Below are 144,179 nucleotides of genomic sequence, written 5' to 3'. Positions count from 1 at the left end.
ATAATTCTCCCAACTCCAAAATCACTTATAATTTGGCTCACCATTTTAAAACCAGGCATATTAATAATAAATTCAGTAACCATGAAATATAAAGGATGGGGAGGATGGGAGGGAAAAACACTTGGTTGAGGATTTCTGTGGGAAAGATAAGGTGCCAAGGAACACGGAGTTGCCTTAAATCTTTTGGCTCTGAGCATCCTTGGTTAAGTCACTACAAAGAAGGACCATCTCCAGATTGCACTGGTCATATGATCTAGGAATAGTGAATTCTGTGCTTTCTTAGGAAAAAATACGCTTCCCTGACCATGTGCTTTATAATGATGCAAAGACAATGTTATCATTAATATCCCACTATAATTGATTTAGTGTGTGGTGCTGAGGGTTGAACATAGGGCTTTGCACATGCTGGAAAAGAGCCCGACTGCTGAACTACATCTCCAGCCTGGTTTTTACTGATGATATCAAAAGGTACTATCACTAAATTGCTCCAAGTGGCCTTGACCTCACTCTGCGGCCCTAGAAGATCTTGAACTTTCCCATCCTCCTTACTCATCATGAAGAGTCCCAGCATTATATTCCTTCTCTAAAAGCTTACCCACGTGGTTCTTTCTTCAACACCCCTAATGAGAAAAGGAAACAACCAGCTAAATTGGACTCTAATGTCTTGGTAGACAAGGAACCAAATATAGACACTTGGTGTGAGCTCTTCGATCACTACAAATGTATGCATGTATCAAAACATCACATAACACCCAAAAAGCATGAACGATATTTTTCTTCTGGGAGAGAAGAATTGGGTCCAAGTGCACAGTTTGATTATTTGGATCATCTGAAAAAGACAGTCGTTCCACTCTCTCATCTTGTAGGTTATCTGTGCCCCCAAGAGATGGCAAATTTTAGCCAGGCAGTGGCGGTGCACGCCTTTAACCCCAGCACTCAGAAGGCAGAATTCAAGGCCAGCCTGGGCTACAGAGTGAGATCCAAGATAGGCATCAAAACTGTACGGAGAAACCCTGCCTTGAAAAACCAAAAAGAAAAGAAATGGCAAATTTCATCACACTAACCAGGATCATAACTGCCCCCAGAAAGACAGATGGAGGACTTGAGGATAGCAGAGGGCAGGACATTTGGCTGCACAGCTACCACACAGCTAGACTCATGCGCAGCCACAGGCTTCCTGTGGGAAGACAAAGCGGGCAGGTGGGGCCTTCACAGCCTTGCAGGCTCCTTCAGCCTGCTCCTAGCTTGTTTGCTGCCGGCCCTTGTTACTGCACCCTGCCGCTGCCACCCACACGTGTGGCTCTCTGGCAAACTTGTCACACTTGCTCATCTTCCTAGACACATATTTCACACTGCTTTCCTGGAATTTCTGTTTAGATAAGTGATTCTGACTAGGTGGGAATCACTTTGTGCCTTGAAACCCAGAGTGTCCATTGCCCTCCAGAGACTCCACCTCCCTCTCCTCCTCACAGTGGCTTCTTCCTCAGACAACCTCTGTCCTGCCCCTCGGTTCTCATCATCTTGTCTTGTCCTATTTAAATCTTGTAGTGAAAAACAACAGCAACAAAAACAGAAGCCGATATTTGCAAGCTTTTCTTTAAACACACACACACACACACACACACACACACACACACACACACCCCACAGCCTGTTGCCATCATCTGGATCATCCACCACCTGAGTTGCCACAGCCCTGACACATACTCCAGACCATTAAGAATTAGGAGTTGCATTTACAAAACATCGAAGTCACTGTCTAAGGGACCAACTAAAGTGAATGGCTTCGGCTCTCTGCCCCAGAAGCTGGTCTGAGACACGTTTCTATGGGCTTCTGCACTTCTGGCCACAGGGACCTACATCTCTTACTAGCTCTGCCGATAGCTGGTCAGCTCCCTCGCTCTACCTGCATAGGAGCAGCAGACCAGGCCAGACTGCAGGAGCTAAACTGCCAGAACCTGGGTAGAGAAGGTGGTGAGGTGGAGCCTGTCCTATCTCATCTCCCCAGCATGCCTTGCAGCTACAGGAAGCCACCCACCAGTATTTCAGAAACCACAGGCTCCTGTGGTTCTGAGAGCCCCTGTCCTGTGTGTCCTTAAAACATGCACACCATGTAGTACCTCATTCGTCAACCTTCTTTTACATGACTCAACTGGAACCAGGAAAGAGCACTATTTATCCTGACCCAAGCAAGGTTTGGCCTCCTGTCTTCCCGTTCAATCATAAGCAACTGTTTCAATAGAAATGTCCAAGGGCTATGTGCTAGAATTTTATGCCCTATGATGTGCAGGAGATAACCTGTTTCTTGCTATGGCCAGAGGCTCTGGAAGACAAAGCCATACCAGCAGTGTCTGTCCTCCACTGCTAGTGCTGAGCAGAGTCTGGTCATTAGAGGGATGTAGGCCCTGCTTGTCAGTTTGAGGTCAGAAAGGCCCTGGTTTACCTCAGCCACCTAATTGTAGAACAGTTATAAGAAGAAGACTCCAGATCAGAGGCAGTCAGCTGGGCCCAAAGACAGACTCTACAGCTGCCACCTTCAGATCTGCCTGTGGGACCTCACTGACCATCTCCAGGCCACTTAATCACAGGCCTCGGAGCCTGGAGTCATGGCAGCTGCAATCCCAGAAACCTCTACTTTCTCTGAGCAGTCATCACCTTTCCCAAGGAAGCCCTACACACGTCCCAAGGACTCTGTGCTCATGAATTCCGCATCACTTAGTGCTACACAAGTGGTGTAGATGAGAAAATCAAGGGTTCGAATACTATAACTCACAAAGACCAGAGGTTTGGCATGTCGGTAGATTCAAGCCACTCTACTTTTCCTTTCCTCTAGGCATCTACTAAGCTGCCAGCATGGCAGGCTTCCTGAACCTGCCCATGTGCCCCAGGCTCTATCATGTTTAGTCATTACAGTCTTGAAATCATTTTGTCTTAAATCTGGGCTTTGTCAGGGAAGTCGAGTGGATCAATGAAGCTTGCATTGAACTCCTACATGACCACCTTTCCTGGCTGAGTTTTTCTTTCAGCACCCTACCCAGAAACTAGGGGGCCCAGGACATGGGAATGGCTTGGGCCAATACAGTTGGGGCAAGGTTGAATGCTGGTATGTGTGTGTGTTATCTCCTACAAGATGCAGCATTAAGTAGCCGGTCAAAGTGCTGTGACAAGGGAAGAAGGAACCTGAAAAAATAAAATTAAAAACAGAGGAACGTGCTTCCTACGTGCTTTTTGAAGGAAGAGCTAGCTATACATTTTCCACGGGGCCCTGCAAGTTATGGGGCCAACTTTGCCAGGCAAATGTGGTCAAGTAACCCATGATCCCCAGGATATGACATTGTTGATGGAGCAATGGCTCCCTAAATCATTGGTGCAGTGGTATGTTTGAGACTAGTTCTTCATAAGGCACAGAACATAAGGAGGAAAGGGAAAAACACAAGTTGCCTGCAACACCGAAACCTCACCTCCCACCTGTCACCTCTTTGACATGTGTGGCTTGCTAAATCCAGAGCCTTGACCAGCAAGCTGTTCAGGCTATCTCATACTCAAAAAACAGGATTAAAAATATTGTTGAATGTTTGAGTCACATTCTCAACGCCTGTATCTAAAATAAGGCCCCAATTTTGCATCTGCGATTATTTATGCCTGGAAATAAGGAAGTGAAATTCCCACCTACTGGAAGGACAGTTAGCAGGGCCACTCAGCCAGGCAAGTGTGGCTTAGAGTGATACAAACTTCAGTGCACGTGCAGCAGACACTCGGGAGACTGAGCAGGCAGCTGCACAAGCAAGCACTACTACCCAGAGCAAGATCCCTATCAGCCTGGGACCTTCACTAGAAATTCAGGAACGAGCAGGGGTACCAGCTTCAGGGGCTTGGCGAGGTGGGAAGGAGGGAAGCCTCAAGCCGGACTGGCCTGTGTGAGTTCCCACAGCCTATTAGGATGCTGCCTTCTTCCCTATCAGAACTCTTTCTGTAAATCTCAGAGCTTAAGCAGGTTCCCAGTAACTTGATGTATTTCTCCTTTTGACATGCTTAGTTTCCTATACAAGACATTGCTGCTATGGAGTATCCATCTCTGTGAGTTCCTTTCGCAAACCTCCTCTGAGCTGAGCGGAGCGGAGCTAACTCTGCTGTCAGATGTCGCAATGTCCCACAGGCTGATAGTCATTGTGGACTCATGCTACCCCAACCATAATAATGGATGTGAGGACAGGACAGGACCCAAGCAGAGCCAACAACAGTTCATGAAAGCCTTTGGAAGACAAGCTTTCCTTTAAGCTGGCATTTCAAAAAAAATATTCTCCCTCCTCTGGTAGCAGGACGCTAGCACCTGAAATATGGACAGGAGGGCTAAGCCTGTCTAAAAGCCTGAGCCCTTTCTGACCTGATCTTCGTAAGACTCTAGACCAGGCTACAGACTGATTTACAAAGCTGGGAAGCTTCTTGGAGACCCTGCCTTCTCTCTGGAATGACTGGATCACCAGCTGCAACTGGGCCCCTAGGGTCCCTTGGGCTCCTGTGGGTTCTTTGTACTCTGCTGACCATTGTAAATAAGGTTTGGAAAAGAACTGTCATTTTACAAGGATTCTAAGACCTACTAGTTATTTTAAGAAGGAAGTTTTGGCCGGGCGGTGGTGGCACATGTCTTTAATCCCAGCACTTGGGAGGCAGAGGCAGACGGATCTCTGTGAGTTCGAGGCCAGCCTGGTCTACAGAGCAAGATCCAGAAAAGGAGCAAAGCTACACAGAGAAACCCCATCTTGAAAAACAAAAATAAATAAATAAATAAATAAATAAAATAAAATAAAATAAAATAAAAAAGAAAAGTTTTGGTCCCTGAATCTGGGCTCATATGGGTAATTTTTTTTTTAAAGGGCCAAATTCAAAATCTTTTAATTTAATTTTTTAACAGGTTTTTCCCTATTATTTTTAAAAGAATAAAGAGGCCAGAAAGCAGCTTTTTGTTTGTTTGTTTGTTTGTTTTACAAATCATTGCACTAATATCACTGTCTGCTTCTGAAACTGCACAGCCAGTTGATGAATCCTGTAGGCTCCCTTCTCTCCTCTGTCAGTTCTGCAGTAATTTACTCCTCACATGATGGCCCATTGTAATACCTTACAATAACTGTCAAGACACCCTCTTCTGTGGAAGCAAATGCTTCTCTGCTGTTTTAAATGCTTCTGTTTTCCCAGTGTTGGTTAATTCTGTTTGTGTCATTTAGAGCTTTGATTTTAGTCAGCATTATTAATAATTTACTCCTTAACTTAATGGGACTGCAGAGGGGATGAGACAGGTCTGGTTCAAGCAGTGTGAGCTCCCTGTTAGGACAGCTATGGGAATCTTGTGTGTGTTGCCAAGTGCATTACAGAGTAATAAATGTATAACGAACTGGGCTGTCTGTGCGTGTGCTAAAAATGGACATAGAATTAAGTAAAGGAAGGATTGCCACTGTCCGCGCTCTGCTATTAAAAAGGCCAACCTGAAACCATTGCAGAATTGACTCCTAGGAGTATGCCTCATGTGTAAACAGCCCACATCCACACTTGGAAGCCTTGAATTATCTTCAAAGTGCTTGCTTCTAGAATAAATTCATCAGTAGAGGTCCTGAGCTATGTTCTAACATGTATACCATGTTTACATTTTGTTCACTTAGTAAGACATGGTCTACATCATACCATCATTGAATGTGAAGGAGTTAAACAGTAAAACCTCAGAGGTCTGCAGTTGCTGAGGGTGGGGGTGACCCAGCCAATGTGGGATGGAGAACCATATTCACAATGGCTCACACTAAATCCAGTGGTACTAATGCCTTCAGGAAGAAGGGAGAAAACCATAGCCATGCCTCAAGAAAGCTGCAAGAATGTTCTAAAAAGGCTACACTGGGAGAAAACAGTTCCCTTGAATTTAGCAGCCAACAAAGCTGTATAGATACAGGAGTGGGAGACACCATTGAATACAACTGCATGTAGCAACTGACACTGGGACTCCTTTTAAATTGGGATGAAAATTTTCACAAAAGAAGAATGCCCCTTGTGATGCAGGAGAGCTGGATAGGATGGAGCACTCCAAGGACACAGAAAACCCTAGTAATCAAGACACTAGCAAAAACAAAATAAAACAGAAAAAAAAAAACACCACTCCCATGTCATCTCTTCAGCTGCACACCCTTTTGAGCATTAGCAGGGTTCCAACCAAAAGCCAGTGTCAGACGTATCCTGCAGATTCAGTAGTCATTTTCTTATGCATAATCAGAAGAGTCCCCTCAGTTTTTGTCATCAGCATTGGGTAGGGCACAGCAAGAGATGCAGCCTACATGAACCACACATTCTGAGTCTTAATGAAAACTGTTCAGACTCATGTTTATATCAAACTTTTCTCTACTTTTATAACAAGAATCAGGAGAACAAGAGAGCAGCATTCTCTACCTAATTTCACCTAAGCACCACCTTCTACACTATGTACTATCTACATAGATACATTGTAGGATTTCCATCTTTTTTTAATGTGGAGGGAAATAATGAGTGTTGGGTTAAATTATTTGCTACTTGGGTATACTTCTGTGATTTTCTTGTGTCCAATACAACCTTTCTCCTTAATTGGGAAAAGGGCCATTACACCAAGCCTTCTCTTTTGTCTGCCTGTCTGCAAAGTTGCTGTGGAATGGTTCCTAAGTGATGCCTTGTTCCATGGTATGCTTGCATTGCAGTGGATGGAAAATTCACCACCCTCTGGCAATCCCCTTGGCTGCAAACCGGGAGTATTCATGCAGCCACAAACGGTTGCACACTTTAGAAAGGCAGGCAGCCCTCCAAAAGTGCAGAGCCAGGCAGTGGTGGTCCTGGTGACTTCTCCCACCCACCAGCAGTGCTGTGGCAGCCTCCTAATCTTCAGTTCAGAATTGGCTACTATTTTGGAATAGGGACCAAGACTTTACTTATTTATCCAGTAAATATTTATTAAAGACCTGCTATGGAAAAAACACATGTGCACATATGTACACAACTTTAGGATACTGTCCTTGAAAATGCATCAAATGAAGAGTCCTAAAAGTCATATAAGGCGGTCCTGAAGTAATAGGGGTCCAAACAGTTCCACTCTAAAGACCTGTGGCCTCCCCAAGAGACTTTCAAAAACTTACTCTTCTTGTCTTACCAAGAAATTCAAAGACACTGAAATCAGAAAAAAACACAAGAATAACTGTGCAGGATGAGCACATTAAGTTCTTAGAGAACAGCATGCTCAGTTGAGAGCTTGACACAACCAGGTGCCATTCTAGTACCTTTACATGCCCATTGTACCATCACAATTCCACTGACTTAGGGTTGAGTGACATGCATGCATTTAAATGCCTTGCAAACTTTAGTTCGTTTAATGCTCTCAGCAATCATATGGTGAGATGCTATTACTCCATTTTACATATGAGAAAAACTAAAAATCAGAGAGGCTTAAAAAAAATCTGTCCAGGGAAGTACGGTAAGAGGAAGAGCCAGGGTTCCAATCCAAGCTTGACTCCACGTTCTTAACCCCTGTCCCTTAGTTTCCTAGGAGCAGAAGCACCGAGAGTCAGTGATGGGAGCAAGAGTCAGGAGGGACTGCTTACTCGGTAAGTATCCTTCCTATTAGCAGCCAGCTGGGAAGGCAATGGGATTGCCTTCTGCTGGGCTGAGAGGGCAAAGGGAGACAGGCCATGGAAGAATGGAAAGTAAGTATGCCATGATTTAAAGTTCTGACTTTACAAATGACCGGCATTAGAGACTTCGGTTTTACCCATTTACACAGAGGAAGTGTTTTGCAGAAGGTGTTTAAAAAAAAATTCAGAGATGCATAAATAGCTACTCATACTGTGTCTTCTACATAGTTGGTAAACAGAAAATACTAACCATTTGAATAGCCCAGGCTATGCCTTCATAGAGAAAGGGCCAAACAACATCTATCCTGTGAGTACTCCAGGTACATCCACAGCCACAAGAAAAATGTTATCAGGTTCTGATGAAAATACAGTGGCTGTCCTGGTAATATGACCAGGTAGCTCCTGGAGTTCCTCCTGGCTTAGCCTATGTCCCATCAGTCCAATCATCCTAATGATGGTCATCAAAAAACTGAGGCAAACTTTTTTTGCTTTGTTCATAATATATGGAGGAAATTGATATATTAGATGCACCAAACTTGTATAAGTGACAAGTGCAAATGGGTATCCTCTCCATTCCTGCAAATTGCGGAAATAACAACTTTCCAGAAAGTAGTACTGATGTTGGGGGAAAGTATACATCTATCTGTTGATTGTCAGATTGACATTTTCAGGAAGTGACTGTGAGGCTTTGTGCATCTCCAGAATGTCTAAATGGGACGCAACTGTTTTAACCGGAAGGAAACCATTATCCACATATTGCTGCTGTCCAGATAGTGACAGACTGTGGCAAACGTTAATATATGGCAGCTATTGGTCATTGTGCATTTTTAAAAAAAAAGATTTAATAGTCAATATGGAGGAATACATAAGTGAAATAAATGGCCAGGAGATGAGGGAAGATAGAGAAAGGTAAGCCAAGAGGTGATGCGTTTCTCTAATCTGATCTTACGATGGCTCAATTACTCTCTTTACACTTCATTTACTCCCTCACTAAATTTATACAGCTCATGAATGGGTCCACAGGCTCTGGAACCCAGCCTATCAGGCTCCATATCTGCAAAGCCCACACCACTAGCAGACTTCCCTGGCTCTCTTTAGTGGTCGGACTGATTGATCTCATTAATTGGTAAAAGCTATTTATTTCTTCTTTAATAAATACTTTTTAATTCAATTAATCTCCTTGTTCAAGCATGTGCTAAATTTAGACATGGTGCTTCAGCTGCACAGGCATCATGAGGCAGGGAGACTTTTATAACAGCAAATTCATTCTTTCCAGAACATTAGCCCAGGATTTTTAATAACCCAGCAATCAGGTTTGCACACCACTACTACAATGGCTACGTCTCTGGTCCAATTTATTCTCTTACACCAATACCCACTCTAACTAATTCATGTGCTTAAATGTATCAGCTTTAAATTGGGAATTTAGAAGTCTTCTTGTTGGAAAGCAGTAAAGCAGTATACTATAATTCCAGGCATGTCTAATAGAGATCTTATTCCTAAACTAAAGTGTCATGAAATCACTTGAATATTATGCTCTTGGCTTCTGTGATCCATTACATATTCCATCTGTATTTAAATGGAAGCTTTGGCCATCTTTACAATAACATATTTTTAAGAATGGAGTTATCCCTAGTAAAGGAACTCATTTATGAGCCATTCAAAATTGAACGAATTGTTTCCTTATTAGATGGTCAGCAAATTTAATAAGCAACAAACATTCATTAACCATCAGAACAGTGGTAGTAGCCATCTGCCTAGGTAAGTGGCTTACCCTGACTTGCAGGCAGAGAAGGATTGAGAAAGAATATCATTCATCCCTTGCTTTTCTTTCTCATCCCTTTGTATATCGAACATCTCAGTCTTATATTTTGTAGTTGTCCTCATCATTAATTTGTGAGTTTTATGGATAAAAAAATCATACCAAATTTGCATAAAAGAGAATTTCACATAAGGGGGGATGCACTAGGGTGAGGAGTGAGAAGTAAATTTAGCCAAACTGAAAATTTCACTACTAAGGGCAGACGGGTCCCCTGTACCCACAAATAGGCCAGCACTTCAGGCTATGAGTCAGCCCCAGGGTGACCCAGTGCTCTCCCTTCTAGCCTCTGCCTTCCCTCTTCCATGTCTCCATAGGAAAAGGGGTCCTCTCTTTTTCTCACACACATGGTGTTCGCTACCTGCTTTCTGAACCAGTCTTCGACCACACAATGAACTTAGCATCTATTCCTATCACAGGGCAAGTGAAAAACAGGGAGGCACTTGTTTTTGATAAATAAAGACACTTCCTTTCTCAAACAAAAAAAAAATCACCTGCTAAGATGAACTTTAAAATTATTTAACATGAGGATGCTCCATATTGGGAAACAATATTCTTAATCTTATATCAATAGGAAAGCGATTAGGTGGGAAAAAAATTATGTATTCTTATTAGGAAGTTTTTTAAGTAATAATATATTTCAAGCTACAAATGTTTGGAATTAAAAACCTGACCATGAAATTATATTTTCTTAAATACTGAGTAATGCAATAATATAAAACATTCACAAAACAAAACATCCACTCTATCAGCAACTGTGAACTGACTTACATCTTAGAAAAACTGAGATAGTCGGGTCCCTAACCTCATCATTCTCATCCCTGCTCAGATTAATCACCATCCTGAATCTGGGGTCATTGCTCTAGGTTTTCTTACAAAAGTTATTGTTTCCCATTTTCCAGTAACTTGTCAATAATCCATTTTGAAGGGTTTTATGTCTTTTGGTATGATCCCACAAAAAAAAAAACCAGTTATTCTTTTGTAGTTTACTTCTTCCATTCAAGAATTAATGGATGCATTCCTCTACAATGATGAGTAGCATATAGTTAGACCTCTTTCCCTGCTGTGTGGCATCCCTTTGTAAGCACACATCACACTTCATAAAATACTCACTTCCCCATGGACCTCCTGGTTTCTTAAAGCTTTTATTATTACAAAGAGTGCTCCTATGAATAGTCTTGAATATTCTAATTCTTACCAATCTGGTGATAGGATAATGTGGTTTTAATTTTGCATTTCCCTAGTCACTGAGATTGGGGATCTTTTCATATGTTTATAAGTCATTTTCCTCTTTTATAAGTCATATTCTCTTTTATCGGTGCCTACTCAAGCTTTTTGGTTATTTTGTTATTTGCTTTCTTATTAATTTAAACAATCTCACTTGCAGGGTATATTTTCTTCTAAAACAAAAGTTTAGTAGTGCACCATTTTACCTTTAATGATTTGATTGTAGAGGAAATGATTAAAGAGAGGGTTAATTTTCATTTCTTTCCTTATGTGGATAATAAATTAGTCTCCAATTATAACAAAGTGATTTTTTCCTTTCTTCTCAGTTACAATTCTAGCTCAATTATAAAGTAATTTTCACATGTTTGTGAGTTGGCTTGGGGGCACCTGCTTTTCTATTTCAGTGGTCAATTTCTTTGCTTAGCTATTCTTAACCCTTGGAGATATTTCACAAAACAATAAAAATAACTTTGTCGATATTTGTGTAAAGGTGAAGTTTTATTTGGGATTAAGTTGCATTTCCAAAAGTTGGTTTTTTTACTTTGCATCTTTGAACTAGCCTAGCAATCTATCCATGAACATAGTGCATCTTCCCATTGCGGTGGATGTTGGTGGTTTGGTTTATTCTTCTTTCTAGGTCTTTATGTGCTTTTATGTCTCTCCATCATGAAGTTTAAAGGTTTGAAAACACCATATTTTTCTGACTATTTTGGCCACATTGTTCTCTCACAGTATATTTTACCTTAGTCTCCTCTGTTAGTAAGAACGTGGCTGCCCTTGTCTGCCTGTCTCTGTTTTAGTCTCTATTTAGCTGCCATATATTTTCAGCTCTGTTCTTAATTTCTTGGAAATTGCTCATGCTGGAAATCCAATTCAGTCTCAATCTGAGAAATGAATTGTTGAAATTGATTTCAGATCCTGCTATACTCTGATGTATTTCTAGTATCTGATCTTGTGTTTTCTATTTGTCCTTTCGATTTTCTTTTTTTTACTTTTTTTTTCTTGCCTCTTTTAGGATTCAGGTTTGTTTTTTTGCTACAAAATTCAAAGTTAAACATACATATATGCATATATACATGCACACACCTTATTCCTATTATTTTACTGGCTCCCACGTATGCAATTAACACACAAACCTAATAATAAATACCCTTAGATTTTATCTAGGTGACATTTTCCTGAAGCTAACTTTTACTTCTAATGTGAGTGTAGCCCAGAGCTTTGCTCCCCAGGATCTTTCTTTGCCAGCTTTGGATGGAAGCAGCCATTCACCTGAAGACTTCTGTGAGGTCAGAGATGGCATGCAGAGAAGCCTGACGTGCTTAGCTCCATCTTTGCTAGAAGAAAATGAAGAGGGAATATTCTGCTTGAACTTTATTGACCCTGACTAAATCAGTTATATGGAGGCTCTGCAAATGGTGATCAAGATCTGTGTCTGTTATATATGCTAGGTTCTTAGACTAGATTTTTGGTTGGAATAATAGTTTAAAGTTCTTTTCGGAGAGAGGAACCCTGAACACTCTAAGAGAGGAAGTGACTGAGGTCACCCAGGAGTCAGTTGGCAGAACCAGAAATAGACCCCAGGTCTTACTCTCAGTTCAGACAAAGCAGCATGTTCTGAGAAAGAGGAGGAGGGGGCATACAGCAGAAATAGTCACCACCCCCCAAAAAAAATTGCTCTTCCTCCTACTTGTGACTTCCATGATGCTCAGGCCCTTCCATCTTGGGTTCTCCTTGCCCTATATGCTGATTGTGGGAAATACTTTGTGGGAGACATTTTTCCCTCAACACTTTGGGAGCCTGTAATGGGCCTACTCAGATAACATCAGAAGGTATAGACTGTGTGAAGGTCTGATGCAGTTCCGAGACCACTTCTGGAACTGCAGTGAGAAGGCACAATTCACAACCCACATTTCACTCAGCTTTGAAGTCCCCAAAGTTAAGCCCCCTAAAAAGAAAACAGAAAAGAAAGTATATATGCTGTGCCCTCAGAGGCCTTGGAAGAAATGATGTGTCTTTCCTTGGTTTTTCAACATTGTCACAGGTTTCTCCCCTGGTGAGGCTGCTTGGGGCCTCACATAGAGTCCCCCTAAGAGAGGCGAGGCCCCCTCCATGTGAAGGAGACAAATGAGAACAGACTAAATGTAGTTCTTTGTGGTGGGCTCCTTTTCCCAGAAATAAGAGATTATAGAGAAAACACAAATGGAGTCTAATTCTGGTAAGATTTGCAGAACCTCAAGGTTTCGCTGGGTCAGGAACAGGGTAAAAATAGCCTCTCAGGATGAATCCTGGCCAGGGAGACAGAGACAAAGGAAGGATGGGGAAACAAGATGCAATTTCACTTTTTCCAACTTCCTGCTTGATGAGAGTCCTTCTCTCCGAGTCAATCACCCTCCAACAGCAATACAGAGGGGCTCTATGGAGTGTAAGGACTCTGGGGACTGGGGGTGTGGGGGTGTGCTTTTCAAAGGTCCAATCACAAAAGGTATAGTAAAAATAGATCCCGGAAGTAGGCAGTACACCCACAGGGCTGGCCAGACTGTGATGCAAGAACTGACCTCTTCCAATTCAATACGGCACAGCGAGGGACACCAAAGAACAAAGGTCCCCTCACCTTCAGCGTTTCCACCTGTCCATGAAAAGCAAACGCTGTCTCCTTAAGAAAATCTCCATGATTGGCACAAAGGAAGTCAAGAGCGCAGGTCAGTCATAGAAAGAATGACTCACTTAAAAGTTCTACATCATCATTTGTGAAAAACCGACTCACACTGCTTCACCTCGGCAGAACTTTTGTTTTCTAATAGGGAATGAGAGGCATCCTGCGGTACCGAGGCTCAGGAAGTACCCAGCGCCTTCTTAGACTTTAGAGCTAGGGTCAAGAAAGTACATGTTCACTGAGTCAGTCACCTCAGCTTCTCTTTCATCTCCATCCCCTGCCCCCTCTCTGAGGAGAAGGAGGAGGAAAAGAGATTGGGCACCACATTCTGCCCTGGCATTCTTTACTTTTGTTAGGACTATGCCTCCCTGGGTAGGAAAGCTCTGAGTAATCCTGACCTTCCAATGGTGTGGTCAACATAGTCTACATCCTGTCAGTGAGGAAATGACTGCACTTATAGTCCATGGTTGAGATCACAAGTGGGTCCCACTAATCCCACACACCAGCAACTGTGCATTAGCTCACTGGTGGATCCACGGTCCCCTTCACTGGTTTGCTACTAATAAACCAATGTCCAATGTGTGTTGTTGATCACAAGGTAATCACAAGTCAGCCAGGACAGCCAACCTCCATCTATCACTTGTAGGAAGGAAATCTGAAAGTCATGAAAGCATGCACTACCTATCAGCTTTGTAAATATGAAATGCAGAAGTACAATAGTGCCGGGGGACAGGTGACAGGCAGTATGCCAAGCTATAATGATGTCCAGATTTCAATATCTTAATCACAAATGAGTCTTAAAGAAATCTCTGACTTCCTTGGGGCTTTCAATATAATCATTACACAATATCATCATCTGAATGGCATCAATTCATGTCTGTTCTGTCCTCCTCACTAAACTTTGGTGTTCTTGAGTGAAGGTATCATCACTTAGCATTTCATATGCTCACAACCTGGTCCCAGGCCTGGCATGTAATAATAAACAATTGGCATTACATGGATGACTAAATAATAGGAAGTGGGAAATGTTTAGGAATGAACATCGAAAAGAAAAGAGTGAAGGAGGGAATGAACAGGAGGAGGGAAGGAAGAAAGGGAAGGAAAGCGCAGCAGATGTGGTACTCCCAGTCAGCAGGACTGGTGTGCAGCTATGCCTCCACAGATACATGCAGCCTCCCAGACCAAACTCAGCATGAACAGGAAGTTGTCGTCTGGCTTCACTAGAAAAGCTAGTGAACTTCATTCAGCGTCAAATGTACCAAGTACCATGGTAGTTTATGGAATCTTTCCTCCTTCTCTGGGGCCCCTTGATTCCCCTCAAGCATCAGCCACTTCTGGAATTGTTCACTGGCCCCCAAAGGTGCTTCACATCGTACTGTGAATATTTCATCAGCATTAACCCAGTGGTTCCTAACCTTCAGAGGGACAAGAGAGGGTAGTTGATTGGATTTGTCACAGACCTGTCCTGACAGTCCACTAAAAGTAATACATGGCTCTTCTCAGGAAAAAGCACCCTTCCCTGGGCCTCTATGAAAAACTCAAGCATTGATGAAAGTGGTCTCAGGAGTTCTTTGACCTAGAGTGGTTATCAGGCACTACTCACGTTTGATCAGTATTTTCACTGCATTTTCTACGTTTCCATCCCTAATTGGGAAAATGTCCAGCTTAGGGGATTTCCAGACACCAATAACCAGATTGAGAGGAACACAGTTATCTGTTAGAATCAGACCTCAAAGTATGCACTCTTTGTTTATGTGAAAATATTGTTAGTCTTCTTGAGGTAAATTCAGCAGCAGGATAATGTGTGGGTCCTCCTCCTGTTCTTAGACCGGCAGTGAGCCTTTGCATGAAAACACACACACACACACACACACACACACACACACACACACACACACACACACTGCAAGAGGAATGCAGTACTATTAACACTCCCTGAAAAGCATTGAGAAGCATAGACATGAGTCAGTAGCTAGTTTTCTTTCTCCGTCACAGAGGAGGGAAGGGCATAACAATATAACAGTATATGCTGTGTAGTCTCTCAATGATCCTTGGATTCCCACAGTTGATTACCTGTGCATTACAGTTCTATCTACAGTTTCTTATCTTTCCCCCATCTCCCTCCCAACTCCACAGCAGTACTGTGGGATATCCTTTGGAGAAACCAACAGCTCCCCTTGGGGTTTGTGATGGTGATTAATATTAACCACCAATGATTAGATTAAAAAACACCTAAGGAGTGGGTTGGTGGTGGTACATACATTTAATCCCAGCACTCAGGAAGCAGAGGCAAGCCGATCTCTATGAGTTTGAAGCCAGTCTGGTGTATAGAGTGAGTTCCAGGCCACCCAAGAAACCCTCTCTTGAAAAACAAAAACAAATAGACAAAAAACAACCAATAAACAAACGAAAAACCACCACCTAAGGAGTTAGTAAAGCAGATCTCTGGATACATCTTTATGGTAAAGGGTTTCCAGCAAGGATTAACTTTTGGGATTATCCATCCCAAAAGCTTGGACCTGGCTTGGAATACAGAAGAAAAAGGCTGCTCACATACGGTCTGTCTTTTCTCCCTGGTTACCATGAGGAGCACCTTAAGGCCCTCGCCACTATAATGATCTGAAACAGGAGACAGACTAAATCACCCCTTCTTTTAACCATTTGTTGGGTATTTAGCCAACTGATGAAAGGCTTCCTGGAATGCAGCATGTTGAGCAATAGATAAAATGCTGAAAGGCCCCATGAAATACTTAACCAAGATGGATCTTCATGCCACATGCACTGTCTAGCTCCTGAGGAAAGTGAGCAGGAACAGCTTGTCTTAGAATTTCCTGAGGAGGAGGTGCCCAGAGCTCACTTCATGCTGGGAAAGGAGGTGTCCAATTGTTTTTTCCCAACGTTTTATTAGTATTCAATTTTTTTCCCGGTATTCAATTTTTAAGATGGTATTTGTGGTCCGGTTTGCTGCTGTTGTGTTTTTTATTTTTTAAGTAGTTGTAGTTCACAGATCTCGATGAGAGAAGCTCATTTTTCTGAACTTACACTAGTTGTGTGAGATCAAGAAAGGCAGATTCTTCATCCCTAGATCATTTTAGGTGGGGAAGAAGAATCCCACACAACCTCACTGAACTCCTATTCACAGATATTTTGATTAGGGTGTCCCACTAATTCTTTCCGAGTAGTTCCTAAAAGACTGGATCCCTCAAAACGGGCATCGAATCATCAGCATGGAGAACTGGTTAACACACAGTTTCAAGATCATCAACCTAGGAGAACTAGTAGAGTGTATAGTGTTAAGCCACATCCCACACCTCCTTCCACAGAAATGTGCTAGGTATCAATAATGTCTTTCAACAAATCTCACAGATGTGCAAGATACATGCTCAAATTAGAAGTGTTTCTTTTTTTTATTTAAGAAAAAATTTTAATTCATTTTACATACCTACCTCAGATCTCTCTCTCATCCCTCCTCCAGTTTGCCCCCTCACCCCAGACCTCTCACCTCCATCCACCCCCATCCCCTCCTCCAAAAGGGCAAGACCTCCTATGGGGAGTCAGCAAAGCCTGGTATATTCAGTTGAGGTAGGACCAAGCCCCTCCCACTGCATCAAGGCCGAGCAAGGTGTCCCATCATAGGTAATAGGTTCCAAAAAGCCAGCTCACACACCAGGGGTAGATCCTGATCCCACTACCAGGGGCCCCTTAAACAGACCAAGCTACACAACTGTCTCCTGTAGAACATCCAGTCTGGTCCCATGCAGGTTTCACAGCTGTTGGTCTATAGTTTGTGAGTTCCCACAAGCTTGGTTCAGTTGTCTCTGTACATTTCCCCATCATGATCTTGACCTGCTCTCCTTGCTCATATAATCCCTCCTCCCTCTCTTGACTGGACTCTTGCTTCTTAAGGTAGCACTTAAAGTATGTAGCAGTACTTCACAGTCATCCTTGGAGGTACAATCGTCTAGCTAAGGGATTTAGAGTTGTTAAGATGGAGGAGTCAAATGCCTAAGCATTGATCGTTGTGTATAGGTAGGTTCTCCACAATTTACAATAACTGGTCCTCTTTCTCTAGTCTACTAACATCTAATATATGCAGACTTCAATTTTCTGATTCTGGCTGAGAATATGTAAAGAAAAGTTTCATCCTTTCTTATACTGGAAGCCAAAATAAGCCCTTCTTCCCCTAAGGAGCGTTAGCACAATAAGAAGAGCAACTAATAAATACATTAGTGTGGGGTTTGGTGTTATCTCATTGCTTTAGTTTCTACTCCCCCAGTGACAGACAATGTTGAGCACCTGAGTACCAGCTCCAGGCCTCATGTCACATATTTAGAGAATTTAATTTGACGTATTGATTGAAAGTGTACCGCCACCTTTTCCTCTGGTTTACCCACTTAATCTGCCCTTTGTGAGTGTTAGTTAAAGCTTGTAGGTAAGTGATCAAGGTCTGGGGTAGGCTTATCATAGATACTTTTGGGGGTATAGTGATGTGTCTTCCTTTCTAAATGTTGTCTGTGTCAGGTTGTATTCACCATTTTCCAAGAAACACCATCTTGCCATTTCTTTGAAAATTTAACAACTTATTAAAATATGTGCATCTAATACCCTTGAATCCATTCATCTCTTCAGTTTCAATAAATTTCTCTACAACCATTGTGTGGTATATATCTTATTTCCCTTCAAAAGGCGTATCAATTATAATATAACAGTTTCCAACATAATCTTGAGTTGTTAAATTTTTATTTGTTTGTAGAAAATGAATTAAGTTGTCTCAAGTACATTTTAACATGCATAACTTTATTGAGAGCATTCTTGCTGGGATGACTAACTCCCAATGTCCTCTACTGAGTAGAGGAAACCTTGGTACGCCACATTTCCTAGGTAGGTATGTGGGGGCTCTCTGGAAGAGACTGACTCTTGAGATCTAGACTCAAACTCTTTCACCAATGTGATGGGAGGGTCTAAAGACAAAAAGAGGAAGAAGGATGACAAATGTTCCTGCTGCCTCTCTGTGCTTGAGTTGAGACATCCATCTTTTCCTGCCATTGGACTTTGGTACTCCAATTTGGGTGAGGTCTTTGTGTTTGGACTAGAAACACCCCACCCAGTTTCTTGGGCCTCCAAGTTGCTGAGTGTAGCACAAGACTTCTTAGCTTCTATAATCTCCTGAGCCAATTGTCCAGTAGTGGATCTCTTGCTCTGTATATACACATTTCTTCTTGGGTCTGTTTCTCCAAGAGCCTGAAGGGGATTACTGATAAAAGATAATGTAGTACAGTCAAGAAACATTTTTTAAAAACTATCAAGAGAGTATAAATCACTCGCACTTCTTACCCACAAGAAGTGTTTGTGTGCTAGTGAACGGACTTCAGATATAGCTTATGAGCTATTGCTTTTTCCTTAAAACTCTCTTACATCTTGAATTTTCATTCAATTAATAGACATACATCATTTATTTTGAAATCCTCATAATATTCATTATAAACTTCAACCACTATCTTATCTATAGTGAGCATTTAGGGTTTTTTTCCATTTTTTTTCTGGGAATGTTGTTCTAATGAACAATATTAGACATACACATAAGAGGATTTCCTTATGCAATCACTTATCTCTTTGAGTATATTCCATCAAATGACAAATACAATATCTTGTACTTTCAACACTGAATTATACTGATGAGTAGTGCTGACTGCCCACTAAAGTCTCGTGTAAATGGTATCAGTAGAATCCAATATCTACCTTCAATGACAGTCTTTAGTATGTGATAGTTACATCTCATAATTTTTTTCATATTTTAACCTCTACAAGTGGTTAGTTGTTTTCTTTGTATTCAGTTCTATATTGTATTTCTTTTTAAATTATGTTGTTTCTTCATTTTTTAGTTACCTCTTTTTCGTTAATTTTTTTTTCCTGGAGCTGAGGACCGAACCCAGGGCCTGTGCTTGCTAGGCAAGCACTCTACCACTGAGTGAAATCTCCAACCCCTTTTTCATTAATTTTAAGAGATTTTGTGTATTAGGGAATATAGTATTCTTTCATATTTATTGCAAATATAATATCAAAATAATATTTGCTTTTAAACAATGTTTTTAGTTTTTTTTTATCTCAGAAAGCTTCTAACTGATACACAAAAGTAAAGATAATTATATAATAAAACCATGTTTAGAAATACCCTATCATCAAAAATTATAATGATTTTTTCATCTTGGCTCTATGTGTGAAACCTTCTTTACCATTTTTGTTATAAGCAAAGCTCACTTTATCTATAGATCCCTCAGTATGTACCCAGAACTACAACTATACCATGACAGCTACATACACATCCTTTACCCAACTTATCCACCTTTAATACCAAGAAAGTACCACCTACCCCTGTAAAGCTCTTGCATAACATCTGCCCCTTCGAAATCTCTTGCTACAGTCTTCCCCCTAGGGACTACCATCTGAGACTTCATTCACTATTCATAGGTTCTTAGACACATTTCCACAATATTTGTTATCAAAGTTTTTTATTCCTTCATTTCTCTCTTTTCCACAAACTGCAGTATCAGATGATGGACAGTTTCTGAACCTGAAGTCAGTCATGATCCTTACCTCCACTGCCTTTCTTCAGAGCTCTGTCTTTCCAATCTAAATGATAGTGCATGCTGAAATCACAAGCTCTTCCTAATAATTTTCCATGTTGTGGGCATTTACATAGGCATTTGGGGGAAGTTACGGGTTTTCCCCAAAGCATTTCCCACTTACCACAACAACCCAACTCACAGCCAACTTCAGGATTTCCCCCAGATCAATACACTTATTTTAGTGCCATATTAGCTCATCCTCATTAAATCTCCCTTTGCCTATGCAGCTAGCAGCTTTCCCAGAACGCTGCCTTCACCAGCTGTCCGTCTTCTTTTACTCAGGAGGACTTTCCCAGGAAAACCATGCCTCTAACAAGACATAGCTAACTTCTCTGTCATAGCACTGCACAGACAAAGGTCAGTTGAGTATTTATGTGTTTTACAAATGGTTCAGGTTAGGAGAATCTGTGACTTCTCTAAAATCATTCACACAGTACTGAACTTAAGCCTTATTTTTGCAACGCCATGATCACACTATCTGACAGAAATAACTTAAATGGGTGAAGATTTCACCCACCATAGCAAGGAAGGCAGAGTGGAACAACTCAGTTTACATAGCCATAGCATGTAGCAGAAACTGTTCACATCATAGCAGCCCAGGAAATAGGGAGTAGAGGCTGGAACAAGGGCCCAGCTCTAACCTTTAAAGGTTCATCCGCAATGATCTACTTTCACCAGCTATGTTGCACTTCATAAGGCTTCCATACCAACCCAAAATGGCACCATCATCTAGGGAAATAAGTATGCATCCAAAATATGAACCTGGAAGAGGAAAGCATTTCAGATTTAAGCAATAACTGTGTTTATTCATGATTAGTTCATAAATAATAGACTTACTGATTGGAACTATTTTTTTTTTAAAGAACTAGATTTTGACTGATTGAGCATAGCTACCTCTCAGAGCTTTGAGCCTTCTAGGATGGGATAACATAAAAACGAGCAAACAAACCAACAAAAACAGACAGACAGGATGCACTAAGTGACAGCATGGAAAATACTAGCAAGCTTTTCCCAGAAACTGTTCTCAGTTCCATACCATCTTCATGGAAACATATTGCCTAGGTCAAAACTAACCCATGGAATATCAGTGGAGAGAATTCATAGATAATATCTCTCATGGAGACACTACTGCTTAGTGAGGTGAACTGAATGATTTGCTCAAGGTTAAAGAGAAAATCATTATCACAAGCAGGTCTCCTGACTTGTCTGTCTATCAAACCAAGCCAGAACATCTATGGTTGGCAGCATGTTGTAGAACCAAAGCTTTCACCCAAATGTGGAAGGCCAGTATTGCCTCTTCAAGGCATCTCATGTCATAGCAGAGCCTAAAATCAACTCAGTGATGTTGACTACAATTGTTACACTAATTCCCCAAGACTTCAATTATAAATGGTTCAACATAAGGACGCATAAGCTGCAATTCCGGACTCCTGCACCAGGGACATCAATCAGACATGGCCCTGTTGAAAGCTAACATCTACTGAAACAAAGGGCAAATATGAGCATAAGAATCAGGTAAAAAAATAGATTTCAAAGAAGACTAGACCTCTAGCCCTGAAGTACTCAGAAGACCCTCAAACAAGGTGTCAGTTGCATCCCACCCTTGACCTGCCTTAGCCTGTAAGAACTTGATCTTTTGTCTCTGAAAAGACAACAGGATTGGGTCTTTAAGTGAAGAAATAAATAGTAAGTAGTTTTCCAGGTTTTCTACAGCTATGTCTCATATTTGACAATCTTACACTCCCCGACTTGACAGTCTGCTTTCACTAATCCATATGCATATAAGGTGTATATTACCCCCATGTCTACGAGATTCTCACTTAGCCAACGACATCTGTCTTTGAACTGTCACGAAATGCTAGAATGATTCTTTTTCTTTTGTGGTGTCAATTCCTCTTTCTGTCATTATTAACCTTGTTAAATACCCTCTTCCCTCCCCTTCTGAAAGGCATGAACTGAGTGCTAAGTTTCAAACATACCCCCTTAACACATCCAGATGGTGGGGGGAAAGCATATCTAGCTATCTACTTAATCAAACATCTACTTTGCCTCCATCAACGGGGAGTAGGCCCTTTTGTACATTTAACAAATTCAAGCAATTTAGCAACTGGGTTAAAGTCTATGTAAAGTACTTCAACAACATGGGAAATGAAGACACTGGTCTTCTGTCTGAGAATTGGTTAATGGAAGGCATGAAGTCTCAAAACGCGCACAACGGTGGGTTCTTACAGTGCTGCCTAATGCACTGCTGGGAAAACCTTGAGAAGTTTCCCATCACGGGGGGGAGGCGGGTTGACAGTTTTTGCCTTTGCTGTCAGTTCCACTGTGGGAGGCTCCTAAATTTATTATGCCTAGGAAAGAATTCTATCACACTCCTATCTCACAAGAAGCAAAGAAGCAAGGCATGCATTGTATCCTTCAATGAAGACTGTTGCCCCCTACTATGAGTGTACAGAGGCCAATTTAGGCAAGCACGTGGGCAGTGGCCAACAAGCTCTTCTCTGTCTACCTTGATCAAAGGGAAGCTGAGCAAGAACTCAGTACCATTTGCCTTTGTACATCAGTTAGTTTAACTTAAAATATATATATATTCAGATTAAAACACAAAATTATGACAGCGGAGTGGTAGCATTTCCCATTGACCTGAGTGTCTCTACCAAATGCGATTTTTAATGAGTAAGTAAAATGCTCACTATTACCTATGAGACAGCCATCGGTGAATCATTTAGTTCGGAGTCATTAAGAGGTAACTGTATTTCCTCTATAAAAAAAAAAAATCTGTCATCACTTGGGAGGCTCCTGCACCTCAGTTTCCTCATCCACAAAATAAGAATAGTAATGTGGTCCAACTTCCTGGGGAGGAGACTCATGAGTGCTTTTTGCTGATTAGCTCAGAAGCCCTACAAATATCAATCTCTGAGTACTATGTAGGCTGCCGCATTCTACCTTAGGCGCCAGGAGCTTTCACTGACATCAACAGGAGCTCCAGGAATGGAGAAGAAATATGTAACAGGGGAGATGGTCCAGAACGTTTCCATGGCGATTATGAAGTACACTGCAGTGCTAGCGGGCGGCAGCTAAGTGTGTGATTATCGACCGCTGCATTTGTATTTGCTGTGAGGACTGCTGCATCAAATAGTCCACTCGGATGACATCAATCATTAGGTGCAACGCTGTGTCTTATGGGCTTAATGGCATTGGAATCTACGGGGCCAAAAAAGCTACCCTCTGAGGGGAGCAATGGGCTCTCCACAGGCTGGAACACTTGGAAAGTTGGAAATGCCTTTTGCTTTAGCTAACAGCAAACAGTCTAATTAATAAAAAGGTAGGTAAAGCAGTATGTAGGTTCTGAGCATCACACAACTGATGCTCACAGTCTGTCCTCCACAGCTTAAGCAGTGGAGCCAAATCCCCAGTTCTACCCCAAAGTTACTCACTGAGCTTGCCACCTATTCACGGCCACAAAGGTATCTCCAACTACAGTGAACTCTCTTGTGAACATTTATATGTCCGTTATCTCAAATTGTGGCAAAATATGGGATCTTGACTCTGTAAGTCTCTTTTTCAATGGTAGCCTTTGCGGTCCCCTATTATTGAGAACTATTCCTTCTCCTGGACTTCGGGGTCACTTACTGAAAACACTGTGCCTGGCAGAAAGTGTTTATAAGACATAATCATAGAAAATAAGGGATATTCAAATGAGAAGTCAACCCTTCCGCTTAATTGCAAAACAGTGAGTAAGCTCAAGAAAATTGTGAATTTGAGCTCTGAAGTGGAAATACAGTTGCTACTATCTGAGAAGCAGATCACAGAAAATGAATTCTTTTTCTTCATTAGAACAACGTATCTGCAAGTAATAAGGATATTATGAGGAACTATTAATGGAGCACATTGCCACTGGGCTGTGTGTAGCCACAGAATACATGATATCTGTAAGTAATTTTTAAATCAACAAGCTTAAACAAAGAAAACTTTACTACTGACCTTACTCTAAGTATTAAGTATATTAATTCCTACAGAAATAAAAACCTATCAGCCTTCTTATGATACTTTCCTAAATACAACCAAAACATAGGTAGGGAAAGTCATTATGATACCAAAGGTTGTACTTAAAAAAATCATCTTTGTTTCCCCATTTAAAAAGAAATTGAAAATGAACAGAATAATGTACAGGTAAGAACCATATGAATAAAGTTTTCAACCTTTCTGTGGACCCAAGAGCAAAAGAAACTTGGAATATTCTGTGCTGAATCCTTACCCTCTAAGAGACCTAAAAAGTCAAGAAGAAATCTCACTATGTACCTGAACTTGGAGACCAGAGAGGACATGAGGAGAGAAGAGAAAGGAGCCCCTTTTTCCTGCAGTATTAAGAAAACACAGCAACCATGCACAAACATGCACATTACAAAACTAGCATGCCCAGTCTGTCATGATATGCAAACAAAATGTGTTTCCTAAGTTAGAGGAAACCTCTCTCTCTCTCTCTCTCTCTCTCTCTCTCTCTCTCTCTCTCTCTCTCCCCCCCCCCCCCCCCGCCATTAAAGAAAACAAAGTAAATGTTAATTAATACATTAAGAAACACTAAGTGCTGTGGAAAAGAACAGAGAAAAGAGGAGGATCAGATGTGCTGTATTGTCAGAGAGAGCTAGAGATATGCTCAGTGGGACAGTGGTAACTGAGGAAGGTGAGTCAGGAAAGGGGGCAAGCAGGCAGATCTCCATGGTAGCATTCAAGAAGACAGAACAGTAAGTGCACATCCAGTAACACGTCTGGAGTATTTGAGAACTAACCTGGGTAAAGTGGCAGGACATGGAGACAACGCAGAGAGAAGCTGGACAGGACAGTCCAGGGGAGAGACACAAAGACGGAGGATGTGTCTAGGCTCTCCTAGGCCTGGGCTTTGACTCAGAGAGTTGGCGTCCACTTCTGTAAAGAGGCTTTCCAAGCTAGCACAGCTTCTTACCAGACATCTCTGACCTCTGAAAGGAGTAGCACAGAGGTGCGGAGTGTGACCGCAGGGAGGATGGGATGGGAGATGGCACTGCCTGTCCCTGACGCCGGGAGAGATTGGATGGTGTAGAAAAGAGAATAAATTCTGTGTCTGGTTGAAGGAGGCAAGGCTTGAAAAGAAGGTTAGGAAGGGATCCATTTGTGATACAGATGCCCATTAGAATCCCAGGGGAAGGTGTTAAGAGACAGTGAGGTATACCAGGCTAGATTTTAGAAGGAGGTTTGAAGCACAGGTGTGAATATTTAGTATCAACAGGACAGAGAAGACATTGAACTCTGACACTGAAGAGGCCTTCAAGGCCCTGACACCTAAGAGACCTGAGCAAGGCCCCATCTGAGAAATGCCATCGTTTTGGGAAAAAGGCTAAGTTGCAGGTGACACAGGAGGGAAAAAAAGCAGATAAACACAGAGTCCTGAGATATTTCACTCACTGAAACAATCTGAAAAGCTTGTATAAAATTTGGGTGAGTGGACTTTAAAATACAGCAAGAAATAAGTAGCCTCTCGTACAAACTACACTTGGCACCCACAACAGATTTTTCCATCTCTGCTCAGGAGGGAGGGAAGGAGGGAAGGAGGGAGGGAGGGAGAAAGGAAGAAAGAAAGAAAAAAATGGTATACTTACAACTTAGTCTAGGCTGGTCCCAACAGAGAACCTGGGAACATCTTCCAGACAGTCTGCTTCTTTACCTTCTGTCTGCTACAGTGACATCTTAAGAACCTTCAGAGGCTTCTCCAAGCGGGGAAACGTGACGGCCACAGAGAAAGAGGCAGCTGAAGACAGAAACTTTGCACAAGGATGAGCAATCAGGAAGGAACCAGAGGAAGGGACCCCCTGGATCGAAAGGTGACTGGAAAAAGAAGATTGCCTTATGGTTGAGAAAATAGACAAGATTTGCATTGCAACTCAACCATTTAAAAACTAAATCCCACAAAATATTAAACACGTATTCATGCTTAGAAGCCACTGCAGGAAACCTATGATGTGTCGACTCATCTAGATCCCAAAACATGTCTGAGCAAGGTTATGATCGCTATTGTTACCATGATGATTATGTTTCCCATTTTACAAAAACGAAACTGAGGCGTAGAGAAGCCCAACACTTTGGCTCAGGCTTCTGTCATTCAACCAAGGGTCTCTGCTTTTTCTCAACAGCGGAGGAGGCACCCTCTTTGACCTTCAATGCTATGTAAAGTTGGGACAGTGTGCGGCTTCTACTAGGGGTGTCAGGCCTGGGAACACCCATCAGAGAGCTGAGTCAGCTTCAGGGAAGGTATCACAAGCTACTATCGATATTTGGGGAGGTGTTGTTTGTTTTTGTTTTTGTTTGTTTGTTTGTTTGTTTGAGAGGAGACTTTTGAAGGGACCCTGCCTAGCTGTGGAGGAGAAAGCATCTCCTTTTGCTCTGTGTCCTCTCCCCCTCCCATGAGTCCATGAAGGTCCCTTGGCTCTAGTCACCACCAAGTTCCACCCTTTGTGTTCTAAGAGGATTTTATCAGGACGCATTTGGGGCTGAAATGAAATTATCTAATTGTCCTTCGGCTGCACTAGATTCTGAGCCCTGTAGGGAGCAAGACCATATCTTATGCTTTATTATGATGCCTGGTGTACCAAACAGCATCTGAAATCATAAATAAGTACTTCCTGAACGCATAGATTGTTACATGTTTACCTGCATATTTATGTTTTCAAAAATAGTGTCCCAAACCTTCCTTGTCTAGCAAAGTCAACAGTCTGCCACAAGCCTGGTATCTTCCTTCTGGCTTTCTCGGGTATGAGGAATATCTATTTATCTGTACTCACCCAAAACATTTTCAGATTTTTCTTTCATCAGAAAGCTGTTTATATAAATCTCGTCTCCAAACCACTGTTTCTGACTTTAATTTTCAATCTAAGGAAATAATACTGATTTTAAAAAATAAATTATTTTTTAACATCTGAGGACCAAATCTTACAAATTCAAAAGAAATGGAAGGTGATTGTGAGGTGTGGCACACCTTTGATAAGATGTGGGTGTGAATTCGTCTAGAGTGTGAATCTCTTGTATTCAGAAGCAGAGCCAGAGGGGACCTTTTCCTGGTTGCCAAGGGAGCTCACAGAGGGCCTTCTCCTGGAGTTTCTGAGGAGGCTTGCCAGCCAGCCACAGCCAAAGGGACCCTCACCTGTCTCTTAGTCTTCCATTCCTTCACCTCAGCAGGAGGTAGGAGCCTGTGGTCTGAGTAAAAGGAAGGAAACCAGTATGGGAACTGGACGTCACCCACCCCAGCAGCCACCACTGGTGTCCAAAGAAACAGAAGCGGAAGCTGGAAGTCATGAAAACTGGGAAAAAGAAACTGAAGGATTGGTCGTTGCTACAATAGAGCTCCAGGCTCCCTGCCTCTTGCTCTTGTTCCTTATCAGATGGAGTTAGCAAAGTTCTCTTGAGTTAGCTTTATAGAAAAATGATGAACTAGAAATTTTTTTCCCATTACTTGAAAAATGTGTTTGTTGTTTCCCGATGACTGAAAGAAAAGGAACATCTGTTAGATGGTTGTTCAGCAGATTCTTTAAAACTGAAGACAACTATACGGGTATTAGCAGCGCATAGAGGACATGGCGGCACATGACTGTGATCCTAGCACTTGGGAGGGAGGTTGAGGCAGCAGGGTCAGGAGTTCAGTGTCATCTTCTGTTACATAGTGAGTTTGAAGCCAGCCTGGGATACATGTGACCCTGTCTCAAAGAAGGAAGGAAGAAAGGAAGGGAGGGAGGGAGGGAGGGAGATAGGGAGGGTACAATTTTTAAAAGAAGAGCTTGCCCTGTTTCATCTAGTCTCAGCTAAGCATCAGCACCACTGCAGACGGAGGACGTCCACTGCCCAAGAGAACCTGAAGTTGGGAGAGCTCAGGTGACTTCTGAAAACTGACACCTTGTTAGCTGACACACAGTACCCAGGCACCCTTCCGCTCTGTAGAATTCACTTTCACGGAAAGTGTCTTCCAGCCCCTGTGACAACAAACTCCCCAGCTGAGTCCTCACAGTCCTAAACTGGGAACAAGGGGCCTCAGGTTGATTCCATGGGAGGTGTTCATGTTTTTGACAAAGCCCTCTCAAACTGAAGAACTGGTAACTCAGTGATTTTCCTGAACATATTAAGTGCTAATTCTCTAACATTTTGAAAATGGCAATACACATTATTAATTCATAAATAAAATGACAGGCATAAAAGTATCTTGGGGTTTTGTTTTGTTTTGTTTCTAAAGGCGTCAGTGTTTTAAGTGACCTCTGGTCTCTTGGTATCAGAGACCCCAAGTTACAACCAGTTACTTCAGCTCCACCTACTTGTGGGGGGAGGGGTGAACAGGAAGTAGATGTTAGAACCTGACTCTGTAGTATGCTGCCCCCCTCCCACCACCACAGAGGGAATTGGTGGTTAATGGGCTGAATAATAAATAACAGTCTCTGATACTACGTCTGCTCCTCAGGCATTACAGCAGAGTCTTCCATACAGATCCTTCTTAACTCTCAAATGATTCCCTTGGGGAAGATTTTATCATTACCCCCAAGTTATAACAGGGAAACAGGCTTAGAGGGCGGAAGGCCAGAGATAATATTGGAAAGCTCAAGGTGTCTGAACTTGTGGTTAGGAGAAGACACTTTTCCAGGACCACTGAGTCTGAGTCCATTCCCGAGGACCAGGCACACATTTAAAGAGACATACCTGAAGTCTAAGAGAGCCGGAGCATCTAAGAACTAGAGATGTCCAAGACCCCCTCCTGATCGCCCATCTAACTTCCCCTGGCACCTCACACTCCATGGTTATAGCCTCCAGTGAAACCTGACAGGATTCCTCCAGAGTCGACAGGCTCCCAGGCGTGAGGAAGACACCCATAGTTTGGAAAACTCACAGAATCACACAAGAAAATCAGGGAGCTAGCAATAGGACCCAAGGGCAGTTTACGAGTCTGGCCTCCCTGGGGTTCTACCCAAGAGTTGACTGGGGAACATCTGTGGGAACAAACTGGCTAGAAGGTGCTGTCTAAAGTGGCCCAAGAAAACTTTGTCCATATGTTGATTGGGCTCATGGTGGATGGAAAGGACTCCTCTCAAGAACTGCAGAGGCAAAGCCTGTCAACTGAGGTGCATGAGTCCTGCCAGGGCAGCCTTCTCAGCCAGACCACAATCATCCTGGACAGCTGTGTCCCCAGCCACACTCAACTGCCCTGAAGTCACATTTTCTGCCTGTCGCTGTGGCTCACTGCTCTTGCCACTTGGGAAGCCTGTGTCTTACCCCTTTGAGGCCCACAGTCTTCCTCCCTGCCACTGTAGCTCCTAAGGATGCTCCAGAGTTTTGTTTTGTGTTTTACTAAGCGGCTTTGAAACGTGGTGAGGCAAGGACCCCCCAGCAGGGACACAGCTACGTCTATGGAATTCAAGTTCCTCCCTCTGTGCTCAGGGTTAAGGATTGCCTGGCCCCCTTCGGGTGTGGCCCAGCTAATCAGAACGAAGATGGGCTCTTTGAGTGTGAAGGGTGCCTTGTCAGAGGCTGCAGTCCTGTTTTCTACGCAGGCACTCCGTGCCTGACACGCCCGGAAGAGGTCTGAGGCGCCTGTCGTGGAGCGCGGTGCAGGATAATCTCGCTCCAACCTCTGCCCGCAGACTCCTTCCACGCTGGCGCGTGCACGCAGGCCAGGATGGAAGGCGCCATCCTAACTTCTGCTGTGAGCAGGTGGGAGGGAAGAGACGCGAGAGGTATTCCATTGGTTGTCTGGGAAAATGAACTGCACCTTCCCCTCACTCGCACAGGATCAACTTTTCCCACCCCTTAGGGTGGGCATTAGTACTTTGGGGTCTGAGCCCGAACGTGGGAGCCCCGGGGGGGGGGGGTCCCAGTTCCAGGAACTTGGCTCTGCACAGGCAGCGGGTGCTCCTAGACACCAGGAAAAAAAAAAAGTGCCTTACAGTGTCCCGTGTCCCTCGAGTCCCTCGACTGGGCGAGCGCGCCTGTGTCGCGACTGCCCGGCTGTCCCGCGCGTGGCGCTGCGGCCGGGAGGCCCCTCCCCCTCCCCGCGGGACCGCACGTGCCGCACCTCTGCGGCTGGAGCGCGGGTCCCGCAGTGGCGCGGCTGAGCCCGGCTAACCCGCGGGCAAAGCTCCGGCCGCGGCATCCCGCGCGGGGCAGCGGCGCGATGCTGCGCTGGAATGAGGAAGCTTGGCGGCGAGGGGAGGGCCCGGGCGCGCTGCGCGCGGGGGTGGCGGCGGCGCGCCGAGCGGGCCCGGCGCGGGCGAGCGGGCTGCAGCCGCCGGCGGCGCCAGCAGGTACGGCCGGTGCCCGCCGCGGCCCGGCGACCCTCGGCGGCCGAGCCCGAACCCCGCGCGGCTGCAAACTTTGTGCGCGCGGCCCGGCAGGTCGCGGAGTTGCGATCTGCTGCGGGACCCCGGTGGCGGGCGCGGTGACGGGACGGCGCCTCTCTCTCTCTCCTCTCTCCTTCACTATCTGCCCGGCTCCTCGTCCCTGCCGGTGTCACGAAGCCGCGAGGTGTACGCGCAGGCCGGGTGGGCTACGGGACCAGCCGAGCGGGAGGCGGGTCGCGTGTGCCACCCCAAAGTTTCCACCGTGCGGGACGAGGGGCGCGCGCTCCGGGCGGCCGCAGGTGGCGGCGCGGTGAGCCCCGGCCAGGTGCGCTGCCCGCGGGCGGCGCTGTAGCGCGGGACGGCCGGGCTGCCCGGGGCTCCAAGCCGGGTCGGAGCCGCGGGGGGCGGGGAGTGTGGCGAGAAATGGGGAACAATGCGAGTGAGCAACTTGAGGAAGTCATTGTGAAAGAAAGCTGGGAATTGCTCCGCGGCCAACTTAGCAGGGCACTCTAACAAGTGCTTGCGCGGCCGCGCCCCGGCCGGCGACAGCGGCAGCCCGGCGCAGTGCAGCCCATCCCGGGACACTCGGCCGTGGCAGGCGGAGACCAAGTAGGTCCCGCGGGGTGCAGGAGCCCCAGATCCCCGGCTGCTCTTCGCGCCCCAGGATCAGTCTTGGCCCCCCAAAGCGCGGCGCAAAAATCCACGTGAGTGTTTTCAAATTGAATTTCAGTAGGAAAACTTGGGGTAACGGTGGATTTTTTTTTTTTTTTTTTAATTAGAAGTAAGAAAGAAAGGAAGTCATTCGAAATCCATAGTGTCCGTGTCGTTCAAGTCTATCTCTTCCTTTCTGAGGACTGAGAGCTTTAACTAAAGCCTCCCTCCGCCTTTCTAGGCTGGGGAAAGCAGGTGAGAGATCAGGCCAGCCTGAGGCACTTCTGAATAGCCTGGAGTCCCACTAAGAGTATGCCCTGTTCATGTTTAGGCTTATGTGGACAGATCTAGGGAGATCACAGAAACAAGCATTTCCAACGTCGTGGGTAAAGACTTTCCTTATTTTTGGTGCGAGAGCTATTTGCTTTACTGGTAAGATCCAGTCTGAGTTTGCTTTGTGCAAAACAAATGATCTGGGTATTGAAAACGTACTTTGCTCATCGCAGTGTGTGATCCCCAGGTCATGTAACTATCACAGGGAGACCCTGTTATCAAATAGGCACCAGGACGCTTGCAGTTTATTTGAAGTGTGTTTTTTAAAAATTGTCAAGCATCCCTAGTGATTCCCAAGGAATTTTATGAGCCTTTGATTTCCTTCTAATTTGGAAACTCAGGATATGACATCTCGTGACCCAAAGAGGTACCAATTCAAAAGGTCTGAGCCAGAAGCAGTTTCCATTTTCTCTTGGGCTAGAGCCCACACAGAGTGAATTTTAACGTGAGGTTTGCTCAAGTTACCCACGCATAATTTCTCTCCCTGCTGCAGACAACGTATTCCATCTTTGAGCTGCCTTGTTTGAAACTTCCGGAACCAAAGTGGTGTTAGGGAAATAGCTCTTTGCTGGTCCAACCTACCTGTAGAAGAAAATTTAAAATGTTGAAAATGCGTAAAATTTATAATATTTTTCATAGACATTGAAATGCTTCAACGATTAATTCCTTTTGGTTATGAATGCAGAGGGGGATGAAATCTGTAAGAAAATCCCAGAGCCTGCGTTAGTTTCTTTGTTTGACGTATTTGTTCTATGAGATTAATTGAATTCATTCAATTTTTTTTCTATGAGATTTTTAAAGTAAAAATTTAAACATCATTCATATTATGGTAGCATGCGTCAAAATGGTTTCAGTGACAAATCAGATTATTTGGGATGTGACTCAAAATTTAAATGGGGACAAATATCCATGACAAAAGATTCATCTGCTTACATTGGATCTGCACCCTGTAATGCACAGAACATGTTGAGGATGTAAAGTGGAGACATCCATATAAATGACAGTGGAGTATTTTACAGACTATACAAATTGTTTTTATAAAAACGTGTAATTTTATATATTTTCCCACAAATATACATGCTTGCTCCTCTTTATCTTAGAAAAAAAAAAAAATGTGCTTCCCAGGCTTACAATCCACCAGAGCTGATGGCCAAAATGTTTTAAGTCTAATAGCTTTGGTTTTTTTGTTAATGGTGATAACTGAAACCTAGAGTTAAAAAAAAAAAAGTCCAGAGAACTTGTTTGTTAAATTTATTGGTGTTTTAAGCAATGAATTGGTCCAAACCCCAAGTACCCCCCCCAATTTAGGAGCATCGTAGTAATAATAGCTACGATGAGGTGGCCTCACATGCAGACACTGGTTGCTTATAAGAGTGTGGGAGTGGGCTGTTTGACTCTTTTGAGAAGTTTGTGTACTGTGTCCTAAAGAGAAAGCAAATGGTGGTTTTTCTCGAAGCCTTTCCCTGGTTGAAAACTTAAGATCACAGTGAATTTATTGACCAAACAAAGATCTAAAGAGCCATAGGCCCCTTGTGTTTTTTCTACTTCACTAGATGCTGAGTATAAGGATAATGTTTCTTTGGTTTGAGGAAGTTTTTTCCTTTATTTGAATTTGTGTGTTTCATATTTAGTTAATATAACATCACATTGTTCATGAGAATGTCAGAACTTCTGAAATTTGAGGTGGATCATGTGCGCGTGCATGCGTGCAGGGGCGCGCACATGCGAGTGTATGTATGTGTGCATGTGTGTGACAAATCAGGATTACTTATATTAATATATAAAGGAAATAAATTACAGGTGTACATATGTACACTTGCCTGCACATGCCCACATCACACACATTGTGTGGAATCACACAGGCTTGAAAGCATCAATGAAAGAAGTTACAACATTACACACACCTAACATGAGAGAGACAGTTCCTTCATCTTATTTATTTTTTACTTTTTCAATCTAAAACAAAAATGGTTTCTTTATCGTGGCAAATTTGGGCATGGATAATGTTAGTTTTATAATATTAGGTAATTTCGAGTGGTTACCAAATTTTGCACATTCATGGACTGCTACTGAGGTTAGTCAAGATTCGTCAAGACTAGTGTGATAGCGGTTTGTCCTCACTAATATTTGACATTTCAAAACAATCTCTCTATAAAATTGGTGGTACTTGCTGTGTTCTAAGAATGATGGAAGTGGATTCAGCCTCAGGAGGCAAACCAGGAGCCTCTGGATTCCTTGGGAACAGTTAGCTTCCCATGCCTGTTTTTAAGACTGGCAAATATTCAGGAATATTGTGGTTCCTCCTTTTAGCTGAAGCTCGTGCTCTGACTAGACACGTAGGAACAAGACTGTTCTTTTTTGTACCTCTCTCAGGTTGCATTGTTTCATAGGTTCACTGTGTGAGCATTGCATTTTACAGGAAAACACATGAAATGTCAATGCAACAAGTGATCACCCCTGGGGATACAGGGAGAGAAACAGAAATCCATTTCACATCTTGAAAGAGATCTTGGTTTCTGCTCAAAAAAAGGCACATGTATTTTTTGTAGACGTTTTAGAATCGTTGAGTGTCAGAGAATTAGCATTAAACACACACACACACACACACACACACACACACACATACACACACACACACAACACAGATGAGAAACTTTGGGGAAGTGGGGTTTTGTTAGAGTCTTGGGTCTAAATAAAACCATATTAACAGTAACAAAACTATTTCCCTGTGATGCTGATCCGATGCTCACGCTGGTGTTCTTCCTGTAACCCACTGCTTCTTCACATCCCTTTCAGTTTAAAACATGTTACTTTGTCCCGTTGCTGGAATACATATGTTTCTGTCGGTGCCATCTCTTTGATAGTGTTTGTTTGATGTAGCCTTTAGCTGCTGGATGACAATATAACAATTATTTTTAAGACATGTGTAAGCATTTTTGCATACAGTACTACGTGTTATAAGTGCACTATACCAGCTAACAAAACATGGTTTGCAAAAACTTTCTAAGGGAAGAAATGGATGTTTGCCCTGGTTTTGGGCTATCCTACTGATGCTTCGTGAGAAAGTCGCCAAGGGACACAGGTGGCTGAGGCACAATCTAAAGACAACTGGCAAGTTATTTTCATTGGCATTTTCCCATTTTCATATTTGGCTGTGGTAAATAAGTGGATGCCAGTATGTCTTCAGCCATTGGTGATCAACTATTTAAAAAAAAAAAAAAATGTCATGTCGGAAAGTCCAAGTCTCTGGCACGTAGGCCATTGATCTTTGCAGCCCTGGCCCGCTGCTTTTCTCCCATGGCTATGTCTTGCTGGGGGAAGTCACAATTCCTGTTGACTAAAAGAACACCCCCTTTCCACCCGATGTCTGACAAATCAGACATCCGAATGATTTCTGAACTCATTTTGGTTAGGACAGGAAGCATAGGTCCCTTCCTGTGTGTGCTTCCCTGAGAGAGAACCAGCTTCCCTTCTCCTTTGCATACTTGGCGGCTGGTTCCACCTTTCTCCGAGCCCCAGTGGTGTGTGAAGGCAGCAGGGGGAGCTTGGAAGAAGAGGAAGAGGGATCTGAGGCCCAGCCAGGGACCAGGGTCCTTCCCAAGTGGCTACTCAGAGGGCACTCAGACCAAGTCTGGATTTGTGTGGGAGACAGGCAGCTCTTACTTGGCCTTGGGGAGGCTCAAGCTTGTTGGTGAGTGTCACGTGGTTTGGCTTCTCCTAGTGCTTGCTTGGCTTGAACTAGCTGGTGTTCTTTCCATCTCCCGCTGGGGTTTTTGGTGAGCAGCCTTCATCCGGAGCCCCTCCCTGGCACCCCGGCCCAGCTCTCTGTCTTGGGGTGATGGAAAGCATCATTAGGCTCCATCTGTGTGTTCTGCTCTCAAGTTAGCCCTATGCTCCACCTCCTGACGGCTTGTGGCATGAGGCCGCGGCTTAATGAATTGCTTAAAATGGGCCCTAATTAGAGCAAAAGAGCTTTCTTCATATTTCCTCCGTCGAGTGTGCAGTGATACATTTTTCTTCGGGAAGCAGCTCACCTCTGCAGCAAATCTGACACTTGCCGCCATTTTCAAAACAGAAGTTTAAGATGATGGGTGGAGAGTTAGATGTAACGGATTACAGAGTCTGAAGAGAAACCGGGCACTGTCTCCAGCTGGAGTCTCTTTTCCTTTCTTTCCCACGTTCTCTTCCCCTTCTCGTTCTTTCTATTTTTCCTGTGGTATATAATAATTTGACTAAACTATTGAAACAATCAATTACCGAAGAGTGTTCTTCAAAGTCTTTATATGTATCAAGTAGGTGTGTGTGTGTGTGTGTGTGTGTGTGTGTGTGTGTGTGAGCACGCTAGACACTGATTCTATACTTTATGTCATTTTCTGTTACGAATGCTCAAACTGTTGGAAGATGAACAATGTAGTTTGGAGTAAACTTTTGCCAAAGCTAGGCATTCAGTGAAAAGCCACTAAGCAGGATTTGATATTTTCTGTTGTATCACGTTTTCACTGGTAGATTTGGAGCACAAAGAATTCCCTAAGATAGTTCCTTCAACCTAATGGGGGAAATGTTTAATTTAGCAACTTTAAGAGATGTGAGTGTGAGGGGCTGACCTTTTCTAAGCTTACCTGAGGCTCTCTGAAATGTGCCCCAGGGCTCTTAATGGAAACTAGAGAAAGCCATTGACCCCCTAGTGTGAGCCTCACTTTTAGTCTGGAAAAAAAAGTGACCTTTTCTCCCTTGTTTGTGCTGAGTTTTGTGTAGAGTAGAAAATTAAAGTGATATTCAGAAAGATCTGTTGTAAAAACAGGAAAACTTTGTATCTTACTTCATCAAATGAAAACCAGCTGCTAATTATCTCAAGTCCTTAAAGCAGAGGTTGTCTGTTACTTACTTTTTAAACCATGGTTTGGAAAGTTCTAGCTCTTTTTCACCATGAGGTTGTATATATGTTTGACTGAGTTTGAAGGATTTTCACGTTTATTAAGAGTTTATATTTTTTTCAAAGTAATGAACTTTTCGGAAAAAGACAGAATATTGAAAATTCATTGTCCCTGTCTCTTGGAAGGCTGCAGAACAATCCGAGCAGGCATTAAAACGAAGTTTCCCTATGTTTGGCTCTCCAAAGGGCCAGGGCTTTTTCTGCCCGATTATAAATAGACACGCCGATTTCTGTAACTATACAAATGAGGAAGCTGTACGGTTCCGTGAGGTTCAGCTGATGACCCTTCTGGGTTTGCATGAGGACCTGGTAGGCTAAAGGTGAAGGATTATAAAATCCATCCAAGCCGGGCAGTAGTGACGCATGCCTTTAATCCCAGCACTCAAGAGGCCTAGGCCGGTGGGTCTCTGTGAGTTTAAGGCCAGCCTGGTCTACAGATCGAGATCCAGAACAGACACCAAAACTACACAAAGAAACTGTCTTGAAAAAAAAAAAATCCATCCATATAGCCTGGGTTGGGTGAGCATGTTACACATGGGACGCAATCTTGTTCCTGATGTGTGGTGTTGGTGTGAATGTCTTGAGGATGCTCCCTGGTCTGGGTCAGGGGACATTGCTACTGAGACATAGTACAATGAAATTTAAAAAAAAAAAAAAAAAATGTAGACATTCCTTAGGCTCTCACTAGGAAGCCAGTGCCGATGGTAAAGTGGTGGGTTTTTTTCTGTCATTGTTCAGTTTATTGCCTGTAGTTGTTACCAAATACCTGGTTTTCCCTCTGCTGACATGACAAGTGTCTTGCTTACTTACCCCACCAGAAGCTGGATGAGCAAGGTAACTTTCCAAAGCACCAAAGCCTTTAAAAAAAAAACTATGATGTGATTTAGGGAACTCAATTTTTGAATCTGAGTTACTATATTGTGCACATAGTTCTAAAATGAGAACAAATCATTTATTAATATTTTAATAATTTTTATGAAAAAGTGGCTTCACTTGAAGAGATGATGGCTGATGGATTTGCAGGTGCTGTCAATAAAACTATCATCAATTCCAGTACTTTAGGGAAAATGGCCGCAGAGTCCATGTGGCCTGCCATAATTGAGTGACAGCAAGCAGGACATCAGTACTTTGTCCTCCCCTTTGGAGCAAAGACTAGATGCTCCTTATTATGTCTGGGGTGTGCCAGATGACCCTTTTGTGTCTCAAAGAGTAAAAGACCGGTGTGTGTCACAAAGAGTTCACTGATGGTCCTGACCTGGAACATGAACAGTGTCCCATTTTGTTGAGATAAGTAAAATGAAAAGCAACGTATGCTGGCATCTAGGAAGTACATTCCAATGTCATTAGTGAATGAGCCAGGGGTGAGTGCCTTTTCAGTTACATTTGGTAAGTCTACATGTAAGGACTCTTGGACAATGAAGATCTTCATGGTTTGACATTTTTTAGGCCTAGATAAAATAAAGCCAAATAAACTGACCCAAGCCCCTTTTAACCAAAGTAGAGTAGCACTGCCGAAACACCAGCATCAGAGGTCCATCGTTCTTAATGTTATGGGTATACAAGTGTTTCCCTCCGTCAGATACAGTCTAAAGTTAGATATTCAAGTGTCCATTTGGTAGGATTTACTTGCATATCTATACAATTTCACTGCCAAAAGTCACGATGAAATATTATATTTGTTGTAGCACCACATTCCCTTACCAAATAAAAAAGATAAAAATGTTGTAAGTTTGTACTTACCTCTTTTAAAATAAACAAGTAGGAACTTGGGAGAACAGGGCTCTGCTGTCTCTTTATAGCAATTACAAACTGTCAGCACTTTGGGAATTATCTGTGTGAATCAGTCTTGTGGAAGCCGTTGCTGTATTTTAAAGATAAAAATCTCCTTGGTGCTGCATTTCCCTTCTCTCACACTACTCCTGGCCATGCTCCTTCCACAGTAGGAGAAGAAAATGTTTCTAAACTTACTCTCTTTTCCCTTAAGTGGTGAAGTGGGGAAAGCCATTTACATCTGAGGAAGCTAGTTAAGCAGGGGCCAGGGTTGATGGTCCAAATCAAAAGGCATGTTAAGTGTGGCTGCATGTCTCTCCTCCATTGCTGTGAGTAAGTGGCCCATGTGTTGGATAGACAGGAAACCCAGTTTTGTCGTGTGAACATGGCTTGCCTGAGTGGGGGGGGGGGGGGCACCAAGGGAACACTGTCATGTCAGGACATTTGTGGACCTCTTGTCCCCAATTCCATTGTCTACATTTTTAAAATAGTCTTTCTTGTGTACGATCTACCATCTTTTCTCTCTCTTCCTCTAGCCTGGGGGTTCACCCTATTGCCCAGGCTAACCTGAAACTCATAGATTCATATGTAGCCTAAATGCTCCCAAACTCGTGTGCCTCTTTGAAAGTCCTGAGATTACAAGTGTAATAGAAAATGGTGGAAAGTCACAGAACAGGTGCTCAGTCATGGCTTTTTGCTACTAGGAAGCGTTCTTTATTTTATTTTCTCTCTCTCTCTCTCTCTCTCTCTCTCTCTCTCTCTCTCTCTCCCTCTCTCTCTTTCTGTAAGGGGTGTGTGTGTGTGTATGTGTGTGCGCGCGCATATTCATATATGTATGCGCCCCTGTGTGTGAAGGCCAGAGTTCAAAATGGAGACTCTCTCTCAGTCTCTCCCGCCATGTTTCCAGAGTCTGTCCCTGACTGGCTCTATGGCTTGGCCATCTAGCCTCACAGACCCTATGTCCCCACCTCCCAGCACTGGAATCACAGTTACCAAGCTAGGCTTTCTCTGAGGGTTTCTGGGATTAAACTCAGGTCCTCATGCTTGCCTGGCAAGCACTTGACTGACAGAGGCATCCCCTCAGCCCCTTGCTGTATTTGTGAAGGGCTTCCTCATTTCCCTTCGACCCTTCTCCTTTTGCATATCAGTTTCTGCCCACAGAGGGAAAAAATGCACAGCCAGGGTTGCACATCTGAGTGATCTGCCCTGGAGAAGAAGGTTCACAGAACACACCACTGGAGCCTTCCGCACTGGGCTGGCTGTGGGAGGAGGGGCGTGGTGAACGCTAAATTGGATTCCTATGCTCCTGTTTAAATCTTGTTTTTCATTGTTATTTGCACCAGCAAAGCTCTGGGAAGTAATCGTGAAAAAACCTGCAGATTGGCAGCTAATTTTTGATAAGATGAAAAGAGTCAGGGATGAAATAGAAGGGCTCGGAAGTTTTGATGTTCTCCCAACCTGCTTTGTCAAAATCGTTACGCAAACCTGGAAGGTCTCTGCCTAGATACAAAGATTTGCATATTGCTGGCCTTTCTTTTGGAGCATTCCTTTTGAAAAGCACAGCATAATTCGCAGTGATACGACAAATTTGCAAAAAATTAAAACCTTCGGTGGACAGATGAAAAGGCATGCCTCTCACAAAATAATGTGTTTTATTAAAAAGGTCTGTGACCTAGGCATGTTTGATAGGTTATCATCTTAGACCCACCCCATTCCACCCCTACAATCACACACACACACACACACACACACACACACACACACACACACACACACACACACATTTACTTAACTGTCTTCAGAGCAAGTACTGCTGAGTTATTTAAGTAGCTTGTCCCAAGTATCCCTGGAGCAGCTTCACCAGCAAGAAAGAAAACCGCTGGGCACATGTGTGCAACTGCATAGCCAGAATTTAATTGTGCTGCAGTAGTTCTGTTCTGAAGAAGTTGTCTTGGTTTCATGCTATTGCAAAGGGCTAGTTTATATTGTGGCCAAACATAAGGGGCACCTTGTGTTGTCTGTCAGACATTTGGATCATGTTGCCACTGCATTATGTTTACGGAGTTCTTAGAGCAGGAATAGCAGAAGGCAGATATTGTCATCAGTGACCTCAGAGCTCAGCTCTGCTGTTGGTTGGATGCAGCCTTGGGCAGGCTACACATGCTTTGTGACTCTGCTCTTGGCCTCAGTCTTCTCTTCTGTGAAATGGAGATGATAAAGCAGGTCTCCCTGACAAATAGGCATTGGGTGCTAGCTCTGTGCTGGACTCTGAGCCAGGCTGCCCAGTGAAATGGTGGGCAAGGCAGGGTCTCACAGTCTCAGGAGGCTTAACAGTTCACCTCGAAAACGCCTCACCTATAATGAGCTGTGTAAAAGGTAACTTGTACTCTTCCATTTCTTGCTATAGACCAGGTCCTCAAGGATCCTTGTGGCGTATCACCGCACAGAGAGATAGCAAGGCAGTTTCAAGAGCGGGGAGGGCATTTGCCTTGAAAACAAACACAAAAGTTAGTGTACAGTGTTTTTTTTAATTGCAGGAGACATTTCTCAAAGCTTGTGAAAGAATAGTGCAGGCCGAGTAACAGGCTGATTTCTGCTGACCGTCTCTCCTGCCTGCAGGAGGCTTTGCATGCCATGTGCTTAGCAGTCTCTGATAGCCATACTGCTTGACTAACTTGAAAAGAAAGGCATTTGTGCTTTCTGACTGGCATCTGGTTTTCCATTTTGATTTAATAAATCTAGGCTCACTCAGCATGAGAAAGTTCTGGAAAAGACACTTGGCTGTGACGTGAGGCACCATGGGGAGAGTTGCTTGCTGAAGGAAGATCTGCCAGCGCCCGTTGGGGACACCTGTGCTCCTGAGCTCTAGTAAGCCCTTCTCTGGGCCTTGCAAATTAGAAATGGGCCAGCACTAAGGAACACCTGGCCAGTCCGCTTACCTGGAGGCAGCAATTGCCCAGGGCTGTTGGATGCTGCTCCCGGGAGCCAGCCAGGTTCCAGCCTGGTGGCAGTGGCCTCTGTGGCAAGAGGAAAGGCTCCTGGTTTCCCAGGGAGACTCCTATGGGCTGCAGAAGCTCTGAGTCCATGCTTCCTGCCTAGTCTCCAGAGCACCGTGGTCCTTCCTATGCAGTCTGAAGCTGGCACCCATTCTCCTGTCTTTGATGCCTTTTCTCTAACACTAGTGATGTGTTGACTCCTTCTGCCTGAATCAAGGAAACGAAACCTGTTTGTCCCTGTTTAATCAGAAGAAAAAAGAGACAGACAGGAAGGGAGAGGGACCGAGGGAAGGGAGAGGGAGACACAGAAATAGAGATGGGAAGAGAGTTAACTGAAGAAGACAGGAAATGCAGAGATCTGGAGGGACGGTGGGTTATAAGGGAAGCTTCACTGCTCACTGTCCTAAAGGGCCAGCCTTGGGCAGCCTCTGTCACGCTGGCCGGCTCTTATCTCTGCATCTATTTCCCCTTGTGCAAGTTTCAGAACTGCTTGCTCCAAAGAAACAATAAAAGCATTCATGTTTAGAACTGTGCAGGTGAAAGCTAGTTTACTGATACTGTGGCATTCTCTCCATTGGGTTGGCTCTTACTTGAGACTGCCTGCTTTTCCCATGCAAAGTGGACTATCACAACACGTTACTGTGACATGCGTATTCCTTCTGATACCCCTGCCCAGACCTGAAGATGCTAACTTTTCAGATGGGTCAGAGTTTAGGGAAACATGCCATTAGTTTCCTTGGTGATTAGCTCCTTTTAATGAATGAAAGCTCTTTTTTATTTTATTTTTATCTTAGCTGAGGCTATAACATAACTGAACTTAAATTCTTTATGTTTTAAGTTTTTTAAAATATGTTCATTTCTTTGTGTGTGCACGTACGTGTGGAGGTCAGAGGACAGCCTGAGAGAGTAGGTCTCTTCCTCTACTACTTGACTCCTGGGGATAGAGCTCAGATTGACAGGCGCAGCAGCATCACCTTTATCTGTTGAGACGTCTCTCTGGCCCTTTAAATCCCACCTTTTCTCCTCAGATGCTCTGCATTGCTTCCACATGGAAGAAGTAGGGGTTTGTCAGCAGCCCCTGGTGGTCAGCATAGTACCCAGGCATGGGTTAGAGTTCCTCAGGACACTTCATGATGTCCCTTGTAAACTTTGCCTTGAAAGAGGCCAAATGTATTTCCCTTTCAGTCTGCCATTGATAGATTACTTCTTTAGTCTTTCCCCCCAAATGTACAGATTTTTAGTTTGGAGAAGTTTGAGGGGCTTGTGAAGTCCTCCAGTGATGACAGACAAGTCAGGCTGAGAATTCACAGGATACAGTATAGGCAGACTCCAGCCCTTAGCTTAAAAATTATTATGTCTCTGACAATGTTATTGATGGTTGAACTTTATAAGGGACGCTGCTGGCAACTGTACTAGTCACAAGTCCAGACAGGGTGGAGTTGAAAAGTGCATAAAAAATTGAAGTAGGGAAGACTGTGTCACAAGGGTCCATGTGTCCTGGCTGGCAGTCGGTCTGTCATTCAGTGACCCAGCCAAGCAGCCATGAGCAGAGGTGTGTTGCTGGGATCCTGACATGTACCACTAAGGTCACCATGCCCATGGAGACTTGCTCCAAGCACTTCCAATCGCCTCACTTCCCTGTCCCCCAACTCCCTGAGAGCTGCTTGCTCTGTCTATGAGATACTGCTCAGAGGAGGGCAGGTATTCATGGGCCTGATAAAACATTTGTTTTCCTTTGAATTGGAAGTGACTTGGGTGTATTATACTAGGCTATCCTCTAGTAACTCAAGCCTTTAATGGATATCTAATAAAATATAATGATGGTGCTATGTAGCAGTTACATAAAAATACTTCTGGAATATGTTTAGTGTCCTATGTTATGAAAAGCATAGAAACACACAGAAAAAAAAAAGCTGAAAGTTAAATATATTATGAGTCCTAAGTGGTGGAACTTACATGAGTTTCTTACCAAAAACCTCATTCATGTCACAAAAAGTTCAAAGTTCACATCTCAAACATTTTGTGTTGAAGTCATTGAGTTCTGCTTTACCTTCCAACGCTGGGGCATGGCAGAGCTTGTGAGGAGCTTCAAAAATCAGTGCATTTATGGCCAGAAAGCCACAGGAGTAAGGTCTCAGCTCTCACGAGTGCAGCCCAGCCCACCACACAGGCCTCTTCTCTGAGTTCTCAATTGTTTTGACTACTTTGGAAGAACTGAGTCCTTTTTATACTGCAGGATGTGGTACTGGGCCCAGAACTTCTGACTGCTCCTGTACCGGTTGGTGACGACTGGATCTTTACTAAGGGTCTGAAACACATGTGTACTACATGGCCTTTGTCTCCCTGTGGTCTTGGCTGCTCTCTGAAGCCCTGTATCAGCCTTGAAAGTTCTCACAACTGAGACCAGTGAAATGCCTTTCAGAAACAGATGAAACCCTTCTCTATCCAGAAAATAGGGGTGCTACTTTCCTTATAACTAATGGTATTCTCGAAAAAATGTATATATATTCCATCCATATATACCAAAAAATATTAAAGTTAAAAAGATACATCAAGTTTTAAATAGCTAGACAGATAGAAAACATCACATAAATTACATATATAGCGATCTATAAGATGTGTATACATATATAATATATACAATACACGAATATATGCATATGCTACATGTATCTATACCATGTGTTACATACGAGTCTGTGTTATATAAAAGTATTTACATATGTGCCGCTGCCCACACACTTTCCCAAACGATTGGAATTCCCCACCAGTTTCCAGGTCTCTGTTGAAAGAGGGCCTTGGCTCATATCCACCTAGCTGAAGCAGAGAAACGGTGGTACCCAGGTTAAAAACAAACTCAGCAGATAGCCTGAGTCTGCTGGCAATGACAGCTGGCTAGTAATCACGGTGAGCAGATTCAATGAAGTCACCACAGAATTCTGCTGGACAAAGACTTCTTATCAAGCTACCGATGTTATATAATAACATCATATTATAATATATAAATATATATAATATAGTAACGTAACATCTAAGGGCACCTGAGTGCTCTGAGGTGTGGCCTTCGAGCCAAGCCCCGCTGCCTTCTTTTCTCTCCCTCTGTCTCTGGGTCCCTCCCTGGTATTTGTGGTAGTTGGTGGTATCATCCATGGGGCACTTGCCATGGCCGCTAAAGGATAGCCTCTTCCTATGGGTGTTTTCAGTTCAAACCAAGATGAGGAGCCAGGCACAGGCCTGCAAAACAGGAGGAGTCTGGGCCCTCTCCTGGCTTGTTCTGTCACTTCTCTCTGTGAAAGAATGTTGGTGGAATCTGAGGCTAGAGCTGAGAAGTGGGAGACAAGGACAGAGCATGTATTGCCCATCTGCCAGGCTGGAGGTGTATTCATTATTGATGGAGGTAGTGCGTTGCTGTTCAGATATGCAGCCTGCCTGGGTAAATGAGACATTCTTCAGCAAATTGCTTCGTTTTTTGATTGCTGATTGTACGCGTGTCACCAAGCTGACTCAAGGTTCATCGATGCATGCTCAGTAAATTAGAAAGAACATAACTATGGATCAGCCAAGAGAATGAATTCTGTGCCTACAATGACCCAGGGCCATTTAATTTTCTGCTTAATTTTGTTGCAGTCAGTTTGCATTTTGGGTTATTATGCAGTAGGAAATTAACAATAAATAACAAATTTGGTCCTCCTGTGCTTGTAATGATATTTTTATAAATCTTTGTAATGCTGTTTTTTAAAGGATCAAGGTCTGTGCTAGTCTGATACTCCAGCAAGTATGTGAAGAGGAAAATGCATTATTCTTGCTACATAGTGTTGTTGTTAAATAGCATAAGTGTTCGTTCTCTCTCTCTCTCTCTCTCTCTCTCTCTCTCTCTCTCTCTCTAATTTTCCTTTAAGCTAAATCCATTTCTCTCTTCTCTTTCTCAGATAATCTGAACACAATGGATGCTGACGAGGGTCAAGACATGTCCCAAGTTTCAGGTGAGACCTTGGGTGATAGATATGTGTCCAGAAGTTGTGCTGGTTGTGCTGGCAAGGGGAGCTAGCAAGGCTGCCATAAAAGGGAAAAAAAACCCAGATGGCATGTGTGTCAGTGTTTACTTCAACTTCCAAAGCATCCCAGTTTGAGAGCCTGAACATAAAAGCCTCCCAAACGAAATTAGGTATAGTGCTAACTCTGACAGCAACTCGAAAAGGATAGATAAATACTGTACTTCCCGAGAAAATTATGATGGATTCACCTACCAAACAGCTAAAGCGCGTGCCAAAGGTGGCATGTAGAAGACAGAAGATGGGAGAGAGAGAGGAGGAGGCTGTGGCGTGAAAAGAAAGCAGGGCCCAGTTCAGAGTCTGAGCACTTGCCCAGTGAAGAAGGCAAAAACGTGGCTGCCTAGTCTTCTCACCTTACGAGACCTAGAAAATGGAATGCTATGGCTAAGAGAAAGTCAAGTCAGGTCCCAGGCTGTCCCGTGGGGTGGCACTGAGGATGGGCTGTCCCGCAGATCCTGCCCTGTTCCTGTATGATGAGGTATATGAGGTTCATTCCTGTCTGGCCCTGTATCGGGACAGTACCTGGAAGCAGGCTTCCTGGACTTGGAGGTTTATTCAGTATTTCTGTTTCAGAGCCTCCAGGCAATTCCCTGGTCCCAGACGCCTGGCCTCCATGTGTCACTGGTCAGTCTGCCATCTGTGCCTTGGCTGAGCTGCCCCCCTTCTTTTGAAGGGATGCTTATTTGTACATGTGCATTTTGATCCAAGCAGATGCTCCTAGGGGATCTGCCCTGAGTGTGGGGTGCTATGCTGCTCACTAGAGAACCTGCATGTCCTGAGTTCCACCCCTTACCGAGTGCACATAACATTTAAGCGCATGCTCACTGTGGCATTGTTGTTAATACTTCAAATCTATAGTATGTGCATAAGCCTGTACCCTTAGTTCTTCAAATCAAAGAGAATATGAATATTCAGGTATGTAAAGAAATCTGAAATGCATATGAAAATGGAGAAGATGCAAAGTATGATCCCATGTGGAAAAAGAAAACAAATTACACACACATGTGCACACATACATTCTGCATGCTTGCATGAACAGTTTCAGTGATTCTGGAGTGTGTATATTAACCTGGACTTCCCCCAGAAGCTGCATGTTAAAAGAAAGATTAGTGTGTTGAGGGGGAGAAGACATTGCTTTTATCTTGTGCTTTTCTGAGTTGTTTCACTTTATTTTCTTTTATGCCTCTTAAGCAAAATAGTTAAATGAGGTTCGGGGAGTTGTTTAGCTTGTAACAGCTTTGTATTTAGCGTCCCTACGTATCCCCTGTGCTAAACATAATCAAAGGAGGATGGTGGGTTGTACTGATGGGGGACCTCACCTACTGGACTCACCCCTTACTGCTGGATTGCTTTGGATGTCACAAAAACAGGGATGTTAAGAAACTCCAAGGGCAAGAAGAGCCCCATTCATTGGTTCTTTTCTTCTGCTTTTCTTGGTTTCTTTGACCTCAGATGACCTCTGAATTTATATTTTACAAAACACACTTGGTGGGAGGGAGACCTTTTGGTCCACATGGTACCTTCATTCTGATGTCCTATTGTCAAATGGGGGGGGGGGCTAGAGATTAAATCAACCCACTGTCCATCAGTGGATAAATAGATAAAGTTGGTATGTGTGTATGATGGAATACTATTTAGTTATAAAAGTTGGAATCCTGTCATTTAGAACACCATGGATAGACCAGAAGAGCACCAAGTTAAGTGAAATAGTCCAGGCACTAAAAATCCATGTCTTGCACACATGTGCATGTCTGTGCTCATGTATATGCACACAGAGCAGTGTAATAAAAAAAATAAGTTGATAAGTTAAGAACTTGATCTGATTCCTAAAAGGTGAGCAAAAAAACAAAGTGAAGAGGGGAAAAAAACCTTTCAGACAGAAAACATCACAATATTTTCAGTGTTTCACAGAAAATATCACACTTTATTGAGGTAACATGGCCACAGCGTGTTTGTAAATAAAAAAAAGAATACACCACAAATGAAACAGATCCCCTCACCTAAGGCTGCTACCTTTATGTAAGTCTTCAGCCTATGTTGGAATTACATTTTTATACTTATTTGTATGATCTTTTCCATGTTTCATCCCATAAAAGATATTCCATTGTTTGTTCAACACTGTACAGTGAGTAAGTAGTGTATTATGTTAAGTGAATTGCGGACAGATTGTATAATATTTGAACATCTCTCTCAAAGAAAAGAAGTTGAGAGAATGATCTCTGCCAGAGGCTGGAGGGTAGTGGGGTATAGGAAGAGAGAGGTTGATCACTGGACACAAAGCCATGGTTAGCTAGGAGGAATAAACTCGAGATACTTTTGCACAGTATGATGACTGCCATTGACAGGATTCTGAATTTGCTCACTCTAGTGGAGAGTCTGGGCTGGTGGGTGTGCCATCCACACTAGGAGATTTGAGTGTTATGCACTGCATTCATGACTGAAATCTCAAACATCACACTGTACCACATAAACATGATCAATTATTGGGTATCAATAAGAAATTAAAAACAATAAAGACACAAATATACCTTAGCCTTGAAAACCACTTCTAAAGTATTAACTAGGAGGAATAGTCAGTATTCTCACTTTTCCCTTTTGATCCCAAGGCTTATAAATGCCTCATTTTCTTGAACTTCCTTTTCTTGCCCTTAACATTATGCTGAATACTTAGTTTATTGTGGGCTGCCCTAAACAGAGGGCAGCTGGGACAGGGTTAACAAATAGCTTGAAAAAAAAAGAAAACTCCTTCGCTCTCCTTTGTGTTTGAAAAGATTTGGTCTGAAATTTTCTCTGTATGCCGATAGCAAAGGAATGACTCTCTCTCCAACCCTGATGGAGCTGCTGAGTTCTGGTCAACCTCGAGCATTCCAAACAATGGTTAGAGCATCCATAGAGTATGTCATGTTTAGGAAGGGATGAAACACTCCTTTTATGCTTCTTTAAATCTGATACTTTCCCAATTCAAACCAATATTACTCCTTTGTCTGCTAAGACGTGGAAGAAAATGGAAAGTTATGCAATAAGATGCACATTTAGCCAGGTGGTGGTGGTGGTGCATGCCTTTAATCCCAGCACTTGGGAGGCAGGGGCAGGCAGATCTCTGTGAGTTCTAGGACAGTCTGGTCTACAGAGTGAGTTCCAGGACAGGCTCCAAAGCTACACAGAGAAACCCTGTCTCGAAATAACAAACAAACAAAAAGATGCACATTTAGTTGATCAGGTGTTGACTTGTTTTCTTTTTTTTTTTCTAGCAGCCCTGTATGCAATCCTGGATGGAAGCCAGGATGTTGCTTGTGCTAGGCAGGCACTCTATCACTGAGCTATATCCTCAACCTAGGGGTCAACTTTCTTCATAAGAAATTGAAGGATGTATTAGTGAGTCATTCTCTTTTTCATAAGATCTTCAAAGATGAGCAGTTTCATAGGATTCCCCCAAACATGTGCAATACTTTAAAAAGAGTCCCTGCTATCCTCTCTTTCCAAGCCGTTTGGATTCTTCTTCCCTGGCATTTATCCTAAACATAGAATCTGCTCCAGCTGATGCCACCTATGGGCTGGGAACAATCCTAGAGGTTGACAGGCATTACAGATCATGCTCACTGACTTGAATCCACTAACTGGGGAAAAGCTCGCTGAAAGGAATAGGCTGTCACTTGCAGGTGTGTCCAGCCCCATCACAATGTCATCTACAGAGTTCTCACTCAGGGACCATGCAATAAAGTTACAAAATAATCACCAAGAACCCCTCGATGTCTTCAGCATGTTTATAAATTGGGGCATCAATTTCTCCTGTCCTAGAGTCCTCAGACTTTGAGTTGAGCTCGTGTGGATCTAAAGAAAGCTGCCTTTTCCATCCGGGCACTCCTCACTAACTTTTTGAATGAAGCTATTTTTCCTGTCTCTTCTTCATCAGTCTTTTGAAATTACTCAAGCATATGGATTAGGTTTTCGTTTGCCTTCTAAAGAAAGAGACAATTTATGGGAAGAAGATTGAAGGAGTTGAAAGGCCATCTCCACACTTATTTCTGACTGCAGCTGGGGGACCCAAGCCAATGTTCTTGCTTCCTAAACCAAGGTGTGTTTCCTATAGCAGCAGGGAGTCTGGCCAGTGAATCTCTGAGGCTCCTCTGGCTCCCCATCACCTGAACTATGCATTTGATATTTTCTTAATGCTGTTTGTAATGTGTTTGTTGGAACGTGCACACAAGGAGTACACCCTGAAGACATGCATAATCTGTGTAGGAAAAGGAGCCTCATATATATTAGATAACAATGGAAGTATCCTCCCTAGTTAATCATAGTAAATCACCTTGATTGGGCACTTTGAATTGCCCAATACTATCCTAAGCATTTTTCTCATTTTCACCTTATAAAAACCCCTGAAGGAGGATGTAGTTACCTCCAAATTGTAGGAAGCTGAAACTCAGCTGATAAGAAATTGGCAAGAAGTTCCTTAAGAGCCAGACAGTATGAGCCTACTTCAGCCCTAGGCTCCAAACATCTTACTCTTCCATAGAGTGGTGGTTCTGTAGTGGGAACATCTATTTACCCCAGGTATTATGTTCCCTTGCGTTCCTTAGTATATTAAAGACACGTGCCTTTGGGAGAGATTCCCAGAGCTTTGCTGGGTAGCTGGGTAAATTATAATCTACTTGAGAAATCATTTACTTTTTGTTTCAGATTAAGGGCACAGTTTCTTTAATTTGACCACAGAAACTTCTCAGAGACATGCTTGATGCATAGGCAACAGGCAAATTAGGTACAAACTGATGTATTTATAATTTAGCCAGAAGTTTTGTTTTCTAAGTAAGTGAAATTGTATTTGCCTCTTTAGAGTGGTGCTGTATGACTTATTAAATATTTGCTGTCTTACTTTCTCCACCCCATTGCTTGTGCAGCAGGGTAAAGATACAAGCCGTATCCTATACTTCTGTAGTGTACCATGAGTTACTCAATGACACCATGAGCTAAACAGGTTAGCGTTCACACTCATTATTAATTTTATTTTCACCACGACCCTCTGCACTATACCCAAATCACGAATTTTAACCTCCCACTGTGCCTGAGGAGAGAGTTCTAAAGTGGTGGCCATCTCTCCTTTCCATCAGCTCTTCCTTCAGTTGCTTTATCCAGACCTGTAACCCAGCCCTGTCATTGTATTCATAATGGGGCCGTGTTGGCTTTCCCCAGCACTTCCTTTTCTAAAGAAATGATTCAAATGATTAGTGGGGCAAAAGGTAACATACACAATGATTTTGCCTGTCAGGAAGGTTTTCATGAAATGGTAAATTTTCCTCAGGAGGACCTTCTATCAGAAAAAGAATGCAAAGGTCCTTGGGCACAGAGCCCCCAGAGCGATGAATGTTTCTGCAACATAACTCACACTGGGGGGCTTTTAGGCAAATCAGAGGAGCTCTTAAAAACCGTCAGTGAGCCGAGGTGAGGCAGGGTTGAATTAATACCATGCTCTTGGCTGCCATGTGAGTACATCTGGTCTTGTTCCTTCTGGGCTGGTTGTGTATGCCATGCGCCAAAAACATGGGGACTGATCTGTAATTCTTCATCTCCCTGTGTGGTTTCTTCTGCTCTGAGAGTTCCTATTGATCAGTCTGAGCCACAGTATTTTAGAATCATGATCCCTACTGTGTTCATTACTCCTGTCCTCCATATAGGAAAGAAAAAGTACTGAGATATGAGATAGGGAATACTGTGGAGCTGGCCTTTTAGTGTAATAATTTGAGCCAGTTGTGATTCTTAAGAAGCACAGCTGTTACGGTGAACATCAACCTTAAGATGTAGTTGATACTGTTCATTCAAAGATGGATCAGCCACACTTTTAAAAATGGGTAACTAAAAGGGGTGGGTGGTTTTTGTTTTTTTTCATACAGTTCAGCATGAATTGGGCTAAAAGTGTGGCATGCTTTTATTGGCTAATACCTGATCTTTATCACACACACCCTCCCCCCAACTCTGGTGTGGCATCTCCATAGGCCCAAAAGCATCATGAATGACACCAAAGTTATCATTGGAAAGATTATCATAACAAAATAAGTCAAAGCAATTCTCGTTTTCCTTCTCCCACTCAGTATTAATAACAGCTGGTTGGTCACAGGGACCCAATGCTCCATGTTTCTGTGTGTGCCAATGCATGCATCAGCTTCTTAAGCTGTGGCTTTGATGCCAGGGGCCCCTCTATCAATCTGATGGAGGTTCTTTTTGTGATTACTTCTTTTCTTTTGTGAGGTTATAATGTAATTACATCATTTCCCTCTTCCCTTTCCTCGTTGGAGGTTCTTCATTGGCCTTTCAGAAGGCAAATGGTATAGGCCTTTGTTCACCCACCCTCCCACTCTCTCCACAGCAACGTCTCTACATTAGAAAGATCTGTTTAATGAGAATCTTGTGTGGTTCTTATCTTTGAATACCTCCCTAAAGTCCTCAAACTTCGAAAACCTTTATTCTGGGCCATGATTCTGTATGGAAGTAAGAGTTGTCAAATTGTTCATATGCTTTCTGCATCCTCCTAGTTGGAGTTTTTCCTCACTTATTGCAGAGAAGAGAATCAGTGCCACACATCCAGCCACTGTTACTTTAAAGGTCTTCTATTTAGGGTGATGGAGACAGTGCTGACTAATGCACCCAGACTCTAGCATAGCATGAACACTTTCAATCAGTCTCTTGGGCCTTCTGCTTTTCTTTGGGAAATTATTATAATCTTACCCCATCTTTAACTATTTATCTTGTATCAGCTATCCAAATATACCCAATAATGCTTTTCCTGAAAATATGCCAATTGGTCTAATCACAGCTAACCTGGGATATTACATTGTGATGTCTCTTTCTTTGAGATTGTAACATAGCCCCAAAGCATGCCCTTGGTGCCTGTACAGATTCTATTTTAAAGATTCCAGTAATGCTTGTCTCATGGACTGAGACTGCTTTACTGATCTTGCCCATCTGCTAAAAGGTTGGTGCAATTCTTGTGAGTTGATCCAATCTTCATACCATGTCTGGTCATGGCCTCAGAAGATTTTACTGGTTGACATGTTGTTTGCATGTGCTCCCAAAAGTCTGGGTTAGTGTCTGTGGGGAGGTCATTTTGCCTGTTGGGCCAAGTTGCCAAGTCAGAAGGCACACATCTGGGGTATTGGTGCTCTGGTAGCCTACCTTCAGGTTCCTAAGCAAGACTGTCTTTGTAAGTAGCTACAGTGGGTCAGTTAGCATAGGCTTCAAGTTTCACCAGCTATGTCTCCTATGTGGTTTGTGTCTATTAACCCCTTTAAATCAGCCCCAGAAAGGTGAAGAGGAAAAAAAAAGAATCTTCTACCAATGACAGCTTCGTAGTGTTGATCTCAGCTTCCCCATACCTAAAAGGGCTAGACAAACTTCATTTTAATCCAGCCAAAGACTGTGGGGTATTTGGTGGGATTAAGAGGGGGATGAGAGGGTAACAGGGAGTGAAAATGACCAAATGCTGTATATACATGTATGGGATTGTCAAATAATAACAAAAAGGGAAGGAAGGAAGGAAGAAGGAAGGAAGGAAGGAAGGAAGGAAGGAAGGAAGGAAGGCCTTACTTCATGCAGAGTAACCAACTTTTGTCTTTGTGTGCACTGTGAGTTTGTCAAAGCATGTGAAAAGCCATAGATATGCAGGTGCCAGCAGTAACACTTCCAAAGGGAATGTAATGTTGTCTTTAAGGATATGCTCAAAAATTGACTGGTAGGATGTTCAGCTTGATATTGTTTAAAAGAATAAAAGTAAAAATATATAGAGTTAAAATCTGCAAAATAATGGAATCCCTCATGTGCCCATTATAAATAAAATTGTAGAAATAGGTCTGCAGCACCAGAATGTATTGAGACTATCAAAAAGCTGCTTTCCTTTGAAAACTAACCACCACACATTCTCTCCACTGTATCAGTGCTTAGGCAGTAATTTAGTACCAGGAATAGATAAGATTACAGGTGTTATTTTCCTTTTGTAAATCTTTGTTCCCTGGTGTTTGTTTATTGCTTGGCAGTGATATTCATTCCTAGAAAGAGAAGTCCATGTTGGTCCTAACAGGGAAGCAGTAATGTCCCCCCTTCATGCTGCCCTCTCTTGGCATCAGGGCGAAGCCCAGGCGCTGAGTTTCTCTACCAGGTTCTCCTGGTAGCTGACAATGCCTGCTGGAAACTCAAGCTCTGATTTGTGTCTGCAGGGAAGGAGAGCCCCCCAGTCAGTGACACTCCAGATGAAGGGGATGAACCCATGCCTGTCCCTGAAGACCTCTCTACCACCTCTGGAACACAGCAGAACTCCAAGAGTGAGCGAAGCATGGGTAAGTGGGTCAACATGGTGTCCTTCAGGCTGCGAGATACACGCAGTTAGGAAATGGCTGCTGTGTAGGGTAAGGTAGGTGTGATCACTCCCTCTTGTCCTCTGAGGTCAGTCACTTACGTATTTCAGGGTTTCCTGACTTGAGCAATCTGTTTTAATTAATGTGTTTTTAATGTGTGTGTTTTTAAGGTGGTTTTCTGCTTGCTGCAAGTGGTCTTGGTGTTACTATGTGCTGAACTGCTAGCATGGGTACCTTTTGAAACACATTTACATAAATTTAAAGGTCATCAAGAGACTCAGCCAGTGTTGGAGCATATAGATCTCCTTTGTTTAGTCCCAGATGCACCCTAGGTGATAGGGGTTTGTTTTCCAAGGTAACCCAGGCATAAACAGATGCTCACAACTTGCCTGTGGGTCTCATCACAAAGCAAGAAGGGAAACAGAAGAAATTGTCCTTGGACCATGCTGCACAGGGAGAGCCCCTACTAGAGAGTCAGGCTGCTGACTTGGTTCTCATGGAGAAAGAGGTGGGCTTGTCCTGAAATCCCACAGCTGCTGTGGAACCCCTGCAGAATCATCATGCTGTAGGCATGTTTTAGGGAATTGAAAACAAGGCTGGTTCCTGGAGAGTAGGGAAGACATGTGTTCTCCACTTGTTATAAATGAGTAGGTCACGGGTGCCAAGAAAATGCTGTCGGCACCATGTCCCTTTGACCATGGAGTGTGAGTGGGGATCAGCCTTGGCTGTCACTGCTGGCTGGTGCCATCACAGGCTGAGCCCCTTGCATCCTGAGTACAGTGCTCAATACCAGGTGCTCTCAGTGTGGGAATTCCTTTAGACTTGTTGTTTCCAGGGCTTCCTCTCCCTGACTATCACCGTGTACAATTTTCAGTTCACTTTCCTTTCAGGGTGGAGTTTAGAAAATAGGAATTTCAAACTTGGGAAAATATAAGGCCCTGGTAAATCTTATTGCCTGGTTTGGCAATAGCAATTGACTTGGCCCTGAATGGGGGTGGAGGGGCTCTCTGAAATGGGCCCCACAAACAAAGGGAGCAAGAGTTCTTGTGGGCAACTAGAGGCCAAAGAGTTACTTATCGGGAAAGCAGAGAGCAAAAGCCCAGAGGACAGATAGGATGTGGGAAAGGGATGAGAGGATCTGCCCTAGAAATGCCCCCAGCCACATCCCATGATGGCCACCTTGTCCTTTGCGACCCTTGAAGGAAAGCATCCCGTTCCACTTGTAAGCTACAGGCTGTGAGTTTCATAACTTGCAGAATATAACATTAAATAGAATAGTGTGGAGATGACATGGAGAGGAAATTCACAGATTAAAAGAAATAAAGTTGAAGCCGTATCTCACCACATTGCATCATGACATGGCCCAGAACTAAAGAGTCAAAAAAGATAGGGGACCAGAAGCCAGAAGAGTCTGGGGCGGGAGCAAAGGGCGGCAGGAGGAGGCAAGAGTCACCATGGAGACAGGCAGTCAGTAAGAGGGATGTGGTCAAGCAGGAGGACAAGTCTCAGAAGGATACATCCAAGACTCCTGGTCCCTGGTTGTGACCCTCAGAACAGAGCTTCTCATCTTCCTCAAGCTTTGCTTTCCTCATGTGAGCAAGAGCAGCTACCACATGCCCCAGAACGGCTTTGTGGGACAGATGAAAACAGCAGAAGACATTAATGGCAGGCAAAAAGGAAAAGGTAGGGAAAGTTCATGCTGTGCATCCCAAGATTTACAGTCCTGGAGAAAGGGGCCCAGGGTCGCTTCAGTAGTAAGAGAGGGGCAGGCAACAGGGCATCAGGAAAAGACAACAAATTTATTAATTAAAGACAAATCCATAAGTCAAGCCGTGGAGGTGCACACCTTTAATCCCAGCTCTCGAGAGGCAGAAGCGGGTGAATCTCTGAGTTCGAGGCCAACCTGGTCAACAAAGTGAGTTCCAGGACAGCCAGGGTACACAGAGACACTTTGTCTGGGGAGGTTGGGGGTAACAAATCCATAAAATAAACAAATTGAAAACAGCCAGAAAAAGGAGAAATGTGTTAGAATAGGACAGTGTCAAAGGAAAGACTGACTTCAAATCCAGGTGTGAGCCATCTGAGTGGACAGTCCAAGGAGGCACAGTCAGAGCTGACTAGCAGTGAGGGTGGAGGAGGGTGGGTCACTCAATGGGAGAGAGACAGGCCTGCTGTTGACAGCTGTGAGCCATTCCAGATGAGACAAGAACAGGCCAAGTAAGAAAATCAGCAGTAGGAAATGCTAGAAACCAACCCTCAGCTGGTTAGTGGTCATTCCCAGGACTTGAAAGTTAGGATTTCACACACTGCTGCTTTTTCTAATAGTGCTGTAAGAACACACTAGATCTGTGTATACATACTGGGACAATGACAGCCAGATGCAAGACAAGCACCAGTATTGGGCCTCCATTTTATTCAAAGTCTAAATAAGAAGAAACAAAGGGTTTGAAGTGCAGCTTGAAGAATTTAAGTCAGACCCAAAGGAGAACTTTCTGGCAAGCAGCAATTTAGTCATCAGAATGGTCTACTTAATGACACTGTGGCTTGTTCTTTCTGAAGTGGTCTCTTTAAAAATGAGAGAACTCTCAGCCCTCTGAAGTGGTTGTGTCTGAAACCATTTGAAGCTGAGGAAGCTCTCATTGACCTCTTCAGGCAACCCTGAGTTTACTGAGTCTCAGTTGTTGGCTGGAGGGAGTGCAGAGCGTGAACGGGCACAGAACTGAGGGGCCTTGAGAGGTCTTCCTGTGGGACGGTGTCCAAGCTGATGTCTAGAAAGAGATGGACGACTTGTAAAAGAAAAGTAACTGTCTATACTTCCTTCCTTTGCTCGGGAATACTTCTTCCTTCTTTCTGGTGAGTTTTCTCCTGGTTTGGGTTTGCTCTTGCCCCTTGTGACCTAGAAGGGACCAGAGTTGTGCCACCCTTCCTACCTGGCGAGCTGAGGACTGTGGCCAAACAGTGAGGATCCAGAGTGCCACTCCATGTTGAATGCAACCACAGGGAAGCCCGAGCAGACGGGAGGGGGATTCCAGGCTAAAAGCACAGACACACACCATGAGAAGGCTGGGCCAGTGTGGAGCTTAGCCTAGAGTCCAGGGAACATGCCAGCAGAAGCATAGGCGTGCCCAGGGCTGAGCTGGAAACAGGGTGTTTCCAAATCAACCTGAGTCGAGGCTTCAGGGGATGCTTTGGTCCCTGACATTGGGACAAGGGAACCCAGACAGAAGGAAATGGGTGCAAACTCTGAGAGGTCTGTTCTAGGCTGTGCATCATCCTTTGAGTACATCTCAGCCCGATAATTCACCTGCCAGCTCCGAGAAAGGTTGATCCTGCACAGCTTCTCACTGAGTGCCTGCACCAAATTCTGGCTCTCCTGAGCTTGGATGGAAGTGGGGAAAAAGGTACAAAATAAAATCTGCATTTTTCCGTTCCTCTAGGAAGCACGAGAGAAATAATGGAGTGTATCAAAGTCTTGATCTTGGTTTTTATTTTGTTTGGCTGGTTTTGTTTGTTTTTGTGTTTGTTTGTTTATTTGTTTCTTCTCAGTTCATGACATTGATTCAGCCATGACAGCAGGGCTGAAGCAGAAACTATAGGCGATCATTTCAAGTTTTCATTGCGTGTAGGCAGCATAGATGGTACTGTCGTACATGAGGGCATTTAAAATATAGTGTCACATATTTTGTAACTGATAGTCCTGGTGCCAGGGTCCTCTTCTGCGATGGGGGGGGGTGGCGTTTAGCTTGGGCTTTGGTTGGCATACAAACTCTGGGTGTCACTGTGGCATTTCAAACATACTACAGCACCAGGTTTATTCACCTTGTCTGTCGCTATGGTCTTTGCCTTTCTCCTGTCTCCGCAGTGAGCGTTAGGCAGGCAAGGGTGGTCCTCAGGTGGGTGGCAGTTAGGAGGATTCTCTTAGGCCCAGGAGAGGGAAGAGGGGCTGGAGGGAGTTTTTCAGGCCTGGCTGGAGAGTGGGCAGCGGGCTTCAAGTACGGATGTGAGCCCGGTTATCTAATCAACAGCTAAAGGAAGTTGTTTTTATCAGTGAAATGCATCTCTTCTGAAGCGATAGCCCCACTTCAGCTTCCAAGATGCATTATCTTGCAGTATCTGAGCAGCTGCAGCAAGTGCAGGGGCTGAGTACTAGCAGGCAGGGTCTCCAGCTGCTGCTGGCCTTGGTGTCTCTTCTCTGTGGATGACTGGAGGATGTAGGCTGGCTTTTTGAACACTTTGTTGTTTCTTTCTCCTGTCCTTGCTCCTCCTTTTCAGAGCTGAATGATCTGGGCTGTGGTTTCAATGGGGCAGATCTGTCAAATTCTGTTCATAATGACTTACCATCTCTACCATGGAGTGTTTGTAAAAGCCACTGGCATGCCCACCCCCGAAGATTTATCCCAACCCGCCGGGAAGTGTCCCTTTTTCATGAATTTCTCAAAAGCGAGAAACTAAGTGGTATTATAAAACTACTTCCCACCTTCTTCCTCTTTCCATGCTTGGCCCTGGGGGTGGTGGGTGGCTGCAGCCTTGCCTCCAGCAGAGGGATGAGAATTGCAGCCTGTCAACGAAGCCTTTTGCCTTCTGCATCTCCCTTAGTCTATCAGCCGGTGGGAATCCCAGTGATCTTCCTGACAGTGGGTCATGCCCGAACTTCGAAGTGACCCTGCATAACACCTGCCATCTTGAGTTGGGCTTGGGTGCACACGGGCAGAGCAAGCAGCAGGAACTCAAGAGTATCCCTTGGAGGAAATGCGAACTGATATGTGTTTGTCAACACCTATTCAGGCATGTTTGCTTCTGTTAGGTGGAGATTATGTTAGTGTATGTATAATGGATGGTTGTGTGTTTGTTTGTGTGTGCTAGATATGTGTGTGCTTGTTAATGTGCTTCTGTGTGTGGTATTTGCATATATATTTTGCATATATATGCATATATTTGTACTTAGGTATGTTACATGTAAATATGGACATGTGATTCTTTATGCATGTGTGTTTGTGGGTGATACATAAATATTTATGGTGTGTGTGGTATGTATGTGTGAGGTATGTGAGGAATATGTATATATGTGTGTGTTGTGTATATGTGTTTGTATATGCTATGTATACATACATTATATGGTGCATGTATATATGTTATGTGTGGTATATATGTATATCTGTGTATATGTGTGTGGCATATGGGTGGTGTGTGTGGTATGTATATGATATTGTATATATACACAATATGTGTGTGGTGTGTATATAGTGTATATCTGAGATGTGTGTAGTCTCGTGTATTTGTAAGATGTGTAGCAATGTGTGAATAGTGTGTCTGGTGTTTATGTGGTGTATATGTTTGTGGCATGTATATGGTAATTATATATGTGGTATGTATATGTGTGGCTTGTGTGTGGCATGTGTGATATGTATGTTTGTGGCTTGTGTGTAGTATTTATGTGTAGGGCATGTGTATGGCTTGTGTGTGGCATGTATATGTGTGGTATGTATTACTTGTGTGTGGTGTACAGGGGGCTTGTGTGTGGGATGTATGTATGTGGTATTTATGTGTATGGCTTGTGCAATTTATATAGTATGTATGTTGTACACAGTGTTTGTAGTATAGGTGTGGGGTGGATATTTGTGGCATGTATGGTGATGTGTATATGTGCTGTGTGTTGTGAGATGAGTGTATGACTCTTGCTTTTTTTAATATATATATTGCTCTTATTTTGGGGTGTGTGGAGCTGCAATATGCATGTGGAATGAAGCATGTGTGAAGGCCAGAAGACAGTTTGCAGGAGTCAGTTCTCTCCTTCCACCAAGTGGATCCCAGGGATTGAAGTCAGGCTTGGCCGCAAGCACCTTTACCTACTGAGCCCAAACATGTGGATCTTACCACTGCTATTTCCCTAGAGATGCTGGGCCTCAGCTAGCTGCTTTCAAGCAGGTGGAGCCCCTGGTTCTGGTATATCCTAGCTCTTCAGGTCTGCAGTGACTACCATCTGTGCACCTAGTGGATGAGGAGTTCACCTGACCCAGGCAAGGCCTGCAAGTTACGCCCTGGCATGGAGTTCACCCCAGCCAACACTCAGGGTGTTGTTAATGTCTTCATGTTGTGCTAATGACAAAAATCTCAATTGGGAGACCCTGTGCCTGAGACCCTATGAGTAAGTGACTTGGGCAGAAGCCTTGACATAAGCCTGACATGAAATCATACCTTGGGTCCCAACAGAGGGCAACTCAAGGTCCTGAAAGAACTTCACTAATTTCCTGTCTGAACTCCTGAGCACAAGAAGCCTAAGCCAGCTCTGTCAGGCCCTGATAGAGAGAGAGTATAGATAAATGTGAGACAAATGGAGGGTCAGGGGAGAGCATGACCTCATACTTTGGGCTAGTCTCTTCCTGTATACAAAAAGCCACTCTATACCCATTCACTTCCTTGTATTTGTAGACTGGTGGCCACAGTGCCCTGAAATGTCTTTAATATCTGATCCAAAAGAGAGCCACTTAGGTGCAAAGCATAGCCCCGCCCAACCTCGGCTTCATTCATTTTAGTATCTGTGTGGATGTTGTTTGGGTCGCCTCCCAGCTTTGTTTGGGTTGTCTGGCCCTTCAGGGATGAGGGAAAGCCATCAGATCCCAAAATTATTCCTTTAATGTACAAGATGGGCTTGGCCATTGCCTTGGAAACCTTGACAGTTTAAAGAAAGGCTGGAGAGGGACGCCTGTATTACAGTGATGCAATGATAAACTCACAAGAACGTGGTTTTCTTAGAGAATATGTACAAGGAAGAGTTTTTCCTAACTGGACTGAGGTTCAGGTTCATGGAGCAGCTGGTTTGAGCAGGGCTGTGAGAGGGAGCCGGCCCTGTTTTGACTGTAGGAAGAGTTGAGGAAAGAGGAAAGGATGCTTAGAAGTGACAGAGTAGAGGCCCTGGAGGACCTCCACATCTTGGTCTGGGTGTGAGCAGTGGAGCTAGCAAGGGGCCCCTCCCAGCATGTTGGCCCAGGTGATCGCCCCAGCTGATCTGTGTGTTGGAGTTTGTTCTCATGATAGTCTTTGGAAGGCTTCTGGTCTCCTGGAAGGATGTTTGAACCTGTGCCAGGAGACAGTGTGGGGAAGAAGAAGAAGAAAGCCCATGGAGATGGTGTTTGTCTGCTGACCTGGTATAGATCTTTGTGTCTAGTGACCAACTGAGGTGACCGGGACAATGGAGACTCTGCTGAGCCAAGTGGGGAATCCAAGGTTGATTAAGATAAAAATCCAATGATGGTTCTGAGCCAAGGAATTAGCTGGAATGTGGGGATGGAAGAGGCAGGAGTTCTAACTTTGGGTAAAGTCTGCCAGGTAGGACAACGGAGGGAAACCTGGGGCACACATTGGAAACCTTGTAGGAACAGGAGCCTTTAATTGTATAGAAAAGAAAAGAGAGAGAGAAACAGAGAACATGCCCAGTGGTTCGGGTGAAGTTTCTCAGAAGAAATATGGCGTGGAAGCCCCAGAGAAGATATAGCAAAGGTGAGAAGTGTACGCAGGAAGTGCCCTTCAAGGAGAGTCTGGAGCCCTTGTGCATTTTCCAAAAGCAGCTCAACCAGGTGCAGACAGAAACCAGACAGACTGCCAAGGAAACTAGGCAGATGAGCAGCAGGATGGGGGCAGGAGTGGGGGCACAGGGAAGGCTGGAAAGGGGGGGGGGGAGGGAAGGGAGCTGAGAAGTTGCTGGCTGAAAGGGAGGATTTCCAGGCTGGCGCTTTAGGGTGAGACTATTTAAATTCACTTCAGGAAGTAGGAAGGACTGGAGAAAACTGAGCTCAGAGTCCTGGGAGGCAAGAAGGGTGGTTCCCATGATGCCCTGCACACTCCCTTTGGGTCTCTCTTCAGAAAGCCTGACCCAAAAGAACTTCCTGGACCCTTTGTTTTCTTTCTAGCCTCACACCTCATCCCTATGGGTGGAGCTGGCCCAGATTTTCCCCTGAGGGTACCCTTAACACCTGTTCTTCCTAGAGTAGGGCAGTGTCCCAGCAGAGTGGATGGAATGATGCTGTTGCCTTACTGAGGGTGGAGAAAGGAGAGGAGAGGGCAGGCAGGAGGTTTGAAGTTGAGAGGATCTGATGCTCACCATCTTCATTATTGATTCACAGTGGCATAGCTACTATTTGGGGCAGAGGGGCAGAGCCTTTGTGGGAGGCTGTCCCTGCCACATCGCCAATGGTGCTACCCCACCCAGGTCACTGTGACAACCACATATCACCATGTAGCTTCCAGGTGAGAAACTGACTTAAATGTCATCCACACTTCCCTCAGTATCTTCCCCACACAGAGAGCTTTCAAGTTCACACAGGCCATCTCAGCTGGTTAAGACTTTTCGTTGTGGTCGGTAATGTTCCAGAACCCAACACAGAAATTAAAAGTATACTGCCGAAAATTTGAACCAAAAGAGGTAACAGAGTCTCTCATCCTACGATGAACAGCAGCCCTTCTTCCTGGTTTTATTTCCTGCTCGTGTTTCCAAAGGCACGGGCTAGCTGTGCAAAGTGGTTTGATTCTGTAACTAAAACCCAATATTAATCTTATCTTCGCCTTACTCTGACCACTTAAATTCAAAATTCACATTGTGCTCCACTAATTTACCGAGGGAGACAAAGAAGAGTCCCAAGATTAAAGGGCTCTGGAGAAGCTAACCCACATGCTACTTTCTGTGTCGGGGTTTTGGTCCCAGTGTTATTTTCTGCTTTGTTCTCTGTGTGTTGAAAGCACTGGCGGTTCTCTATGTAGAGCAGTCAACTGACATTCCGTTAACTTTCCTCCTGCATGGGGTTTCAGAAAGAAATGGAAAAAAAAAAAAAAAAAAACAGGTTTTGTGCTGTGGTTGCCAGTTACCACCTGTCCTCTTCTCTGGTTAGGACATTTTTCTGATTTGGGAAGTGTAAATATAACCCAGAAGAGAAAAAAAAAAAAAGCTTCCCTTCCTTTTATGCAAAAGTAGAAAGGTTCAAGTAGAGACACCAAGCCCTACCCATCACCCTTCAAGTTTGCAGAGAAACAGTTGAGCAGGGTGCAGATGCCTGCTGGGGTGGGGGGTGAGTGCAGGAAGCCTTCCTCCTCCCAGGCCTGTTGAGTCCCCAGCTCCGGCCTCCACCAGACACGCTCAAAGGATCACAGACCTGCTTGTGATGTTAACCTTTTCTTGGGAATTGTCTTAGGATAAGAGAAACTTGGAAAAAATTCAGAAAGTGTGCTCCTCCGGTTAGCCTGGAGCCAGACAGAATCAGCCGATTTCAGATAGATTCATTCGTGCTGCCAGATTCTAACAGCTTGTATTCTACCGTGGTAGGAAGTCTTTACACCACACACATTTGGCCAGTGCTACAAATTAGGGATTTTTTGTTTTGTTTTGTTTTGTTTTGTTTTGTTTTGTTTTGTTTTGTTTTGTTTTGTTTTAGTTTGGTTTGGGATTTGAGATCTGGCTTGATATGATCTTCGTATCTTGACAGCTACAATGAAGTATGGGAGGTATTTTTTTTTTTTTCTCAATAGCTATCTATCCAGTAAAGGGTAAATTTGCCTCACAAGAGTTGACTCCCAGTGGCTGTCTGCTGTTGGTATCGCAAATGGGGCCTCCTGCAGCAATTGCCCTCTGCCTCCTACTAAGCACAGAACTTCTGTTGAATCCTTCAGTTATGTGCACCCCAGAAGTTGGTACACAGATCAAGAGGTGACTCCCCTCACTGGCCCCTGCACCTGTGGTGGTTGTGAAGCCACTTTCTCAGTAAGGCTTAGCAGTATGCAAATGTGGAGGAGAATGATCAAAAACCCATCCTCCCGTGGAGGGACGCAGGACTCTTGGGGCTCTGAAGCACCTGACCCTTGCTGGAACTCACTTCTCTGGTAGAAGAGCCATTGGTGCCACCCCTGTCAGGAGTGAGGTCAAGCCAGGCATCACTGGTCACAGGACTGAGGTGCGTCTTTGCAAGGCTGGCTGCCAGGAGTACTTCCCCTAGCGGGGATGTGGCTGCAGGCTGTCGATTTCCACGGAAGTCACCAGGCCAGGATTCCAGTGAAGCCCTGAATATCGGGCATCTTCCCCATCCAGCAGGGTGTAAACTGTGATTGTGTGATCAATGCTCCAGGCTGGCTCCTGCTGCCCGGCAGGGCCCAGGCAATTGTGGACATCCACTTTTTCCAAATGAAGGACTGTTACCCTCGAAGCGAAACCCTGCTGAAATGAGAAAAAGGACTGTTATGACAGCCCTGCAGGCAGCTATATGATTATTGTTCTTATTATTCTCAGAACCTGGCAAAATGTTGACTGCTCTCACAATGTCTCTACACTCCCCTTGAACTTGGTTGCGATAAAAGTGAGAATCTGCAGTGACCCCGGGAGCACTTCCCTCAGCTTCTATTTACACCGTAATGTTTAATAATGACTACTAACTGTTGCCTGGTGCGGTAACCACTTGTTTGATCCTGGTATGACAGTGGAAACAGCCTTTAGTGAAATTAGTGTTGGGCGGAGAGAGTTGAGACCTGAGCACAGTGGCTTTCATCCTGAGAAGATGGCCGTTGGTCGCTGGAAAGCCGTGTGCATTTACTTACAGCTTTAGAGGACTGTTACTTCCTGTGGTCCTTGCACTGGTTTTTACATTTGCCTCTGTGCTTGTGGGTATGAAAACGCCTATTAAGGGTTTGTGTTAATGGGTGTATTTTTCGCATTTCAGTAACTACTTTTATTATTAGTGGAAAGTCTCTTGAATAGTAACCCTTCTCTCAGCCTGCTCTGTACCTGTGTACCACACACATGCCAAAACATACCACACATGTAATCCCCTCGCACACTGACAGGCTCCCCCCACAACCATGAGCAGCCCTTGTCTAGGGTCAGGAGTCTCATGGCTTCGTGGTAGCCAGTGTCTCTGGAATACACCTATGCATGAGTCACTGTTCTTGTAGCGCTATCTACTGGAAGTGCAGTAATCTGCAAAGGTGCTTCCGAATTCCCTGGAGCAAGGAATTTTCCTTTTTCAAAAAAGGGGAAAAAAAGCACAAGTAAATTAATGTTACTATATTTTATTTAGTCAATATACTCAAATAGTACTACAAATATGTACTCACTCTAAATAGGTTTTTTGTTTGTTTGTTTGTTTGTTTAATGAGAAGCTTTACTTTTCCCTTGGATCATTTGAGCTCAGTGTGGATTTGATGCTTATATCACATCTCAGTTTGGATTGGCTGCTTTTCTTAGGCTCAGGAGCCAACTAAGCCAGCCTGTTGGAGGGGGTTGATTTCCCCATGGGCAGGCAGAGCTTAAGAGTTCCTGAGAAAAACATAGAATTACACGTCTTCCACACTTTGGCTCACTCTAAGTCCTGTCCCATATGCACTCATGGATCATTCTGGGCATCAGCATTTTAACAGTAGGTAGACATTTGCTTCCACACAGAGAGCAGTAGGTGTAGAGCAGCAGTAATCTGGGAAGCACATCTGTTTCCCTGAGCCCAGCTGACTCACAGGTGAGAGAGGGGGCCACTTCTAGCTTGTGTTTCCATCCCTTTGTTTGGGTTTTGTTTTGGTTTGTTTGTTTGTTTTTAGTTTTTGAGACAGGGTTTTTCTGTGTAGCCCTGGCTGTCCTGGAACTCACTCTGTAGACCAGGCTGGCCTCAAACTCATAGAGATCCACTTGCCTCTGCCTCCTGAGTGCTAGAGACTAAAGGCGTGTGCCACCACCGCCTGGCTTCCATTCCTTCACTTTATTCCTGTGTTCACCTGTGGTCTTGGTGTGAAGCTATGTATTGAATTAAGTATCTCCCAAGCCTGGCAGTTGCTTCATAGGCAAAGCATACTCTGGAAAGGTACCACAGGGGACAGTTCCCAGCAAGCTGAGCCCCAGGGACACACCATGACTGCTGTGAAACTGGTTCTGAAAAAAAAAAAAAATGGTGGCCACCGAATCCTCTTGCTGCTTCCTAAAGAATGCCACTGTAACCCGATGAAGCGACAGAGGGAAAAGGTGTTGGAAAAGGATTTTTAAGGGAGAAGCAGAGACCAGCTTCCTTCCCATAACCTTAAAATGTTAGCCGTGTGTTCGCCTCAGCACCCACTGCTGTTCCGAAGGCCCAGGTGTGGATGGCTCTGGCGTTTCCACCCCTCTAGCTGCACCCCCACTCCTGGGCCCAGCATAGACAACCCCAGCCTTGCAGATGTCTGCCCTGCCACTGCCTACCGCTCTTCTTACAGTTCAGGAGACAGGGTGTGTCCCTGTGTGTGTGGCGGCTGGGTTTCCTGAGCACACCATGATCCAGAACACAGAGATAGGATCTGTCATTGTGGCTTTGTATTGTTATTGTCTTATGATTCTCTGTCCCTCCCTCCCTCTCTCCCTCTCTCCCTCCCTCCCTCCTTCCCTCCCTTCCTCCCCTCCTTTCCCTTCTCTCTCCCTCCCTCCCTCCCTCCCTTCCTCCCCTCCTTTCCCTTCTCTCTCCCTCCCTCCCTCCCTCCTTCCCTCCCTTCCTCCCCTCCTTTCCCTTCTCTCTCCCTCCCTCCCTCCCTCCCTCCCTGTCCACTTCCTTTCTCTTCCTCCCTCTCGGTCTTCCTCTTCTTTCTTCTCTCCCCCTTCCCTTTTTCCCTCTCCTCTTCCCCCTTCCCCCTTCCCTCCCTAATGCTCACGCTTCTTCCTTTCTCCTCACTCTCCCCCTTCCCTCCTTTTCTCCTACCCTTGCTTCCCCTCCCTCTTTCTACTTCTGATGTCCCTCCCTCATTCCTTCATCCCTTCCTTCCTTTCTCCTTCTTCTTCCCTCCATTCCTTCATTTGATCATAGATAAGTGGTCATCAAATTTGGTTGCTTGAATGGATCTGAGAACTGATAGATGGATTGTGTTGTGCTGGTCTCCCTCAGCACTCTGCTCCAGAGGCACAGGCAGGACCATCAGATACAGCCCCCCGTTGTTGTCATGAGTAACTGGAAGCATCTTTGTTTCCCATGGGTAGTAGCTAGCAGAGCCAAAGCCACATGTCTCAAGGCCACTAGCTCTTGGGTTTTTTGTTTGTTTGTTTGTTTGTTTGTTTGTTTGTTTTTTGCTTCCTGTTAAATGAGTTAGTCAGGCATTCCCTGGTTCAGGATCTATTGTGGTGAAATAATCTAGCTGGCTGTATCACTGAAGGCTTACTGTGCCGTATCCATAGGTATAAAACCAGGGCTCCTGAGCATGTTGACCACTCCAGACTATGGAACCAGCATTAGTGTAGCAAATTTTCAAGTAGAAGTGGATTTGTTTAATCCTACTTGCATGTGAAAACTAATAAGAAATCTGAATAATTACTGCCATATTCCTCAAAACTGTGTAGTCTCCAGAATACTGCCACTGCACCTTCTTGCGACCACTGGAATGAGTGTCACGAGAGTCACAGGTGTGTTCTGAGTGGACTCAACATTTCAGAGCTCAAGAGACAGCTGGAGGCGATATTGAGACAGATGTGGGTTAAGTGTGGGCTTCTTCCTGGGCACCCTGTTAGGCAGAAGTCACCAAGTCAAAAGAGGTCACAGTGTTTACCCTTTGATAGAAAAGAGGATAGGTGCAGAGATAGAGAAACAAAAAAAAGCAAGAGAAAAGTGAGAAATAAAATGTAGACAAATATAGCCCATCCCACAAACTATTCTGTTGGTTTTGGACACTTAAAATTCACTTAAATATTTATGGAAGTAGTTAGCTAAGGTGCACTGACATTCATAGCTGCTTTTATTGAATTTACTGATGGCAGTGTGACATTCTCCTGGCAAAAGCTGTCATACGTTAGAAAATGACACTTGAGTCACCAGTGGACCACGTATGTGACAGTCCCATTGATGGTATCTGCTAGTGGTATCATAGCTGTCTGTGTCTGTACTTAACACACTTTGATGATCACATGGGGATGAAACCACCTCAGGATACGTTTCTTCTTCAAGAATATCCATGTTATCAAGTGATTCATTACTGTACTAACTTCTATCTGAACATGGATGAAACAGATAGTGAATATATGTCGTCAAATATACATGGCTGGCCTTTCTCCCACATCCAGTACCCACGGAGCAAGGCAAATACAAGAACAGCTTGTGAGCAATGTCATGTTGCTCTTGTGCTTCCTGAAACCTTTGACATTTGGCCAATGAGATCTGCTCGTTTTCATTATCCTGCTCGGTCCAGTGTGTCTCAGCTCAGTCTGTGCAGGAAGCATGGACCTTGTTGAGTAAGACAAGATCCCTGCCCTTAAGAAGTTCATTGTCTCTATTTCATAGTATGTCTGTCTGAAAACATCATTTTTTTTCTCTTTTGATCGTGTGATACTCTGTGGATAAAATATGGAAATGATGAAATTAGGATTGCTGAGCTGCTCAGAGTTCTGCGTTGATCCCTGCTCCCCTAGACAAACACCTGCAGGAGGAAACTGATGGACCAGGCTTAAAGTCAAAGTCATTCTTTCAATCCATTCAAAATATAGCTCTTTAAAGGGGCCCCAAACACCCCCATACTCTTCAGTTAATGGAGTAAAAACATCCTGATGCCCACTCTTTTCAATTCTTATCCTAGTGAAGCTCATTTCACAAGATTTATCCATCAGGTCTTGTATTGAGTTTCATTTTTACTTTGGCAAATTGATTTTTCTCCTAACATTCAGGGTTTCTGAGAGTCAGTTGAAAGGTTTGGTGCCATGCCACATAATGTGTCAAATCATTCAAGAGCAGTTTATACATGCATAAAGATTTCTTGGAAGGTTTGAGTGAAAGGAGGACCAGAGAGGAAGGAATGCTTGGTAATAATGGTGTGTGGAGATGTGGCTGCGGCTGTTGGTACAACATTCCTGGTTTGTGTTAAATGTCTTGCCTTGCTGCTAGTGGAGTTCCCTGCTCTTTCTTCAGGTCAGGAAGGCTGATCATTCCACAAAGAAACAGGAGCTGGTTTGGAAGGCAGAATGTTTTACTATAATCAAGATGTAAATATTTAGCTTTTGGATTAGAAAGGATAACACAAATCCCAAGATTCTCCTGCTGTGTGCCTGGAGCATTTCCAAGAGAATGCCCTTCCTTGCCTGGTTTCCCATCTGTCATTCACACTGTTAAATGCTGGCAGAAATGGTTTGAGTTTGTCAGAAAAGTTAGAAGTCGTGAATTGTGGTATCCAGAGATACCATCTTTTCAGATCCACGAGTCCCCAACAAGGAACGTTCTCCGGTAGAGATGCCCCATAAATAAGCTGTTAGTGAAATTCTCACCTCCAAAAGGAAATCAACAGTGGGGAAGGCATGCTCAGAAAGTTATTTGTGGCACATTCTTTGAGGTGACAGCACCTCTCTAAAGTGCTGCTTCTCTACTGTAGCCTGAAGGCTTGAACAAGGGTCAAGTGGTTTTAAGACGAGGGGTATCACCCACAGCAAGCAGGGGCCCTCCTCCCTGGAACAATGAGCTAGGCCACCATTGTGTTTCGAGAACAAACCAACCAGACCACGGGACCAGATATGGTTGCAGTCAGCAATGCTTCTATAGGTAGACGTGGAATCAAATAAACTTGAGATAGGCGGCAGCAGCCTCAGTGAGTGGTTGTTGTGTATATTACTCAATCTTTCCATAAGATGTCCGTGAACTGCTCACAGAAGCGAAGAGGTGACAACCTGAACAATGTACTGCTAACTGCAGAGAGAAGAGCCTCATGGGGCATGTAGGATATGGTTGCTGCAGGAGACCTTGCCTCTGTGGCGTGGACAGAGAGATTCCAAGTACATGTCCAAGGACCCAGCACAGGCTGGAAGAGTGTTCACCGTGTCAAGTTGCCAGACACCATGCTTGCTTAGCTTAGTTTTCTTATCTTTGAATCTCCCAGTACTGTGAATCCTCTTTAGGCTGTGACCACCTTTTCCTTTAAATGTATGTGTTCATACCCTTCATTGCCATCCAAAGAACAAATACTTGCTGAATGGCATTCTGTGGCCAGGCACCTACCATCTAGTCTAATTTCATTCAGGACATTCTTGGCAGCCTTATAACATGGGGGCAGGGAGGGGAGTGAATGAGCCATAACCTGAGTTTTTCTGAGGGGGAGGAATATTTTTTTTAAAAAAAGCTGCAAAGCACACAACAAGTAAAGGGAGAAACCAAGTTGTTTTGTTTTTTCTTTTTGGTTTCGTTGTGTAACAGCTCTAGCTGTCCTGGAACTTGCTCTGTAGACCAGGCTGGCCTTGAACTCACAGAGATCCGCCTGCCTCTGCTTCCCGAGTGCTGGGATTAAAGGCGTGCACCACCACACCCAGCGAGAAATCAGTTTTGATGGAGTCATGTGTAGACTCCCTGATACCTCGCAAAGATCTCCAGACCTTCCTCCTCACCACTGGCCCAGCCCTCTGACTTGTGTAGAAGGTTTTCCAGGTTTCACTAGCATCCTCCAGGCTATCCTAGCCCACTGAAGAAAAAGCAGCACCCTCCTCTCTGCACTGCTCTGTGAAGGATATCTGTTGCAAAGGGCCCTACAGCTGCACCACAGACCCTCAGTCACTGAGTGCTGCTGGTCATTGCCCAGAGCCGCTAACCTTGCCCACAGAGAGCTCTGCCTCACCCCTGAACGTTAGAAATGTGTCACCGAAGTGTGAAAATGTTTATGCTGTTAATATTTCCCATCATTTCTATTCTTTCGATCCCTCTCATTTGCATGGGTTACTCATACATGTAGATCTTGGGTATGATTTGTACAACTGCTCTGTTGTCAGTCTGCAGAAAGGCCTTGCTGGGTGGGCTGGCCTCTGGAACTACTTCACCTGCAAGTGTTGGGTGTCAGTGAGTCACAGGTGGTGCTATAGGAGCTGGCCTGGAGACAAGGGCTGAGGAAACAGAGTGTGTGTTTGCTGGACACAATTACAGATCCCCCAGTTGTTTAATTAATTTGTGTGCTGACATCTCTGGATAAAACCGCACACACTGACTAATTATAAACTTTGTGAGTTCAGGTTGAAGAACTCTGGAACAGTCACGACTTTGTAGTTGTTCATGAGTTGTACCCTTTATTGGGTAGTCTTTGTGCTATGGTGAACGGTTTGTGGGCTTTTGTCATTTTTATGATACTGGAAGAGTGGGTTGAACCATAGTACTAATAAGGCTTTTATGTTTAAAAGGATGTCATAGTGTAGAGCTTGAGAACCCCGATTAAACTCAGCCTTCCATGGTTACACCTTAAAGTTGAAACACATTTCATTTCATCATTTCCCAGAAGAGGCACTCACTTTACCCATTTCCTGTTTTAATCTCAGGTTGTTCTGTCTTTGCTCCATATCTACACTCCCAGTAGCACAACCCTGGAAGTCAACATCAAATTCTTGCCCTGCCTGAGATTCGAGAATTGCTCACATAGCTGCTGTCCATTCTAAACTATCTTTGCACAGTGAGGCAGGGCTGGCTGCTCCCCTAGTGTCTGGAACGTCACAGCCAGCCATGGAGCTAGCTCCTCATCACAGCAGCAGCAATGTGCCATGTCTGACGCACAAGCTTCCGTGCCCCCAGTCTACCACAAACAGTGTTTTTCATCTGTCATTGAGGTGGGGTGGCATTAAAGAGCAACACCCCTAAACTACTTAATCTTACCCCCATTCTATGTCCAGTGCACTTGAGCCACTGTGTAAAGAATTTTCACTGAAGCTGCTTGATACCTCCTGCCCTGAGAGTTTTTAAAGATGTATGTGTGTTGTTGTTGTTGTTGATGATGATGATGATGATGATGATGATGATGATTGATCTCAGCAACTGTGCATGCTTGGTAATGGTATCCAACTGAGCCACATTCCTACACCTTGTTCTGTACTCTTCTAAAGAGAGGTTGTTTTGCCTCTGGAGCCCCTGGCTCTGAAATGTCTTCTCTGTTCTCGTATTGAGTTCTGTCTCTTCCTCTGTTAAACTCCTGAAGATTAGGATAAGAAAGTGTCTTTTCCCCACTACAGTTCATAAAACAGGGATCCTCCTCCTCAGAGTGGGTGTCTCAGGGACTCGCCAGGGTAAGTGAATGAACTGTAGCAGTTCTGGGGTTTGCTGGTCCTGATGTTTGGCTCTTCTTTCCTTCCCATCCTGGACCCCTTGTCTTTGCTTGATGCAGATGAGTGGGAATGGCCAAGGAGTGAGCAGAGGTGGCAGGGGCCAGGTGTGAGTCTTCTGATCTTCTCGAGAGGGCACATTTGAAACTTAGCTTTTTAAAGGTCAGGCCACAAGGCCGTTCCTTCCAACCCCTGCCTCTCTTCAGATTCTTTCTGGCTAGGCTTCCACTGTATTTCTGTCACTTAAACTAGAATCCTCCAAGTAGACATGAAACACAACCACCTCCTTAGCTGATGGCCACATGTGTCTTCATATTTGTTAAGAATATGTTTTACTTAGACCCCTTCCCTGACATAGCTTGGCAGCATCAATAACATAGGCATGAATGTTTTGTCACTGCAGAGTGTAAAACTTTGCAAATATCACGCAATGCGCATTTCCCCTCAGATTTTTTTTCAGGTTGTTTAAACTTCATTGTTGGAGAACGAATTGGTGCTCATGGGTGGTGTATGACCCTCTGTGTCTCTCTGTCCTGGTCTTGCTTTCACGGTCAGATCTCTTCATAAACTCACAAGACCAAAAACAGGATGGGAGTCCCCGGGACTGCAAGGGGGACAGGAGACTCTTATCCATACTCTAGAAGCTATTTGCATCTTGTGAATCCACAGTGGTTTCCAAGGCACTGGGACGGATAGGCCTGGTTTTCCTGACCTCTGCCCTTCCTCCCAACACTTGCAATGACAAGCTGTTCCAGCCTTTGCCACCTCTTCCTGACCACCGTGGGTGTCACAGTGTGGCATGGCTGACAGTCCCTGGTGGCACAGGTTAAGTGGCCCCGGGACACAGGTGAGGCTATCCCGGTGATGTGGGTGAAGCGGTCTCTGTGACATGACACAGGCAGGACATCCACATGACACATGATTCCATGCAGTGACACAAGCCACCCACATGACAGTTGGGACATTCAGGTAGCAAGTGGCACAAGTAAGGAAATCCAGTTAATATGCCAGAGCACAAGTGAAGACCCAGGCCAACAGAACCAGCATGCCTACCTTAACTGATGTCTATGGAGTCCCAGAGACTGTGGGGACAGACTGATGGCCAAGAGCCTAGTGGATATGGCTTTTGCCCCAATATTAACTTTCAACCATATTGCTTTTATTATTGTCATCAATATCTGAATTACTCATTTCATTTATTAATTACAGAATATCAACAGCCCTCTTAGTATTTCTGTACCCAAGACAGTCTATGTTCCACAGCTTCAGCCTGACTTCTTCAGGGAAGGCCCTGTTGTCCCAAACAACCCTACACCCAGAACCTTTTATCCTGGGACCTAGCCTGGTACTGAGCTAGGGTATGGGGAGGGTGCTTCTGCCTGGAGGGCATTGGCTCCTGGGCTCTGCTGAGTCCCTCTGCCACACGGGAGTTGAAGGGCTGTGGCTACCTTTTGTGTGTTTGAGGTATGTATTTCTCAGCTCTCTTGGGCTGTGAGCAGCTGGTGGTCCTGGGGACCTAAGGGAAGAGGGTGGAGAGAAAACCAGTGTAAAGGACGTGTGGTAGCCACTGCTCTGGGTTACCTGGCTTCTTTACCCTTACACTCAGGGTGGCATGGCAAGGGTGGGCAGCCTCCTTTCCCTACCTGCATATGTGTGAACACAGCCCTTTCCACAGTATGATGCATCCAGAAAGTGGATGCCAGGCTTGATGGGATGACATGACATGGGGCTGCTTATTCTGAGTATGGCCTGGGAGGTCCCAGAAAAGCAGGAGACACAGCACCCCAGGCAGCCACCTTTACAACCATGTGCATCTTATACATAGTACAAAAAAAAAAAAAAAGCAATGCTTAGAAATGAAAATATTGCCAGGCGGTGGTGGCACACGCCTTTAATCCCAGCACTTGGGAGGCAGAGCCAGGTGGATCTCTGTGAGTTCAAGGCCAGCCTGGGCTACCAAGTGAGTTCCAGGAAAGGTGCAAAGCTACACAGAGAAACCTTGTCTCGAAAAAACAAAAAAAAAAAAAAACAAAAAAAAAGAAAAGAAAGAAAAGAAAATTGGGGGAGATGGAATGGCAGAAACATCTGGGCACAGATGTTTCACATAGTCTCTAGCATTTCTGCTGTTTTACTCGGCATTGCTGGCTTCAGTGTATACTTTAACATCAAAACTATGATGGTGTAGATATGTGACACAGAGAAAATGCCATCCAGAGCACCTGACCAGGAGAGTGCCCATCAGAAGCCTTGAGAGGTGGGGGTGGGCCTGGGTTTCTCTGGAAGGTGGACTCAATGGGTCTTGGGCCCCTCTTCTGCATAGCCCAGTCCCTCAGCCTCTGTTAGGCATATCTTCTCTGGCCTCCATTTTCCAGGGAAGGAGTGAGGTATCTGAACATTCCTTCCCACTCACAAATACACCTGTCCCACACAGGTGGATAGACACCTTGTTTAGTGCATCTTCTGGGACCCGGAGAAGGGCTGAACATGGTGATGTCTAGTAGGAATGTCTTATATGAAGAGTGCTCGGAGCACGGGAGAGCCCTTGCCCACTCAGTGCATGGCCTCCCCAGGGCAGACACACAAAACCACACAGACATGCATGCACTGTTCACTGCCTTAAGCTGAGGCTGAGGCTGGAGCTTCTGAATATTTCTCGGTTGGCCTAAGGCTTTCTTGTGGAGAGTCCCTACAAAGTTTCAGGTGCTAGATTAGAAGACAATAAACCAACAGAAACAATCATCAGAGCCACTGGCATAGAAAGTCTCCGTGAGCATCGGTTTCTTGTCAGACCAACCGTGGCTCTGGGGTAGCTGATGCTTCTCTGGAACCGTGACTTCAGGGACCCTATAGGACAGCAGCGTGTGAATTTTAACCCCTGACTGGTAAAGGGAACTTTCCATTTGCATCAGACTGTTTTCCAACCTCCTCAGTGGGCTCTTTCGGCTCTGCTGCAAGCCTGTGGCCATGTGAGATAAGGACTTTTTTCTAAGTGGTGTCCACACTCCACTGGTGGATGCCTTTGACTCAATTCTGCATTGCTGATTATCTCTACAAACAGAATGCCACAGACAAACGTGTTGATTTGTAATTTTGTTCTCATTTTTCTGGGATATTCTCCTTTTCTCTGTTCTCCTCAGTCAGAGTGAGTTGTAGAGGTCTCTAAATGTGCCCTCCTTAAATATACTTAGGTTTTCTGTTCCTTTAGTCTATTTTTGTGGTTGTTTGCTTGCTTGCTTTTGTCCTAGCTCTAACACTAGATTTTTATTATAATGTAAGAAAATCTTATTGTGGTTTTTACTCTGGTTTTCTAAATACAAGAGAAAGATGCTTGAGTGGTCTACTTGAAGAATCACAAGGGTTAACTGGCAGGTAGAGGCAGGTATGCACGGCCCAGTTGAGCATTTCCTCTCAGCTAGCAAGACTAAGGTGGTCGTCAGACTCTTCTGTGGAGACCAGGAATGGAGAGCTCAAACTCTCACTTTACGTTCAAGAAAGGTTGTATGGGGGTGGCTGTGCACATGCCTGTGTGTGAGCATACATATATGCATACGTGTGTCTTGTATTTTTTGCATCTGCACATGTCTAATGGCATGTTTGTTGTACAAGCTTGTGAATACATGCCTATTCGTTGTGTGTGTGTGTGTGTGTGTGTGTGTGTGTGTGTGTGTGTGTGTGTATTATTTTCCTATGCCTGTATCTGTATCTATATCTGGACCTCCTTGTGTCTGAATATGTAGGTGATGTGTGCCAGTATTTGTTTGGGTATGTACCTGGAATCGTGTGTCTGTATGTGTGTCTGTGTATTGTGTGTGTTCCCAAGCTCTCTACTAAGCCCCTGGTATGATTCCCTGTTCTTACTTCCCTTTCTGGCAGTTCTCCATAATTCTTTGATTTCAGTTGGGCTGGTGTCTTGGGCAGCTTCCTCTTTTCCTGTATTCCTATATTTCAATATTCACCCTCCTTCCTCTTCTCAAGCTCTTACCATACGGTCAGGAGGATGTGGAAACCCAGTTACAATATGACACACAGCACAGTGTCACAATCACTGAGCATAGCCCTACCTCCTGGGGATAGTGATGTTGATAGGGTAGGAGAGGCAGGGAGGGATAAGGACAGAAGAGCAAAGCTTGGCTCTGGAAGCCCAGGGCTTCCTGCTGCACAGCTGCCATCCCAGAAGTGTGGTAGCCAAAGTAGACCAGTCCATACCTTTCTACGATGGCAGCTGGTGTTCATACATGTGTCCCGGGGGGCAGGGCCTCTCAATCATTGCCTCATAATCCTGCTTTTCCTCCAAAATGCCTGTTGGCTCCCAACTTCCCTATTTCTGCCTGTGGGGTGTGATGGTCTCCTCCATCCTCCAAGGCTTCTCCATCTCTAAGCCAGTCCCTATGTGACCCACTGAACAAGCATCTCTGGCAGTTCTTGTACAGTTCTTGTCACCTGTGAACTCCAGCTTCCAGAGGGGCCTAGGATGGCTCCCAGCCTCCCATCCCTCCACCCCTGGATCAAAGAACACTGTCTCCATAACTCTGAGCAGGCAGAGGATCACTTCCATGCCCACTACCAGTTTCTCCTTGGCTTGAGTTACTTTTCATGAGTTCTGACAAGCACCCTAGGAAACCTGGGCCCATGGTCCATTTCTGCTGGTGCTCCATGGTGGCTCTTGGGCAGTGGGTGGTACATCTACTATATTCCTGTAGTGCTGCCAAGCTAAAAACTCTGGAGGCAGAGACACATCTTCCTCTTGCAAGTTTTCAAGTGACCCCCTGGGAGTTAAGAGCATACTTCTGGAATGTCTGCATTCCTCCAGTGACATCTGGCTTATTGGAAAGGGCTTGTTTCATAACCTACTAGAAGCAGAAAATTTATAAAAACCAACTTCAGGACTTAGGGAGTAATCTGGGAGGAATAGGTTTCGAGGTCCCATGACCTTGGGCTGAGTCTCCCTGGTGACCTTGGGCAGCTCCGTTGTCTCTGAGTCTTACTTCTCTCTCTGGTAAATGCACGGTGGGGCAGGGTGGGGGGAGCAAAGAAGTAAATCCACAGTAGATGCTCAACACAGCTCCCTCACCTAGAGAAAGCTCACAGGCTTCTATGAGGACTGTGGGGGAGCCAGTGGCCTTGACCTAGATGTTACGTGCATAATGTATCTGATTTTTAACTGGGAAGAACACATGACTTGAACTACTCATTTCTATACATTTCCCAATAAATGCTACTGAATCATAAAAGGAGAAAAACAGGAAAGGAAAAAAGAAATCCTCTCATTTCAAAGAAATGCTAATGATAAGAAGGACAGGACTTTTTGAGATGCCCTGATCATAAGAAACTGCTGGTCCCTACTAGGAAAAACATGTGGTAGTTGAAGGTTCTTCCCGAGAGATGTGACATTTTGATGAAAGTGCCAGTAACCTAGGGGTTTCTGAGTAATGAGCTGAGCTCAGAGAAAGGTACTGGCACCTGAACCAAAGGGCAGCCAGCATTTCCTGAGGGCCAGGTATCTGCTCTGGTGTCTCAGACTGTGTGGAGCCAAGAGACAGGCATTTTTCTGGGTTTCCTTGAGAGGAAGCTGCAGCTTGGTGGTGTCTTGTGACTCTTCAGTCCCATGGAAATGAGGAGGTGGAAATGGGGCCTGGGTAGTGCTTGCCTCTGTGGGCCCACTTCCATAGCAGCTTCCTGAGCTTGGAGGCCAGGCGCTAAGACCATGTTCATGGTTAACACCTGAGAACTTTGCTGTGATGGCCAAACAAGCTAGAGTGTGGTTAGCACTTGTCATGCTGAGTCCTTCTAAGAGGAGACTAGAAGAGAAATCAAGAGAGGAGAGGACGGAAAACAAGAAAATGGAGAGGAAGCCTGAAAGACCTCCCTCTAAAAAGAAGCATGCAATGCAAAGGCTTGGTAAAGGGTTTGAACACTCCATGTGCCCTGCCTTCTCATCATGTGAGTTAACAACCCTCAGGGAACTGTGCCACCAGCTCCAGTCCCTTGGCCAGAAGCCTCTATAGTAGTGGGTTCCCACCACCTTCCTAGTTCCTCGTAGAGTGGTGACCCCCCAACCATAAAATTATTTTCATTGCTACTTTATAGCTGTAATTTTGCTACTGTAATGAATTGTAATGTAAATATATCTGATATGCAGGATGTCTGATATGTGACTGCTATGAAAGGGCCTTTCAACCCCAAAGGGATCTAGACCCACATGTTGAGAACCACTACTCTACAGGCCTGTTCCTGTTAAGAGACAGAGGGAGTATGAGTTCACTTTGACTTCTAAATAGTGCAGAGGCCCAGTTCAGCTCCTGAATAGCGTCAGGTTCCTGTGTCCCAGAGCTAGAATTCTGGGGAACGTGTCTCAAAGCAGGGATAAGCTGATCTCCTGTTCAGAACAGGGGTGATGGGTCTCTGTATTGCTGTCACCCTACATGGAGATGTCCCTGTAAATACGGGTACTCAGCCACTAATTGAGCTGCCTCTGTGATCTTCATGTGCTACACTCACGTACTGAATGCACACATGCGACAGCTCCTGTGGATACAACTCTAGTGCACCAGGCCAGGTGTAGCCATCCCCATGAGCATGCTTGCATCCCAGCCACTGGCCCCAGGCTCACTTCCCTGTGCACGTGGTCAGCTCTTACAGATATCCTTTCCAGTCCTCACTGAGCTGGTACCTGAGAAACAGGCTACCTGGGAGGAGCACACGGAGAAATAACCAAAGCAGAATTAGGGCTTCATTGCTTCCTGCAGTGTGTGGGATTGTCAGAAGCCTGCTAACCACTGCAACCCTAATTCCTCAACTTGAGTGTGCTTAAGTGCCTTTCCACAGACAAGCGTCCACCCAAAGGCACGACCTACAAGCTAGAACCTGGGCTTGTGGCCCAGAGGGCTACAGAGTTACAGCCATCCAGCACTCTGCCTTCTATGCTGAGTCACTCTTTGCTTGGAATTCTGACAGGGACCCGTTGGGCTTCTGGAAGGGAGGGACAGCAAAGGATCCACCCTCTGTGTGTCCCGGGAGAGATTACACTATCTCTGGCCTCCCTGAAGCTGGACCTAGGCTTCTGGAATCTTTGGGGCTGACACAACGCCAGTTCTGGGGATGGGAGGGAATGGCCATGAATGTAAGCAGAGCCCACAAGGAGGTAACCCATTTGGTGTCCTCTTCTCCTGAGCTCTTTGGAGACTGAGAGTTTCAGCTTTACTTTGCATGTGCCCCCCCCCCCATTTTATGGAATGCCTTATCCTACACCTCGCCAATGTGAGAGCTGTACACTTCTGAGCTGTATTTAGGGAGCCAGCTCAAGTGGAGCAGTCCACATGTTTACAGCCCGACATTTTGTCAACTGGTAGTTGGCACTAGTGAACAGTTCAACGTGTTGCTCTTGGAAGTGCGTTGCTGGGAAGGCCAGTATACTGCCCATGTGTAACCTCTTTCTTCGACCCATACCTGCAGTGGATGGAAATTCTCATTAGCTGGCCCATACCTCAATACTCCAATAATGACTAGGCTTGTCATGTGTGACCCTTCAAGGCTGCCTTCCTCCCCTGCCTCTCCACTTTTCTGGTGAACACAGCCACTCCTGCACCTTGTGGTGGGTGCCTCTGGCTACGTCTGCCCAGCCCTTTCAGAGCCTGGGTGTTGGAAGATAACCACAGAAACCTCCTGGTGTCCCTCCGGCCATCTGTAATTAGTGCTCTGATATTAGTGTGACCTAGTTACCCAGCAAGTCTCCCCACATACAAGGTTCCTCAGCATCCTGGCTCAGGCAGTCTAGCAAAGATGTCTCTCACTACACAGAACTTCAGATGAAATGGGGAATAAATATCTCGACTTTTAACTAGGATACAAGACCTCAAAGGATGTCTCCCTACTGTGGGACACAAGACAAGCGCCTTTCTAACAACTGTCCTTCCTCTGCCTTCACTGTGTTCACCTTACTCATCAGAATATTCCTTTCTCTGTCCTGAAAGCTTTCACTCTTGGAGCTGGAGAGGTGGCTCAGTGGTTAAGGGCACTGGCTGTCCTTCCAAAGGACCTGGGTTCAATTCCCAGTGCCCACATGGGCTCACAACTGTCTGTAACTTCAGTTCCAGGGAATCAGGCACCCTCTCACAGACAAATGTACAGATGAAACACCAATGCACATAAAAATAAATAAATCTTTTTTAAAGGCTTTCATTGTTGTTTTAATTTTCTCTTGCTCACATGTTCTTCTTGAATCACAGACATGCCCTCATGGCACTTCCACATACTTAGTACCACACAACTAAACAAGTAATGTTTTTGCTTAAAATGTAAGACTTTAAAAAAAAAATACAGAGCTGGGGGGTGGTGGCGGCGGCGGCGATGGCGGCGGTGGCGGCGGTGACACACGTCTTTAATCCCAGCACTCGGGAGGCAGAGCCAGCCGGATCTCTGTGAATTTGAGGCCAGCGTGGTCTACAGAGCGACATCCAGGACAGGCACCAAAGCTACACAGAGAAACCCTGTCTCGCAAAAACAAAAAATACAAAAGAAAAAAGGAAAAGAAAACAGAAAAAGCATGAAACTTAAAACATTGGTAAAATCTCTAAGCTTGTTTTTTTTTTTCAGCCCACCATATTTAACCTTCCAAATCATGAGTCTGTGAGACACAGGCCCCTGACCTAGCTGACATGGACTGTGTGCATAAGAAGGGAGGGAAAGAACATGGGGAGACTGCAAATGGTACCTCATGATGACTTGTAGATGCTCCTGTAAATATTAATAGAACAATCGTTTTCACTCTCTGCTCTTTCCTTGTACGCTCTAGAGGGAACTCGGAATCCATCTCTCTCTTTCTAAGTCAGACATTGTTTCATCAGCTGGAGCGTTGTCTAAGTTGTTCACTGTGACGATTTAATACTGCATTCATAAAATATAAACAAAAATAGGAAGGGTTGGAGTGTAATTTACAGGGAGAGTACTTGCCTCCCATCTTCCAGGTTCTGGCTTCTGCCCTCAGCACGGAAAGTAAAATCCAGGTCTGCTACCCCAAGAACAAGGACAACACTGCCCACTTCCATTGTGTTCTCTACATTGTCTGCTCTGGAAACAAATCTGGCAGGTGGGACTGGGAGCAAGACAGAATGCCATTGGGAACAACCCAGTGTCAATCTACCCAGCAGCCTAAATACAGAGACTGACCACCTCAAACTTACCCTAGATGGGACTAGTCCCTGTCAAAGTATTGGCACAGAAGGCCACTGAAAGGATTTGGGGGTTGAAACACACAAATGGCGTTTGCCCTGACATCCTCCTCCCTGACTCCATTGTCTCGGGTGGGCTGCCGAGCTGTCTTCCTACTGCTGTTCCCATTTGAGGAAGGTGGCAAACGGTAGTTGGGTGTAGCCAATGCCATAGGCCGGTGGGATTCTTTGTGGACAAAAAGATAAGGCATTATCTTCCCAGCCTGTGGCTTTGTGCTGAGCACAAGGCTAACTACTCATCTCTGCAGTGTGACAGCCAGGCCCTTGGAGTGTTATCATGAATCAACACACAAACCTGACACAGCAGATGGGATGATTCCCACTTGGTGGATAAGGAAAGTGAGCTCAGATAGTCAGCGCACGATGTATTTTCCAGCCAGGAGGGGAAAGCCCAGCATGGATAACTCTACTGACCCAGTCGTGGTCAGTTGCCTCTTCCTGCCATTAGATCATGGCCACCTTTGTTTTCTGCAGAGTTCAAGGACATCCAACACCAAAGGAATCCAAGGAGGTCCATTTGATTGGAGAGCCAGTAGACATAGTAATGTATGACACTGTTTGAAAATAATGTCAAAAATTATTCTCCCCTCCTCCCCCATTGTTGACTTGGCTGTAAATACACATGTGTCCTGGAACTGCATATGAAACCCAACGCTTTCTGCCATGTGCTCTGACACTTCTCAATTCGTTGAAGTGGATTTCTGAAAATAGCCAACTATTGTGGTGATTAAGAAGGGAACTTTCTAGTCCAACCCTGTTTAGGTACTCTGTGCCTCCTGTGCATGCTGCCAAGGGGACACTCTGTGCTAGTTGGTCGTGGCCTCTTTCTGAGCATTCCTGTGCTCAGAGCTGGGCATTGACCTGGAATAGGCTCATGGGAAGACCAAAGGCCATAGTCAGAGAGAGAGAGAGGGGGTGGGAGGCAGGCTTCTGAAGAAGTCTTTCCAGGCTAGGATCACCAAGCAGGCCCTGCAGAATCCATAATCCTGTGAGGACCAAACACGGGGAGCCAGGAAAGTGGGGAACCCAGTTCTCAGGAAGAAATGATCTGGGTATCTCCATCCAAGACCTGCAAAGTCACTTAAGTTAGAAAGATGTGCAAGTCGAGGCTGGGCCTTAGCTATGGGACAAGGATGTGCAGAGCTAAATGGAAACTACAGCATTTACAAACATGGGTAGTTTGTAAGCGTTGGTTGTTGCTTGTTGATTATTTTAACATTTTCTTATGGTTCATCCCTTTATTTATTGAATAGTGTGATCTGCCAAGAGATTCTCCGACAGCAGTTGCCAGGGAGTAGAGGAATTTTGGCAGATTTCCAATTCTTCCCTCACATAGCACTGTAGACTGGTGGGGCATTTGGGAGTTAGATGTGATCAAAGAGTAATGTGATTCAGCAGTATGGAAGATGACAGCCTGAATCTCATGGACAGATGTGTTGGGATGGGGGCCTGAAGGCCACAGCCCACAATGCACACACAAGCCAGGCAAGTGCAGGATGGTGAGCAGGGAGCATGGGCAGGTTGTGCCACAGACTACAGCCTTGGCTAAGCCGTGACAGGGGTAGTGGTGGTAGCTTCATGGATGGGCTGGGGGTGTGGTGTGACTGGGGAACAGCAGGGGAAATGAGACTCCTCAGAAAAACCAAGACTTTGCAGGTAGTAGTAGAGGGTCTCTGGTGGATTAGATTAGCTAGAACCTTGTTCATTGACAAATGTGGAGATGTAGGAAGAAAGACAGGCCGGGGAAGAGGATGAATTTGGAGATAGACAACTGTCTAGAATCTGGAGGGCAGAGGAATGGCAAGCAGAAGGAAGCCTGGGTACATTCTGTTCTCTGGGTCCCGGCTCTGCTCTTTCCACACTCACATGTCTGGAGCCATCCAGGACATCATAAGCTAGCTGCACAGCAGGACCCTCAAAGTCTGAACAGGAAGAGCTGGTGTGACAGCCTCACGCTGTTCTGACCCTGCATCTGGGTGAGCGGTGGAAGTCACTTGAGTAGGAGTCAGACTGTGCACACCAGCACTCCTCTGCTCTGTGTCCACAGGCAGAACATGGAGCTTCTTTGTGTTTCAGCCACCTCTTTGAGAGGCTGGAACCACAGCGTCTTCTATAAGTGATGTCGGCTAGCGAGTGTCCTCTTCCCATGAGAACACCCTGAGCCACCTAGCCAACAGGAAGGCTTAAGAATGAATGTATCCATTTATAAAGTGTATAGCTTCTCAAAGAGGACCTGCACCTGGCTCCACCTACACTCCTGTTGAAGGATACCTACAGTGTCTGTGGAGACCTAGTGAGTGCCCTATGCAGCCCCAGCCCTGTCACTCATGCTGACTCAAGCACATCCATAGGTTGCCCCTTCTTTAGATCTGTAAGGAATGCCAAGGTCACTGTGAACTGTAGATATGTTAATAGTAGACTAAAGACTTCCCTGTAACTGAAAGGTTAACATGACTTAAGGATTGAAATGTAAAATTAAGCTTTTTCTGAGTACTTGTAAGTACAAATCTGAGCCATCCCCAGAAGACTGTCACCATCCTGCTTGGACTTGAAAGTGGAGTAGATGTCTTCTCTCATTCTGAAAAATCTCACAGTTTTCAGCCTTCCTCCTTGGGTGTAACATCAGGAGCGACTCATTACAGCCAATAGACACCAAAAACTATGGTCTCTGCAATGCCAACTTGTTTTCCATGATGTTCACAGATGTGGCAAGTCAAACAGGGTTCAGAACCTGAGGTGATTACAGCGTGTTATATGGTGGTGATCGCAAGAAATTGGTGATCAGAAATCCCTAACAGAGAAGTGTGATTTAAAAAATGTATTTTGTGATATTAAAATACATGTAAAAGTTCTCAGCCAAGAGTGGTGGCAGATGCCATTAATCCCAACACTCAGGAGGCAGAGGCAGATGTATCTCTGTGCATTTAAAGCCTGCCTGGTCTACATAGCAAGTTCCAAGACAGCTGAGGCTTTATAGTATAATCCTGTCTCAAAAGTACGTCTTTTTATTGCTGCCATTTCATAAAACAGTAGCTTAAAATTAGGGGTAGAATGTCGAAGAAATGAGGAAAAACCCAAAAGTAAGTCACTGAGTGGTTCCAAGGTCCCACCCATAATGGGATGAGCTGCTTTTGAAGGGACTTCACAGCCTGTCATAGGGCAGAGTGAGCCTGCAGATCTCTCCAAAAAATAAAATAAATAAAAATAAAAAAAAACAAGCAGCCAGTAGCTGTGTCCTGTTTCATATGCCTGCTGCTGGGAGCAAACTGGGAGTGTAGTCAGATGGCATTATGGCTGGCCAGCTCCAAGAAGACACAGCACTCTAAGCGTCCCATGAGTCCTCTTCAGTGTGTGCATGAGGAATGCCAGGCTTAGCAGTGAAGGCCATGCAGCAGGCATAACTGAGGTGACTGTATCTGCAGCACCCTGAAAGTTATTGATTGGTTCCGTGTTTGTCATTTGGGGAACACTGTTGTAAATGCACTGTCACCCAGTGTGACCATGTACAGGCAGGTGTATGCATATGCATGTGTGTGTACACTTATACATGTGAATGTGTGTGCAACAGCAATCAATAACTACACATTTCCCAGTGCCTCACAAACACCCAAAGAAGATTGCTTACAAAAAAATATGTCTTTTGAGTTCTGAGTGCCATATAACTAGCCATGACCTTACATTTTTTTGTATTTACACGTTAAATACCAAAATGGCAAATCATATAATTTCCTTTGAGCCCAAGATCCCTTGCTACCAAAACAGTGATGACGTCTACCTCAAAGGCCCATTGTGAGGTTTGGAGGCTGTCTGTGGAAAGTGGCTTTTATGTACCTGACATTTATAAAGCCCCCACTGAGTTCCTACTATAAGATACTGGATTTCAGCATAGATTGGGGTTTTGCTGTTTGCCTAGACACATTAATTTATGAAAAATACACATTAATTTAATTATCGTGTTGTAGTGAGGATATGGAGCAAAGCCGAGGACTTGCGGGGGGCTGAATTCAGGACTCAGGTATCAAACTCATGTCCTCAGGCTTGGCAGCAAGTACCTTCACCCTCTGAACCATTTTACCGACCAACAAACTAATTTATAATGACTTTGATGAGATGCATGATGTTAACTTTAACTTTAGCAATTTAGATCAAGAAACAAAACAAATAGATGAAAAACGTGTCACTTCCCAAAAGAGATGCGACAATATCTCCTTAACTACATTTATGCATTATCCCAGTATTTTATAGTTTTTCATGAAGAGAGGAGGCAGCTCAGTGGTAGAGTGCTTGGATCCTAGCACCCATGTAAAATCCAGGCATGGCAGCAAAGACCTGTATCCCAGCAGTGGCAGGGGGAGAGCCAGGGGATTCTCTGAGGTCTCTGGCTAGCCAGTGCAGTTGAATTGGCAAGCTACAAATTCAGCAAAAAGTTTTATCAATGATAATAATAATAATAATTTAGAGAGCAATAGAGGAAGACATCAGACATTGACATCTCCACATGTGTGAACACAGCTGTGCATGCACTATCCACATATATAGTTTTTTCAAGGGGAAAATGGAAGGGTCTGTGGCCAAACAAATTTGAGAAAAGATGATCTAAGCAAAGTTTGATAAGTGTGTCTAGTTCCTGGAATTCTTCAGCCATTTTCCTGCTAAGTCAATAGTTGATCCAACAAGTTTAATTTAGCCAGATACATTGTGTACATAATTCTGACTGCCACTCTTAGAAAGAAACTGTGTGTGTGTGTGTGTGTGTGTGTGTGTGTGTGTGTGTGTGTGTGTGTACCTACCTGATGTGTGTACATGTATATACACACATACAGACACATGTACACAATATACCAAGTCTTAGAAATAGAACTCACCAGGAACTGCCTTCAAAAGAGAGCACAAACATGGAGATTTGGTGCCATTTATGAAGGCAACTGCCAAGGAATGCCTACAGAAGTCTAGTAGTTCCTTTTGGAGCAACAGATTTTCCTATCCAGCTTGTTGATTGAAAACTTTTCTGGATACTTTCTACGATCAAAAACAGAGCATTTGAGGTGCAGTCTACTAGGGAGGAAACACACCGCTCTTGTGGAGATAGGTACTCTGCCCGGAGATGGTGCCATGTGGCTGAAATTGTGGACCAGCACTACTGAATGGTTCTCATGTCTCTAGAATGTCTTAAGGTATACTTCCAAGCTGTTGAGCCCTTTGGAGCTTGTTCACTGTAGTTCAATGTGATGAAACCCTGAGTTGTGACCCTTGAGTTCAGAGGTCCTGTTCTAAGTAGTGACTTCTGTTACCAGTCTGAAGATCAAGATAGCAACTAACTAGTGGTTTTACATAATAATATGTGTTTGAGAATATCACTGAACTCTTACTTTGTGATGATATTACAACCTGGCTTTCTTTTTGCCTTCTTTATTACAGTTGCATATGGGGCTGATGGCTTTAGGGATTTTCATGCAATAATTCCCAAATCTTTCTCCCGTAAGTATATGCCTTGCTTCTAGAAAACAGTAGCATGTATTCATTTCATGGTCTGTTCCATCACACGAACACCACAATTTGCATGTTCTGTCATCAAATGGTCGCCATTCCTTTTATTAACTACTCACCATCGGGCACGTCATTGATACAATAAAGTACAAAGGTAAAGGGTGAGGGGTTGTTTGATTGGTTTTGGTTTGGGTTGTGAGACAGGGTCTCCCTATTATCCCTGGCTGGCTTAGAATGTGATGCCAAGGCTCATCTTCAGTTTGCTGTGATCTTCCTGCCTCTGCCTCCCTGGAGCTAGGCACACTCATTGCCCAGCTCACCAGTCAGGCTTTGATAGTGAGAGGTGTAGAGAGCATGAAAGAGAATCAATAGTGAAGAAGGAGCTAATGTAGTCACAGTGGGTCTGTCACTGAGAGTCAGCTCAACAGGGCCGGGATTAAAGCCGTGATCAACAGCTTTGTGGTCCATGCTTCCTGCCAGCATCAAACAAACCAACATCTTTTCGGATAAATTGTGCAATTTTGCATGATGGGTTGGGGGGAAGGGTGCATTCTCCTTCTCTTGCTGGGGAGTGCTAACCTCAGAAGAGAGAAGGAGAAAAACTCATGGGTTTCCAGTCCATTCTTCTGTGGTGGCTCACTGCATGAGCATGCACCCAGTTAGCATGCACGCAGGCTAACCTGCTCTCCTCTGACCTGTTATATCAAAAACTAGATGGTAATTTAATTTTTTTAATGTATTGAGAGTTGAAAATGATAACTATATTTGGGCAACCATAAGGAATAGTTTCAAGAATAGAGAAGGCCTTTTTTTCTTAATACAAGTGAAATTAATACAAAAATGTTACAAGTTGTTAAGCCCGTTAGGTTTTCAGTCTTCTAGACATTGTATCAATAATTTTTTAGTGTTATGAAGCAGCACCAGAAGACAGACCGTGTGGACATCACTTTGAGCAGAAGTTTTTGTGTGCATGGTGCTTCAGGTCAAACCCAAGCAAGTGTTCTACCACCAAACCACACCCTTCGAGCAGCTTGTTGACATTGTACTATTACAACTATACTTTTAATATGAAGTGTCAGTAACAGTAAGGTTAGGTTTTTAATGTCCTGTTAGTGGGTACTATTTGGGGAGCATAGGATTTGGCAGTATCCATCTACCTATGCTTAAGTCCAAAGACTGGATGAACTTACCCTCCCAGAATATAGGAAGCTTATTGAGATGTTTCTCCTGCTGATATTCCTTCAGTTCAGCTTGAAGATGAGAGCTTCAGGTTTATTTCTTCAGTGAAGGCATGTGTGCACACATAAACATTTTTTATATGTGAGTAGACGTGAATGTGTCAGGGCAGGAACTCATGTTAATCATGAGACAACCAATCACATTTTTGGAATGTTTTGATAAGTCAATTGCTCATAATAGTAAGACAGCACATTCTAAGACATGTTGTCATTAAACCTGAGGAGAGGGCAAAGCCCAGCGTAGCCTAATGCCCAGGCAGATGGGAAAGTGCTGGATGTACAAATGACAGTGGCAGATTTTCTGAGACATAGTAGATGTTTTCATGTATTTCATGCCTATATCCTTATAAAAATGAGTTCACAGTAGCACTGTCTCTTTTTCTTTCCTTTGTCCTCTCAGTATCTCTAAGTTATAAGTGTCTTTCTGGAACAAACAGATGGTTGATCTTCAAGTCTCCACCCAACAGCAACCAAACTGTTCTGGGCCAATATTGCCACCTTGTGGTCATGCTGGAGAATTGACCCACAGGCTCCCAGGCACCTCCCTTCTTGAAGTTAAAATAACCTTTTGCCTCCTCGGCCATCTTTGTCCTACTTTGGGTCCCTAGATATCTAATAAAAATAAAAAACATGCTTGAAGCTGCTTCTTTTTTTTCCTCTAATTTTTTATTATTATTAAGATATTCTCTATTCATTTTACATACCAACCACAGATACCCCTCTCCTCCCTTCTCCCCATCTCCCCCAGCCTTCTCCCTCAAACACCCCCCCCCATTCCCACCTCCTCCAAGGCAAGGTTTCCCATAGAGAGTCAGCAGAGTCTGATACATTCAGTTGAGACAGGTCCAGGCCCCTCCTTCCTGCACCAAGGCTGCTGCAAGGTGTCCTACCATAGGCATTAGGCTCCAAAAATCCAGCTCATGCACCAGGGATGGGTTCTGATCCCACTGCCTGGGGGCCCCCTAAACAGTTCAAGCTAAACAACTTTCTCACCTGTCCAGAGAGCCTAGTCTAGTACCATAGGGGGCTCCTCAGTCCACTAGTTTGGCTGGTCATCTCTGTACATTTTCCCAACATGATCTTGATGTCCATTGCTTATAGAATCCCTCCTCTCTCTCTCATCGATTAGACTCCTATTGCTTGGCCTAGCACCCCACTGTGGATCTCTGCATCTGCTTCCATCAGCCACTGGATGAGGGCTCCATGATGACAGTTAGGGTATTCAGCCATCTAATCAGTAGGTCTAATGAGTAGGCCAGCTCAGGCACCCTGTCAACCATTGCCAGTAGTCTAAGGTGGGGGTCATCCTTCCTAGAACTCTGCTTCTCCCTGTTCCCATGGTGTCTTCATGGTATCTCTTTCCTTGCTCTCCCACTCTGTCCCTGTTCCAGCTCAAACCTCCCATTCCTCTATGTTCTCATCCCCTGTCCATTGCCTTCCATTACCTCTCCTTTACCCCCAGTTTGCTCATGTAGATCTCATCTATTTCTCCTTCTCTGGGCCATCCATGTGCCCTTCCTAGGGTCCTTCCTGCTAGCTAGCTGTGGGTTGCAGTCTGGTTGTCCTTTGCTTTACATCTAGTATCCATTTATGAGTGAATATATACCATGTTTGTTCTTCTGAGTCTGGGTTACCTCACTCAGGATGATATTTTCTAGTTCCATCCATTTACCTGCATATTTCATGATCATTTTTTAAATCTGTTCTTCAGTTGAGGGGCATCAAGGTTGTTTCCAGGTTCTGGCTATTACAAATAATGCTGCTATGAACATAGTTGAGTATATGTCCTTGTGGTATGATTGAGCATTTCTTGGGTATATGCCCAAGAGTGGTATAGCTGGGTCTTGAGGAAGATTGATTCCCAATTTTCTGAGAAACTGCCATACTGATTCCCAAAGTGGCTGTACAAGTTTGCATTCTCACCAACAGTGGAGGAGTGTTCCTCTTGCACCACATCCTCTACAACATAAGCTGTCTTCTGTGTTTTTGACCTTAGCCATTCTGACAGGTGTAAGATGGTATCTCAGAGTTATTTTGATTTGCATTTCCCTGATGACTAAGGATGTTGAGCAATTCCTTAAATGTCTTTCAGCCATTTAAGATTCTTCCGTTGAGAATTCTCTGTTTAACTCTGTAGCCTATTTTTTAATTGGATTGTTAAGTATTTTGATGTCTAGTTTCTTGAGTTCTTTATATATTTTGGAGATCAGCCCTCTGTCAGATGTAGGGTTGGTGAATATCTTTTCTCATTCTATAGACTATCATTTTGTCTTATTTACTGTATCTTTTGCCCTACAAAAGGTTCTCAGTTTCAAGAGTTCCCATTTATTAATTGTTGCTCTCAGTGTCTGTGCTACTGGTGTTATATTTAGGAAGTGATCTCTGGTTCCAATGTGTTCAAGAGTACTTCCTACTTTCTCTTCTATCTGGTTCAGAGTAACTGGATTTATGTTGAGGTCTTTGATCCACTTGGACTTGAGTTTTGGGCATGGTGACAGGTAATGGATCTATTTGCAGCCTTCTACACATTGACATCCAGTTATGCCAGCACCATTTGTTGAAGATGCTTTTTTTCTTCCATTGTACAGTTTTGGCTTCTTTGTCAAAAATCAGGTGTTCATATATGTGTGGATTGTCAGGGTCTTCAATTCGATTCCATTGGTCCACATGTCAGTTTTATGCCAGTACCAAGCAATTTTTATTACTATAGCTCTATAGTAGAGCTTGAAGTCAAGGATGGTGATGCCTCCAGAGATTGCTTTATTGTATAGGATTCTTTTAGCTATAAATAAAAATAAATAAAATGTGCTTGAAACTGCTTCTTTTTATGTAAAATTTTCAGCTTTTCTCTGTATATCTCTTATCTCTGACTTATACTTGAAAGCCTAAAATATCAAATATGATTATTTCTAAAAAATATTCTTGATCAGATAGACACCCTATTATTTTAACTATATTTTAAGTGATATTAAGTTATAGAAAATGGTCTAGCTAATGCTCACAATTTGTTTTATTTTGTTTCCTGAGACAAGGTGTCATGTAGCTCAGGCTAGCCTCAAGCTCCCTGGGTAGCGGAGGATGACCTGGGACTCCTAACCCCCCCTTCCCTCTGCCTCCCAAGTGCTAGAGCACTATGGGTGTGTGCCACAGACATACAAATACTGATCTGCATATGCACGGGCATCTCCAATCTTCACTTAATTACCACAGATAAATAGAAATACACCTCAAACATTTTTATCCCATTGGATTTTGCTAACTACTTCTATCCCATTCTCCATTTCAAATGTTGACCATTTCCTTTGCACGGTCCCACCCCAAGGTGAAAGGAGAACTTCAGAATTTTCCCATATAAAAATCTGAGTTCTAAAACTCTACGTGACCAGCAACTCTGAAGATGCATTGGAGAAGAATGGCAGTGAAAGCAGCGTAACATCTGTAAGGCGGAGCCGCCAGTGCGCTTTACACCTCTGCATTAAAAATGTTCAGCTATTCACAAGGGTACGGCACACTTGGCGGCAAAGCCAGGTCTGTGGGCTCCTGTTGGCCTGAGTTCCTTGGCTTCTCGGGGCTGATTCTAACCTTTCCCTAAACGCTAGGGGCTTTGGCACACTTGGGGAGCATTCTCTTAGGACAACGGGGTCACTGGGCTGCCGGTGGTATACCTCTAAAAGACACAATGATGAGACTTTCATTTTTTCCCCCTTGTGAGTAGCATCTGAGTAACAAAGCAGCTTTTATTAGGGGCTCGAAAATATCCATGTTAATATGAGCCACATTTGGGAAACACTCACACCAGGCCTCGTCCACTCTGTCATTTTCGGAAGAGCATGGGGCAGGCTAACCCAGAGCCTTCTGGGGAAAACACTCGCAGGACTTCATTCGTGATCTATATTTAATCAGCTCAGTACAGCACTTTATCAAGTTCCTCATTGTTCTAAGCAGTGGAGTAGTGATAGAGTTTACAGAATAGTTAAAAGTCTATTCTTTATATTCAGAGAGACTGCAGCATTTCACTGAAGGATCATCACAGCCAAATGGTTCTAAATGAGTCCCCCATTTCCATGGACAACCTTTTTGGCCAGGCAGAAATCTGCCAGGTTTCTCCTACTTAGCTAGCACCCGCTTTGCATTTATCCTCAGAGATATGAGGGCCTTCCCCATCTTTGTATAGAAAACACCCCCACACTGCAGGAATCTTAAATTCCTCATGCTGACAGTGTAACTTGTGTCTCACCAAAGCCTTTTCTCTCTGGCTACTCAGTCTCCCTTAAACATCACAGACTTTCCAACTCAAAACATGGCCAGCAATGTCCTCCTCACAGCCACCAAGCTTTCAGAGCTATAGCACTCAGCCGTTGCCATGGAACTCTTAGGCCAGAACATACATAGGGCGTGTTGTGAGCCTCTGCCTTGTTTCCATGACTTATGGTCCTTGCCACACCTACAGGCATCTACAGACACTGAATCTTCTTTCTCAGAAACACAATCTTTCTGATGCTAAAAATTTCTGATTATGATACTTCCTATACTGTGGATCTCTCTCTCTCTTTCTCTCTTTCCCCCTCTCTCTCTCTCACACACACATATACTACACACACAATTTTATATGTATAATTACATATTGCATATATGAATTTTATAAATTGAGTTATATATGTGTAGATATAATTGAAAGTATTACCACTCCACTATAAATCAGATCAAGTAAGTTTGAAATTCTTGCTTTTTGTCTTTAGTGGCCATCCATCTATTTCTTCCCCAAATTGTATTTGGTGCCCACACTGATTGCAGGACAACTTGTGAAGAACTCTCATGCCTTTCGAGCTGCCTTTCTCTTTTGGTTCCATCACAGCTGGTGGCAGCACCATCTTGTAGGGTAGAAATACCAAAGCCTTACTTACCTTCAGTTGCCCTAGTCACACTAAGGTGGGCCCTCGGTGGCTTTGAGGAAGCCCATGGCCTATCAAGCAGCATCCATCACGTGATTCTTCACCTGCTTCCTCCCTGACTTTCCACTCACCCTCCTGAGCAGCCTGCTGGAGTAGAGCTCTTCCTGGAAGCCTGAAGGTCACCGCCCATGCACCCTGCCATCCTGACCTTCTTGGGAAGCACCCACATAGGCATATGTGCCATGGAGTTCCCCAGAGGATTGCACAGGAACTCTACTGTTTTTATTCAAGCAGAAAAATGCTTATGACTGGCATGAGCTTCTGTGCCCCACGTGCAGTGTCCTGGGGAAAACAGGGTCACTTCCCTTTGACTAGCCTCCTTTACCTTCATGGAATCCAGCCAGGCCAGGAATATGCAAAGGGCATCATCCCAGCATGTGTCTTCTGCAGGGTGGCTTTTGTCCAGCTGTGGGTGCTTCTGCTTTATACACTTGGATGCGCCCCTGTGTCTTAGCTTTTGCGGCGGAAGGGCTTACCACCACAAGCTGTGATATGTTCCAGGGAGTCTTTAACTGTGTGGTCTCACTTCAGGGGAAGGAGCAAGATGAATACTTGCAAAATAACCAGAGATTGAGAGAGCAAGTTTGATGTAGTCTGTGTTCTGTCATTATAACAAAAATTCCAGAGGCTAACATATAAAGAATAGAAGTTAATTTAGCTTGTACTTCTAGAGGATGAGAAGTTGAGTGCGGTGTCTGCATCTGGTAAGGGTCTTCTTGCTCCAAAATTAACCCAAGGCATTATGTGGCTAGACAGAGCACAGAGCCTAGACAGAGACTTGGCCTGTCTTCCTCATCTGATAGAACACTTTGTAGTAGGCTTTGTATGACTAAGTGAAATACCCAAGACAAGGAGTTTATAGAGAAATTTGTATTTAGTTCTCACTCTGGGGGTTCCAGGCCAAGGTGGGGGGACTTTGGTGAGAACAGACAGTGGTGATGAGGAGCCTATGTCAGAGCCAATTATACAGCAAGCATTGGGAGAATGGAGTCCCACAGTCCTTTCTGAGGGGATGCCACCAGCCATCTAAGGATCTCCCGCTAAGTCCTGCCTCAGAGCAGGTCCTTACCTGGGAACCAAGCCTTTAATGTATGTATGAGCCTTGGGGAAGTATTTGCCCAAACCATAGCAAGGTGGGTACAGACACTGGTGAATTCGAATCAACCCCCAGAAGATACATAAGACTTCTGATACTCCAGAGCTTGGTGTCATTAAGCACCATGGTGTGAACAGCAAACCTCTCCTCTCTTGCCACATAGATAGGATCTGGCCTCTGAGGGAAGTAAGAAGGACTGCTGATTTGCAAAGTCTTAGATCAGAATCTTGTAGGGAAAAAGTGTTTTTGAGAATTCCCCATTACAGAATTTCTCGGTGTTATGCATGGGCTGAGTTCAGCCTCAGAGTACACTCTCACTTCCGGGACCTCAGAGCCCATGTTCTGGTTTGTACAGCACGTTCCATTGTCTGTCAGCAAGTCTACCAAGAGCTAATGGGATAATATTGGCAGTAAGTGGGCACTGGGGACCGCTGTGCGGCAGTTGCCTCCCAGCTAGCTCCACCACTCTCTAGCTGTGTGACCATAGCAAGGTCTTTGACTGAACTGTACCTCGACCACTACAAAATATGGAATGGTAATGGCATGCCCTTGTTGAGTTCTTGTGAGGTTAAATGGCAAGTCCATTAAATGACCAGAGGTCTTGTACAAGGTAAGTGCCAAAAACACTGTTGGGGGCAGGCAGAGCCTTGTACTGTGGAACCACGGTGTGGGGAGTAGGGATGGCATTTGCTGTGCCCCAGTGCCAATCCCAGTTATCTGTTACTTGCCTCAGTTCTCTCGGGCTGGCCAGGGCTGTGACAGTTCCTGCATTTGTAGATGAATAATCAAGGCATAGAGAAGTTAGGTGGCCTGTCTAAGATCTCTGCACCTTCAAGTGAAGGAGCCCAGCCTCCAGCCAGCCACTTTTCTCTTGGTGTCTGGACCTCAAATGTCCCAGTCAAGAGGACTTTGGTGAATAGGATCATCTAGCAGGCTGTGAACCAGGAAGGCTACTTAAACGGGATAGTCTCCATTGTAAAGTGACCTTGGATCCATCAAGGGTCCGTTCAAACACAAGGCTGAATTCATCCCAGGATCTAGGAACCAGCAGGGCTGGGGAATCCAAGAGTACACACTTCAGACATTCATGGACCATGCCCTGGCTGCTTCTCTGGGGACCAAACTTTGAGAATTCTTGACTGAAAATGCTGTTCAACAATTATGTCTGTAGGGGCTGGAGAGATGGATCAATGGTTGATAATAGTACTTGAGACTCTTGCAGGGGACCCAGATTTACTTCTAAGTACCCCTCTTTGGTGGTTCACAACAGCCTGTTAACCCTGGTTCTGGAGGGTCTGACCCCCAAGCCTGCACATAGTGTGTGTGCACGCATATAAGCAGGCACTCCCACATACTCACCAAATAAAACCAAAATAAGTGTTTCTTAATTATGTCAGATGATCACCACACTGCTTATTTTACTCAGAAAAACTTACCTCCCTAACTCTTATGAGCTTGTAAAAACATTGAGAGAAATTACAACTTCTGACATCACTACAGTTTCTACTGGCCATTGCATGTGGGATTCATCACTGTACCATTAGTGTTTCAGGAGAATGTATATGCAATGTGTTATATTTTCTTTTTAAAAAAAAAAATTAGGTGAATAATGAAACTGTATAACTTATGCAGGATCAAAAGCTGGTTTTATCTTTGTTATCCTACAAACATCTACGTTTGAAAAACTCTCACCTGTTACATACAAAGACTGTTCCAGCTAACCCTTTAGCAAATGAAGGAGATGTAAGAGAGACACTGCTACCCTAGGGCACAGGTGGAGGTATGCCACTATAAGATAAAAGGGAAGCCAAATGCAAAGACAATGGAACTTGGAAACGGGAGCTGGGGTCAGAGCTCCAAACAGCAAAGATTCGTTCTCAATTCATTGTGCGTACTTGTAAGAGGGCTTTTGGGGGCTTGAAAACCACTTCTTACTAATTGTGCTGATGCTCACCAGTCCTAGAGAGGCTGACTGTGTGACCAGATATCCAGTCACTCCCTCCTGCCAGGTGTTCTCATTGTGAGCACATAGGTTCAGCTCCATGTCCCCTGCCGCCCACTTCCAAGGTCCCACAGCCCCCACTGTATCATGATCTCTATCAATAGCCTCTTCCTGCTTTACCAGATCCTGCAGGTGCCAGCCACGCTCTCTGGAGGCCCAGTGTATGCAAAGGCGGGCTCCCGGCCCTGAGGTATGGGCTCCGAACTGCTCGGAAGCTCCGGTTGTCTATTTGATGACTTGCTGCTGCCGTTGTGTTGCTGTCTTGTGACTTATTTTTTTTTGCCATGCCACTGAGTGGGCCTCCTGTGTTATCTCTTTCAGCCAGTAATGTTAAAGTAGAGACTCAGAGTGATGAAGAGAATGGGCGTGCCTGTGAAATGAATGGGGAAGAATGTGCAGAGGATTTACGAATGCTTGATGCCTCAGGAGAGAAAATGAATGGCTCCCACAGGGACCAAGGCAGCTCGGCTCTGTCAGGAGTTGGAGGCATTCGACTTCCTAACGGAAAACTAAAGTGTGATATCTGTGGGATCATTTGCATCGGGCCCAATGTGCTCATGGTTCACAAAAGAAGTCATACTGGTAAGGCCCGGCATAGTTTTCCTTTAGTTCTCAAGAGGTCCTGTGGGTGCTGAAGGAGCAAATTGGACTGTCACACACTGGGGATGCATCGTAGTAGGAGAGCACCTGCCTAGCACATTCGAGTCCCTAAATTCAAAGTGCAAAAGGAGGGTGGAGAGGGGCATGTGGTCTTGAAGCGTGTTTCCAGTTGACCAGCAAGGCAGCTGTTGCACATAATTGGCTCCCAAGTTGTACAACTTTCTTATTCTAGGGCAGTATTTGAAAGATATTCTCAGCATGTGGCTAATCAACCCCATAAACAAAAGAGAAGGTTAACAGCATATGCGTGCCATTTTCTGAGGGCCTGATATACTCACTGAAAAATCTCAGCCACAGTGTTGGCTTTCATAGATAGTGTCCATCCTTCACAAGATCAGACCAAAATCTAGAGACAGACCAAAACTGACAAATTTCCCTTAGAGAAGCTATAACTAAAATACTTGTTTTGGTCTTGTTGATACTCGGGGCTCTCTGTTCAGAGGCATTAGTGAGTGGTGGCCAAAGGTTTTTCAGAAAGGGTGCTGGTCAGTTTGAGATGTTTACCCTGCAATCTGAATCTCTGGGTCAACTGGCCGGGAGGAACTATCCACCAAACTCCTCTTGTAGTGGAAGGTTTGCAGGAGGCTTTGGGAGAAGAGAAGGAAATAGTCTGTTCAAAAGTGAATAAATGTGGACTATCCAGTGTTCAAGAGCTGTGCCTACCCCTGCCATTGGCAATGTGGGAAGCCTTCCCAGCTTCAGTTGGCTACACTACCCCTGTCCCACCTCATAAACAATCATGTTTATGAACAGTCAGCTACTTCTTCAGCATAACTGTCATACCACCATCACTAAGGGCACTAAAGAGGCTTCGTATAAAACATTAATGCCCTTCAGTGCATTTGTTTTGCATGCCATAAGGTTTCTTTAGAACTAAAGAGAAACACCACTCTTCCTTCTGTGGAAGTTTCTTGAAAGGCAGGTATAACCTGGTGGGTTCACTAACTCTCACAGCCACAGAAAGCATACATGTAAAACTTAGACACCCTGAGCCATGCCTATCTGTGCTCTGGGTTCTTTGGGGCCTGAGAATGCTGGATCTGCTACTGCAGTATCCAGCAGGGAGAAGAAAATCAAACAAAAACGAATGAGAGCAGGCTTTCTACACCATTTCAGAAAGGTGAGGAGGAGGGCTTGAAAATGACAGCCTTGTCTTTTTCTTACATGGGGCCCAACAAGTGTGCGTTATCCAAAAGTAGTCAAGAGCTAGGACATGCACGGAGCAGAAATGCTGTCGTCAAGGAATGTAGGTATTTCTAAGGATGTGATAAGACATATGAGTAGAAGAAGTTTCTAAAAATGATATGTTCCATGTATAATATATGTGGAAATTATATATAGGGTGATTTTTTTTTTAGTAGATGTTCATCTTCAACAAAAGTTTAGCTTTAAAATTAGGCAAATTTGGCTTTTCTGAAGGGACCCATTAGCCCTCAAATTACCCATTGAGATAGACCTGGCACATCCAGTCCTAAGGAAAGCAAATGTGAAGGTAATCTTGCTCTTGCCTTCTGTGATATGGTGGAAATTAACATGGAGGTAAACTACTGTGACAGACACTCAGCCAGTCTAAGGCCTACAGTAATACATTCCTGAAGAGGACCGAACCTCAAGTGAATCAATTTCCTGCTAACGCATCTAAGGCTGTGCAATGGAAATTCCCTTAGATAGATACCTGATTAGTGAATCGAGTTCTGGTATACCAAATTGCCAAAATATGACTGCCTGCCTTGATTTAAAAGGGGGTGGGGAGCGGGATGATTATGTGTAGTGAAGAAACCTGCCAGACACAGATCTGGGAAGGTGCCTGATGTTTGCTACATACTTTCCCCAACAAATAGTGACTAAGACCCCATATGCTAAGCTCTTCAATTATGGGACAGATAACTTCCAGAAAGAGGTGCATACCACCACTGTGTCATCTTGCCTAGTCCTTCACTTTAAAAACAGGAAGAGATCCCACACACACACTCGAGTTTGCTCATGGCTGACTCCACAGTCTATCTTAGTATATGGGAATACACAAAGCCACAGGTAGAAATAAAGACACTGTGTAGCCCACTAGCTTTGAATAACTAGACAGGACAGACAGGTGGAACGTGTCAGCAACAGTCCGTGCTCTCCATTCCTACGTTTACAGCAAGTAGTTAGAGTACCGCCCTGGGCCTCAAAGAAGCTCGGAATCTTGAGAAAATACAGGTTCTAATTCAGACCCCAGGAGAGTCTGGAGAGCAGGCATTCCTAAGCAGTCCCCAAGAACACTGGACATGGATCCGTGATAGTCTCTGGGGACATTCTGTTGAGGGACAGACAATGAGCAGAACCACCAGTGTGGCCTCTCAATTATGCAGGATATGATGCCCCAGTGGACAAGCCAAGGTGTCTCTTCCCACTGCCCATGACAGAATCATCGAGACCCATGGCTTCCCTTCCCCTTCTCTGGTAAACAGAGACCTCAGGGGCGTGGTCCCAGTTCTGCTCCTCTCCCTAAGTCAGGCTCCACTGCTGCCATTTCCTAAATGGTTTATGGGCACCAGTGTGTCACTTCCCCTTGGGTGCTCAGGTGGCTTCATAGCTGATTCAAGTGCCATTACCTCGATGTCCCCACCAGCATCTTAGGGTGAGTGTGAGAACCGTCCTGAGGCGGTGGGAAAGCTGCAGGAAGTTGTAGAGGGCCCTGGCCATAACTTTATTATTCTCAACAGTAAAGAGTGACCTGAGAAGAATAAAAGACTCTGGCTCACTGTGGTCCCCAGCCCAACAGGCGCTGCCACAGGCATGGTAGCTGCACATCTATTCATTCTTGTACTCCATACTTTTTAAAAAATCTACCTTCTGCAGACATGCCCTTTGAAGTTCTATCAGTTAAAAAAAAAAAAAAACAGGAAGATATTATTTATTTACCCAAGTAAGTTATCCAAAAGGTCTCAAACGTTGTGCAGAACACCTCTTCATGACAAGTCTAGAGTGCTGGGATGAAAATTAAATTTAGAATGTGCAATAGCTAATTCCTCATCCCAGTTAAATGTAAGTAGATAGAAGCTTAGAGAAACTTGAACTCAGATACACCATCAAGCTGTTGTCCTTCAGGAAACAGGCCATGATCACTGGCAACAGAGAGGGACATGAACTGTGTCTTACTCTCCAGCTCTTTGGACACATCTGCTTATGTTTAACACCTCTGTTGAGTGGAGTAGTGTGTGGTCCATTTGGGGAATGTGGCCTTCAAGACTCCCCACCATGGGCTATACATTCATGCCCAAGCAGTTAGAAACCAGTGGATTCACAGTAAGCCTGCCTTACCTTGCCCTGTGGCAGGGATTAAGACACCAGGCAAGCAGTCCCCATGAAGGTGCATGGACTGGAGTGAGAAGACAGGTCTCTGTAGAAGGGCAGTGTGTCTCCTGAACAGTTTTTTGTTTGTTTGTTTTTGTTTTTGTTTTTCGAGACAGGGTTTCTCTGTGTAGATCTGGCTGTCCTGGAACTCGCTCTGTAGACCAGGCTCTCCTCGAACTCACAGAGATTTACCTGCCTCTGTCTCCCAAGTGCTGGGATTAAAGGCAGGCAGCACCACCACCCGGCTCTCCTGAACATTTTTGTGACTTGGGCTTTCCCACACAGCCTGAGGGCCTATCCTCTCAGAGTAAGAGCTGTGGGATTAGGCATGTTCCCATTCTGGAGCTGGGTTTTCTTCATACATTAGTCCATGCGTTCAATTGGAGTTGAGCACTTTGTGAACAAATGTCAGCTGAGTGTGCACTTGGGACTCGCGAGTAGACTTAGTCTGACAGTTGGTGAGCTACTTCAACTATCCCTCTCCAATTTCTTTGATTTTAAACAACATCGTTCTGTTAAGCTGAATCTAATCCAGACAAGAATTTTGGGAAACACTGAATACATACTGATTAGTATAAAGACCCCTCTGACTGGTCTACAGTTCATTAAATGCCACTGTAAATTAGCTTTAATTTTTGTGTCTGCACTGCCCACTGAAAAAGACTCAAGAGGTAATTAGAAAATTCAAGTACCAATATAGGCTTTAAAACATTGCCTGGCCTGGGTTTTAACAGTACGGCCTGAGCTCTTCCTCAGTCACCATGGTAAACAGTCTCTTTCCATTACTCAGTTGGGAAAATGTTAATTAGGTATTTTTAACACATTGTTTATTCTTAAGAGAAACATGTCTCGTGACACATGTTTTCATCCATAATGGTCTTTTAAATGTAGCGTCTGTTCCTTAGAAGAAGCGTTTATGAGAAACACGACAAGCCATCATCCCGAGGGTTAAAGGCTGAATTAGTACTAAGACCTGTGACTGCCCAGCAGGACAGTCACACACTCCCGATTCATAAATAGTCATTCCAGCACCTTCTCCAGACCCAGGGTGTAAACTGCAGCTCTTGACACTGCAGGGTCGCTAGCTAGGCGAGCTCACTCACAACCCGAGTAGCCTCCTTGTAAGACTCCTCCAATGGCCGCGAAATCTGTACCTGAAATAGGACTTGTCCAGTCCGGACATGAAAACGAACGTGAAGGATTCCCACGTTGTGAAGAAGGGAATCGGAGGAAGTCTCCAGGCAGCTCCCAGTGCAGGAGCCTGGGGATTCCCTCTGGAGGACAGGCCGTAGCTGCCCTGGTTCTTCTCGTTTTATTCAATCTCTTTCCAATCTCCCTCTCACCCTCACACTTTCTCTGGCTGTCTCTCTCCTGATTTGCCTGCTTAGGGACAGACAGGTAATGGAGAAGAAATTGAAAGGGAAAATACAGGGAAAATGTAAATGAAAAGAAGTTATTATAACTGTTATAATGAAGTGCCTTTCATTTAAATATAAGAATGTAACGCTGAAATGAACTTGTGATCCTGAAATGCATTTTTAATGAGTTCCCTTTTTATTTTGCTGCTTCAGTGGCATATTTTAAAGACCCTTTGAAAAAAGCCACATTAAAAACCCCACCAAATGCCACAACACGCAAAATTGGATATTGGTTTATTCCAAAACTGCTGATCAGGAAGAGTGACTCCTCATCACAAAATGTTGCAGTCACTTTATTTAAATGAGTTTGAATTTGCATTGTGATGTGCCATTCTGATTTAGGGAAAAAAAATTAGATTTTCAGATCAAATTGACCCAGCCAGTGAAGCGTTAAGCAGCTGGCAGGTTGCGTCTAAAAGCCTGGTGTTCTATCAAACCTGCAGCCGGTGGAAGTCACCAAGCCCAGGGGAAACAACTTTCTTGCGGCCGTCCTCCTGCGCAGCCTCGCTCTGTTCTCACTGGGCTCCCCTCTTCCCTTCTCGCCCAGGTGAACGGCCTTTCCAGTGCAACCAGTGCGGGGCCTCCTTCACCCAGAAGGGCAACCTGCTGCGCCACATTAAGCTACACTCGGGCGAGAAGCCCTTCAAGTGCCATCTCTGCAACTATGCCTGCCGCCGGAGGGACGCCCTCACCGGCCACCTGAGGACGCACTCCGGTAGGTCTCCTGGGCATGGCAGGGATGCCAGGTCCTGGCCATCTCAGTATAGGGGCCCCAGATCATGTGCTCCATGTTCCCAGTCACTGCCGGCCCACTCTTCCCAGACCACAGCCCTCTGGGGTGTTGGCCTTCTACAAGATGACCTGCTCCCCCACCACACACACTGAACCAGAGGAAATAGGTGGGGGATGAACACAGAAGGAAGCCCCACCTCCTTGGTGCATTTCAGGGGAAAAAAAAAAAAAAGCCTTCTCCTTCCCACCACATCGGATAAGTGGGATTTTTCTAAAGTGCACTGCTCATGCCGTTAACTTTCCAAACACATCTCTTTAGTTTCATTGCTTCGCCACACGTATCACTGGTTTGTGTAGAATATGTTGAATAGCAGTAATAGACATAATTTTCCTTGCAAAGAGGACACAGACAGGTTGGTCAGAGTATACCAAGCCAGGGCACACTGCCCTAGCCAGAGAGCAGATCCCATGCCAGAAACCTTTGATGGGCTTTGATGGGACTGGTCAGTCTGGAGCTCTCAACAAACTCCAGACAGCAAAAAAGACATGTCCCAGACACTCTAGAGTCTCAGAACACAATCTACATAAATGCTGGGCCACTGTCAAAACCTTCTCAGCCTGTCACACAGACTCATCTTTGATTAGACGATACCATCTTCTGCCTCCTGGGTGGCTTCTTACACAGTAGCCCCACAAGCCTCCAGGTCTGAGAGAAAGGGACTGTGTCCAGCACCTGTATTATGTTTGCTTGAAATATAGTCAATACAATGTAATGTACACAGGTTGCCCCCATTCCGCCCTGTTGTATGGTGTCATGTGCCACACCGGCTTTAGAAGCACTAGGTCAATGGGCTTTGTCCCTGCCCTCAAAGGGTGCCCTGTCTTAGCCACCCATCACACTGTCATTCATTGCTCAGTGGCTTCTCTGAGCAGCAGCTGCACCCTTAAGACAGTGGCTATGCAGGAGGGAACTCCTCAGTCCACATCCTTCCCACTGCTAACCTCTTCCCAAACAGGAAAGATGCAGTTCATGGTGCAAGTTACCCATCTCTTTGCCCACATTTCCTAAGCCCTTCAGCAGCATCCTATCTATGCATGTGTGGCATGGTAGAGCACTAAGAGTTCCATAAGAGGAGAAAGAAAAGACAGTCTAACCCAATAGGAGGGTCGGGAGAGATTCCCATCACAGAAGGGCTGGACAACATGTTCAGCCCAAACTGAGTTTGCTTTGGGGGAACTCTAAACACGTGAGAGTGGAACATTACTATGGTGCAGGTTTTAATGGGTGTTGGCCAGAGCTGGTTTTTCTAGTTAGTGGTCCCCTCCAGGTGGGCACTCACCAGACAGCTGTAGAGAAAGGAAGGAACCAAGGCCAAGAGTCATCTCCCTTAGTCTGCTCTCCTCCCTGACTGACAGTGACCATACAGGAGACTCACAGAAGCTTATAGCAGAAAGCTGTGGTTGTGGTGAGTTTCTCGGCACTGCCGAGAAGGTGCTACCCTCCTCCACTGAGGAGCTGCTCTCTCAGAGGGTAAGACAGGGGATCAACGCTTCCCTGTCCTAGAGGAGACACTACCTCAGACCTGGGATGGGGTTTCTGTAAGAAATGAGAAGAATCAAAGGCTTCTTGAGGTGGGGTAACATTGTCCATATGTATTAGTGATGAGTATGTGTGCCACACTCAGGGAGGGTGGTGCCAGGGAGGGAGTGGCATACAGATCTGTGTGTAGGTGTCAGGTGTGAGGATTGTACAGTCCACACCATGCTAGCAGGTGACTAAGAGAAAGCAGCTGTCCATCTATCATTTATGAAAAGTCACGTAGGCACAATTGACAAGCACCGTGCTCTCAGGTTGGCATCAGCACAGCTTCCCACGCCAGTGGAAATTCGAAGACTTACTTTTAGGTTGACACCAGCATTATCACCCTTTAATTCCTGGTTTACAATATAGATCTTTCCTACATAGCCATCCTTAAACTGCAAGGTAGCAAGATGAAATCTGGTGAAATTGGTGCAGGCTTTGTGTTTCGCTTCCATGCTTGCCCACTGCATTGGAGGCATGATGGTGTCCTCCTCTCTGTGGGGCTAATGATGTGAGCAGTTCATAAAACAGGTGGTGGGCTCCTGACAGGTTATCTCTGGCATAGGATCACCAGTGAGATAGTAAGACAGCTATCATAGACCTGGGTTGTTGATGACTCTATTGTCTGAAAATGCCCTTGATGCCACAGCTCTGGGAGAAAAAAAAAGACTGTGTTTGCTTCTTCTTTCTTTACTAGATTGACAAGACTTCAGCCTTTGTCTGCAAAGGCTAGCAAAGGGTAACACATTTTCTCCCTCTGTGAATGGCCATACCCATATTCCATTAAAAGGTGGGATCAACCATATAGCTTCCCCCTAACATCCGATGGTGGTCTGAGGTTCTAGACTCCAGTACGGTAAGGGAATTTGTGCTGATACTGGAGTTAGTACTTCTTTGGAAACTCCAAGCTTTGTTGGAGACAGTTTGGTTTTTGTGTTCTAGCTGAGAAAAAAAAAAAAAAAACACTGAGAAAAATCAGACACCATACCATTTATACAGGGTGCAGTTTTGATCCACTAAATCATTAAAGTTGTAAATTTTTCAGGAAAGGACATGAAGTAGGTATTTACATTGTATTAATTTCTATAACAATAGAATATAAATATGTAATTTGGGGCAGCATTCATTCCATATTTCATCATTATTTCCTAATGTGTGGGGTGCATCATTATCTCTCAACAAAAATTCTATAAGGACTGGAGAGCTGGCTCATCAGTTAAGAGCACTGACCGCTCTTCCTGATGAGCCAGATTTGATTCCCAGAACCCACATGGCAATTCATAATCATCCCTAACTCCAGTTGCAGAGCGTCTAACTCCCTTTTATAACCTTTGAAGGCAGGCACTAGGCATGCAAGTCGTACACAGATATACATGCAGGAAAAACATCTGTACACTTAAAATAAAATCTATTTTGAATTCTGTAGCTGAAGATTTGTTTTCCATGAGAACTTCATAGCATCTGATCACCTAGAAAAGAGAGAGCTAAGGAACCTCAGATGTAAACCAGTTACCAAGCATTCCTATTTGCATGGCTTTGTATCATACTTTGAAATATATTAAGTCCAACAGCATGAGAAATGCAATGCTGACATGGGGGTGAAAATCTATATTCCTCATCAAGTAATTGGAGAATATTTTCTCTAAAATTTATGTTTACTGAAGTCTTTAAAAATAGGTGTCATATGGACCCTTTGCTAGTCTTAGCCTGAAATAATACTAAAAAAAAAAAAAAAAAAAAAAAAAAAACCCACAGGGAAGGCTAAACTAACATAGAACAGCATTGTTCCACATAGAAGCCACTAGCCATATGTGACACTTGAGTTTTAGTAAGTTAAAATTAAACAAAATTAAAATGTTTGTCCTCTGTGGCACTAGCCAGACTTGTAATGTCCAATAGTCCCATGTAGCTGGTGGCTACCACACTGAACAACACAATGAATGCCACACTGAACAGACATGAAAAGAACACTTAGAGCATTATAGTGAGTTCTAATGGACGGGGATGATCTGGAAGTTTTATCATCCTAGTGTTCTTTGGGGATAAAACAGGGTTTCCAAAGGCTCCAATGTATTTTCCTATGCAAAATACATTGTATATTCTCCATGTATATGAAAATACAGTTTGGTTTATTCATATCACTTTTCATTTTGTATTTTCATATTGTATATTCTTACGCAAGATAGCATGTACTACAAATGTAAAGTACATTTGTATGATATAGAAAAATACAATTTGGAAATATTCATTTTATTAAAGCCTTTTCCTGCCATGGTTTCTTAGAGACGTTGAGTGACCTCATTTGGCCTCCTGAACTTTATCACTTCATTCCATTAGATGTTGTCCCAATGAGGGGTCAGACCTGGGGGGAGGCCCACCCTGGAGGTGATACGTGTAGTCTCCTCAGGTTTCTGTCCACACTGCGGCCCTGCGACGGTTCACTTTTTCCCCTTACAGGACACACATCAGTGGTTTAGAAAGGACTTTGGGAGTCAGAGTGATGGATTAAAGATAGAACAAGAGTCATGAGTGCCTGGTGCCATCAATGAGTCCTGGGCATTAGCCTTTTTTTAAATTCATTCATTTTGCTTCGGTCCCTAACAGTCATAGCTCTCAGAGAGTACATTTTTTTTTATCTTTTTTTTTTTTTTTTTTGTTATAACTGTATTGCATGCATTCCCCTTACCCAGAAGGCCAATGTGTGATTGGAGTCTTAAACTCAATTGTGTTTTCTGCAGTTGGTAAGCCTCACAAATGTGGATATTGTGGCCGGAGCTATAAGCAGCGAAGCTCTTTAGAGGAGCATAAAGAGCGCTGCCACAACTACTTGGAAAGCATGGGCCTTCCAGGCGCGATGTACCCAGGTAAGCACGGAGGCTCCCTGCTGAGCTGGACCCCCCTCCCAGCACCTGGGGCAGGAGGGGGCTCTGGGGCATGCTTCCTCCAGCCATGCTGTCCAAGGGAGCTTTTTGTCCAGTAGGACTGCAGCTATACAAGGGGCGACTCATTGTGTTCCTCTACTTTCTGTCCTAGGACCTCCTTTACCAGTGGTGGCCCTAATCAGATTCTGTGTTATGGGGTGTTTTTGGTTTGGGGCATTTTTTGAGGGGACGGGAGTGATTTTTAAACCAAAAGGAGTTGGCTGGAGCAATAGATATGTGCTACATAGCTTGCCTGGTGTGCAGGAGGCCCTGAGTTTGATCCCCAGCAACACACACACACACACACACACACACACACACACGGGGAGGAAAATAAAAATAAGCTAGAATAGTGTAATGATTGCTTCTTTGCATTTAAAAGTCCAAATAAGATGTGAGTCTTGGGCTGGAGAGACAGCTCAGTGGTTAAAAGCACTGACTGCTCTTCCAGAGGTCCTGAGTTCAATTCCCAGCACCCACATGGTGGCTCACAATCATCTATAGTGGGATTTGATGCCTTTTTCTGGCATAAAGGCATACATACAGATAGAGCACTCATATACATAAATAAATAATTTTTTTAAAAAGATGTGAGTCTTTTTAAAAAAAAAAAAAAACTAGTAGCTCTTCATTAAGGTCATCAAAGGAGAAGTGATGGGCTGGAACTTAGGATGACTTTGAGTGTCCATACTGGACAGATGAGGGCAGAGCTTGTTGGAAACCCTGGCAGTCATCAGCACTGAGGCTGTGGCAAGAGTGCTGAGATGTATACTAAACCCTACCTTGTTGTGAGAATCAGTTTCACCCTGAACTTCTGGCGTGTCCTGACTGCTGGCCAGGTGACTCGGGTGGCTGCGGTGATGGCTTCGAGCTCCAGCTCTTTCTTAAGGAGTGAGAAATGACTGTAGCAAGAAGCAGCTGTGACCTCAGCACAGCCACAGAGGCAGCCGCCAGCATTTCATCACACTGGGTTCTGCCTGCCTCTGCCTTATGTCACATTAAGATACACGAGACGATCATAGACCCCTGAGCCAGCGTCAGCCAGCTTCCCATTGCTGTAATGGGTGTCTGAGACAACCAGTTATAAAAGGAAGACAACTCTCCCTGGAATTTTGAAGATTTCAGTCCATGGTTGGCCGGCTACCTTGCCTTGGGCATACCATGCTGGAAGCATGGGTGCACTGAAATCCCCTGCCTGGGAGCAGGGTGGGAGAGGGAGGGAAGAATATGCTCACAAGCCAGGGAGAAAGAGAGGAAGAAAAGGCTAAGCACCCATGCTCCTCTTTGAGGACAGATCCCAGTGACTTAAGGACCTCCCCCACGACTCCACCCTCAAGGGTTCCAGCACCTCTTACTTGGATCACCCTAGAGCCCAGGACTCCAACATTTGGGCCTTTGTGGGCCACTCCAGTTCCAAACTGGAGCTGCCAAGACCATGTTTATTTCACCCCTCCAACACTTACCTTGTAGACATGCAGTGAGTGCTGGGTTAAAAACCTTGGTATTGGGTTGGGGATTTAGCTCAGTGGTAGAGCGTTTGCCTAGCAAGCGCAAGGCTCTGGGTTCGATCCTCAGCTCAAAAAAAAAAAAAAAAAAAAAAAAGAACCTTGGCATTGACAGGCTCCAGAAATGAACTTTAGTGTAAGTCCTGCCAATAAACCTGTATGTTCTTGATCATCTCCCTCTCCTGACCCTCCATGTCCCTCAGGTCACCTCATTAACTCCCAGACTTATTTACGTTGAATCCATTAAGTAAAAACTGCCTGGCTCAAGAGATGTAAGAAAAAGTTTGTTTTTCTGAACAAAGTTTTCTTTAGTAAAATGATTGAGGTCACCTGTTCCACTCTGCTAATATCATCATGGGCAAAAAAGAACTTTCTCCTAGGCCTCACATGCACAAAAGACAGAGAAAAAGTGTTGGGCTCAGAGGTATGGTATGGTCTCACCTGAGAGATGGGGTGCCTGCGCTGGTGGCTGAGCCTAGTTCACAGAGAAGGAAAGACATGTATGTAAATGAGCAAGTTAGCTTGATAGAGCACATGTAGGAATGACTTCTAGAATTAGGTTTTATGACTTTCTGTATTTCCTCCAGTTAATCCGACTGTAGGCTGAATGTCGAGCTATTCAACAAGATGCACTCATAATCCACCTTTAAAAGACTATGCAGCAGCAGTGTTCAGCTAGAAATGCAGGTTTTAAAGTGGTATTCACAACAGCAGTGGAAATATGAAATGCATAGGGATGCTGTTGGCATGTAGAGTACAGGGTGAGGGGCAGAAAGCTACCTGGTCATCCCAGGCAAGAAAGAAATGTAGAAGATGAAAGAAGGAGAGAAAGTTGGCCCATCTATAAACACCCTCCCAAATCTAGGCATGATTTAAACACACAAATTGTTTTATGCATCTCGTTAGCACTTGGTAGTCATTTATTATAAAATCTATCTGAAAAAATAAATCAGAAAATTGGCAAGACTAGAGTTACATGAAGATGTAGCCCTGGCTCAAGAAACTCTTTTCAAGAAGATAGAGATAAGGCAGCATAGAACTGGGTAAACCTAGGGTAAATCAACAGGGGCTGCTGAGAAGGAAAATGCACAGGACAGAAACTCTGGCGGAAGAGCTGGTTAAAGGGGGAAGCTGATCACTGTACATTTTCAGCTCCTTCAGTAGGAGGGATGAAGGAATTACATTACAGAAATCCCGCCCATGCAAACTAGAAGGCAGCTAGGTGAGATTATGCAGAAGACAGGCTTGGACCTTCACTAAGGGATAGGAAGATTTGTTATAGAGAAGGAGATAGGGGCTGTAGAGATGGCTCAGAAGTTAAGAGCATTGGCTGACCTTCCAGAGATGCAGAGTTCAATTCCTAGCACCCACATGGTGGCTCACAACCATTTATAATGAGATCTGGCATCCTCTTCTGGTATGAAAGGTTACATGAAGGCAGAACACTATATACACAATAAATAAATAAATCTTTAAAAGAGAGAGAGAGAGAGAGAAGGAGATGGGTTGAACTGTTCCCATATTTCTGAATTTCCCTTAATGACTGCTAGGCTTTCCACCCTGCGTGATGATTAGGAATTTGCTGTGTGGGTGAAGACTGTTCCCTATATAGTTGTGACTTCAGACCCTTTGATCATTTCTGGACCTGATGATAATTTGGTTCTCATGGTTTTTGTTAGAGTTGGTTAAGGCAATCTTGAGAAAGGACCCTCCAAAGGGACACAGTTAATTCTCTGTTGTCCAACCTTGGATGGTGGACAAGTAGCTTGTTGTGGGGTTGAAAAGGTGGAGGATGGGATGTTAGGTAGTTAGTCCCTGGGTCTGCCAGCGGGGCTGGAAGATGAGAAATAGGCTCTTGATGGCACTTTACTAACGTGAGGTTGACAACGGGTACAGCAGCATCTTGAAGTGCAAGCATGTCTAAACTAGCCTTTCTAACTGTCTTTGACTTCAGTCATTAAGGAAGAAACTAACCACAGTGAAATGGCAGAAGATCTGTGCAAGATAGGAGCAGAGAGGTCCCTTGTTCTGGACAGACTGGCAAGCAACGTCGCCAAACGTAAGAGCTCTATGCCTCAGAAATTTCTTGGTAAGAGTTAAATGTTTGCTGTCTCTTAACATACAACTATGCGGGTGTTCTAGACTCAAATGAAAAGTATCTGAAAGTAGAGGAAAGGGGAAAAAAAATCTCACTTTCTGAAAAGAAAGTGGTAAGATTAATATTTCTTAAATATTGAAGTTTTTTTTTTCTCTGATAATTTTCTTCAAACTCACAAACCTTTCACCAGGAATTAGATAGTATTTCACAGCATCTGGAGTCCTTGGTGTGATGTTTCTGTGGCCACTCTGATGACGGGTAGATCAGCCCTCACAGAGCTTCAGTTCACATTTTCCCAGGAAGCCTGTGCAACACTCCCCTCAGAGGGCAATGAGGGCTAATGGGAACCGAACAGAGAATGGCCCCTCGGAAGTTCCAGTGATGGAGTATTGCAGCTGTTTTGGCCACTGACCTGTCCTTGACACTGTGAGGAATAATGCAGAGTGAGCCCTTGTCTGTTGAACCACCATTGCCTACTGTAGATATAGACAAGTGTTTCATGCCCACCAGCTGGGGCAGACATTGTAAGGACACCGACAAAGTTGAGACAGGTGCCTCAATGGAAATCTCTAGCCTCAGAGACAGGCCCGAGGTCAGAGCAGAGACGCTCATTAACTCTATGACCTTGGGGGAGATAAATCAACCTTCCCAAGCTGGGTTCCAAGCTTTGTGTGTCTCATAAGGCAATGGTGAGCATAAAGTGCCCCTACAGCTGTGAAAACTTTTAGAAACCCTCAGTGTGAAGGTCAGCTGCTATTATGGTCAAGAGAGGAAAGCTATGTCCAGGAAAGAAGAGGTAGTGTTTGTGAAGCTGAGATGGGCTTTGAGAAAGGGTCAAGACTTCAGCACCTCGCCATACAGACACCGAAGGAGTCATGGAGTCCAGGCAGAGAGCAGGGAAAAAAAAAAAAACAAAAAAAAAAAAAAAAAAAAAAAAAAAAAAAAAACAAAAAAAAAAAAACTATGCTGTTGGCAGGGTCTGGAACAGGACCAATGGGATGTGATGGAGGGACAGGTATGTTCCCCACTTTGTCCAAGTCCCCACTGGGAAGCACTGGGTGAGGTTGTCCCAGGAAGCTCTGACTATAACATTAATGGTCTTTGAGTGCCATTAAGTGCAATGTGTCTCACTCAGAATCACAGAAAAATCTTGAGTATGTTCTCAGTGGGAACAGCAGCTTTGAAGGTAAATACAGCATGGGTCAGAATTAACTGGAATGAGGAGATGGCAGGAGTACAGGTAGTAATCAAGAGGAGAATGCTTTAGTGAGGAAGGAATGGAGGTTAGGGTGGGGTTGGTGAAGGAAATTGTGGGTTTCCTTGCTTAGTGCGCCATTTGCAGAAAAGACAAAACCAAGTCTGGAAAATAAGGGTTCAGGGTTTGGTGTAATTATTTTCAAGAATGTCACCCTGATAAAGATATTCCATGGAAACTATGCTAGAGAGAGCATGGAACTTTAAAAAAATAGTCACACACACACACACACACACACCCCTTCACACCAGAGTACCTACACTGAGCCAGAAAGACAGAGGTCAAATTCTTGGGCAACAGCCTTCCTCTTACAAGTACAAGTAGGACTCCAGTTTTATCTATTGATTAGAGAGAGGTTTCTCGTGGGAGGAAGAAGGGGAAGAAAGACTGTTAGAAGACACAACAGAAACCACTTATTGGAAATATTGTTTGTGGACTTGTCTGTGCAAATGTGAGCTTGTGAACTGGAAGAAGGAAGGAGATCTGGTTTCCTGATCAGAGAAGGAGGGAGTCTTGGGCAAGGAGTCAGCAGCTGGATGGCTGAAACTGGAGACAGACAGAATCAAGCGCAGGGTCCCCATCTCCCCCTTGTGGCGGGCACTGAGAACCAGAATCGTGGACAGCGTTTGATGGACTGCCCCGGGAAACTGGCAGAGATGAAGCAGCATGTGTGTCCAAGGGTTGTTTTGAGAAGAGCTACTGACCTCAGGAGGCAGGGTGTGACTTCCCCTTTCCGATTAGGAACCTGAAGAATGCCCCTTGCGTTAGTAAGGGCCATCTGCGGCGCCCTAAAGCTTTGGGAGGACTTCAAGCCAAATGGAGCATCTGAAATTTTAGCATGGCTGTCCTGGGTGAATGGGCATTGCCTTGATTCACACGCTTCTGGGTGAGAGGGAACAACAGAAGCGATGAAGCAAAGCTGAGATGAGACAGCACTCTCCAGGGGAGAGGTTAAACCCAGGAGGAAGTGGCATTGTGGGAACGGGAGGACCAGGAGAGCAGAAGTGAGTGTGCAAGGAAGAGCTCCCAGCAGCTGTGTTCTGCTGGTGTTCCCCAGAGGTGATTGGCAGTTCATGTCCTAACCAGTGCCCCTTCCTGCTCTCACAAGCCTGCCTGCCTTCCTCTGCCCTGTCATGGCTTCCTACTGTCTCACGGTTTCTCCATCTCTAAAACAGAAAGAGGTGGCCCTCAAAGGCTCCTCTCCACATTGAGGGTAATAAATATATTATTGTGTTACTAACATGATAGCTAGCTAATATGAATTTTGATGGAAATATTTGACATCTTTCTGTTAGCCAAATCCAACATCCAGACATTACCAGTACTAAATTAGATGAACATCATTGTAGATATATTCCTGCCATGCATGTTTCAGCAGATTAGGATTAATAATAGGAGGATTACAATATAGAGATGTGAAGTAAATGCCTTTGGAAGTTTCCAAATATGCTGCCTCAGAAAGATTCCACCTGCTTTTCCTGCGGATGGATGTATCGGTTTGTGTGCTTAACCTGTTCTTATGCATTGCCAGAAAATACACTCAAGTGACCATGGCATATTAAACATGTCTTAAACTTTAAGAGGTGGCCGATCCTCAAATAAATATTCACTCCCAGAGGGGATTCTACTTTTTAAAAAGAATTACTCTCAGAATAAAAATATCTATTGTAAAAGACATCAAGAGCTATGAATCATTTTTATTTTTTGCTTTTGCATTGTACATCTCTAGAGTATTTGCATTCTATTCAATAATCATTGTTCTTACATGGTTTAGATATTCACCACCATGTATTTTAACAGGTTGAAGAGTCAGACCCAGGCGTCTCAGTATCGTTTCTGTGTATTTTGATTAATCCTTTCATTGAAGAGACTTTACATTCAGGCAACCTTTTGTAGACATTCCATCCCCCCTTTGCTTTGAGTTTGAGGATGTCTGCCTGTCACCTGAGGAGTGTCCTCTGGAGTGTGGCCTTGGGCTGCTTCTCCTTCTCCGAGATTGGTAGAGCATGCCCCATTGCCTAAGTCCAGCCTGATCTTCTTTTCTTTAATATGATTTTACTTTTCTCCTCACATGGTGTTCTTTCCTTGAAAACTGCATTGTTAGAAATTCAGTTCTGGTCATTTTTATTCTAGTGTTTGCTACCTCTAACTCATGTAATAAGTGTTTATTGGATTGAATTTCATTTTGTTTCCTGGAATCTGAAGTCTTCCTCTATTCTGTTGTCTTTTTTTCCAGTATTGCCTTTGAATATTTTCTAAATTTGACTGATTGCATATTCCAAAAATTAAAATAGCTAAAACTAAAAAAAAAAAATTTTTTTTATTTTTATTTTTTATTTTTTATTTTTTACTCCAAATCATGAAATAATTGTGCTGCATTTCCTCTCTTCCTGGAGTTAAGTTTCTTTTTCCCCTAGGATGGACTTACTGATTTGTCTTACTTCCTTTCTTGCCAAAAAATATTTTCACTGTAACCATGACATTTCTTTTCAGCCTGCTCATTCTACTTGGTCTAATGGGGCTTGATTGACATTTCAATGTTCTTCCCACTTTATGTGAGACTTTTTCCTATGAGAACTATGACTTTTTTAAATCCTGAAAGAATGCCAAAGATGGTGTTGGGGGAGTTCAAGTGAGGCAAAGTGTGGCTTTTGTCTTAAAATGTTCCCCTCTGAGAGCTCTCTAGAATTTTTCCAATTTGGTTAAAGCCCTAAAACAGCAGATGGTGCCTCCTGTCTCCACAGGGGACATCTCAGGGCTTCACTTCCCCTGCAGTACAGCTCATCAAGGCCTTTGCTTCCATGCAGGGGAGCCAGCCCACATGCTAAGGTCTCTGAAGCCACGTACTTCCTGCCAGAGGAGCTTTCAGCTCCATGATGACAAAAGGGGAAAAAATCAGCCTACTTACCTGTTTCTGTCAGTGTGAGGATTGGGGGGAATGCTGAAAATGTTACCGACCCCACCTGTTTCTAGAAGTGACATTACTTTGTCTTGCATCTCCTTCAAGAACTTTCTGTTCTTTCCTTGCTCGTAAATAGATGAATGTAAAATAGAAGTAGTAGATGACAGACAGATGATAGATAGATAGATGATAGATAGATAGATAGATAGATAGATAGATAGGTAGATAGGTAGATAGGTAGATAGATAATAGATTTCTTTGAGGCACTGGGGACTTTCGTTTGCTTTCCATTTTTCACATATGGGTAGAGAAACTACGGGTAGATTTGTCACTCCATGCCCATCTAGAATGTATGTTGCTTTCTTTGCAACACCCACTTGTTGTTGAAACTAAGGTCTTGAAACAGCAGGCTTCAATGGTTGCTTAGAAAACCACAGAACCACGACTCGGGGAGAAACAGGAAAGCACCACCTTTGGTGGGAGAACACTTCGACAGCTAGCAGAACTGGGCCCTGGGCCCACACCCTCCTCCAGGGCTAGGCTCCGGCAGCAGGCGGCACGCAAGTGCAGCTGCAGTGAGAATAAGCTCCTTCTGTCTGTGTAGCCAGATGGGTTAGCACCTTGATTTTTAAAAAAAATTACAGGAAAAAGAAAATCTTTGGTTTTAGGAATGCTACGTAATTACCTCCCCCTGGGATGGAGACAGAAACCCTTTCATTGTCTCTACCATCCACCACACAAGGCTTTTGTTCTGTCCAGTCTCTGAGAAGATGTAACTGGACGTATACACTTTTTCTTTCTTTAGCCTGAGGACTATTCTGTGCCAGTGTCAGAGGATGTGTTGCTCTGACACAATGAAGCCAAGTAGTCATGTGGTAAACATGCAGAAGCATGGGGAATATATTCCTGGGCTACTGTTTTTTTTTTTTTAATTAATTAAATTTGTTCATTTATTTTACATCCTGACAAAAGTTTCCCCTCCCTCCTCTTCTCCCATTCCTTGCCCCTGACCTCCTCTCTGCCCCTGTCCATCCACTCCTCCTCTGTTTCTGTTCAGAAAGGGGCGGGCCTCCCACGGGTGTCAACGAAGCATGGCATATCAAGTTGAGCTAGGACTAAGTTCCTCCCCTTGTATTAAGACTGCACCAGGGACAGCCCCGCTCCCACTGCCTAGGAGTCCCTCAAGTAGACCAAGCTACACAACTGTCACAATCCTGGCCTACTATTTAATGGTTGCTGATGTTTTTTGAAGGACTGTGGATAGAGTAATGAATTGTGGAATAGTCTGTCCTACTGTAAATAAAGAGCTTGGGGAAGGTGACGACCTCAATGTCGGTGTGAAAGACACTGGGATCATCTCCTGCCACCACCCCCATCAGCTGCCTTCAGGTACATCCTGACGTGAGCAGCCCTACCCCCTCATCTTTGTACCTCTTCTGTCTGTCCTCTCACTGTGGCTGGGTACATCACTTTCTTCAGACCCTTCACCAGTTCCCATTTTTATTTAAACAAATTCAGTTTGCTAAAGTTCCAGGATATGATCCTGGCTTCCACTTGGACATTGCCTATGCTCCTAGAGCTCTGGCCCCTGGACCTTCACATTGTCCGACCAAAGCTTCAGGCTCCCTTTACCCTCAGCACCTTTACTGATGCTGTCCCCAGCCATGGACACACAAGCCCATGCACCCATCTGGCTCTTATGAGAGGAGAGCCTGTCTGACACTCTGGCAGCAAGCCTTCCTGTACTCGTGGGATTTCTCAGATGGGGATGGAGTCTGCCATGACTACCTAGTGTGTGTCTCCTGCTAGCTCTGCACACCCAAGGATAGGGACCGTTCTCACTGGCTTTCCTTTTGCTCCCACTGTCAAGCCAGATGTGTGAAGGAGGCAGAGTTCGACGTGAAATGTAAAGATTGCATCTGATTCTGTAGGCTGCCTTATGTGTTCTCATTTACCATCGCTGAGAAGATACACAAATGGCTATTCCTGCCAATAGGAATGTAAACAATTGCTTTAATGAATTTGCTGTCAGAGTCATGAGTTCATATTAGACTTAACATTTAGAAGATAAAAACTTTTTTTTTTTTTTTTTTTTTGGTTTATCAAGACAAGATTTCTCTTTGTAGTCTTGGCTGCTCTGGAACTCACTCTATAGACCAGGCTAGCCTCAAAGTCATAGAAATCAACCTGCTCTGCCTCCTGAGTGCTGGAATTAAAGGCTTGTGCCACCACTACCCAGCTAGAAGATAAATCTTTAAAGAAATTCATTTTATTTCATTATTAGAACATTTGCTCCAAAACTAATTAGCCAAAGCCAGATCTAATCTCATCTCCCACTGGTACCAGGGAAGGAGGTTTGTGTTAGCCAGATTTTCCATCACTAAAGAAAAATACCTGAGATGTTCAACTTGTTAAAAAAGAAGTTGGATTTGTAGCTTTGGAGGGTTCCTCTCCAAGACTGGCCCTGTTGTGCTGGGCCTGTGGCAGGGAAGCATAAGTAGGTCATGGACCAGAGATGTTTGTCTTGTGGCTATGAAGCAAGAGGAAAATACAAGGAGGTCAGAGTCCCAGTATCCACTTTGAGAATATAGTCCCCAAAATCTAAGGTCTTCCCATTCAGCCCTTCCTCCCTAAAGAGTCCAGAACCTCCCAACAGCATGCCCCTGGGTAGTCACCAAGCTTCTTTGACATTGTGATAAGATATTGTCATCCACAAATGGATTCAGGCACATTCATAGCTATCTTGGGGTACATCTGGTTTATGAGCCACAGGTTGGACAATATCTGAAAGCATGGGCATTTGGGGACATCAAAGGTCCAGACTGTAATAGAGTTCATGTAGTCCAAAAGCTAATGTGAGAGCTACAACCTTGTGTTCATAGGAGAGCATAAGTTTCTTGAGTCCTGGGTCCAGTCACTGCTGTTTTATGTGGTGGCTGCCCTTTAAACTACTGTCAGCCTGGCTGCTTAGGCCATAGCCCGGGGGCAATTCTGTGCCCCAGACAGTGGCTCTGTTGCTGCCACTGAAAGTAGCTTTAACTAAATCTCTATCATTCTAACCAAACTCGATATTGAAAGGCTCGGGTGAAAAGGTGAGAGCTCAGAGAGTCAGAGTAGCAACTGGCTAACTTTCTCTCTTAGCTGGTGTCCCCAGAAGCTTCTCTCCTTCCACACTGCCCCAGCTAAAAAATTCAGGCTATACTCCTCCCCGCCACTTCCTGTCCACTAGTTGCTAACCCTGTCCTCTTAGCCCAGGTTAATTGTTTTAATTAACACAAATGCAACACATCTTTACATAGTTAAACAAATGCAGCATGAACAAATGCAACACATCTTTACATAGTTAAACAAATGCAGCATGAACAAATGTAACACACCTTTACATAGTTTAAACAAATGTAGCATAAACAAATGTAACACATCTTTGCCTAGTTAAACAAATATTCCACAACATTTCCCCCTTTTTTTCTAAATTAAAAAGAAAGGTTTTGAATTTAACATAGTAAAACTATATACAATAAGAACAGTTATTAAGTAAGAATTACATTTACAATATCCAGTCTCTTTGCTTTTGGCAAATTAGGATAAATCACTCTGTTATCTATCTTATCTTGATGAGTCCAAAGCTCTATACCTAATTTACCTTCTCATAACTAAGGAAAACTGTAACTATAACTATCTAGTCTTCAACTCCAGCAAAGACCCCAGAAGGATATAATATTACCTGAGTAAACAGGAAGTGCAAAGCAAGCAACTTCCAAAAATATAGAAACAACAGAGACATCTGGCTGCCTGGACAGTCACCCAAGGTTCCTCTGCAACACTGTGGCATCCATCTTCAGCCTATAAGCCTAGAGTATCTGGCAGACTTTTCTACAAAACAAGAATCTTGAAGGACTGTCCCACTGTGTCCTGGCAAAGCTTGGCAGTCTCTTTCCTTTGTGTCCTGCATGTCCAGTTTGGATGGTCAGCTATTGTAGCAAGGACAGTTTCTTGCCCAAATGGATAGCTTTGCCACAGTGAAAGCAAACTCCATATGGAGGTTCTTTGATGCCCATCATTCCATTCTTTTTTTTTTTCTTTTTTTTTGGTTTTTTGAGACAGGGTTTCTCTGTGTAGCTTTGTGCCTTTTCCTGGAACTCACTTGGTAGCTCAGGCTGGCCTCGAACTCACAGAGATCCACTTGGCTCTGCATCCTGAGTGCTGGGATTAAAGGTGTGTGCCACCACTGCCCGGCTCCATTCTTTTATGAAGTAGATTGGTGCTGCCCAGGGTAGACATGTCTCAGTCATGAAAAGCCTTAGGTTAGTAAACATCTTAAATGTCATATCTGTAGGTTTCTGAAGCATTTGAAGGTCACCTATCTAAAATATATCTATTTAACCTTGAAAACATACCTAATATAGCTACAAATTTGATTACTATAGATGACTAACTACTAATCTGCATTTCTTAATTATATATTACATTTTTAAGTGAGCTATATAAGCACAACACCCCAAACAAGAGTAGAAATATACATACAGTATAACAAAAATAACTTTAAATTTGTACCAATATACCAAAATCCATACCATTGTAAAATATTTGAGGTTAATAGTTGTCTTTTTATTCTATATTCCTATATCACTCCTAAATGATGACAAACATCCAAAACCCACCAAATGACCAAAAATCACCCACCTCTTGGGAATGTGGGTGTTGTGTTCTCTAGACTGCTTTCCTTGCCTGGAGGCAACAGTATCTCCAGGGCACCCTGAGAAAATTGAGACAATGGTCAAGTTATGGAAAAACTAATTGTAACATTTGTTGTCCAGTCTCAGAACTGTTCCCATGCAGAAGGATTAGCATATACATCACCTGTCTTATATTTTTTTTTCTTGGTTTATTTCTTTATGTCTGTAGCCAAATTTTTCAGGAGGTCTCCCCTGATCAAACCTGATCTCTATTAACGTTGAAGGAATCCACAGCCTTTCGTTTCCACAGGAAACGAAAGCATAACCTCATTTTCTGAATTCCATTTTAAAGTTAAGACATCCCTTAAGTATCTACGCTGATTTAATTCAGCAGTCCCTGTTACAATCCTATCTCTCAGCAGCTATTGTTCACTCATTAGCATTCAAAAAATTCAAAGTCAGCACAACACCAGACAGGATCCACAGACTCCCTGTGTATTTCCCATCTTTACATGGCTTTTTTCCTTTATATTACTTCACTCTCTCTTTAAAGACTTTAGTATTTCAAACTATTTCTTTTTCCTATGACTGACTATACCCATTTTCTTTTATTTCTTAATCACCTATACACATTTTCAAACACACTGTAACCTATCTAGAGTTTTTTGTTTTGGTTTGTTTTTTCTTTATGGACTTGCTTTACTGTGTACCTGTAGTGTTCTGTAGTGTTCTCTGACCATATGAGCCCAACCTTAAACTCACTGCTCGACTTTGCACTAACAGCTAGCTCCACCCTACTCGGGTCTGTGAGAGCCGAGCTTTATGTCCTGCAGGCCTGGCAAAGAGTTGAGTTTAACTGGGAGCTGCATGTAACCATCTCAGCTCTAAGAAGTTGGTGCCCATATTATTTTGGACATTTTTTCTTAGCCTGTTGTTTCTGGTTAACACGCCAGTTGCTCAGGTGCTTGCTATATGTGCCACTGTGCACTACGAGCACCAGGCTCCTAGGAAGCCATCTTGGTTTCTTTTTCCCATCTTTCTCAGACCCTATGTAAAAATACACCTACGCTGGGTGCCACTTATAGTTGGGGTTTTCTTTGGGCCACCAACTAGCTCCCTAATAAACACATGGAGACTTATTATTAATTACGAATGTTCAGCCTTAGCTTAGGCTTGTTTCTTGCTAGCTTTTTTAACTTAAATTAACCCATTTCTATTAATCTATGTGCTGCCCCATGGCTCGTTTACTTCATCTATGTGCTGTCCATCCTGCGATTTGGCCTCCTCCGTGTCTGGCTGGCTGGCCGGCCCCCAGCTGGGGTCTTTCTTTCCGCCTGCCAGCACCATCTAACCTTCCCCTGCCCAACTATTGACCATTCAGCTTTTTATTAGACTAATTGGGTGCCTCAGGCAGGCAAGGTAAAACAGCAACACATCTTTACATAGTTAAACAAGCACTCTATCCTACAACAAGTCACCAATGAATTCTCAGTTTTGTTCATCTTTAGTATTAGGCATGTTTGTAAATAGTAAGTGAACGGTGCCTACCTCCCCGCCTACTCCAACAGATTTTCTGTTTCCCACTTCCAGTTTCTGCTGAGCTCATCACCACTGCTAACTATGAAGCGAGGGTGCATACAGTTGTGTCAATGTATCCATTCTGCTTTCATCATGCACTGGAGTTCATCCACTTTTGAAATATTTACTAAGAAATATTTAGCTTATTATAAGTAATATGTAATCATGTTTTTGAGTACATGTTTTTCTATATTAAAATGATAAATGTAATATAGTATCTTAAATTTATTAGATGAATTCATTCATGGCTGTGTATTTTAATTAAATAACTTTAGGATAAATTAAATAGTATACATTTAGAAAACTTTTTTAAAATATTTAAATTCAATATAACAGTGTTAATTTTACCTTACTTAATGAAAGATGGGGGTTAGCCCTGTGAAACATGCACAGTTTTAGCTGACATGGACGACCTTTAGTTTCCTTATTCGTGGGTAAATAGGATTTCTCAAAGCACATATTATAGTACCACCCTGGGCAGGATGATCCCTTTTTCTGTCCTACGCCTGGGCAAATGTGTCCTGTCTGCTGTGACAGTAGGGACACGTCCAACCCCCGGGTACAGATTTTACTAATGGTCACCTACTTCCTACAGGAGACAAGTGCCTGTCAGACATGCCCTATGACAGTGCCAGCTATGAGAAGGACGAGATGATGACATCCCATGTGATGGACCAGGCCATCAACAATGCCATCAATTACCTGGGGGCTGAGTCCCTGCGCCCGCTGGTGCAGACACCCCCTGGCAGCTCTGAGGTGGTGCCTGTCATCAGCTCCATGTACCAGCTGCACAAGCCCCCCGCAGATGGCCCCCCACGGTCCAACCACTCGGCGCAGGACAGTGCCGTGGAGAACTTGCTGCTGCTGTCCAAGGCCAAGTCTGTGTCATCGGAGCGGGAGGCCTCCCCGAGCAACAGCTGCCAAGACTCCACGGACACCGAGAGCAACGCAGAGGAGCAGCGCAGTGGCCTCATCTACCTGACCAACCACATCACCCCACATGTGCACAACGGGCTGGCCCTCAAGGAGGAGCAGCGTGCCTATGAGGTGCTGAGGGCGGCCTCAGAGAACTCGCAGGATGCCATCCGCGTGGTCAGCACGAGTGGCGAGCAGCTGAAGGTCTACAAGTGCGAACACTGCCGTGTGCTCTTCCTGGATCATGTCATGTACACCATCCACATGGGCTGCCATGGCTTCCGGGAGCCTTTTGAGTGTAACATGTGTGGTTATCACAGCCGGGACAGGTACGAGTTCTCATCCCATATCACACGGGGAGAGCATCGCTACCACCTGAACTAAATCCAGCCAGGCCCCACAGAAGCACAAATATAGCTGCCTATGCCTCCTTCCTGGCAGCTGGACCCACAATGGACAATGTTGGGTGTAGATTTGCAGGCAGCATTTGTCCCTTTAAGTTGTTGGTTGTTTGGGATTTGATTTGCGATAGATGACAAGTTTTTAAAGTTAGAGACAGGATTGCTTTGCATCGGGAGCATTCAGGACATCCACCCTTCTAGACGGTTTTGTTGATGGCTAGCTGAGATTTCTCTGACCAGTGGCTTTCTGATCCAACCCACCCACACCCCAAAAAAAAATGCAGCCTAAATTTTCAGAGAATTGAATAAAAGAATTATCCAAGAAGGAGCAAGGTGAACCTTGCCCTAAGCAGAGTTTATGCCCCATGGATTCTCCAAATCCCCCAAAACACCATAGCCACTGGGGTGGGGCCATCTCAGGGAGCTCCACAGGTGAGCCACAGGACCGGACATAAGGCATCAGGGGAGAAGCAAGGATGCAGCCTGTGTGAAGACCAGGGCCAAAGGTTGAACTTTGAAAGATGCTATTAAGTCATATACTGCTTGGGAACATGGTGTTTGGATTAAATTGTGCTAGGGGACTCCTCTGAGAAAGAAGGGAAGGGAATTGGAGAGCCATGCAGAGTCCTTTTCTGATCACACCCAGCCTCCTGGGGCTTGATCCCCAGTGAGATGAGCTCAGTGCTCCTGTGGACACTTTTGGGTAGCCCTGTTCCCTTGCCACTCCCATGGCATTAATGTCCCAAAGCTCATCGTTGTATTTTAGACTCCAGTCCTGAAATTGAGGACTTAAGCTTCTCATACTGTAAAATTCCTCAGAAGCCAAGCTTTCTTTCAAGCCTCACTCTCGGTGGTCTGGGTTCCTCCCTGGACTGGCTGTACCTGTCGGGACCTATCCCACCAAAGTCCAGCCACACTTCTTCATTCCAATAAATCCCTTCTGATTATGGCTATGGACCTGGCTATGTTAGTCAGATAAACATCTTTCCCTACTCACACTGTACGTTATTTTTGTTTGAAAGCCTGTAAAAATCATTATTCAGAATGACCATTTTTAGGAAATATATGAGCCTAGGATCTCAGTGGCTAAAACACAGAATATCCTTGCTTCTAAACAACTAATTTTTTAAAATATTCTGAAGCTTTTCAGCACAAATTCCAAGTAGCATGTGTTTTCACATAAACAGGCCAGGGACCATGCATCCTTTATCAGGTAGAGGTATTAGGATATTGGAATGCCTGGGGACAGTGTGACCAGTGCAAGTTCCCAGAGAGGAATGCCCACCAGATATCACAGGAAAGAGGCAGGTGAGGTGGTAGGGGTGAGATCTGGTCCAGCAAGACAGGAATGCCACACTAAAGCTAAGTCAGTTAGCTGGAGATTCTCAACAGGATGGGCCTCTCTTAAGAGTCAGTATTAGGGTTACTACCCTCCACCACCTCAACGAAACAAAAGCATATAACTGTCCATGTTTCTAACACTTCTTCACAGAAAATCCCTGAGGTGATTCCAAAGAATGGAGGGGAGACTGTCTATAGCAGCTTTTAGGGTGAGGCAGGGTTCTTAGTCACAGCCCTCCTGACACATGGGGCTCATCATCACTGGTGGGGACTGGTCTAGGAGCTGTAGCTTACTTAGCAGTATCCCCGGCGTCCAGTAGATGCCAGGAGCATCCTAGTTGGTATCCAAAACTATCTCCCAGGTGTTCCATGGAGGCAAACCACGGATCTAAATCTTAAACTGGTGGAAAGCACTCGAAGCCTTTCCGGTCAGCAGCCTCCAGCTGCGCTTGTTTGGAAAGTGGATGAATTCTCTGTGCGCATTTGAGAATACAGCTCCTCCAGAGCTTCCAAGTTCAGTTGCAGGAGTGAAGTTCGAGAAGGTATCACTCTTAAGGGTGGGTTTCTTTGCTTCCAGAACAATGTGGCATTTTGAAAGTGAAAATAAAATTGCAACTATAATGATTTACACTGAGTAAAGGGAGAATTTGAGGAACTAGGGCTGTGGACAGCTTTTGTTCAGTATGCAGTTACAGAGAAAGGCTGGCCTTACCCAAATTCATATACTCCAGATGACAACCTCCCAAGCCTCCAGTCTGCTGGCAGCTCCTGCTCACTCTTGTCCTTATCCATGAGAGCCACAGGGTCAGCTAGTCCAAAGGAGATGGCTCCAACCCCCACTCTACCCCTGCCACCAGCATTCAGATGTTAAAGCAGAATTGTAAATAGTGGCTTCAGGAGCTGTTTTCTGGAATGCTTTGCCCTTCCTCTCTCTCACTGCCTTTTTTAGCTGATATGAATGTCTATTTGCACACCTTTTGTTGTGGTTTTATATTGTAACAGCATTTTTTGAAACTATTGTATTTAAGATAAGGTTTCATATTATGTCCACAAGTAATTAAATTATGTTTGAAGGTGGCTGTATTCTGTATAAAGGTTGATAATGTTTTTCTTTAGCTGGTAAAGTAGGGTTTTGCATGACCTCACTTTTTGTTCTGTGGTTTGTTCTGTTGTATGGTATGTGTCTTCAGTATTGCTGTGTGACGAAGTGTGCTGAGACTCCATGCCCTCATGTTGTCTTTTAAGTAGCCATCAGAGGCAGGAGGGTTCCTAAGAGCAGGCTGACCTGTTAGTGACCGCTGGCAATCACCATTTCTCATTCCCTCTCCTCCCTGTTACCCCAGCTTCCTGTCCCAGGTCTCTTCTGTGATGTGTGTGTGTGTGTGTGTGTGTGTGTGTGTGTGTGTGTGTGTCCATGAGAGTCAGGAGCATCACTGTGTTACCATTGCATTATCACCCAGGACATGTCCCTGTTACCCCAGCTTCCTGTCCCAGGTCTCTTCTGTAATGTGTGTGTGTGTGTGTGTGTGTGTGTGTGTGTGTGTGTGTGTGTCCCAATGAGAGTCAGGAGCATCACTGTGTTACCATTGCATTATCACCCAGGACATGTCCCAGCACAAGTTGCTTCAGATACCAGCACGTTCTGTTTCCAATTTAGAGTCAACCACATAAAACATTAGAGTCTTCATTGAGAAGCAGAGGCACTTGTTACGGAGACGGGGGATGGAGTGTTTTATGTTATATTTTGCGCTCTTTTCTTTTGTTTGTTTTTTTATTCTTGTAACCTCATCTTGCCAAAACAAACTTGAAATGAACTGAATTTGTGTAGACATATCATGACATATCATCTATTTTTCTCTTCTTCAGTTCCAGCAATAAGAATGGATAAACTCTGAAACCCAGATCTCCCACATTTAACATCCCGGTTTTTTTCTTTTCTCTTTTTTTTTACTTTAAAGTGAGCCACGATTAGACTTGAGATGTACAGGCATCAAAAAGCAAGAAGCACACTCGCATCTGGAGCTACAGCACTCACTGTGAACAAGTGTAACCAGATATGAATATGCAATATTGTTCCAAGTCCTTTCTAATACACTTTTTTCTAATGTTGTGTGTGGTGATTGTTGAGGTCAAATCTCCATGTACCACTGTAGCTGCAGCCGTTTACGTCCTCGCTGGCAAGTGCATGCAGAGGACTGTGAGACAATGGAGTCACCTCTGCAGCCCTGGCTCCATCATGTTAAACCATTTCTGTCTAGCTGTGAACAAGTGATTCCCACTGGAGGCATAGAGTACCCTTTTGTACACATTTTGTGCTTCTTCTGTAGTGATAGAACAAATAAATTCTACAAACACTCTGTCTGCCCTATCCAGTGAAGCCCACACAGGCATAAAAGAAGCCCCGCCCATGCAGAAGGCTGCTGTAGAGACATCATGGTGAAGGTGGTGTTCCAAGAGGGGCATCCGAAAACTCCAGACAGAATGACAGCTCTCGCGTCCTTTCCATTTGAAATAAGCACCAGAACCCTTCTCAGCCTGACTCTCTGACCCTGTGGAGCGAGGCTTTCTCATTCATTCACCTGCCTCTCTTCTGAAGAGCTTGCTAGGAAACTGCTACAGGCTTCACTTCTAAGGAGCATGTAAATGTAAACACTGGACTCTAATTTTGGTGTGAGCCTGAAATCAGCACTGAAGGGCTAGGGAGCCAAGGCCCCTTACGACCCCATTTCCAGTGTTTCTCAGTCATATTTTTGATCAGCATAAAATGATGCAGATGCCCTGTGACTCTCTGGTTAAAACCTCCTTGCATTCTTCAAACCTCTTCAGATTCTCAAGACACAAAACTCTGTGCACTGGGGGATATGGATCAGCTGGTAGAGTGCTCCCCCTAGCAAGCACAAAATCTTGGAGCTCAGTCCCCATAAACTGGACATGGTGACACATACCTATACTCCCAGTATTCTGGAGGTAGAGGCAGGAGGATCGGGAGTTGAAGGTGTTCTTTGACTCCATAGGGACTCAAGGGAGCCTTGATACCTAACACCCTGTTTCATAAAAAAGAAAGAAACAAAAAACTTTGACTCTTTCTGAATGTTGCCTTTTCCCATGGCTTCAACTAAGACACAGAGCTAGGAGCAAAAGAGATACAGCATTGAGCAATTAGTGAGACTCAGAGGAAGTTCTCCGACAAACAGAGTAGGAACTCCATGTTCCTCCATGGAAACTTCTGGCTCTTCCTCTGCACCAGAACCTAAAGCAGCAAGCAGCTGGCACAGACCCATGCAGAGGTGGGGTCAAATGTTGGTGTTGCCACATACGTCCTCCTCTTCTGTCTTTTCCCAGGCCACTCTCCTCCACCCAGCACACATACCACCTCTCACCAAACCAAAAGGGATTCCCATGGCCCCTAGAACAGCACCCTTTGGCTTCTCTCGTCCACTAGTAACCTCCACCCCTTAGTAAACCAGCCCTGGGATTAGCACACAAGAGGTCCAGCTCCAAATTCGTCAACCACAGCCCAGCTGGGTGTCAAGACTCCCATGTGTCCTAGAATTGGTTTCTCAGAAGCATCTCAGATCCCACCCTACCCCCTCCCCATATTGTTCAGCTGTAGCTTCTAAGGGTCACTTACTGAACATTCTGGAGCTGGAGGAATTCACAGGACAATCCTCCCATCCCCAGCCATGAGGTATGGGGCCAGCCCTCCAGCATGCTAAGCAGATAACCAGTCAATCCTAGTTCACTGAGGACCAGTTATAGCCTTGACTCTTCTAAGCCTGGATCCACAGTTGTCTGGATAAAGGAACAATGTCTTCCCCCATGGGTTTGAAGCAGTTTAGACACAGAAAGAAGAATCAGGTGTGAAATCAAAATGTCTATTCTGCACAAAAAGCCAGGCTTCAAAGTGTGACCATCCCGCAAGAGCAGGCAGGATGGGAGACCCGCGTCTCGGCACCTCAGCATTCCCCTAGTGGAGGGCTCTGTCATTCTGCCTGGCATGTGTGTCTGACAGGGACAGAAGGCCACGTGCCAGCTATCATGGGTTCCCCTGATGATTCTGTGTAAAACAATGTGGTCTCTGTGACTGACTGCCCACCTGCTTCCCGAGCCTCCTTACTGCAGTCCAACCTTTAAGGGGTTTCCAAAGGGATTTGTGAGAATGGGCACCTGACCAAGTTACTGTCCCTACCCACAGATCGTCAGTGATTCTGCTGAAGTTTCAAAGTGGAATAAGGTGTCTTCAGCTGGAAAGCTGAGGTGGTTTTTTTCTCAGAAGGCATCCCTCTGGGCATGCCCCCAAGAGTATGGTCTGGTCATTAAGAACAGGATTCCGGAGGCAACCAAGCCTGTGTTTGAATGTCTGGACTATAGGCTAAAGATGTGTGAAAGTGGACACATGGCCTAAGCTTTCAGAGGCCCCTTTCCTCATCACTAAAGCTGAAGTCATTAATATCTAACAAACTGTGAGAAATGGGCTGGGTCATTCAAATATTCCTACTTTGCCTGACATTTGTATACACTGTCAGGAAGCAGCCAGCCTCTCCTCCCTTGGAACCCCAGCCACACTGATAAGTTCTCATTACACCAGTCTTCACAATTGCCCTAGGAGGTGCCGGGTCATGTCCCATTGGACAGATGAAAGACAACACACCAGGTCTCACCTGGGAAAGAAGGTGCTGGGCAGAGGCAGATATGGCTGCAGGCCCTGGCCCTGACACTGGCCCCTTCTCCACCTGGCTCCTGCTTCATCTGGGATGTTCCTTTTAGGAAAAATGGGTAAAAATCCGATACTCTTGAGCCACAGTGCTACTCCCAGAGAGGGAGGAGAACACCTGTATCTAGAAACGTGCCTTCAAAGCAGCCCTCAGCCTGGTCCTCACCATATTCACCCCAGGTTGCATGTTACATCTGTTTCTCAGTCTTGCCCGCACTGAGTCACTATCCCTGAGACCTTCCCCAGAGCAACAGGGCAAGTGGCATAGGGCCGGGATCCTGACTCACAGAGCCAACAGAAAAAAAGAACATGGGTACAGCCAGAAATAGCCAGGTCTTGTTTAATTATGACAGCTGGGGAACATCTTCTGGGCAGCAGCACTGCCCACCCCGGACTGTAATGGAGGCTGTGAACAGTGCTGGGGATGCTCCTATGGAATAGAAAACAGCTCTGGGACTGGGGAGAGGAACAGAAAGAGCAGGCAAAGGAAATGAAAATAATCATCCATGAAGGAAAGAAAGCCAGTTGAGCAGGCATCCCCAGTTTTCATCTTCAAAAGAGAGAGAGAGAGAGAGAGAGAGAGAGAGAGAGAGAGAGAGAGACCAAATTACAAGTCTGAAGAAGAGCAAATGGGGAATGCACTGAGGAAAGCCTCTGAGCCAGATGTCTAGGATGCCCCAAATGACATTGAAGGTAGATAGGTAATAAGAAGAGATCATGTGGGCAGAGATAGGCTCCAACCTCAGGAAGGCAACTAACAGAGAAGACAAGGGCTCCAGCAACATGGTACCAAATCTCAGCTAGTGCCAAGTTCTCAGCCAGATTTTTTTTTTAAAAAGGAGAGCCTCACTGGATGTGATTGTCTCCTGGCTTTTTCTGTTTTTGACAGGCCAAGAGCAGGAGTGAAGTAGACATCCTTCGACCTCTGACTCCCTCTCCAATGACTACAGACTCTGCCAGTGTCTGGGGAGAGGGCTGCTTATGGCAGGATGCTCCAAGCACCACCTCAAAAAACCAGTCTGACGGGCCCTTGTACAGCCATGAGCCCCTGGCCTGTGCTTCCTTTAGCAGCAGGCACACAGCCAAGGACAGAGCAGATAGGCCCTAGAGACTAGTGAATCGGCACCAAGGGAAGCAGATGTGCCTACCATGGTCCCCAGGCACAACTGGGAACCAGCCATGAGGGGAGGAAATTTGCATAATAGGGATAATTTGGTACCAAAACTGTCCCCTGAAGTAAACTGCATGGATCTCAGTATAGTTCACAAATTTCACTTCTTCTTTCCCATGTTTTCTCAAACTAACTAGATATGAGGTAGAGAGTGTGACTTGTCCAAAGGTTTAGGGTTGTTGTTTTATTTTTATTGTGATCTAACTTCAGGAGTCAGTACCAAGCCTTTTCTCTCTCCACTCTGCCACTCCCTGTGCCCAAAGGTGAGCTTTTGACACTCCCTCAGGCCCTCCCATGCACATGCCAAGTGGGGACACCCCACTGCCCTGAGCTTGGCACAGCCATGTGATATTGCAGACCCACAAACAGCGTTAATGGTCATCTGCCTCTTTGCTGTGTACTTGACCAATGCTATCTCACTCTGCGGCTTCCCTAGGGCCTGCCCGAGCTTCCTCGCTGACATTATCCCCATAGCTTTCTGTGGGCAGAGGGAGGACCAGTCCCCGAGGAAGAAGGGTGTGTGGTTTCAGGGCTCCCCAGTTTCATTCCCCTTTCAGGCCTCCTCCTTTCATGGTACCACCCTCATCCCCACCCACAGATGGGGTACAGCCCTTCTCTAGCCCTTCCAGGGACTCCCTACTACCCCTCATAAATTCCCACTTCTGCAAGCATCATAAGCTAGTTTTTAATCTTAATTTTATAACACCTCACAGGAAGGCAGTTGTGCATTTATATCCACTGATACTGTTACCAAATTTTGAGGTGACGAATATTCTAAAGCGTTTGTAGATCTGTTCAGATGCTAGGCAAAGGAAAGAAGACCCTGAGACACATTCCCTAAGCCAACAGCAAGATGGCTAGATTGTGTTAAAACTGTCCCCACCACATACATACCCCTAAGCAGCCATTGTGTTTTATATCAAAATCTGTGAGAGGAGAGTCATAAACCTACACTCTCTACAGGACAGGGCAATGTGAGGCAAGCATATCCTGGGACAGGAGCTTAGACCTTGAGAGTTTGCATCTCTTCCAGGTTGGTTGGTCCCAAAAGCAGACTGTCAAGAGGCCTTGATGATTGATCAGCTCCGCACTAAAATGGAAGCCTTTCATGTTGCTCCTGCTGATTTAGCTTGTGACTGTGGATGCAAATGAGTTCAAATGGGCTTGTCTTGCCTCCATTTTTTAAACATTTAATTTAATTTATAATATCACAGAATACAAACATAAAGCAGACCTTCTTATGAGTTCAACCTCACAATCTCAGGGACCATGAAGTGCAAGGTTGGCTCTTCTGCAGGTAAAACCATTCTCTCCATCATGACAGTCCTGTTCCCAATCCATTTCTTCAGATGTCTACTAAACCATACCTAATTCCCACACAGTCTCACTATAAGAGCTCTGCTTGCCCCCTAACTTTTCCCACACTGCACTGGCTGCTAAAACAGAAGTCACAGTACCCAGTGTTTTAAGCTTCCTCAAAGCCCAGTCTGTTTCTAAGTAAGTTGGTGTCTGGGCACTCCTGGTACTGGGTGTTAAGTGCTGGACTCTCCCCATCAGACTATGAGGTTAGAGGGAGGGAGCTGAGCTGGTTGCAGGCTTCCCGGACACCCCCTCATAATAATGGTATCCAGTGATGTGTGTCCTCCCAGTGTCCTGAACTCCCTGGCTCCAAGATGGGTCCTGCATAAGGTGATGATCTGGACCCTAGCTCCTGACTTTTCTTTTGGAAGCTCCTTCTCATCTTTGGAGAGGGATGAATGCAGCAGCACTCACCCTGGGGTCTCCAGCAGAGGCCTCTCCTTGTCCTGGCATTCAGGCTTTCATCTAAGGACTCATCCTGAAGTGGGCAGTGGCCTGGCGTGAGAAAAGCAGAGAGAAGGGCCATGAGACAGAGAAGGTGGGAGCAGCCCCTTGAAAATAAGAAGCTAGGTGTTGGAGCAGTGGGTATAGGGGAGCAGCTGTAACTCAAGGATTGGGACTTTTATTTTATAACTTAAGCAATTGTTATTATTCCTATCAGAGTATAGTGGTATAATGAGGTCCTATAGCATGGGTGAGTTTCATCCCACTGACTCTGAACAGCCCAACAGGCTGTTGACATCTCAGGACCCAAGGCCAGTAATGGAGATGCAAGAGGACAACAGATCAATGCCAAAGTTTTACCAATGACTGCAAGGCTGAGTTAGGTGTCCAGAGTCAACTTTAACACTGCACAGACAGAAGCCAGCAACCAGTCAGAATCCACAGACCAAGTGCATCTCAGACAACTTTTGAAAAACAGGCAGCAAAAAGAATGAATAATGGAGGGATGGAGCGATGGCTCAGAGGTTAAGAGCACTGGCTGCTCTTCCAGAGGTCCTGAGTTCAATTCCCAGCAACCACATGGTGGCTCACAACCATCTATAATTCGATATGGTGCCCTCTTCTGGCATGTAGGCAGAATGCAGTATACATAAAAAATAAATCTTAAAAAAAAAAAAAAGAATGAATAATGGATGCATAGAAGATAATCAAAACCAGAGGTGCCAAATAGAAAGGAAGACAAAAAGAAAAAGGAACAAAGAAAGGGGATAATAAGAAAACAGGGGCATATGTAGGAAATGCTAATCAACCTATATCAGCAATCATGTTAAGTGCCAGTAAACAAAACATATCAATTAAAAGACAGGCACTAGCTGGGCACAGTGGCACACGCTTTTAATCCCAGCACTTGAGAGGCAGAGGCAGGTGCATCTCTGTGAGTTTAAGGCCAACCTGGTCTAGAGTGAATTTCAGGACAGCTAGAGCTACATAATGAGACCCTGTCTCAAAATAATAATAATATTATTATTATTAAATAAATAAAAGACAGTATCAGAATGAATCCTAACTAAGACTTGTCTACAGATTGTCCATAGGACCTTAACTTTAGACATAACATACAGGTTAAAAGTTAAAAAAAAAATGGAGAAGAAGGGAGGGAGGGAGGGAGGGAGGGAGGGAGGAAGAAAGAAAAATATTTTTGATTGAACAAAAGTATGGAGCATACACTGCTGCTCCCAGAAGCCATCAATTGTCACATGAAAATCTCAGTGCCAGGAACAGGGTTCTAGGGAAGCCCCAAAGCCCCCCACCCCAAAACAATATAGGTTAATCCCATTGCTTTTGGTTACCCACCAGAACTAGATGGTAAGACACTATTGCTAAAGACACAACATAATTTGTCTATAGGACACAGAGAAATTAAGGTAGAACTCAGGTGACAGCTTCCTCCCCATGGGCTATTTCATAGTGCTGGAAAGTACCATGTAGAATGTTAGGTGAGAAAAGTCACTAATGGTTTTACCCAGCTGTGGACCCATGTACTACTGCAATACCAACCTGCCAAGCAAGATGTGCCAACTGAATAGTGACATGACTGTTACGGTGATAACCAATTACTTTCTGGTTGGGTTTAAGGCCTCTTCCACTAGAGGAGGTAGATGCCTGGTCAATAGCCAATGGCTAGGGAGGTCACAGGCCCTAGTGAAGAACTTGTATTTTACCTGATGGATGTGTTTATACCCACAGGTTTTGTTTACACCTATAGAGTAATGCTGCTTTCAGTCTCCTTCAGAGACCCCACTTTGCAGTGGGTGGAAACAAAGGCAGACATTCATCACTGGTCAAACCACTAGAAAGTATTGACTGTTTTGTTTTGGGCCTTGAATGGAATATCTAAATCACCCCTCAGTGAACACCCTAGAAGAGGAGGCACAAAGAGAACCTGAGGATAGAGAGAAGTGCCATGGAACGCTCTTCTGGAGTGATGGGCCTGTTGCACCCACACACTTAGAGAAGCTGTGCTAAACCCGCACAAGACCGACCGGGCCCTCAACCTAACATCTGGAGCCAGGAGGGCCTCATAAGGCCCATCTCTCCCTGAGGAGCCATAGGCAATTAATGATTGCTAGGAGAGGAGGAGTCACGTCCCTCCGTGGGGACATAATCCCCACCTATGTCCTGAGAGCATCTCTATGAAACACAGTGGCCCCTGCACACACGGAACAAGGACAGGAAACGAGGAGAAGAGGGCCTGTTTGGAAGAAAGGTTTGGGGAGTGAGAAGGACAGGAAGATAATGAGGGAAATGTGATCAAAGTACGTATTATGTTTATATTATATAGTTGTGAATAAATAAATGATAAAAAGGGAAATGTTAAAAAAAATTTTAAAGAAAATTGTTGACCTTAAACTAATAAAAGCCTATACATCAGAACATCAGAAGCTGCAGAACATCACAGAAATGTATTAGACTTTTGAGGACAGTTAATTCAGCCCCATCATGTCAGCATGCTCATTTTTGCTGTACCCTCCATTTGTTATTAAAAGCATGAACTCTCAAAAAGAGAGAAAGAAGTAAGATGTTAATTTGAAAAAAAACATAAATGGAAAGCAGGAGTCACTATGTTAATGTCATACAGAGCTGACTCCAGAGTAAGGCCAGTTATTGGGAGTTTAGGAGGAGCATCACATAATGAACAAGTAGTCAGCACTCCTAGAAAATCTAACAATCCTGAACATGTATATGCCTGGTAACAGAGCCTCAAAACACACAACAGAAAACAAAAATGCAAAAACTATCTCTTATGTCTTCTATAAAGAGTATAGGCCAGCAAGGTGGAGGAGGGACCCACTTAATAGAGAAGAGGACAGCTCTTGAAAGCTGTCCTTTGACACACACACACTCTAAAGAAACAAAGAAAGTAAATGTCATCTTCAAACTCTCTCTCTCTCTCTCTCTCTCTCTCTCTCTCTCTCTCTCTCTCTCTTTCAGTTTTTCAAGACAGGGTTTCTTTTGTGTAGCCTTGGCTGTCCTGGAACTCACTCTGTAGACCAAGCTAGCCTTGAACCCACAGAGATAGATCTGCCCGTCTCTGCCTCCTGAGTACTGGGATTAAAGGTGTGTGCCACCACTGCCAGCTCAAATCTTTTCCTTAAAAAGAAGTGACCAATTCAGAAGCCTGGAAGTCACTAAGGATGTACTTAATCTGAAAAATAAGAATGACTTGGACAAAGAAAGATGGTGAAGAAATTTTAGGCAGAGGGGCCTTTGCAGCTTGGACTTGGACTACTGTGCTCAAGTAAGCCAGGTCATAGCTTGGAGTGGGTATGTTTGCCAGGCCTGCTGGCCTCAGTGGTACTGAGCAAGACCAGAAGAGGCGGCTACTGCTCAGCTGCAGAAGCATCTCTCAGCATCCCAGCCAAAGATAAGGCCCTGGCCTGTACCGAAGCTGCTGGGCTGTTCTGGGTGGCACAGGCCCTGGAGTACGGGTGGAAATGGGTGTGATCCCTGATTTCAGGTAGTGAAACTGAGGCCAGGGAAGAAGAGTGCCTTGGTCAAGGTCACGGGGAGTCACCCTTAAGCCACATTTCCTAAAGCTCATAATGCACAATACCAAAAAGAGGAATGAGGCCAAAAGTCTCGGGAAAAGTCATGCACTCTTGTCCCTGTGAAGACCTGAGGAGAATGGACTAGGACTTACTTAACGCAGCTTTCCTTAAACGTATTGAGTCTGAAAAGTCCCTACGACAGTTTTTAAATGTTTTCAACATGCATGTCACTGTAGGCAGGAAACAATTTAGGTAAATGGGGCCCTAGAGGAAGAGCCCTGATCCATGACAGACCCACAGCAGGCCGATCCTATCTCCCAAGCTTGACATAGTCCTACACTACTGCCCTCGGGACGTGAAAGTCCCCAGCAAGGCTGCTCCCTTCCGGGAGCACCAGGCCCTGAATCATGAATGGAGACAGGCTCTGTTCACAGAATGGCTTGACCAGTGTTGGGGTAAGGCCAGGTGACTCTTAACCTACTCTATCTGTGGGCCACTTGGCATCTCTGTTCTCAAGAGGTTGAAGACATAACTGTCTCCTGCTTTCTGGGGCCTATTGTCAGCTCATAGTGAGAAAGCTGGGATAGTTCAAAGCTGAGATTATAGCCAGTGGGCAGGCTCCTAAGGCTTGTTCTCTTTATGACAGGGAAGAAGAGGCAGAGTGACCTATGACTGCTGCCTATATCTGGGCTTGACATTGAAACTGAAGACCTGACCTAGAGACTGACTAGCTCAAAACAGATGAAATGCTAAATATTAGAGCTGACCACAAGTAGCACCAACATATCATTGTTACATGTTTTCTATTCTACAATTAGTGAGACAAATCACTAGACATACCTAGAGATGAGAATAAAAAAGAGAAACACTAGCCTTTGTTGAGTTGCACCAGGCTAGAACCTATCTATAATGATTTATTGTACCCACTTACAAATGCAGACTGCTAAGGCTCAGCTGGGACAAGTTATTTTCCCAAAATAGGCATCCTTGATTGGCAGGATAATGTCCTTTACGGTAACCAGAAAGAAAAAAAAACAAAAACAAAAACAGTATATCAGCACTGAGGTGGTATAAGGTATTAATAATATCTCTAGTTACTTTTAATTAGAGGAGAAAGAGTATCATTTGAGTTAATCAAGTTCCTGTTTTCTAGTTTACACTCCTTATAATGTGATGCCTCTCATTAGGATTCATTAGTTTAATTGTGAAAGTATGCAGACTCTCCAACATAGAATTAATGATTTTGAATCAGGAATCTACAAAACTGTTTCACTTGGGTGGTGCCAAGCCTACTTTCAATACTGTATGTGAGGAAGTTGCAGCAGGTGAGAACAGAATGTTCTGGCGAAACAAAAACACAGTAAAGAACTATAGTTGTGTTTCTACATGAGAAGCAATGCCCCATAGTACCTGTAACATGAGAATGAGTTAGGTGATATGCTCATCGCTGTGTGTCTGGGTTCTTTTGTTTATTTTGGTTTTTTTGTTTTTTTGTTTTTCGAGACAGGGTTTCTCTGTGTAGTTTTGTGCTTTTCCTGGACTAGCTCTGTAGACCAGGCTGGCCTCGAACTCACAGAGATCCGCCTTCTCTGCCTCCCGAGTGCTGAGGTTAAAGGCGTGCGCTACCACCGCACTGGGGATGTGGCTTAGTGGTAGACTGCTTGCCAATCATGCTGTGGCCCTGAGTTCAATCCCCAGTACTGAAAGAAAACCAAACAGCGGAAAATGAGTTCTAACAGATGAAGGAGGAAATGTTCTGAGAAGCAAAGGTGGGCATGCTGATTGTTTTTTTCCAACTTGACACAAACTGGAGTCATCTGGGAAGAGGCACCTCAATTAAGGGACTGCCTCCATCAGATTGGCCTGAAAGCAAGTCTACGGGTGTTTTCTTGATTAATGGGTTGATGTGAGATGCTTCGATCGACTGTGGATGGCAGCACCCCGGGAATGTGGCCCTGAATTAGCTTTTTTAAAAAGGGAGCTGAGTGAGCCACAAAGAGCAAGCCAGTGAGTAATGCTCCTCCATGGCCACACTTCAGTCCCTGCCTCCAGATTCCTTCTTTGAGTTCTTACCTAACTTCTCTTAACAATCGCCTGTGGTGAGGATGTGTAAGCTAAATAAACCCTTTCCTCTCCTCAATCTGCTTTTAGTCCTGACATTTGTCATAGCAACAGAAAGCAAAATAACACTGATCATTCAGATGGAGTAGACGCTGTATTTGGGGTGGAAAGACAATGCAGGAAAACTTCAATGGTTCTGTACTTGTCAGACCATAGTGACTGTTTTTAGTATCAAATGATACACAGCATAAGATGTCAAGAATTCATCTTCCTGGGTGAAGTGAGGTTCAGAAATTTAAGGAGAATTTCTTTGAGAAATCCTGCAATAAATCACACAAGCCTTTATCTTACCTTAGGATAAGTTAGTCCTCTCCTACACTTGACAACACACTATAAAAATCACACTAATAAAAGTGGCCATTTCAGAAGAGCCAGTAAAGAGCAGTCCGAAAGTTCCCAGCACAGGTGTCTGAGGCCTAATCTGATCCTTACACACTTACTTTATATATGTACTAGAAGGTCACTCTGTGCCCCATCAATGGGTACAAGAATTATGTGCCAACACAAGTCAAAACATGCTTTAGTTTTCAAAGTTGCATGGGACTAAAGCCCTCCAGAATTCTTCCCTGTACCCTGTAAGGAATTACACTTTTCAACTTCACACAGAATAAAATTGCTGTGTTTACTAAATCATGTCCTAGAATCAGTTTTTCTGTTATTTTCAATATAATGTAATAAAAAATGTGGCTGCAAACAAAATCACACTCAATACTAGACAGATTTTGCCCTAATATCCAGCAGCCTGGCCCCTGCCGGCAGTGGTCACACGGCCCTTCTCACAACCCTGCCTTCCTTACACAGCCTTGCCCAGGCATGAACCTGCTCTCGTATTATCTGCAGGGTCCCACCCTTCCCTGTGGACACGGATGCAGTCACAGCAGGGACATTTGCATGGGACAGGCCCAGAGGAAACTGTAACATTGTCGTGGCAATGATGACAATAACTCATGACAAGGGAGTTATTACACCTCGTTCCTTAGGGAGAAGAGGATCACGCCTGAGCTCCCCGTGTAGTGGGAGCCACACCTTTTATCACTCCAAGGATGCAGTGGACAGCCTGACACACGACAATGTCAGCAGGATTATGTTAAGCATCAAAGCGGAGGGAGGTGAAAGATTCTCACCCTAACAATTAGTCACTAGTACATGCAAGGTACATACATGCCCCTTGTGGGTGCTCAGAGGCCACAGGAAGATAAAATACAAAGAGCCTAGAAACTCGGTGCCTGGCAGAAGCAAACAGCAATCCTATTTCTTGACTACATGCTGGAAGATATGGATGCTATCCATCCAACCACCGTAACATGGGATGCCAGAATGACAGGGAAGAATATTTATTTCCTTCCAACATAGAGATTCTGTTATAACAATGCTGTGCCACAGACACAAACCATCTGTGGCTATTTAAACTTAATTAAAATTAATTAGAACAAAAAATTCAGCCTCTTGGTTGCAAACATACTGGGTATTCAATAAGCTGGATTTGGCTATGGCTCTGGCTGCCATCCACACTGGATTACACAAACAAGGAGTGCTCCCATCCATGTAGCAAGCTCTGTGAGGCAATGCTGATAGGTAGCTGTTAGCCTTGCTCCTTGGGGTTCCCCAGTGTCTAGCATGGTGCATGGTGCAGGAGGTACCTGTACCTGTAAAGCCTGAGTTTCCTCCCAGAGTAAACCACGCCCTCTCAGTGAGATTCCCAGCAAGCCATCCTGGGCTACTGCGTGTATCCTAATGGATACCTGCACTATTCAAAGACTGCAGCAACTTCCGTGGTTTGTGACAGACCCTTCACTCTGCCTGGGAGGAAAATGGCACTCGCTTCAGGCCCTGTGCTTTTGTCAGGGTGTTCACCCTGGTCCAACTCAAGTGCTGATGATGGAGGTGACCCTGGAAGATCTCAGGGTGCTGCCATCTCCCTGTAAGTCTGAGCCCTGGTGGGTGCCTGTGACCTCCATCCCCTCCCATAAGCTGGCAACCTGCAAAACAGAAACTCTGATGGGCAGCAGGCAGAGGGTGGGATCTCCAGAAATAGGGAAGAACGGACTACACCCTCCTGGCCAGTTCTTGCAGGATCATCCTCCTCCCAGGAGAGAAAGAGGAAAAGAAGGCAAATCACTTTCCACTTGCTTCTGCTTCTCCTACATAAACTGCTTGCCTAATTTCCTCTGCAGCTAGAGAAATGTTCCTTGTGAAAGCCACTATTTCCACACATTCAAACTCTGTGGACTCCAGCAGCCTCCCAGAGGTATTTGCATTTCCAGTCTCCCTCTGTCCCAGAAGCTTCAGGCTGTCCCGGCAGCTCTGCTAGAAGACAAAAATCAAGAGCAAGTCACACTGACTTCAATCAGCAGGTCCTTCACAGAGCATTCTGGCTCCACTGGGCTACAGAGTGGGCAGGAAGGAGCTCTAGAAGGTTCCATCTTAAGGCTCAAGACTACATACAACATCCTGCATCCCCGATTGGCGCCAGTTTCTCGGGGTCCTGAAGCAAAGGAATTTGAGAAAGTCAAACCAATCTAGTTACTCAGTCCACATCAGTAAAGCCTGCTCTCTAACCCAAGCCTGTGCCTCGAGAGCCTGTGGGCTGCAGAGAGTGCCCATGTAGCTAATGAGACCCTTGCTTCTTTCGTGGGTGAAAGCACACCAAATACACTCAGGCTACAGGATAACAGGACTCTTCCACCTCTTGAGGTGTGAAGAAAGTGCTCATGAAACATCCAGCAGGAGTCAGGCAGTCTTGTCGAGCATCATCATGAGTGAAGTTTGTCTGTGTGCTGAGGACTGTGCCGACAGAGAAACCTTCAACTTGTGTTTGCTGAGTAAGCTGGCCACTCCCTCCTTCCTGAATCTCCACAATCCCTTTGTGTTCCCCTGACCTGGAAGAGAACAGTTCACTTGGACCGGATTCAAAGCACTTTTCACATTTATAGAAAGAACCTCCAGGAAAGCACCCCAGCTGGAACTCTCACACGAACTAAATACAAGGCGCGTGGTGTTAGGGATGTCACCTGGGCTTTGAGCATGTGCTCTGCATCATCAGCATTGAAGCAGTCCTGCCTCAGCCCACCAAGACACTGCAATTACAGGCCTGTGCCGCCAGGCACTAAAAGTTTGCCAAAATGAAGGCTGAATGTAAAAGCTAAATGGAAACCTGTGATCTTATGATCCAAGTAGAAAATACAATTAGGCCCTGTGTGGTGGCACACACCTTTAGTCTCAGCACTTGGGAGGGAGAGGCAGGAGGATCTCTATGAGTTTTTGGCCAGCTAGAGCTTCTTAGTGAGACCTTATTTCTAAAAGAAAAAAATAAAATATAATCAGAGGGGATAAAAGGCCAAAGGTAACATAATGGGGACACTCCAGGTTAAAGTTTTCAGTGGGGATAAGGAGAATGGGAAAAGGATGTATGAAGAAGCCTTATGAAAGTCCACTAGCTTGTAAACTAATTAAAAAATGTAAAATACTTTAAAAATGTTTTTCCATAATAAAAACATATTAAAGGAATATATGACCACCAAGCCAGCTCTACAGAGGATATTGGAAGGAAAACTTTAGTTCAATAAACCCACCTCACCATCAAGTAAAAACAGTACCAAGCTGAATGTGGTAGTGCATGCCTTTAATCCCAGCACGTGGGAAGCAGAGAAAGGTTGATCTTTGAGTTCAAAGCCATCATGGTCTACAAAGAGGTTCTACGACAGCTAGAGATATACAGAAACCCTGTTTAAAAAGATAAAAAGACAGTACCTTAGAGTAAAGGAATGGAAAAGGAAATTCCAAGCACATGGAACTAAGAAACAGCTTTCTAAAATTTGACAGAATGACTTCAGACTAAATCTAGTCAGATGAGATTAAGGAGGGCCTTGTCACATTCATTGAAGGAAAGATCAACCAAGAGGCTACTACAGTTCTGAACCCAGAGATCTGTATTGCTCTCAACTTTCGTTTCTCTTTGCAGTGTACAGTGCTTAATGCTAACTCTCGCGTCTCATCAAAGTGCCACGGATAGTAACTCTTAGGCTCAGCTATGGGTGGATCCTATATTAGCCTCCTCCATCCAAGGCTCAGGGACCATCACAAAAGAGTGGGCAAAAAAGATGTAAGAGCTGATGGGTGAGGAAAACACATCAACTCACAGGAGCTATGGTTTCCTGTGCAAGAACTGCACAAAATCAAGCCAATAAAAGTTCCAGCATGGTAAAGGACCCCTGGCAGGGGGATCAGGATCCATCCTTGGTGCACAAGAGGGCTTTTTGGAGCCCAGTGCCTATGGTTGGACACCTTATACAGCCTTGATGCAGGGGGAGGGGCTTGGACCTGCCTGAACTACCAGGTTCTGCTGACACTCCATGGGAGGCCTTGCCTTGGAGGTGGGAATGGGGAGCGGTTGGAGGGTGGAGGAGGGAGGAGAGGAGCATCTGTGGTTGGTATGTAAAATGAATGAATGAGGGCAACACCCCCAAGGTCCCACATTAGCAGGGGAGCTATTAGCAGTTGATGGCTGCTGAGGTGGGAGCACCACAGACATGACCCACACCCATTTGCATTTGGAAAGCACTGAGTAGACTCAGGACCTATCAAAATATAACAATAACAAAAAGGAGTACATATATGAAACTGAGAGGATGGGGGCGTGAAGGCCACCAGGGAGAGTGGGAGGGAGGTAACAGTGGGTGCATATCATCAAAATGCATTATTTAAATGTATAGAATTCTGAAAGGATAAAATTGTTCTTTAAAGTTGTTATGAGAGTTTTAAAGCATCTAAACTCACTGTTAAAATATGAAGAAATCCCCAAACCTGAGATTCTTGGCAAATCAAAGAGCTGAAATGCTCTAACACCTGAGTTTGAATTCCTTGCAAGGGAACCAAACTCAAAACTCTTTCCCTCTAAAGGATGTTTAGAATCACTCCATAGCCTTGGCGGAGAAAATCTGAGAGGCGCTCGCCCCCTGGTGGCAATGACAGGCAAGACCAGGAAGCCGATTTCACTGACAGTGCGGGTTTCCACAGAACCTTAAAGGTTGGGAGAGCGCAGTGTCCACCAGCCAGTTAGGGGCCAGCACAGGTAAAAGCGTTCTTGTCGGCGTCCTTTACTTGTGGCTTGATTTTGAAATTACCTTAAGAACTCAACAATTGTATCTACTGAAACCAATTCTTGTGTAAACTCTTAGTGCTAGGCCCCCAAGGGGACACTCTGAAGCCCAGAACCCCCTTGCTCCCCCAACTCTCGGACAGCCCTGACCTCTTCTGGTCAGAGCTGGTGGAGCCTGACTACAGCAGAAACTTAGCTCAGTCCTTCTCTGAGCTGACTGCTCACTGGCAAGTTCCCCCAACCCGTGAGTGAGAACGACAGGAAATGACAAGATGTCTACAGACCTGGGCTCAAATTCCAAGCGAGCATGCCTTAACTCAGGTGAGCTGTCAGAGGACTCCAGCGCTCCTCTGTGAGGGGTAGAATAGCCTCTCTAGTCTCCAGGGTGGCCTCGGGGAAAGGTGAAATGCAATGGTGTAGGAAATCCCAGCCTGGTGCGCTGAATGCCTTCCGAAGAGGTAGCTCCCTTCCAGAAATCCCTCAAATGCATCCTCCTCGACACTCTCAGCACTGTTTAGTCTGCCATACAGTCATGAAAATTAACTTTACTGTGAACAGACTCAGAGAGTTATGAGGAAGACAAACATCCACTCAGAGTATCTGATACAAACCCATCTGCTGTAAGAATTTGTGTCTCGATGAAACAAAGTGCTACCCCATGGGAAAGCTTCATTTACTCATGATGGCCCTTGTGCATTTTTGAACAGGACCTAAATTTACATTAATCATTCAACTCTGTTTTATCAGTTATGTTTGTAAGCTAGAAAACCCCAAACATCCATCAATATGGATGGATTAAAAAAAAAAAAACTGTGGCCAGGTGGTGGTGGCGCACACCTTTAATCCCAGCACTCGAGAGGCAGAGCCAGGCGGATCTCTGTGAGTTCAAGGCCAGCCTGGGCTACAGAGCAAGATCCCAGGGCAGGCACCAAAACTACACAGAGAAACCCTGTCTCGAAAAACCAAAAAAAACAACCCCCCCCCAAAAAAAAACTGTGAAATACCCCTATCATGGATACTATTCATGAGAAAAATGAACAAACCACTATACATGCACCAACATAGTGAGTAATTACATTCCCTTGATGAAGTCAGATAAGAGAGTAGCTGGGCAGTGGTGGGGCAAACTTTTAATCCCAGCACTGGGGAGCAGAGGTAGGCGGATCTCTGTGAGTTCGAGGCCAGCCTGGTCTACAATGTGAGCTCCAGGACAGCCAAAGCTGCAGAGAAACCATGTCTTGAAAAATAAAATTTTAAAAAAAGAGAGAGTATAGTGTGTGACTCTGTTTATGAGAATTTTAGCAAATGCAAATTAATATTATGTTAAAAAGCAGTTCAGTGGTTACCTGGTGTTGCTTTGGGGTCAGGAGCAGTGGATAAAAGGAATTATAAAGGAACACAAAGGCACATTCAGAGTTAAGACTCGTACTGTGGTGATGTAATTGTTAGCTTGACTGGATTGAGAATCACTGAGGAGATTAATGAGGAACACCTCTTGGTGCATCTGTGAGGGCATGTCAGGGATAAAACAAAGAGGGGTCAGCCTTCCCTCAATGGTGGATGGATAGGCTGGGCCAGGCTGGAATAAAGGGGGGGAGGAGAAGTCCACTACTTCTCAGGCATTCTTTCTCTCTGCTTCCTGGCTATCACAAGATAACCTGCTCTTTCCACTGTGGCCTCACTCCCACAATAGACCTCTAAAACTATTATCAAAATAAATCTTCCCTGCTCAGATATCTGGTCACAGTGACAGATAATCTGACTATTATGTATGTGAATGAGAATTAAAAAACAACAACTTGTGTCTGTGTCTGCAAAGGCTAATGGTTAACAAATGAACAGTGTGAAGACATTGGAACGCTGCTGTTTAAAGAACCCAGTAACAATTTTCTCTAGGGGACCTTTAGCCTGCTAAATAGCCATTCCCTGCTCCCCTCTGTGTTGGACCGAACATCCTGACAGATTTTTTAATTTTTTAGAATGTATTAACAGAACCATAGATTTCCAGCATTCAAATGGTTAAGAGTATTGCCAGTTAAGTGTTCTCTTCATGTCTATAGCAGAATTCTCCCCACCTTGCTATAAGCCCCCTACCTGATGTACCCATTAATGTATTGAAAAGTGTCTTGATGTGTGGTTTTCTTTGTTCTACTATAAAAAGTTCATGAAGTTGCTGCCTCATTAGAAAATAGTATTTGGGAGATCTAACTCTACATTCCCCCAGACCATGGTCACTCATATTTGCCTCCAGAATAAACCCTATCTTTTATTCATTTGAGGTAAGACTATTTCTTTCCTTGACTACATATACATCTATTAAAAGTAATTTAATTAACACTCTAACTATGTGCAGTTATTGTACTTCTATTTTATCTTAATAAAGCTGTTTTAAGAAATCTGGAGTTAAATTATTTTGAAACTTTCATTTTAGGAAGTAATAATGCTGCTGGATTCCTTGGCATCAACAGTGATTCACGTGATACTGTTGTGCTATGGCTTGAAGAACTCCATGTGGTGGTATTAGGAGGTAGACCCTTTAAACGGTGATTAGGCCACGTGTGTTCCATGCTCACAAAGTCCTGAATGAATGAATTCCACTGCCCTGGGAGCAGGACACAGATGTTTTCCTTCCCCTGTGCTTCTTCCGCTCACTAGGTGCTGTCTAGCCCTGTGCCGCCTTCTACCATGTTACAAGAAGCTAGACAGCTCTCACCTGATGTGACACTTTAATCTTGGATTTTGCCTTCAAAAATGAGGAATAAACTTGTTTTCCATATGAACCGCTGTACGTGTATTCTGTTACTTCACGAGAAAACTAAGAAACCACCATGTCCTGGGAACTAACAGAGGCTAGCTACTAGTACACAGCTGTTCACAAGAGCCCTTCTCTCTTCCTTCCCTTCTTATTCCTTACTCTCCTCCTCCCTCCCGTCTGGGGGGGAGGGGGAGTCCCTACTCCTTTCCATAGTCCCCTCTGGCATACCCCCTCCTCAGC

General features: G+C 44.5%; 1 protein-coding gene across 10 annotated transcripts; it reads left to right on the top strand.

The window, feature by feature from the left end:
* The first annotated feature begins 29,673 nt into the window (after positions 1 to 29,673).
* On the top strand, positions 29,674 to 123,911 carry Ikzf1 (IKAROS family zinc finger 1). 10 transcript variants are annotated; one of them, XM_036201227.1, is made up of 9 exons: positions 29,674 to 29,702; positions 44,918 to 44,971; positions 53,245 to 53,364; positions 86,053 to 86,112; positions 95,731 to 95,991; positions 101,371 to 101,538; positions 105,876 to 106,001; positions 109,518 to 109,652; positions 120,668 to 123,911. In XM_036201227.1, the coding sequence occupies exons 2-9, from the start codon at positions 44,932 to 44,934 to the stop codon at positions 121,369 to 121,371; spliced, it is 1,614 nt and encodes a 537-aa protein (XP_036057120.1). In that variant the 5' UTR covers positions 29,674 to 29,702; positions 44,918 to 44,931; the 3' UTR covers positions 121,372 to 123,911. The 10 variants fall into 10 exon arrangements, with proteins under 10 accessions (XP_036057120.1, XP_036057118.1, XP_036057117.1 ...); XM_036201225.1 differs by lacking the exon at positions 29,674 to 29,702 and adding an exon at positions 30,235 to 30,269; XM_036201224.1 differs by lacking the exon at positions 29,674 to 29,702 and adding an exon at positions 30,277 to 31,009.
* The last annotated feature ends 20,268 nt before the right edge of the window (positions 123,912 to 144,179 follow it).

Source organism: Onychomys torridus, chromosome 10 (genome assembly GCF_903995425.1).
Source record: "Onychomys torridus chromosome 10, mOncTor1.1, whole genome shotgun sequence".
NCBI classification, from domain to species: domain Eukaryota; kingdom Metazoa; phylum Chordata; class Mammalia; order Rodentia; family Cricetidae; genus Onychomys; species Onychomys torridus.
This window is presented reverse-complemented; position numbering and strand designations above follow the sequence as displayed.

What these genes read in the sequence shown, in the direction of transcription:
- Ikzf1 (XM_036201227.1), top strand. Translation starts at nt 44,932, where the DNA reads ATGGATGCTGACGAGGGTCAAGACATGTCCCAAGTTTCAG. An exon ending in TCACAAAAGAAGTCATACTG is followed by an intron (nt 95,992 to 101,370) that starts GTAAGGCCCGGC and finishes CTTCTCGCCCAG; the next exon opens with GTGAACGGCCTTTCCAGTGC. An exon ending in TCCAGGCGCGATGTACCCAG is followed by an intron (nt 106,002 to 109,517) that starts GTAAGCACGGAG and finishes CTTTGACTTCAG; the next exon opens with TCATTAAGGAAGAAACTAAC.